The 121,896-nt window shown below is 38.1% G+C and overlaps 1 protein-coding gene across 1 annotated transcript; it reads left to right on the top strand.

Moving 5' to 3' along the window:
• Window positions 1-366: 366 nt before the first annotated feature.
• Window positions 367-109,226, top strand: LOC150091066 (glycoprotein-N-acetylgalactosamine 3-beta-galactosyltransferase 1-like). Its single transcript, XM_090374010.1, has 4 exons — window positions 367-614; window positions 44,328-44,654; window positions 101,566-102,239; window positions 108,458-109,226. The coding sequence occupies exons 1-4, from the start codon at window positions 605-607 to the stop codon at window positions 108,650-108,652; spliced, it is 1,206 nt and encodes a 401-aa protein (XP_090230136.1). The 5' UTR covers window positions 367-604; the 3' UTR covers window positions 108,653-109,226.
• The last annotated feature ends 12,670 nt before the right edge of the window (window positions 109,227-121,896 follow it).

The following is a 121,896-nucleotide window of genomic DNA, read 5'->3' as shown; positions in this document are numbered from 1 at the left end:
TGGTTGCAGGAGAGATGTGCTTAAATTTGCTGTCAGCCAGCGGGTAGTTGATTGTTGGAACAAATTTTCAACGGGTGCTGTGGAAGTAGAGTAGGTAATTTGAATAGAGAGAAAGTATTAGAAAAATTATTAAAGAGATTGGATATGTGATGGGCTTAGTTTTTTTTTTTTTTTTTTTTTAATTCTTTGGTTGATTCTGTATAAGCTTGCTTTTTTCCATCACTTACTGCTACTAATATCAATAATTTCCAATAAAATTTTGAAATTATGTTATTGCTAGACATACCAGAGGGCGCACCCATCGCTCTGCTAACAACTATATAAGAGCTTTTTATCAACGGCAATGAAGTTGTGGAGGTAATTGTGTTAGTCGTACTATGTTAGAGAGGAAGGTAGAAAATAAAGAGTAATTTATTTGCGGAATTTAAATTAGTTAAGTTGACAGTGTAATTACAAATGTCAGTATTGAGTTGCTGGTTTTAATGTTCATGAGTGTAATATTTTTGTGAATGCATTCACCCGCAAGCGATGCCAGATGTAATTGTTTCGTTGGGTTTGTGTCGTCTATCTGCTGTTAATTTTCAGCGTAGTCCGTTTATCTGTAATGAATCTCGGTAAGTAACACGACGTAACTTTTTTTTTTTTTATCTCACTCACTAGAATATTCCAGTAATTTAACAATAAACAGTTAAACGATCGTCAATCAGAATCAATGATAATAAGAATGCATAATGTAAAATGACAACAATAAAAAGATACACGTGTTGCAACGCACATTGTTGATTCTTGAATGAGTGTCAATTATATCTTTCTACGGCTTATTAACAAACATGATGAATATTTTGACAACAATTAACAGCGAACTGCCCCATTACACTGCCAAAATGTGATAGCATTTTGTTCTCTGTGCGAGTCGTCGAGATGGAAGAAAAAAGGGAGTGAAAAAAATTAGATATTAAATTTTAATAAGTGATTTCTAATGCCCCTCTATTTGTGATGCCTTCCAGAAGAATGATCTTAAAGGATGGTTCTTTTCATTCTGATGCCCTCTAAAAGAATCATCCTAAAGAATGATTCTTTTAGAGGGCATCAGAAATAAAATGGAATCCAATCCAACATGACAGCAATAATTGTACTTTGTTCATAAGTGTTAAGAACAGCAATTGAAGGATTTGGTTAGATCATCACTTTAGAACTTAAGTATGGGAAAATACATAATTCCTGCACTGGCTGAAGAAGGATCTTTCGCTGTTTCTACAACAAATAAGTTTGCCTATGCACATAGAAAAAAAAAGCCTTCAAGTGAATAATACTGTATATATATTCAAAATCTATGACCATTATAATTAGTGTTGCAGCTCTGCTATGCCCTGGAAGTTGTTATACGGAACACTGGCATTCAACAATTTTATTTCATAGTTTCCAAGGTGCTTAAATTATATTTGATAATATTTACTCAAGATGATCGAACTACTTCAAATTCAAAACATATACAAACTTTCATCACCATTTATCCTATTTATCTGCATTTAGTTCTTTCTCTTCTTGCCGTGAGAGTTGCCACGTGGAAACTCGTGCCAATCAAATATCACTTCATGTTCCTCCTTACCTCTTCCCCTTGTTCCCTGAATATAAAAATTCACCACACTTTGAAGTAATAACAAAATATACAAAAGGTATAACAATAAATAAAATCATAACAGTCATTAGTTATTTTTATCACATACAAAGATTTTTATGGTTTTCACTCTAGAACATCTTTTACTATTCTTTTAATATCCAGTGGATTAGTTAACATCAGATTCAATAGAAATCTGTGCTATAATATTTTGTTTTTTCTCTCTGTTCAATTTCCTCCTTTTTTTTTTTTTTCACTGCTTCCAACACCTGTGTAGTGGCTTCCCCCACACCCCATTTGGAAAATATGAAAAATTTCACTCTTGATGACGTTTCGTATTTGTCACTACACACATATTTCATATACCTGCAATGAGAGCCCTTTGAACTGGATCTGAGAAGCATCCCTCTCTTAGCTGTCTGCACCACATAAGCAGATAGGGTATACTCAGTCTTAAGTCAGAAACATGTTCAATTCTTTGAATGCAAAAAATATCCTTCAGAAATAAATGATTACTTTAAAACTTATTACTAATGAATCGTGTGACGAGCAGTAAATCTCATTACAATAAATAATACTTATCACAGATGGTGTAGTTTGTGCATATCAATAACAATGTGTGGAGTGTTAGAAGACTGGGGAAGTCAGCTGTCCCAGTATCCTGTAAGGAGTCAGTGTCACCCATATCTTAAAGAAAAGAGAATAAGATCAGGCACAGTGAGGCTGCTTGCCACAGTTCCCATGCTAGCTCTCGTCACCCTGATTTTAAGTATATGTGTATATAACATTTACAACGTACAGTACAAACAAAAATTCAGAATAATTTGTTGGTCCAGGTCATGTTATTTAATGGCTTCCAACCAATTTACATTTTATTCCTTAAATATGTCACACACTTAAATCATTTTATCTTTTTAAAATTTATATATGCACACATATACACAAAGGGATGTGCCTGCTTGTAGCTAATTTCCAAGTAATGTGTGGCTCCACTGGTAGTGAGGAGCTCTGTGCACACCATAAAAACACCCCACCCCCTTACCATTACACTACTACCAGCCTACATCGCTGACCTTACCAGACAGGAGCAATGGATTTGTTATTTTTTGCCATATTCTGGTCCTGCCATCAACATGAAACAGAAGGAATAACAATTTGTCAGACCAGTCAACGTTTCACCAATCATCTACCGTTCCGTCTTGCCATTCCTGAGCTGCATGCAATCGTATCTTGTTTTTCATCCTTCAAAGGAGCATCAGAAAGGCATACCCCTAGGGGTAGCTAAAGCTGTGCCAAGTACATTGTTTTATATTATATAATTGTACTAACATGCAGTGGCACTTGTTAAAGTTGCTCATGTGAAACAAAAAAGCATCTGCCCCTAAAAAAACAATTTTCTAGGTGCAGTACTGATTTAGAATTATACTGGTGTTACTCTTGAACAGAATATTTTGTTAGCACTGTTATATGCTGGGAAAAAAAAATGGGATATATGATACTATATATATATATATATATATATATATATGAGTTAAGTTAATAATGGTTAGAGTTTTTTTAAAAATAAAATATGATATACTAGCTTATCAGGTAAACCATAAACCATGGTGAGTACCCAACGTGACCTGGAAAAAATCAATCTATGCCATGACATAAGCAATAAAAATATATAAAAATACCATTAAAATGTTAGTTATGGCAATCAGATACATTGCAAGGGACTTTTTCGAGGGCTAACCCTTACAATGTATCAACCATAATTAACTATAATTAACCATAATTGACTACAGAAACGGATAGCTCGTTAATTATGGTTGATACATTGTAAGGGTTAGCCCTCGAAAAAGTCCCTTGCAATGTATCTGATTGCCATAACTAACATTTTAATGGTATTTTTATATATTTTTATTGCTTATGTCATGGCATAGATTGATTTTTTCCAGGTCACGTTGGGTACTCACCATGGTTTATGGTTTACCTGATAAGCTAGTATATCATATTTTATTTTTAAAAAAACTCTAACCATTATTAACTTAACTCATATTCATACAGACCGATGTAATGTTTAATCGTCCTAGATGGCATTAATTGGTTATGTTACTACTTAATATTTATTATAATACTTATATTTATTATAACATTTAATATTTGCTTTGTTATACTTGGATATATATATATATATATATAATATATATATATATATAGTATCATATATCTGGTACATGTTAAAATCTTCACAGGCATAAATAGAGAAATTCAATAAACGTAAATGACAATTCTTTTGAAAACGCTGCCTCTGAACATTGTATATGCACATGATCACTCTAGTTATGGTCATGTCTTAGCTTCTGTTTTAAATGTATCAATTGATTTATAATCTAAGTGCATTTCATTTGTTTGTTTATGCATTCAATGGCTAACTGCTGCCATGTAATGTTTACATATAGAATACTATATATAACCATTACTTACAGTGGCAGACAAAAAACTGCATCACTTGTGAATTTTGCAAATAATTTGTTTTTCACTGCATTGTGGGTTGCAGAACTGTTTGAAATGCATTTGTTAGAGGGGATATACACTGATGAACCAAAACATTATAACCACGAGTTATGCAAATCAAAGCAACTACAGGTGAACTATGGCACGTGCGCAGGTTGGGACACTATATAAAAAACACCTGATACTGAGCACCATTGATCAGTGTTACTCTTGTTTTTCAAATGGGAAAGGCAACAGACTTGAGCGAGCTTGACAAAGGCCAGATTATAAAGGCCAGACAACTCTGTCAGAACATATCCGAAAAATGGCACGGCTGGTGGGATGCACACAGTCAGCTGTAGTTAGTACCTACTGAAAGTGGTCCGAAGAGGGGGAACCCACGAACCACCGTGGATGGTACATGGCGACTGTGGTGCAACTCGCTGGTAATTGGAATGCTGATGACGGGAGTAATGTCACAACACACTGTACATCGAACCTTGCTGAAAATGGGGCTGCATAGTTGCAGGCCACTCAGAGTGCCTATGCTAACCACAGTTCACCGGTGACAGCGCCTACAACAGGCACACGAGCATCGAAACTGGACCGTGAGTGATTGGAAGAAGGTCATCTGGTCCAATGAATCATGTTTCCTGTTGCACCATGTGGACAGCTGAGTACATGTGCATCATTTACCTGGGAAAGTGATGGCACCTGGATGCACCATGGGATGAAAACAAGTTGATGGCGGTGGTATAATGCTGTGGGTGACGTTCTGCTGGGATACCCTGGGTCCAGTCATCCATGTGACAGGCACTCTGTCTGCCACCTACCCAAAGATCATTGCTGACCGGGTACATCCTTTCATGGCAACGGTCTTCTCCCCCTGGCTGTGCCGTGTTTCAGCAGGATAATGTACCATGTCACACCACCCAGATTGTTTGAGACTGGTTCGCAGAACATGAGGAAGACTTCCAGGTATTGCCCTGGCCTCCAAATTCCTCGGACATCAATCCCATTGAGCATCTGTGGTTTGCGTTGGAACAGCAACTCCGATCTGTGGTGTCTCAACCATGGGAGTGGTTGAGACACAAATAGTATCTTATACATTTCACTAAAAATGTTATTTTTTTTAAGGTGATGCAGTTTTTTTTTACACATAGACTACTACGTGTAAAATGTTACATGCCATACTTTTGACATAAATTACTTATAGAGTGTAGTGGAGCGCAATATTTTATTTTCTAAAAATATCAATATTTTTATTTTAAGCATGATTTTCAAAACAATGTTGGCAATTTTATACATGTACACTGGTGTTCAAAGAAAGTGCATGACCCCTTAAAATTGTAATTGCAGTCCAAATAACGTAAATATATGACAACATTTCTTACAGATTCCATCAAATAAGATTGACACGCGTAGGGGATGATGTAATATTGCATCAGCTTTGTAAGCACGCTCTGCAAGAGTTGTAGTCATTCCTTGCCTGTGTCAGGATGCCGAGTTACGTGCAGTTGGCACCACGAAGAAAGAGTGCTATTGTTGATTTACGTGAGGAAGGATGTTCTTCCCGTCATATTGCTTATAGAGTGTCTTGTAATCAGTCGACAGTGAGTAGATTTCTTACCAAACACAAGAATGCTGATAAGAAAAAAGGAACCGGACAAAAATGAGTTGCTACACCAAAACAGGACCGCGTTTTGAAGCATTTATACCTTAAAAACCATAAAGCTTCTTCATCTGAGCTGAAAAGAGAATGGGAAGAACATACAGGAGTGGTAGCAGTCAGAAGACGCCTCTTCAAAAATGGACTTTTTACCAGTCGTCCTAAGAAGAAGCTCCTCCTCACACAAAAAAATGAAAAAGGTCTGATTAATTTGGTGTAAGGAGCATGTTAAATGGACCCCGAACAGTGAAAGTCAGTTATTTTCTTGCATGAGAAGAAATTCAAACGCATGGCTCTAATGGGAGGCAAACGATTTGCGCAGACATGGTGAAGAATACCATCCAGACTATGGTGTCTAGTGAAATTCCCTACTAGCCAAATGATATGGGGGTGCATTTCGTATCACCTGCACTTTATAAAAGGTTCCGTAAATGCCAATGGGTACCTGGCTATATTGGAAGGCAAATTGCTGCCAACCATTAGAGATCATTTCAACCTGCCAAGTAACTGCATCTTTCAGGAAGACTCTGCTCCTTGTCATCGGGCAAAAAGTGTAGGTAAACACTTCTGTAGTTACTTTAGCTTCATTTCTGGATTAGAGGTTCGACAGTAATGTGTTTACATTTGTTACAGGTGAAAAAATGGTTGGAAGAACAATCCATTACAATTCTTAGCTGGCCAGGAAACAGCCCTGACCTGAATCCTCTAGAGAACTGTTGGCATTGTGTGGAATCTGCAGTTGCTAGAAAGAGGCCAAAGACCCTTTGTGAACTTCAGGAAGCCATAATTTGTGTTTGGGAACCACAAACTATCAGTTGATTATCTTCTGAAATTGATTGCGTCAATGCCTCAATGGTGTGCTGCTGTTCATCAGGGCCAGAGGTGGTTCAACTAAATATTAGTTTGCACCTAGTGAACTTTTCATTTTGTTTTCCAATTAAAATGATAAACTGAAGCAAACTGGGAGCTTCTGATAACATTTCAGCCATAATTGTCGTGTTTACCAAAACTGTTGTATAAAGGTTGCTTTCAAAATATTTTGGAATATTTTGAGAGCACCTGTCAAATATTACTTAACTTTGCCTTGACTATTAATAAATATCTTTCATTTATACAGGCATACCTCGAATAACGAATAGGATGCGTTCCACAAAATTACTTCGTTAAGCGAAACTTCGTTTTCAGAGGTAAAAATACTATGGCCAGAATAGGGATACGTTCCTACGTAAAGAAAATGAAAAGCTTTTTTTTTTCGAACAAAGAAAAGTTTTATTAAATAAACAGTCAACTTACATACAAAGTGAAATCACATTTTAAAATACGAGTCTAAAGTTGTTGTTTATGCTCTTTTTCTCTTTCATTTAACAATTGCCTATACGGAGTTATTGCATTTAACACTGATCGCTTAACAATAACACTTCTTCCTAAATCAGGATCATTTTCACTAAAAAAATTTAAAACGTTTTCAATGTCATTTAAGCACCTTTTTAAATCTTTGGTTGTTAACACTTTTTCGGCAGGAACTTCTTTAACCTCGTCTTCATTATCTTTGTCTTCGTTGCTAACAAGGTTTTCTAAATCTTCCACTGAAAAACCATCTTCTGCATTCAATAAATTTCTAACATCCTCTTCATCGACATTTTCGAAACCTATTGATTGAGCCATCTGGATAACTTCATTTCTAATTTCTTGGATGTTATTTTCTTCTTCTAGTACAACTTCTGGCCATATTTTGCGCCAAACTCCATTTAAGCATTTCTTAGTGATTTCTTTCCAAGAACTATCAATGTTTTCAATTGCGTTTTTAATGGTGTAGTTTTTCCAAAAAGTTTTAACTGTCATTTCCTCTTTATCCTCTAGTTCAGTTAAACTGCTTAATGTTCGACGCAGATAATAAGCTTTAAATGATGCTATTACTCCCTGATCCAATGGTTGAATCAGGGAAGTTGTGTTTGCTGGAAGAAACACAACTTTGACAGGAATGCATGTGTCTAACGTGTTAAGATCAGTAGGATGTCCCGGAGCATTGTCTAACAACAAAAGAGCTTTTACTTCAAAGTTGTTTTTTTTGACAATACCGTTTTACTTCAGGACAAAAGTGGTTAACAAACCAATCAGTAAATAACTCCTTGGTAACCCACGCTTTTCTATTTGCTTTCCATATTACAGGTAAATTCATTTTTATGTTACCTTTTAACGCCCTCGGATTTTCTGAATGGTAAACTAATAACAATTTTAATTTATAATCGCCAGAGGCATTTGATCCAAAGAGTAACGTTAAACGGTCTTTGGCTGCTTTGAACCCAGCAGTTGATTTTTCTTCAATAGAAATGAAGCTTTTTGTTGGTAGCCGTTTCCAGAACAAACCGCTTTCGTCAACATTGAACACCAAATTTGGAAAATTTTGACGTTCAATGATTTCCTTTAGTTTTTCTGGAAACTTATTTGCAGCTTCTCCTGTTAATTTTACACTATGAATCCTGGCCCGTTTTTTAAATTTCTCGAACCAACCACGAGAAGCCCCAAAGGTTTCCGTAATTTCTTCAGTTTGTTTAGATTTCAGGTGATTGAACTGGAATATATTTTTTTTTATGTTAAACGGGGCTTGAAATTGCCGACTTCGTTATATCGAAGCTTCGTTATCAGAGGTAACGTTAACCGAGGTATGCCTGTATTTCTATTTGTGATGCTTGTCGTTAATGTAACATACCATCATGAAAAAGGGTTAGAAATGTGAAATACTAGGTGATGCACTTTCTTTGAACACCAGTGTATTGTGTGTTTGTCTGTATACATATGAATTAGGAAACTATTCATCTAGAAAACACCAATAATGGAGATTTATGAATTTTGCCTCTTTTGAAATTTTAAGGAGAAACTCATTATGAGATGATATTTATTCCATAATTTATCAACTACATAATTCCAAAAAAATTTATTGACCCTCTTAAGGGAGCAGCTTGGGATAAAGTATATATACCAGAGCCTTTTTTTTCTAATTTAAACCAAATATGTATGAGTCAATGATATTAATGTCACTTTATGAATTCCTCAATTATTCTGTTTCTGATCTTTAATAACAAATCTGTGTTACTTTTTTGTTATTAAATCAGCTTCACCATAAAAACCTAGTATTTTCTTAAGCCTATTCATGCATAGTAATTATCTATTGTTGAAAAACAAGAATTGAAATTCAGTAGCATATTTCTCATCCAGTTCAAAGTGTGCTACCATTACATTTGATCCATGCATCTTCCCAATGGAAGCAGTTGCTTGTTTCAGATGTTTACATCTTTTGGTGGTGAACCATTTACTGTAGCACATGGTTTTATTCAATTTTAGTTTCTTTCAGGTTTCACTTGCTGACAAAAAATCATGTCTAATGCATGGCAGAGAGGGGTTTTATGTTAAAAATAATCAAATTATGCTTTTAATATAAAAATGGATTATTCACAATTTTTATCATAATAGATCGAAAAGCTATAGGGCATCAAAAAGCAAACAATTTATAAAAAAATTTTTATGCCAATTTTAAGGTTATAAAATGACTTACTTTACCCAAAATATATCTGTCAGAAGAAAATTGCATGTCTGTCAGATGATTAAGTGAACTCTGTTATTTATAATGGAAATAAAATATACATACAAGAAGTACAATATTTTTTTTTTTTTTTTTTCCTCTTTAGAATTACGAATTTTATTTTTGGGTTATAATATATTTGCAGCATGGATTCTGTGGCTTTTGGCAAGTAATATTAGTGACTCGCTAATAATTAAAAAGAATTTCCTTGGTTCTTACATGAAGCATTAAACTGACCTAATTGCATCTTTTAGATTGCTGTGTTTATAAACATCATTAATATGGATTTCATATTTTGTTTCAATCATAAATAATATCTTGTGTATCCTTATTTGTGTGTACCAATGTTTATAACTAGGGGAGCATCTATATTTTCATTATATAACAGATAATGCCCCATTTTGTAAGTCAGAGGGCCCATGAAAAAGAGAGGCCTGGTCCTGCTGAATCTGTAACTTGCTTAACTCCAAGCTTGGGATTAACTGCAGTTCTGATTATTTTCCAAATGCAATTTAAGAAATAGCCTTTAAGTTTGAAACACTCAGTCATGAAATATAAAGATATGTCTAATTTTGCAAGTAGTTCCACTATGTGTTTCAATATTTGAAAAGAATGTTCTTAGCAAAGAACATTCTTTTCAAATTTAAGTGAACTAAAAAAACTGTTGTAAACCAATGCTGATTTTAGGAAGCTACAAGGTGCAAACAACTGTTGAGTGCCAGCTGCACAAAATATGTTTGATGTGCAAGTCAAGGAATCATCTCATATCACATGGGCACTGTTGGAAGATGAGAGAGCCATATCTGGATGGCTGAGTAGTGTCCTGTTTGAAAATGGGAGTTGGAGTGTAGAAAGGCAGAAGCACTAGTCTCAGAATGACTCTTGTAGCTGACTGGTTCCCCACACCATGATTCTGGATATTGCCTTAGTATGCCACTTCTTGATGCAGGCTGGAGTACCTCTGTCCCTGGAGTCTACAGATATGCATATTACCGTCACTGAATCCAGGGCTTGATGGTAAATTTTATGGAAAAGTTATTATTTAGGTTAAATATTTATGCATAAGTGTCTATTGTCTTCACTGTGGTCTATCCATATGTATCAACTCTACTGCCAGTGGATGGATTTTCATGAAATTTTATATTATGTTCACATAAAAAGATTTATTGAACTATCCTAAATTTCATTAAAATTGGGCAGATAGAAATTTGGCAATTATTCTTTTTTCCATACAATTTGTATGGGAAAAAAGTAATTCATAGATTAAATGTAGGTTTTGTTGGCTTTAGACAGTCTGTTCACACTTTGCATGTACTGTTATGTAAGAAGACTCATGAACATGGTGTCACTTCTGAAGAGCTACATATATAGAGTGAAAAGAAACTTAAAAGTATATGGGAGAAGGGGCATGTTTCTTTGGTCCCTGGAAAGCTTTCAAAGTTCAATTATAGTCTCCCCCTCCCACACCAAAATCTATTCACATAAATGGAAATATATTTTGTGTAGTACTGCAGAACAAAAAGTACGAAGTACTGACAAATTTTCAACCTATGTTCTATATATCCTCAGGAAAATTTCAGGTCAGGTCCAGTTAACATTTCGAAGCCCTTATTCCCTCTCCCCATACAAAAAATTGGCATAAGCACTTGTTTTTCTCTTACTGAGGAAAACATTGATAGAATGCTAATCATAATCAGGCTTTTTATTTTTCCATAGAAAAGGGCATGTCACTACATAATATTTCAGTAGCATGGAAAGTTACCATTTCCTTCGAAGTAATATCCTTGGGCAGGAATATATTTTCACCATTTGGTGAAACTTTAGTGTCTGGTAACTGCGTATTGACAAACTTAAATAACTGATGTATGTGAAAGGTGACCTAAATTGATTTGGCAATATTTCTTATAATAGCCATCACCACTTTCCCAGATGATTAAGAATTAATGCACTGTTCAAGAGTGCCTCCATAGCCAAGTGGTCAGGGGCAGGAGTGCAGCAGCACACGCTCCTCGAGTAGACTGGGGTTCAAGCCCCTGATTGCTAAATACGGTCGATCTGCTGAGCTGCACTGGACCAGCATGGTAGATTATGGTCCATACCCTCATCCTGCAGTGGGTTGATAATGGCTGCAGTTTACCTTTATATATATATATATCTCGTGAATGTAGTTAAATTTGTTTTTGGCAATGGCAGTTAATAATAAAGATATATAAATAATGTGTTGCTGTCCTTTGGTATTGTTGGCACATGTACTACTCAGACAAATAGTACACCAGTTCTTGTACTACTTCCACCTATATTATTTTGTCACATACTGTATTTCATATGTACAAGTGTCCATTTGTTTGCAGCCACTATACATGTTGTGCAGAGTGAACTGGAATGAACCACTGGGGAAAATGCTATTATCCTACACCTGAGTTTAGTTAATAGCAGTCTCAATTGAAGAAGCCTTTAAAAATCCATTGTCTTCAGCAGGAATTGTAAACATGCCCATTCCAAATGAGTGATGAATGGCAAAATAATTATATCATCAGAAGGACAACATAAAAATGTAATCAGTTGAGAGATTCTTGTAGCACTAACCAAACATAGAAATAAGAATTTAAAAAGTAATCCAAGATGGAATATATCTGTTAGCCAGCTCAGAGTTTATCAACCACAGTGCTAAATTTGAGGAAATAAAAATTAAAATAAACTCCTATGTATCAAGTACAGAAGAAATTTCAAAAGTGAAAAATTTTGTGCCAGTTGAGACTGTATAATAAGGAATGCAGCACAATGTACTCATTTTAATCATTTGTATTCTTATGTATTGCAGTCATTTGGCAATTAAATTGTTAGCTCAGCCATTATTTGCAACTGCTAAGTAATTCTCATCATAAGTCATTACACTGTGTAACATGTTAACTGTTCCTTCATGTTGTTGTTTGTGAAACTCCTTTATGCACAGACTGCTTAGGTCATAATATGACAGTTCCTGTGGTGTGCTAGTTCAGACCCCATCAGAAGATGAATGATGTTGCTTTAATCAACTGGAATATTTATCCAATTTTGTATGAAGTTCTCTTTAAGAAAAATCTCCTTATTATAGTGTAACATAATTATGTATTTTATTACTGGATTTTTTTTTTTTTTTTTTTCCTAGATGGAACTGTAAAGCTCCTGGTTCTGATGCTAAAGTTTAAATATTTTATTTGATCCTATGGTACTTGAGTTAGAAGTAGGTAGAAGGCTGAGAAGACAGAAAATACTTTCTTAATCCTGTCTTTAAAAGAGAAATTTCCTTAAAACATTATTTCCATTAAGAACTGACTTCAAATTAAATAGAAATAATTCGAAAGAAAAGTTTCATCGTGGAGTACTTTCAGTTAATTTGAAGTCAATTCTTAATAGAAGATACATGTTTATACTGGACCTGAATTTCTGCAGATTGTAATTTTCAGGAAATATATGTGAAAGAAGGTTGTTCAAAAGAACACACTCAGAAAGGAAAGCAATATTTGATCCTTGCATTTAATCATTCTACAAGTTGCAGTTGCTCATGCTTCTGTTACACCAAACTGACTCAACATTGCACTAGCCACCCATGTCAACTGGATGCACTGCCTTAGATTTTATGTGCTTCTAATTAGGAGCATACCCCTCCCCCTGCCCATTCTATACATTGTACTTCCCATATTCAAATTCTGCATCCTGTATACAGTAAACTCCCGATTATTCAGGGACAGTTTAACGAGGGAACAAACTGGGGACAAAAAAAAATTTGATTTAAATGTCTGAAAAAATCAATTACAGTAACTTATTTTTAAATTTAAATATTTTAAAAAATAAATAAAAATACTGCTTAGGGCCCAAACATTATTGATGTGCCACTGGAAGCCTAGTGTGCAATCCTGTTCCTTAGGAATTCCTTCAGTCCTTAGGCACATGTGCATAGAAACAGGTACACATTCATTGTTTATTGGTTAGTTGCAGGCAGGCCAAGTGTGAATACAACAGATGGACAAAGGAGGCGATTCAAAATTTTCAAAGAAATTTATAAAAAAACTTGTTACTTAAATTAACTAAGGAAGGTAATTCATTGACATTTTGGAAAAATTTGACAGTATTGGATACAGTTTGCAAATTTTCAATATCGTGGACATCCATCATAAGCACAACATTACAAAAATCTTTTCAAAAAATATTACATGTACCTGCAAAAGAAGTTTTTGACAGACACTAATAATGATGTATTATATGATTTAAAATAGAATGAAGGTTTTTAAAAATTTAGATGAAGAAACAATTGTCGACTGATTTAAGTGCGATAAAAATTTTACTTGTCCTGATATGTTAGCATTAGTTGAGGCATTCAATGCAAGAAAGCAAGCTTATGCAGCATTAGCAAAAAAAAAAAAAAAAAAAAAAACCCTCCCATTTCACCCATCTATTCACTCCAAATACCTGTCTAGCTCAGCCTTAAATTTATTTAAGCTATCAACTTCCACAACAAGAGATGGAAGCCTTTTCCACCAATCAACTACCCGCTGGCTAAAGGCAAATTTCTGCACATCTATTCTACAACTGTCTTTCCTCAATTTGAATCTATGTCCCCTCAGGTTCGTAATCTGAGCAAGAGGAAGAATCCTATCAGCATTGAGCTTGCTCAACCCATTCAAGACCTTATATACCTCAATCAGATCAAATCACAGGTGCCTAGTATCCAGGCACTGCAATTTGCAGAACTTAAGCCTTTCTTCGTAAGAGCACCCCTTGTTCCCCTTACCAATCTTGTTGCCCTTCTCTGTACTCATTCTAGCAACTCTACATCTTCCCTAAAATAAAGCCTTCAGACCTGTACACAGTACTCAAGGTGTGGCCTGACCATTGCTTTGTAACAGGATAATCAATCTCCTTGTCCCTGCTAACAAATTTGTATATATCATTGACAAGACTCCATGATCTGCTCTGGCAGCCCTCACACACTGCTCAGTGAACTTCATATCTGACTGCACAATTACTCCTAGGTCTTTTTCATTCTCCACTTCCCTGAGTGTAATACCACATAGTTGGTATGTTTTTCTTGGGTTACTGCTACCCATATGCAGTACTTTGCATTTGTCAATGTTATATGACAATGAAGTTGTAAACAGGGGCATCAGCATAATAGTAGAGGCACATGATGCAAGAAAGCAAGCTTATACAGCATCATCCAAAAGAAAAAAAAAAACTTCCTATTTCACCCATTCATTTGCTCCAAAAGTTTTCCAGTTCTTCCTTGAATTTATTTAAGCTATCAACCTCCATAAAGACAGTCGGAAGTTGCTTCCCACAGTCAACCACCCACTGGCTAAAGGCAGATTTCTGCGCATCTATTCTACAACTGTCTTTGCTCAATTTGAATTTATGCCCACTTAAGTGCATAATCAGAGCAAGAGGAAGAATCATGAATGAAGAGGAGCCATACAGAGACGATGCACAAGAAAATATATTGACAACAAATAAAATCTTGCATAGTACTGCTTTTTCTCACGTGGGGGCTTTGTTTGATAATGCAGAACAAAAAGACTCTGTTCTTGCCGACAAGATGATGTTGCATAATTTACGTTCTGCCATTCTATGAATGGCAGAACAGTGAAACAAACTTCCTTCCTTCCCTTTATCAATAAATAACAGAACATGTGAATGTATGTATGTATATGATTTTTTTTTTTTTTTTTTTTCATATTAAATGCATATTGTTCCTAATCCAGATTTTATGCTTATTTTTCAGATTATCTGGGGAAATCGATTATCCAGGGAAATTAATTTCCCAACTTCCCCAGTTAATCGAGGGCCTGCTGTATCTGAGTGATACCATATCTCTGATATTCCTACAATGTCTGTATTTGATGGCCTGGCCAGCACTTCAAATTTATTTACCATGCCCCTAGCACACATACAACAGGTATACATGCACTTGTTCTTTTTCTTAGTTACCCTAACACAGCCATATATTTCCTTCTTCCATGAAAACCCACAACATGCCTTGAAATCCCAAGTACCTTGCTTTCCAGGCTACTGCTGCATGTTCCAATAGAACATGCAGCAGTGGCCTGGAAGCAGTGCAAGAATCACTGTCACTTCTGCCTGCGGCTATTGTTAATCTATTAGTCTCTGTATCCCTCAAATCTACACAGTATAATTCATGTATTTTGTCATCTTGGAGTCACATGAATTTGAACCATGGTCACCTCAAAGCACATTCACTTTTACATCCTTGTGCTTCACCACTCACCTACGGAGGCTTTGGGCAAATTGTATTGAATATAGTGGTGGTGGTTTGCCAAGACTGTTAATACAAGTGTTAGAAGAAAAATAGGATGCTAGTTAGTCAGCTTTATCATCAGTTGAGAAAGCAACAGAACCATAAGGTTGTAACAGAGGTGGGAATATAAATGAACAGAAGTTGCTGACAATAACTTTTCCATGTAACTGGAATGGTTGACTACCGTTTAGAAAAGAAAGTTTTTTACTCTTAGCCTGTTAAATTTTTGGATTAATAAATAAATGTTTCACAATAGTTGTGAACTCCATTTTTGATATTGATTGTTCTGAACCAACTAATTTGAAATTTGTATATGGTTAATTTAGGGGTAGAAATTCTCCCACACCACCAAAGTGGCGTAAAATTTCTTTTGGTATTTTCTAGTTCAGGCCTCAACAAATTATTCAAATTCTAGACACGGCCTAAAAAAGTTAGTCGTAGGTGGGAGGAATGGGATGGCATGCTAAAAAAAATAACAGCTGTGCAAAACTATCCCATGATTCATGAAATGAAGTGAAAATAACTATGTTAGCCCTGATATCATCCTTTTTGGAGAGTTAACTCTGTTTACTTTCTGAAAAAGCTGATATTGATATTAGACTGTCTACTTCAGGATTAAATTGAGAAAAAGTAAGCTTTATATGGAAGGCTTAGTGTCAGACAGCATTAACTACAAAATTGCATTTTTGTTTTGAGACAACTTTAGTTTAACTTTATACAAATAACAACACATATCATGTCATAGAAATGTATTTCTCTAGTAGTTTACAAGTTAATGAAAGAAAATGTCAACATTTTCTTGGTTAATTTCAAAAATGTTTACTACAAAATGATTTTTTAGTTAACATTGTCTGACACTAAACCCTCGATATTAAATTAACTATAGACATTCAGTTATTACTAGTTCATAAAGATCAAAAAGCACAAGAGATTATGAATTATTGAGTCACTTCTAGGGCTATGAACACCCAACTTATGACCATCATACATGGAACAAAACTCTGAGATAAAGAATATATTTTAATAAATGAATGTTTTGAATATTTTTCTTAATTTTTGCTTGGTCAAATACAAATGGATAAATACTGTTGATAGTTTAACATCTACACTGTACTTCAAAATTGTAGCGATATTTGAAAATGCTTTAAATGGTTTTTATCCTATCTCATGGAGTAAATTACTGAACATCAACTTGCAACATTTCCCTCAAATAAGTTCTATTCTATTCACTAAGCAAACACTGCTTTGTGAATAGAAAAAATTTGGTAATAAAAAAAAAAAAAATCTGCAAGCAACAAAACTGGAAAATAAAATGGAAATAGAAAATAACAAAAGCCACTATTGATAAGTTGTAACTAGAGAGGGATGTCTGTCTGTCTATTCATAAGGCCAAAGAATAAAATATTTAATCAAATAGGTGGCTTAATGTACTTGTTACACAGCTATACAAGTATAAATCATGCAGGTGCATTGCTCAGAAATGTTTCTCAACAGCAAAAAAAACATGGTTGTGGAAGAATAAATGGTTGGCATCATTATTAAAATTGCACATATTGGGAAAGAAGAGGAAGTGATGGCTCTGAAAAGGCCATTTTTGATTGCTACAGGTGATAATCAAATTGGTGTCAACTCTATCCCACTGTGGTGAACTTTCATAATAATAAAAACTGAAAATGAAAAGCAGCTTGCTCTTAGTGCCAAGGGTACAGCATTATCATCCTCTGAACAACCTGAAAGCACATGTGGAATTTCTTCAAACAAACTGACTGGCACGCACCTAGTGTTCATAATTTGCCAGTTATAATAAGCCTAAAAACTGGAGTAGCAAGGGTATTAAAACAGGAGATTGAGAACTTGGCAGTAACAGACTGTCCTTGTCATCTTATCAGTTTTTGTGCTGAAAACAGAACTACATGATTTCTGTGAAAATGAATGAACATTTTATGGAAATTTCTATCTAGAAAGAAGTGCTAAAAGGAAAGCTAGATTTAAACAATTTCAATTGATGCATGCCACCGAAGTAAAATTTTTAAGCATGCGTATAATTTACCTGCTGCTTTCAGTTAAATGTGTAAGCAGAGTAGCAGAGAACTTTTCAGAGTTACCAAATTGAAAACTACAAGCAACCAGTAGTGACTGGCACTGACTCATATCTTGGAGTTGATAGCACATAACCAGTAACTTGGAGGTAGACAGCAAGAATGCATTAAACCAAGCTGGGCACGTGGGTTTGATCAGACCCACTCCAGACAATATTTCAGAAATTTATGCACATCATCTACCCCATCCACACTGCTGAAACTTCTAATAGCTATTTTTGAATTATTTTCTTTGACTTCTCCACTGAAAATTCCAGAAATTTCTGTTATTTACTGTGCAAACAGAAAATATTCAGGAAGCAGGTTATGTCTAATTATATGCACATACTAATGGAATTTTTCACTTACAGTTATTAACAGTGAACTGGCTTCATGACATTGAAGCACTGTTTGGAATCAAACTATTATGATGAATGCCTTGTTTCGTGCAGCAGAACTCATTTTATTGACAGGCTGGCATCCAACCATATGTGTTTGTTGATAGGGCTATGCAAATGGGGGATACACTGCACCAGGGCCCCCAATCAAGGGGGATCCCAATTGGGATCAAAGTGTCAACCCAAATAAACAAAACCCCCTTAACCCAGTTTGCATCCAGGCCCCCCAGTACCTTTTGAACAGTTTTATTTGTTTACGTATGCAGATTTTCAATTTGCCTTTTGCTCACAGACAAGTGTAAAGTGAGTTTTATTTTCAAAATGTTATTAATGCAAAAAATGGATTTCTCACAGTTACAAAAAAATATCAAAAATAAAGTTTGAACTTTGAATTATTTCTTGCTGATTTTTAAAATTGCATGCACATTGGGTCACTTACACCTGGCATCCAGAGGAGTAACAGTTCTTTGAGTAGCTAATTAAGTGTTGAGATTAATTGAGAGTATCATTCAGGAGAGATTTCTTTGGACTGGGGAAATGCCAACATATTGCCAATACACAAAAGCAGTTTGAAGAGTCAAGTGGGTAAGTACTGACTAGTCAGTCCGATTTCCATGATAGGGAAAATCACTGAGACAAATAAGAGTGCCAATATAAAGTCATTTCAATAGAAATGGAATTCTGAAGAATACACAACTCCGTTTTGACAAGGAAAAATCCTGTTTAGCTAACCTGGGTTAGTCACATTTGACAGTGTGCCTCATGAGATGGATACAGGAAATAATTTCAACATTATGTGGATTTTAGCATGGCATCTCACTTGGTACACTAGAATTTACTGTATAAGCCACAATGTTTTGCGGTCACTGGAAAGTTCCTTAGATGGAGTGCAGGGTAAGGAGGAGACTTCCAATTAAGCATTACTCTTCAGATGTAAGAAGTGGGATTTCCCCCCCCCCCATGATTGGTACTACTGGGACCAGTGTTTCTGATTTTCTTAAATGAAACTGAAGTGATACAGGGCATGGCATCAAAATTTGCAGATTGCAGGATCTGCAAGCTGCACTTCTTTAGGAAGATGCATATAGGCTTCAGGAGAAGTGGTGGCACTGTTTTAATGCAAAACAATGCACGTTCTTGCAGATTGGGAATAGCAACCCCAAAATAACTTAATTTTTTTTAAACAAAAGTAGGTATTTGGAGATTAATATAGATGGAAACAAAGTTCTCTGTGCTGCACAGACAGGGCAACAAGGAGGGGACCATGGTGTCCCGATTATATTTAAAAACCTATGCATATACACTTAGTGGACAGAGATCATGGGATACCTACCTAGTAACTGGGAGGCCCACCTTTCACCCAGAAAAGGGCAATCATATGGCGAGGCATTGAGTTCATTAGTTCACAAAAGTGTTCCACAGGTATTTCCATCCATGCATGCTTGCTGCACTGCTGTCCATAATTCCGTTGCATTCCTGGGTGGAGGATCCAAAGCTCGAACGGACCTTTCCACAGCATCCCAAAAATGCTCCACAGGGTTTATGGGGAACTGGGAAGCCATTCCATGGTGGTAAAATCTGCGGAATCTTCTTTGAACCATGTTCTAGTCACAACGGCTCTGCTGGAAGAGTCCATTGCCCTGTGGGTGAACGATGACCATGCAGATGGTCTGCAAGGATGGGCACGTAACTTAACCGTTCAGAGATGCATCTAGACATACCAGAGGTCCCAATGTGTGCCAGTTGAACATGTCCCAGACCATTACAGACTGTCCACCTGCCTGTACAGTCCTTGTTGACATGATGGGTGTATAACTTCATTTGTTTTCTGCCGGATATGCCCCATCCATCCACTCAAAATAACTGGAAGCGAGACATCGGACTAGTAGACCATCTCCATTCATCCAAAGTCCAGTGCCAATGTTCTTTCGCCCAGTTGCGGTGTAGGGTCCTGTGTCATTGTGTTAACAGTGGGACTCTGGTGGGTTGCGGCTCCCATAACCTATTGCAGCTAATGATCACCTGATGGTCTTGGTGTAGATGTTTTGGGCACCTCCCTCATTGAAGTCAGCAGTGATTTGTGCCAGTTGCTCTCCAGCTGGCTGAAACAATGTGAAACAGATGTAGATGGCCCTGTTCATCCACCACCTTTCTCTGCCCACTATTACCAAGTTGTCATCTGAGAGGCCTAAAGAGGACCAATTACAGTGACTATGCACTCTGAGGAAGTGATTGACAGATGTGTAGTTAGGATTGTTTTGTATCATAGTAAGTAAATGTACACGCTCTCTAAAGTCACTGGTCTTGGCGCATTATAGCCTTAGTAGCTAATGCGCCAATAAAACCAAAACCAAAACCAAACCAAAACCAAATCTAAAGTCACTAATAATTGCAAAAGCCTCAGCATGTAAACCAATTGGAGTTTTGAACATTAAAACAAGCAAGGAAAATTAGCTCACTGTTAGGAAAGGTAGACTGGAGAAAGTGGAGTTTCAAAGAAAGGAAGTAAGACTGGTTAGCAGAAATGGCAGAACAATAGAGCTGACAGATGAATTTGAAAGAATGGGATACAGAGATTTTAAACAAGAGGAGACATGTGCAGGCCCTAAGCAAAAGTTTGTTTTTGGGGAGGGAGGCTGCAGGGCATATATTTGGAGTATTTGGTCCCCAGGCAAAATATTTTGCCCAGGGACCAAATAGAGCATAGGAGCCCTTAGAAAATTAGGATTACACAGTCAAAAATCAGTCCAAAATTTGTGTTATTGACAATATAAAATAGTCCAAAATTAGGATTACACAGTCAATATAAAAATGTAAAGCAAATAAATTTGCATATATTTCTAAGGAAATATATAAAAATCTGAACATATAGGCAGCACACCCATTTTGACTAGAAGTTATATTACAATTTAAGTATATTTTATTTGCAAATTTTATAAGGAACATGGGCACTCATGCATTTATGCCCCCCCCTCAAAGTACAGACCCTAAGCACATACCTAGTTTGCCTAGACCTAAGATAGGCCCTACATACGCATAAATATCACCCTTGAAGCAAAAGGAATTGTAGCACTAATAATTAGGACAACTAAGATGAGTAGTGGTTCAGGCAACTGATAATTAAGATTTTCAGAAAAGGTAAATGGAGCTTGGCAAATCGTCACTACAAATGGACATTGCTGAGTTTTAACTGAGATATGGTTGTAAAATGAGTAAGGTATAGATCTTTTTGCAGATAAGTTTCTTCTATTAGTTTGGATATTCATGATCCATTTAGTAGATTATATAAATAGACTGAAGTAACATGTAAGAATTAATGAAATTTTTAGATATGTGTACACACAGCAAGAATATATCCAATACCTTTACTTGATTTGGCCCCAACAATGTATTCAACATATGCTTGAACTTTCTCTATTCTGCTAAGAGACATCCAGATCGGAACCGATAGGTTTGGTCCAGTGGACTCTAGCAGCAAGCTGGCGGAAACTGCTGTAAGGAATACTGGATCTCATCACTATGTCCACCATAATCTAAAAAGACACCAGTCAATGCCTGATAGAAGAGGCATTGGGGTTGCCAGGGCTTAGCTCTGGAGAATAAACGTTGGTTTTGCCACTTCAAGCCTCCAATAAGCAAAGTAGTAGTATTTCACTGGATGACAAGTCATCTGCCACTTAGTATTGTCTGGTGACACAGAGGGGTAGTATTCCTTTGTGTGATGTTGATGCCACATCTTGCCTGCCAGCCATGATGGTTCACACTGAGTAGTCAGTTCCTAGATGCAGTGTTCCAGACTGCACATGGGAGATATATCCAGGGTTATTAACAGTCGCACCATCATGAGGGTGCGAGCAGAAGATACAGTTGGTCCAGAACTGGACTTCCCTGAAATTCAGCTGGTTTGACTCAGAACCAGAAGTTGAACCAGAATGCCAGTTTATCAACATTTTAGACTCCCAGGTTGTAAGCCCTACCTTTATATCTGAATTTCTATGACAAGCACCTCAGAAACCAAGGTATATCTGTATTATGCATTAAAAATAAAAAATTTGTTTCCACAAACAGTCCTGTTTTTTACTAATTTGAAATTTCTTCTAATTTGCAGCCAAAATACAGACTAAAATTTTTTTGATCAAAGAAGAAATTGTTTGTTTGTGCTATCCAATTACATATTTGCCACAAACATTACAGAAAATGTCAAGTTTCTTAACACTGACAGAACATTTCAGTTCTCGCAAATATTTTTGACACACACAAACAACATATTTCTTTTTGCATATTAACCTTGCAATTCAGTTCTGCAAATTGTAGCATCTGGAGACTTGGCACCTGCAAGGTGATCGGATTACGGTGCTTCGAATGGATTCCAAAAGCTCAATGCTGATGGCATTCTTCCTCTTGAACAAACTATACAAAAGAGGGAGGCATAAATTTGAACAGGTGAAGGTAGTTTCAGAGCAGATGTGCTGAAATTTACGTTCAGCCAGCAGGTAGTTGATTATTGAGACAAATTTCCATCTGGTGTAAAAGTGGGCGATTTGAATAAATTCAAGGAAAAACTAGACAAGCTATTAAAGGGATGGACAGGTGATATAGTTGTTTTTTTCTTTTTTTCTCCCTTAAAGACATAACAGAATAATCACCTCATTGTTTATACTAATAAAATTCCTTCACATTGTGGATAAAAGACCATGTGATGTCCTAGCAGCCCATCTACTTTGTTGATAGGGCTTAATGTCAGCTTGCAGTTACTCCCAAGTCTTTTTTGCTAGATCTTTTTCTTTGTCAACTGGTTTAAGTTTGTAACTGAAGTGATAAGATAAGATGATACAGACTTATTATTACTCAGGTATACCAAATCTCTTACCATTTCCAAATCTGTAATAATTTGAACAGTCATTTTTTCAGACCAGCTGTATAATCTGTTTAGATTTTGTTGAAGCAGCAGGTATTTACTTCGGTTATTGTCATTTACCACCCCCTCAACCTTTGTATCATCAACCAACTTTGATATCAAGTCTGTTATGCCTTCATCAGTATCACTAACAAATATCTGAAACAATATGAGCAATACTCTGTGTGTACTCTGTGGAACTCAGAGCAATAGTTATTTACTACTAAAATAAATTCTCTGTTTATATTCAGGGATGGTCAGAGGGGTTTACGAGATATACAGAATACAAGAACAGCACCACATTTAGCAGTCCCATGGTCTAGAACCATGGGTGCAGAATACTAAAAACTCAAATGCATATTGCTGTACACTTGCATTTGAAACCCAGCTATAGTGACTATTCTCTCCCACCAATGGTATATAACTCCATTTCATACAAAGGGTATTCATGTGGTGAAAACCCTACTGAAGTCTAAATATACTATATAAAAATTATTTCTTTCATCAAGTTCTTTCACAGTGGCCTCAAATTAATTAAAAATGACTTCCCTTCATTAACCCATGCTGTTTCGGCCGACCGGGCTAGCCGAGTGGGTAAAGTACCTGCCCGGCAACCCAAAGGTTGCGGGTTCGATTCCTGCCTCGGGCTTGGATCAAAGTACTGCAAAAACCTTGGGAGGTGCAATATGGCCACAGAAGCCGATGCACCAACAACTACCAAATCAAAAAAAAAAAAAAAAAAAAAAAAAACCATGCTGTTTCTCATATAATTCCATTCCTGTCTAGATATATCATGGATTCCATACCACAGCCATTAAATTTAGCCATTTTACTCCTGGAACCACCTTTTCAATCTGGAGGGACATTTGCACATCTCCAATGGGTTTAGATTTCACCTACATTTAGAGATTTCATAAATTTACAGTGCAATTGAAAATTGCATTGTAATGCAATTCCTGCTAGTACTTCCTTTAATATCTGACTGAACATAATACCCCCCCCCCCTTCATACATTCATGTTTAAAAAATTGCATAAGGCAACTCATTCTATTTTTTGGTTTTAAGCCAATTCTTTTTCAAATTAGTTTTGGAGAAATATATTTCGTTATGCTCTTCTGGAACCGTCTGGGTTAGTGAAAGGAAGTAATTTTTAATTAATCTGATGCTACTATGAAAAAACTGGATGCAAGGACAGTATACAATTGCCAATGATTGGAATAAAGAATAACAGTATAGGAACTTTGGTAAATTGTTTGCTTAGTCGCCCGAATAAAAACATTAAACCCCACAAAAATACGTATAAAATATTAATATTTAACATTTCATAATTAGGACGTCTACGTTCGTTGTGAAACGATGTTTAAAAGTGCTATAGACTGATCTTTACTCTAAAATCAGGTGCCAAGAGTTTTACAGATACTGAAAATTATCTTGGATAACTTGCTTTCGGATAAAATTATCTGACATACTTTGGTTTAGTACTTTGAACATTCCTTAGGATATTAATATGGGATATAGGCTCTGTTATTGGTAAACCCAGAAGTAAATAACAACCGTTTATTCAATTTCGTGTACAGTATATATTTATGCCGCAATTCCTAGTTTGTTTTAACTTTGGCAGTTATATTTCATACGTAAGTGGTTAAACTAAAGTTTACAAATACCAGTTATTTCTAACAAAGAAAGCATATTTTCCGCAAGAAAAATATTATTCCAAAACATTACTTGAAAATAAATCATACCTGGGTTGACACATCTACTTTCATTTACCATAAAGAATGCAGAAAAATACGCAACATGTGATACAAACAGCACAGCTGGGAAAGAAAACTTTTATCGGGAAATTTTTCTATTTTCTGAGATTTTAGCGATCCCCTATTGAAATCGCACTTACCCAACGAAACATTTATTGAAATTGAAAACTAAAAAGAAAACAAATATAAATAAATATTTAGGCACGAGTGTGTTAAATTTAAGGCGTGGCAACGGACGCTGTTTATTAATTTCAGTATGTTAATTGATATATTTGGTTTAAAAAAAACTATAACTAAGCATGAATATACTTGCGAAAAGTTATATGCACTTTATTTTAAAAAAAATCCAGAGAAATCAAATGTTAAGAGTTTTATCAGCTTGCTTTGTGTATGAATATCTGGGAATACAATACAACTATTTTAATTTCATGGCATTTTTTGTGAAAACCCTGTTTCAAAAAAAAAAAAAGCTCGATTTGCAGAAATCTGGTTGTAAAAAAAAAACCTAAGGATATACCAAATGTAACCACCCAGGATAACTGTAACTAATGAAAAAGCGAGGGCATACGCCTGGTGTTCGCAAACTGCGAAACAAACCCTTGGGGTGGGTGGAAGGTCGCATTTTTTATTTTGCATATCCCCAGGGGCTCACATCTGGTGAGCATGGGCTTGGCACACCCAGGGTCCTGAGCTGGATATCATCATTCTTCTCTTTCTTGGTGATTCCCTTCTACCTCTCTCTCTCTCTCTCTCTCTCTCTCTCTCTCTCTTTGGGTAATTCAGAAATTTTTTTTTTTTTTTTTGCCTGGTGCTGCATAAGCCTCAGGCTTCCTTGCACCATACGGCTAATAATAATAATAAGGCTGCTCGAAATTGTAGGTGTAATTTTTTTTTCTTCTTTCAAAAAAACAATTTAATTTTAAAAATGCGTAAAAGTTCTATCATTGTGCTATCATAACACTTAAATTAATACAACCTGAGTCACATCAACTCCCAAGAACTGAATCTTCCAGTGCAGAATTCTCTGTTCCACAAAATATGTTGTTGGGTTTTAGAAACATCAACTATGGCCATGTTGCTCCGTGTGTATTGTCTGTAAATTACGTGTGTTCCGAGGTCTGTTTGCTGGACGAAAATCCCGAGTTTCCTGGAGAAAAAACCATGCTGCCCTCACCTGAGACCGACTAACTCAGCCACAGGAGGTAGTCTGCCAGAGGGTTTCAATTCTAAGGGAAACCGGAACGGAATCAGAGTATGTCTTTCTGGGGCTAAAATTCATGGTGTACTAACTAGCTATCAGAAGGACTTTGAAGCGGTAATGAAGGAAGCTTTTCTGGGTTTGGCCTAACAGAGTAGAAGAACTTCGTTTTGTGACCGTCTCATTCATTTGAATAGAAGAGGGTCATGGATTTTCTGTTAATGCCATTGTGAACACCATAAGGGTTCAGAGCACTGATAAATCAGGGAGAACGGTGCAAAAATGACAATGACACATTGGTCACATGGACCAAAATTGCACTTGCATCCTCCCTGTGAGCATTTGTCCGACCTGTAATTACCTTATGCACAGGGCTGTAGCGTAGGGTATATACCGTATACTCTGGATTTTTTTTTTAGGTGAATAGCGTATACGTCTGGTGTTTGAAAGACTTGATAAAAAACAAATGTTATTAAAATATTTACTAAAAATTAACAAAATAAATTTATTATAATTTGATTCTTAAGCAATACTTATACAGTATATTAAAATAAAATAACTATATGCCTATATATTAAAAAAGTAAATAAACATGCCGTGTAATTATATATATACACCGAGTGATCACTGAATTATGACCACCCCTGTGAAAACTGAATGAGACCCGTTGACCACGAGAGAACGGAGTTAGTCGACCTATATAGCATACATAAGGCGCCAGTGGTTTAGTACGTAGAAAAATTGCGAGCGTGATGGGTAAAAGGAAGGATTTATCGGACTTTGATAAAGGACAGATTGTGGGTGTTCGACGAGCTGGTGCCTCGATTTCCCAAACGGCTGGCCTGGTGGGGGTGGGGGTGTTTGAGAGCCGCTGTAGTTAAAGTGTACCAGGAATGGCGTCAAAATGGTGAAACAATGACCCGACGGCAAAACTCCAAAAGTCAGCGAAAAGTTGATGTTAGAAGTGAGCGCCAGGTCCGAAGACTCGTACAGCCACAGCACTGTTGAAGAGTTGACTACCCAATAACAACATGAGCCAACCCGGAACAATATCTGGTATGGCCATGCGTCGCACGTATGGGCTATACCAGCAGACAACCCCTACAGCATCCTCTCCTAACCAAGGTTCATCGGCGTAAAAGACGCCTGGTACAAAGAGCATGCAAGTTGGACGTTAGAAGACAAAGAAGGTGTGCTGGTCGGATAAGTCGCGTTATTTAATCCACACCTTGTACGAATTTGGCGTCAACAACATGCTCTTGATGCATCATGCATGGTATGAAAAGTGCAGACCGGTGGAGGTGGTTGTATGGTGTGGGACATGTTTCACTGGCAGGAACTTGTACCCTGGTGCATGTGGAACAACGTATCAGTGGTCTCCGCTATCGCCAAGACACCATTGCCATTTGGGATAAAGTGTAACATAGCATGGTGGCAATGGTGTCTTCCAAGATGACAATGCATCAAGCCATTGGGCACTTGTTTTGCAGGAATGGTTGGGGGAACACAGTTCTGACTTCAAGCATATCGATTGGCCTCCAAACTCTTTCCGATATCAATCCCATACAGCACTTGTGGGACACTATGGAAAGGCATATTAGGCGTCTGGATACACCAATCACATCCATATCTGCATTGCTGACTGCATTACACATAGCTTGTTTGGCCATACCTCCCGAACGCTTCCGACATCTTGTTGAATCAATGCCATGTCTTATAGCTGCTGTACTGAGGGCAAAAGGAGGACCTACGAAGTATTAGGTAGGTGGTCATAATTCAGTGATCACTCAGTGTATGTATTAACATTTTATGCCGAAACCTTTTGCTTTTATGACGGCCTTCAATCTTCGCGGCATACTCTCAACCAGCATTTTTATAAATGTCAGGTGATATGTTCTTCCACTTGGCCTTTAATGCAGCCATCAGTTCGGACTTGCTTGGATCGTCGGGTACATGCAACTCAAAGTGCTGATCTGAAACCTCGATAGGGTTTAGATCAGCACTCTAGGTTGGCCAATCCAACTTTTCCACCCATGTCCTCAAACTACTCTGTTACGACCCGAGCAGTATGGTATGGTGCGTTGTCTTGCTGGTACAGGTATAGCCTTCCCCGAAGTATTGCCATAATGTTGGAAGTTCATAATTGTCCTGGTGTTGCACAGCATTCATGGTTTTGTCGATAACGACTAATGAGTCCAAGCCAAACTATGACACTGCCTCCACCAAACTTCGTTGTTGGGAGGATGCAATCAGGAAGGAACTGTTCCCTGGCGTTCACCACACCCAGGAATGGCCTTCAGACTGGTAGAGTGCGAACCTACACTCGTCTGTCCATAGGACTGTTTTCCACTGCTCAACAGTCCAGAATCCGCGTTCCTTACGCCATGTTAATCGTCGGTCTAGCATCTGTTGAGGTGATCAATTCTGTTGAACGTGTCATCTTGCATGCCCACTTTTGCAATTATCTGTTCGAAGCCCACTGTGCATATTTATAGCAGGTTGTGTGACGTGTTGTATGCATAGGACCTGTTTTCTCCATCCCTGGAAGGGTGTCGTGATATTAATGGTGTAGTGTATATGTGGGTATACACCGTATACCCTCTGCAATATTTACTTACCTTTTACGCCCTATTAATTCTATACCAAGAGATACGATTGGAGGTACCTCATTGGTTGCCTGCAGTCTACCCAATCCTTCATTAGGAAGACAGCAAATATATAGACTGCCTTTCCATTAATATCCGGACACCCTTCTATTGATAGTTGGTTGCATTAAATCTGAGCAACCGTGCAAGACATCTGTCCATCCCCTCCAGTAGTTTTAATTCTTCCAGGAATTTGTTCAAACTATTCACTTCCACAACAATAGATGGAAGTTTGTTCCAACAATCAACCACCTGTTAGCTGAAGACCAACAGGACATCTAACCTGCAACCATCCTTCCTCAGTTTGATGGCCTCTCGTGTGTGTAGTCTGAGGAAGAATGCTATCAATCCGTTCAAAGCCTCACCTCAATTGCATCACCTCACAGGTGCCTAGTCTCCAGGCTCTGCAATTTGCAGCACTGAAGCCTTTTTTGTTAAAACCAATTTTGTTTCCCTCGCCAATCTCGTTGCTCTACTCAGCATCTGTTCCAGCAGATCTGCATCTGTACTAAAATGAAGTCTCTAGACCTGTATGCAGTACTGAAGATGTGGCCTGACCATTGCCTAATATAATGGAATAATCCCCTGCTTATCCTTGCTAGCAAGGTTCCTGTGTATCATTGACAAAACCCCGTGAGCAGTCCTGGCAGCCTCTCTGCACTGCACGCACATTCACCTGATCTGAATTCTATTCAGAATATGCCAAAGAGCTATTCGGCAACAAAGTCCTCTTCCTTCAATTTTGTCACAGCTATTCGATATTTTGTATATTTTGTTGTAAGGATGATTACAATTAGACCAAAACGCACTAAAAAACACATTACAAAATCGCCGCATATTTGCTGTTATTCGAAACAAATGCGGCCCGATTCCATACTGAATAAAGGTTCATATTTTTTAGGTCAGCTTGTACACTCTACAATAACAAATCGTCGTCCTTTTACTGTATTTGATTTTAAGGAATAAGAAGTAATCCGGAGCAATAAAGTTGTGGTTATCTCTAAACTCTCCCACCTTGCCTAATACTCCTTGATAATCAGTACAGAATGGAGCCTAACGTTGTCCTGCAACAGGAACCAGCTACCTTTTATTCGAAACAGGCTTTGTTCGTTTTTTTTTTTTTTTTTTTTTTTTTTTATCAAACGAACCAAAGCTTGTGCAAGGAGGAATCATTACCAACAGTTGTAAAAAGCTCTTCGTGTGTTTTGAGTTTGGGCAGCTTTTGTTCAGTCAAAAGTACTGAACAAACCTAGTGTATGTCTTCCCATTGTCCAAAATTTCAGCCAGAATTGCATCAATGTGAAGTTGTTCTCCCATCATTTGAAGAGTCATTCAAGGATCAGGCGTAATCAGTATGTCGGCGCGCAGTTCTCTCCAGCTTGAAACAAAGTGCAATGATCGCTCTCTCTTTTTTTTTTTCTCTCTATCACTTAACAGAATGAATAATGAACACAATGAACCTTGAATAATACGACAGCGTGCGAACGACTTGTGATACTCATGACCTTGTAGAGGGTAGCAATCGGGCAGGTCAGCCGCCACGGCGCGTTATATCATGCAATGGACTGAGACCTGAACGTAATTGTCAAATATGCCGTATACATAAATGTACAGGGTTACCCATTTATCGCGCAACCCCATGGTTCAGCGGTGTATAGTGAGTCAACTAAGATGACAGGCACGTGTCATTTGATATATGGAACGAGTTAAATGTAGATGTTTGGCAGAAAGCAGTTTCATTGTGACAGCAGGAGTATTTGAGGAGCTGTAATCTCATTGCTTAATGGTGTAAGAGCAACGAAGTCTCTAGTGCACCATTTGAAATGCAGAACAGCATCTATTAGTGCAGTCTGTAACGAGTTTGTCCATAGAAAAACACGTATACAGTGTACTGTCTTTTTGGAGCACTTGCATATGTTTTTTGCACACCTAGAGGTTCAATAATAAACTTTCCAATTAGCGTATGTTCTACTACAGGATTGCGGGGGTATTTTAACGCAGTAGTTAATCTTGGAAAGACTTTCTGTTCTTACTGAGCACCAAGTCCATGCCTCTAAAACTTGTTCTCATGTTCAATTAGAGACACAAATACGGTTATCTATGGTTCTGCTGAATTGCTAATATCTCTGTAAATTGTATAACTTTAGCAGAATAGTGAATGCACTATACATTTGGACTCTGTGCTACGTCTTCAGTGAGAGCAGAAACTTTCTGCTCTTACTTTACTCGGGCAAAGCGGACGAGTTTTGATTTGATTTTAATTGCTGCATATTGCATATAAACCATTTCTAGGGATTATAGGTAAACAGCTTTTATGTTTTTAAATGGAAGTTTTACTTCCATACACCGCTTTGGCTGTTCCCATAGACAAATTACGTTATTCGGAGTTCGACATACGTTTGCTAATAGAGGCCACCCCTAGCTGGTAAGGACGGTGTGTATTTTTAAATGTACAGTAAATTCACCTGTTGTGGTGATTGCTATTAGGCAGAACCGTGGATAATGAGAGGTCTCGGCATGTGGTTCGTCCAGCAGTTAAACCTGGGTGAGATTCTCTGCTTAATCTAAGTTGAACATATGACCAAGCGTTAGCGCCAAGTACTCAGTGCTCTGTCTTCGGTGAAAGTAGAAACCTTCTCCATGTCTGAAATCGAACGCAGTGAAAGAGTAAGGATTTTGAGGCCAGTACGAAGAAGACAGTTATTCGTCGCAAATGCAGCATTAATGACATTCTCGTGGATTTGCATCAAATTCGTTAAAAGCCGTTAATTTTTTAAACAAACACGTTAAATACGTTTTAAACAAAGGTGGACTCTGTTAGCACATTCTGGAATAGTTTTAAATTCTACATACGGTTTTTTTTTTTTTTTTTAGTAAAAATGTGTTGATTTGTAAACTGGGTTTCATTTTAATTGTATAATCCTGTACAATACAATATCGTAGTTCTTTTTTGTTTTTTTTTTTTCTTTTCTTTTCTTTTTGTAAAATTAGTATTACTAACACATGGCAACTGAAGTTTAACCTTGACAAATACAAAGTACTGCATATGGGTAGAAGTAACCCCAGAGAAACGTACCAACTGTGTGGTACTACACTTAAGGTGGTAGAAAATGAAAAAGATCTGGGAGTAATTGTGCAGTCAGATATGAAGTTTTCTGAGCAATGCAGACAGGCTGCCAGGGCAGGTCATGGAGTTTTGTCAATGATATATAGGAAATTTGCTAGCAGGGAGAAGGAGGTGATTGTCCCTCTGTATAAGGCAATGGTCAGGCCACGCCTTGAGTACTGCGTACAGGTCTGGAGGCCTCATTTTAGGAAGGATGTAGATTTACTTGAGCGTGTGCAGAGAAGGGCAACAAGATTGGTGAGGGAAATGAAGGGATCCTCTTACCAAGAGAGGCTTAAGTTCTGCAAATTGCAGTGGCTGGAGACTAGGCACCTGCGCGGTGATCTGATTGAGGTGTATAAGGCCTTGAATGGGTTGAGCACGCTGAATTCTGATGGGATCCTTCCACGTGTTCTGATTACGAACCTAAGGGGGCATAAATTCAAATTAAGAAAAGACAGATGTAGAATAGATGTGCGGAAATATGCCTTTAGCCAGCGGGTGGTTAATTGCTGGAACAAACCTCCATCTGTCGTTGTGGAAGTTGATAGATTGAATAAATTTATCTAGGGAATGGTGTGTTTTTTTTTTTTGGCTGATGCTGCATAAGCTCATACACTTGCTTTCTTGCATCACATACTACTACATTAACGAGTACTGCAAAAACCTACTGCTGTGTACTTTATTTTAATTTAATTAATTAATTTATTTATTTATTATATATATATATATATATATATTTTTTTTTTTTTTTTTTTGTTATTCTGGTGTAGAAAATTCTTTTCCTGATATTTATCTTAAAAATACAGTACTTTATGACAAACACGAAATTTTCAGAAATTAAAAATTTTAAATAAACAATTACATGCTTGTATTAAAAAAAAAAAAAAATATATATATATATATATATATATATATACACGTTTATACTTGTTCGAACTTTTTTTGGTTTAGTTGTGGATTGTTACCTATAATTGGTGTTTTTCATATAAGTATTAGTGTTCATACAATTCTGGTAATCAAGCTAGCCCAATTTAGGTTACCTTGATTCCGCATGGCCTATACATTTTAAGTTAAGAAGTATATTGCTAAATGATAATGGATATTTTCATAACAATTTACTGATGAAATTTTTCTTTATCTGTAGCAAAAATAATTACCAATTCTTAATAACAGTACAATTTTATATAATAATACTATTTTAAATAATATAATTCATTGCATTCCATCACGTGGCCGTCAATTCCCTACTTCATCGGGGGCTTTGAGTGGATTGACAGCCCATTTGATGTAATGCCTCATACTTACTCGTTTCTGTTGTTATATAATAACCTAAATTGGGCTAGCTTGATTACCAGAACTGTATGAACACTAATGCTTATATGAAAAACACCAATTATAGGTAACAATCTACAACTAAACCAAAAAAAGTTCGAACAAGTAGAAACGAATATATACTGGCACGTATAATGTCTAATTGGCCTAATGACTTTAAATACAATGGCATTAACGCTGCACAAAAGAAAACGTACATCTAAACGGATTAATAAAATTAAATGCTAATAATTATATATATATATATATATATATATATTAGTATCAACTCCCAAATCCGGTAACTTTGGGCCGTATATTACCAGCTCATTTTGCAGCGAAAGTTCTGTGCATAATTTACATATAATGCATTAACGATATTTAAAAAAAGGAATAAGGTTTTTGCGGGGAAAGTCGCTCTCGATTTACGATCCACTTTTAAAGAACACTTGTTTGTACAGAGATTACTGTGCTCTTCAAAACGGGGCAGCGTGGCCTCTACACAGAGAACACTTGCTCTGAGGGCTCTGATTACACACTGCTGAGGCTATCGAATTGTGCAGCGCTTTTCGAACTTTTTCTTTTTTTGGCTTCGGGACCATTCGCAAACCTACATCTCCCACGGAACCCTAATTTCTTTAAAAATAATACTAATTAATAGTAAATTAAAAATAGTAGTACGCTTCAACAAATTAAAAGTCAATGATAAAGTATTCATAAAACATTTGCAGAACCCCAGGGTTTCGCGGAATACTCCTTGAAAATCACTGCTCTATACAAGTTCTGGAACTTGGAGGTTTTTTTAGTCGTATTAAAATATCGTTAATAATTATTATTATTCCTCTGATTGCTACATCCTCTTTCATTAAAAATAAATAAATTAACGTAACAAAGACTGTAAAATACCCCTCCCCCCGTTATAAATCTCACTGAACCCCCCAAGTTGAAAAACTTATGCAACAGAGTATACTCTAAGTTTCAGCTAATTAACTTCTTTCCCGAAATGAGCTTTCACTTTGTATGGATTGTCCCACCATTCACGAATCACACCAACTTGTGCAAAAAGATGTCAGGGTGATGGACAGAAGTACAGCTTTGAATTCTTCCTCTCCGCGAAAAACAAAAAGGAGAAAATGAAAAGCCGAAATGAAAAATTTTAATCTATATAAGCAATTTGCCTCTCTCTGTCTCTCTCGTTGGACAGCACCCTAAAATTAGAAACATGCCTGTTAGATTTCCACCTCTACCCCAATCAGATGGAAATTTTTCAATGAATTAGATTTACTGGATTCTTTTCTACGCATCTGGGGGTTTTTAACATAATGTGAATTAATTTAAGGACCCGGATCTCACATGGAGACAGTAATTCTACATTAAGCGGGTGGCACGTGGTGAAACAGGTGTGGTTAAGATCAGCTAAATGCGACATCAACGACTACATTATGGGATTACCACTGATTTTAAGAATTTATTCACTGTACTATACACAGGTTTATTCGTATCTGTTGTGTTGCCCATTGATTAACAGAATACATGTACCTTTGTCATCTACGCAGTTTGCTTAGCGCAGGTGAAGGATCATCCTACAAAAACTATTTTCCTCGTTTTTCTGTCAATCAGTTATATCAGCCAGACAGTTTGTGCACTTGTAGACGAGAATACAGTACTCGTGGCGAATATTTCGCCAAAACTGTTTTAGAGAATAAGTAAATGTTAATATCGAAGTAATTATCCCTCGGCTCCCTTCGCTGCTATCTAAGGTGTCAGTGGGAGGACTCGGGTAAAAATGCAATTTTACAATTTTTTACATCTATATTGTGCTTTAAAAAATTACAGTTATTGCGCAAAAATTATCTGGACCTGAAAACTGCTACGTAGCATTGTCTATGAGCAAAAATGCCAACAACTTTGTTAAAAGTCTGATCCTGAAATTTGTTGATTTGATGATAAAAGCTAAGAAATTGTCTTCTCTTCAAAGTAAACGGCAATTTACTTTCACTGGGAGCTATGTCAATTCTCGGAATTTGAAAACTGGTAGGAAAGTTTTTTTTTTTTTTTTTTGAATTTTTTCCCCTTCTCATTTTACTGCCAAATAAAACCTATTGCAAAAGGTCTCATCAAAAGCTTGTTTAGTCTTTGAGTTATTCAAGTTTCAAGAGTGTTCCGGATGGAGGGACTTAAGCAAATTATTATATAAGATTAGCTATAGCTAGTGAGGTGCCAATGGTGAGACAAGTATGGTAAGGTTTTACTGACCTCGATTCACTAGACTAGGGGGTGGCCAACGAGTCGATCGCGGATTTAATTTCGGTCGATCACGACGAATTTTAAATATACAGTCATCCCTCGATTTGTGCACCTTGTGCAATGAAATTTTTGAGATGGTAGATCAAATTAAGTTGTCCACTCCTGCACTGGACCATTTATTTCTTCCGCCTTTAACTCTAACCCAAAAGTGTTTATTGTGGTGTTCAACCAAATTCTGTTCTTTAAATAAAAGTTTACTTAGATTGTATAAATATTTTCATTCCTATCTCCTGGTAAACCTCGAAAAATTTGAAGATTCATTTATAGGCCTTGAGATTTTTATATGCTTATATTTTATTTTTATTTCTTAAAATCCAAGACAAAAATAAATCTCTGTAACCGACAGTATTATCAGTAATGTGGAACATAAGTTTGTCAACATTTTTAATTAATTAATTATAACCCTTCTTAGTTTATCTGAGTTACTTGAACAGTGTGGTATACGAGGTGTGGCAATAAAGTTTCCGGACTGGTGCTTTAAAAAGAATACAGTGATGGAGCTAAAAAATGGTTTTATATTTATTTTATTTTTATTAATAACAAGATACACAACAGGTAACCATTGACAGTGTAACTGTGTATCTATTCAAAGAGTAATCACCTCCTGATTGAATGCACTTATTATACTGTTCTAAAAGTTTCTGAAAGGAGTCAGCGAAGGCGTTCAAAGAGATGATATTAAGTTTGGCGATTATTTTTCTTTGTGCTCAACATCTTAATCTCTTTCCTTTGAGGGCAGTTTTTACCTTCGGAAAGAGGAAGAAGTCTGCTGTTGTGCAGGATCGGGAGAGTATTGTGGATTTATACAATGCCATATTTTGTCAGAAATGTCTTCACAACAACTGCGGAATTGATGGGAGCAGTGTTGTGCAATAAGAACCAGCTGCCTTTTTCGAAATTGCGGCCTCGCCCAGGAAATGCAATTCAATAGTCTTTGAAGCTCCCGTATGTAGAACGCAGCATTGACTCTCCCCATCAGGTACAAATTCCTTGTGAATCGCACCTTGTTTGTTGAAAAACATGATCAGCATTATCTGGATCTTGAATTTCTGTAAACGAAAATTTTTGAGCTTTGTTGATGATTTTGAAGCCCACTGCATGCTCTGACGCTTCATGTCTGCGTTGCACTGAAACACCCAACGTCATCTCCATTGACAATATGGTCGAGGAAATGAGGCCTGTCTCGACGAGTGTGGATTGTCTTCGCAGGATGATACCTTCGTTGCTTCTGTTCAGCTGTCCGACACAAATTTTGCAGACCTTCCTTTTCCCTAAATCTTCATGCAGAATTTGACGAGTTGTGTCCTTATTCATATCCAACTCGACAGCCATCATTCTTAGGGTCAGACGACGATCTCTGTCCTCGTTTTGAGAGGTTGACAGACGCCCATTTCTTGGGTCATTGCAAACATCCTCACGTCCCGTCTTTGTACCTCTTATACCATTCAAACACACTGGTACGACTTAATGTTTCAGCACCATAGAATTTTTAACATCTCTTACGTTTCTGTTGCAGATTTTCCGTATAATTAAAATCTGATATTTGTTCGTTGCCCCACTGCAAAATTGTGACACGGAACGATCACGCTACTAACGAAACTGGTTGTTACTTGCAGCCTGTCAACATACTGGAGAATCTCTCTGCCACAGTGTGTTAGAGGAAATTTGAACTACAACATGCCACTTCCGTTTATTTTCAAACTCATCGATCATGACCGCAAAAGTACCAGTCTGGTAATTTTATTGCCACACCTCATAGTTTTAGAGATCACATTGCAAACATATCAAGATTCCCAGTTCTCAAATTGAAAGGCGAACACACGACCGACCGATTGTTGGGGGGAAAGCAAAGCAAAATTGGTTTATTAAACCACACCTCAACGGTTAACATCTGAAAAGCATAACTTTGATATGCGGTTAATATCGCTCAGAATGCTCTCTAGTGTAATTTATCCGAGTTGTCAAAGATCTAGTGCAATAGTACACGCGTTTGAGTGACCGGATTTGAAGCCACGCCAGTGATAAATACGATTAATAGTAATATTTTTGATAAAATGACTAGTTGTAAACCCTTGTAAACTATAGAGTTGTGGTTATAAACGGAACATTTCTTACAGTACAATAATGCCCTTGGAATAGTTTTAGAGATTACTGAGAATGTGCTACATTCCGATATTCAAGAAAGAAACTTTATATCAAATCTTCTTCTTCATACTTCTTTTTAATTGCACGTGGCTCGTCGCCCTTTCTATGTATATTATTTCACTGTTTGCTAGACTAACATTCACAAGTGGTTAGGTCATTGACATGTGCCTTTTCTGATACTGATTTATTGTAGTGGTTCATGGAATTTATATCCAAGCCGTGCATGTAGGCGACCGGAAAGCGGCAAACTACAGCATCCTAATTGTATGCAACCGTAAAACGAAACTAGTCTATCAAAAGAATGAGTGAATGAATAAGTACGAAGAGCTTTTATTCAAGGAAAGTATAGAGCTGAATATACAAATAAAGAAGTCCAAAAGAAAAGAATTGCACAAGTAAACTCTGGTACTTACCATGAATTTTGCAATGTTGTGAAACACTCCAGCTTCATCATAACAGTACTGTATATTATTTGTCCTTTCGTAACCGGCATGATTTAGAAAAAGCATGACAATTGTAATAATGTTATTGTTGTTCTGGATCTCAATCGTTGTGCCAAAACATCCCAAAGATATTCAATTAGATTCATATCTGGACTGAAAAAGGAGGTTTCACTACATTCTGTTCCATTTTACATTAATTTCCATACAGCTCTGCTCAAAGAATTATCACAATGCGCAGAAGTCTCAATTGTCCAGAATGCCACAATAAACAGCTGCATTTGTGGTTTCATCGATGACAACCTGTGGACCAAGTCCAAACCACACAAAACACTTATATCGTCTCACTATCGCCAATAGACTATATTGTGGGTGCAATACAATCTGGGTAAAACCATTCTTTATGGGTACGCTACATCCATTCTGACGCCTGGACTACGTAGCGTGATCATTAATCCAAATAATGTTCTACCATTGACGTTAATATCCAATGCTTCCATTCTCTGCAACAGTGCGATGGCATGCTTACTAGGAGACAACTTCGTATCCAATAGCTGAGCGAAGATGGAAACCCATCCTTCAAAACGTTTTTCTAATGACTGTTGATCCTTTACTTATCCACTTCTGTCAACTGTCTCTCGAGTAAGCTATTAGAGATGCCTCTGCGATTTCCTCTTATCCGTTTTAACTGTCGACATGCTCTGAGTATCCATTAATTATGGTCCATCTGACTTGAGATGAATGATTGCACTCCCTTCCTAATATATATATATTTTTTCTCTCATTGGTCCAGCCATGGAAAGCTCAGTCGACTCTGTGGCTGGGCTAGCCAGAATTTTCTTCCTGACTAATGCCTGACCTACCTCCACCAGATGGTGACGTTGCTCGTCCCCACCTGGTGGAGGTAGGTCAGGTAGGTAGTTTCAGAAAGCAAAATATAGTAATTAAAATAAAGAAAATAACGATATATATGTGTGGATACATCATAATTCTAATATATATATTCTACGCTACCAAATATATTGCGCTTGAATGTGTGGGGGGGGGGGAAACGCGGTTTTAATTATATCTTAAACAACAGGGCATATACTGTATATACACGCTCATATAGAACAATGAAGGGAAATGATGTACTACAATTCAAAATGGGTTCAGAAATTAAAAATGACAACACTGACACAAAACATATCCACATCCTCTCCATTACAGATTTCTGTACGCTCCACAGAGGCGCCTCCGTAGCCAGGTGGGAAGGAGCAGCAGTGCGTAGCACACGCTTCTTGATTAGACAGGGGTTCAAGCCCGTCACCACCAAATACGGAAGATGCGGAAAGGTTAGGGAATGACCACCGCATATCCCGGAGCAATATGGCCTTAGTTGCTAATGCTCCTAAAAACCAAATAACAAACGCTCCACAGTGGACAAAAAAACGGATTTTGGGTAACCACCGGTGCCGCTTGGCACAACACTATGCTTTCTTTCTTCCATTAGTTTTATAATGTTTCCAACAGTTGATTTTGGGGTTCCACACTTCTTGTGAAGGGATCTGGGTTCTCTTCTCAGTCTGTCACTGAGTGTGCAGGCTTTTTACTACCACTGTTAATTAGTACTTCCATCCGCCTGTCAAGTGGCCTCTGGAATTAATCATTCCCTTCTTAGAAGATGTGTGCCAATTCACGCAGAATGGGTTCAGAAATTAAAAATGACAACACTGTACTACACTGACACAAACCACACCCACATTCTGTCCTTTACAGAGATTCTATCCAGTGCGTATAAGCACACTCACTGGACAGAATCTTTCCAAAGAAAACCACTTACTAGCTGTGTTTGTCAACCAGTTCGAGAGAGTAATAATTACTAATATTCGAAACATAAGATGCCCTTGTTCAGAATAGAACTAAGTACACTATTACTGAGTTCGAACTCAATACCCGTGTATTCATGACAAACCTTGCTTGCTAATTTTTGTTTCACTGTCAATTACTTAGTCGGAATTAATATGGGGAATGAATTTAGAATAAATTTAAACTTTAATCTGCTCCCTAGAATGATAATGTAGATGAAAGATAGTTGCGTTATCTAATTTTATCTAGCGCACATTTATGACTTTTTAAGGAAAATATTTAACTTTTGCCAGTGCAATTGTTGCTATGAATTTGGTTGAATTCATATGTAGTGAAATGCTTGCTTTATCATGAATGAATTTCGTCTTAGAAGCGAGATTTTGTAGTCAGGCGTGACTGGGTTCATCCCTTTATTACTATTAATAAGCATTACATTACAAGATATTAATTAAACCATTCATTAATTATAATAAGAGGGTTTTTGAACTACGCGTATTCATTTGCCAGGATAAAGTAAAAGTAAACAGACTGGGGGGTGATTCCTTGTTTCGGTAGGAGACCATGCTTCCCTGGGCAAGTGTAGGCTGCTGTTTATCTATTCTGCATTAATTTATTTGATAGAATTTTTTTTTTCGCTTATATCACGTTATAATTAACTTAAATGTGATATAATATTGTTTAATTTTGTGAATTACTTGACTACACCACATTTAATTTACATTTTAGTAAATTTCGTGTTTTAAAACTGGTTTTAATAGGGTTAATATTAAACCCTATTAGAACTGAAAGTGCTGAAATCAATTTGCGTGTGTTGGAGAACTATTAGTTTACACAAGACAGTCAGAAAGTGAAATTATACATTAAATTGCGCAATTTTCTTTTACTGTTCATGATAATTCATTGCGCTCGAAGTGTGCATAATAATAAAAAGTAAAAAAAATCTGTTCTTAGTATTTAGAATATCAGGAATATTGTATTCAAGTCCAGTGACCGCTTTTCGCCCTCCTGGATAACACAGGGCATATAAACATCGTCCTCTTCACACCGTTGACTTGGCTCATCATAACTTTATTTGCTCATGAGCCATAAAAACAAAAATCACTCACTCGTGGAATCCCGGCACTGACGCGAGAATTTTTATGGGTTATTTTCGCAACGTGGCTAAGGTCTTAGGAGTTGCATGGTTTTCTGTCCAGCAATTTACACATGGTATATACGACGCTATGTGGTGTAAGTCGCTGATGCCACTAAAATCCTCCAACAAAAAACAACAGTCCACACCTAAAATCGATGAACGTCAAGAAGAACTGTTTTAGAAAGTGTGGGCTGAAAAGTTTGACACAAATAGACAGCTAAGGGAAGATCTGATTTGAGGAGTTTAAAGCGCTGAAGGGGATGATGAGTAAGGTCTGTTTCCCCTCGTAGATGAAACAAGAACTGGGGACACAAATATAAAGTCAATGGGAATAACAAAAGACTGGATCTCACGAAGTTCATTTATGGGCAGCCAGTTATCAACCATGAATATGTTTGCTTCCCAAAATGGAGGAAGCAGTGAGTATGTCTAAATTTAAAGGGAATTGGTTTACCTTATGCAACTTGGAATAGCATGAATATTTTGTTTTATTTATTTTTTGGCTGATGCAGAAAATGTCCGCTTTCTTGCATCATTAGGCCTTGCTAATAGGTCTCCGTAGCTGAGTGGTCAGGAGCGGGAGTGCAGCAGTAGACGCTCCTTGAGTAGACCGGGGTTCAAGCCCCTGATTGCTAAATACGATCGATCTGGCAACCCGCACTGGACCAGCGTGGCAGATTATGGTCCATTTCCCTCAACATGAATTGTTGAGGAGGCTTCCATCCTGCAGTGGGTTGATAATGGCTGCAATTTACCTTTTTAATGTGGATTGAAAACCGCTATACGTCGCTGCGGACACTTTGGACATGTTTTTTCTTAATGGGGAAAGCGGTGCAATGCTTACTTTTATCATAGTGTAACGTTCCACACGATATGTGGCGTGCATTATTTGAGATTTGTTTAAAAATGTATGCAGACTGTTATGATATAGAAGGAATTGAACAACTTAGAAAGCATCACTAAGCCAACTTCTTGAAGCGAATTTCACTAGGAAAGACGTTCTCTACAAGCGAGAAATATTTTTTATACTAAGATATTGACTAACCGCTAGTTGGAAACAACTATAAACAAAAGCAGTGTTGCTTATAATAGTTTGTTTATTCCGAGCACGTTATGACGATGCATAATAAATAACTGTAGTGTTTTTCATGCGCACTATATAGGGTACATTCGTACAGAATAGATCTGCTGAAGCGCTTCTCTTTCTGACGGTAAGTCGCAGTTTTTAAATTAGCGTCATGGAACTCGTTAGGGGTATGTGTATGTGTCGGGGGGTTCTAATATTGGCAGGATAAAAAATTGATCAAACACCTATCTCATGTTATTCCCTTTCGACGGGGAAAGGGAAAGAATGTTGCCCGATGTAGCCGAGTGGTCAGGAGCGAGAGTACAGTTGCACACACTTTCTTTGAGCAGACCGTGGTTCAAACTCGCGTAACTGCTAAATAATATTGATGATTGTATTCATGATTTATTGCAAACTCCTCCAACATGGTGGTCGTGCTGGAGTATAAACAAGAACTTTTACTAGCGTCTTCTTAGAGAATAGTCTCAGGAGTTTCATTGTCGATAACCAGCCTGAATAGTTAGCGTTAGTAGGTGGAGTTTGTATTTTAATATCACCGCTCTCAAAAGTGATTGATAGATGTTTTAGTATTTCTTCAATGCTTGTAATGTTAAAATGGCTGCGAGTGATAAATGCACTTATCCACAGAAGCTGAATGTAGGCACAGTTATTCCAAATACCAATCTTGGACGTGTTAACTTTTAGGCGCATCAGCAACTTAGGCGACATTGTGTCTCCTCAGAAGTGTTTGATTTGAGGACTGAATAACCACTGGGAGACACATAGTCCCTCCATCGGCACTCTACAACAACAAACTGAAAATGCCTTTAGCAATTCCTCCAGCCTGACAAGACCGGAAACCAGTCCTCCCCAGTCGAGTGACAGTTGGCAAAACATTTTGGACGTGGTTGTGCCGCTCTTTTTTTTTTAAATTTCATTTTATTTTTAAGAGGGTAGGTGGCACCATAATTACTTTGTTTATAGTGCGCCTATTCATATGGTCTTGTGCTGTATATTATACTAGATCTTTCAAGAAGAAGATCTTTCAAGAAGTATCCAGACCGCTAGGTCTGGATACTTGAAAGATCTAGTGACAGTAAGCATACTTATGGGGTGGACGACTCAGTCCCTTTGGAAAGTGTCCTGAGTTGACGCATTTAACCCACTGATTTTCCCACTCTTGGAAGCACTTCTGGAAATCGCCGAATGGTGAACCTTCCTATTACTCTTCATTGCTTACACATCATCAAATCGACTTCCTTTCAAGGTTGATCGATTCCATGTTTGGCCGAAGAACTGTACAGTTAGCAACGAACGGGACGGGCATTATCGTGGTAAAGCAATCAGTCTTTGGAATTACACTTTTCCGGTCTTCTTCGAACCGCATCATGAAAGTGTGTCACGACTTTAACGAAGAACTCTTTTTAATAATTGTTTGTCCTGGAGAGTATTCGTATGCAGGACAAACAATTTTATTTTTCTCCTGGTAAATAGAAAAATAGAAAATATAATAAATAGAAAACGACCAGGAATACACTTTTATAATTCCAGTAGACAAAAAATATATTAATTTAATGAATTAAAAAGACACGAAGAGTGATGTATTTTTTAAAAAAAATACATTAGAATGAATCGAGAAAGTTTTAATTAACTTAAAAAAAAAAAAAAAAACTGAACAAAAACACTGAATTGATATAAAGAGCAAAAACTACCGGATAAAAGACTTGCTCGAATGGAGAACATTTTGTGTCTGCGCATCTGCTATATTGCCCATTCATTCCTCCATCCAATCATATTATTATTATGGTGCAAAGAAGCCTGAGGCTTATGCTGCACCAGCCAAAAAAAAAATTTCTGAATTACCGAGAGAGAGAGAGAGAAAGAGAGAAAAGATCACCAAGAAAAAGAAGAATGATGATATCCAGCTCAGGACCCTGGGTATGCTAACTCGCCTAAAATTAGCGAGTCAGAAGGTGATCATCTGCTGAATGAAGATTGTACAAATATATTGTATAATATTTTGTACAAATTGAGTTTATTAGTTTAATAGATATTATATAAAATTCATAATATACGACAGCTCGCTTCTTCGTATAAAGCAGGAGTGGCCAACTTAATTTGTGCCGCGATCTACCATCTCAAAAATTTCATTTCACAAGTGCACAAATCGAGGGATGACTGTATATTTAAAATCCGTCGTGATCGACCGAAATTAAATTCGCGATCGACTCGTTACTCTATTCCACCCCTGGTATAGAGTAACGAGATGCATATCTGTCTTAGAATTCTTTAACAACGTGTCTCTTTTACTAGCCATAATGAACTCTTATCTATCGTCTCTCTTTATTCCTTTTAGTGCACCCGGGAGATCGCAAAACATCCCCTGTCTTCTGGAACATGTCTCCTAACCATGTGCAAGGCTCCACACTGCAGCAGTCCAGCCTGTCCCGCAAATTTATCCTCACGCTGGCGGTGGGGATTACTTTCGGTTTCAGCTTCGCCTACATGCTTCTCAGTGTGGTGACGTGGGAGAAGGGAGACTTACTTAGCATCTCCTTCCGACGGTTGCTTCCTCAGGTTCCCAGTACTTATCACGATCCTCATTCTCACGAAGAACTAGAAGGTGTTTCCGGACCGGATCAGCCCTTAACTTTTCACCGTTCAGACGAGGACTTTCATAAAGGTAAGTCTCATCTGCTGATTTTTATTCACCTATATCAACGAGTCTTAAAGATTTAATTTTTAACCTGCGGGGGATTATTGCCAATTTAAAAGAAGAGAGATTAAAGCAGAGCAAAGAGAGACCACTAGAAAAAACGCAGTTAACAGACATGAAACAGTGAGCCGTCTCGTGGCCTAAGTTTCCTTAATGATTGAATCAGTCATCCGAATTTAGAGATGATAGTGATATCAACCGCCGTTGTTATTGTTTGGAAGGGCATTCGTTTGTGACAAGCTTTTTTTTGGCGGTGGGGCTCTTTCTTTATTGATAACTGCTATCTCTAATAAGCACGCATGCCGTTAGATGTTTAAAAACTAACATCTTTCGTATCAATTTTTTACAATTAAGTATACAAGGACACCTCTCCCTACTGTCTCGTGGTAATTGCTTAAAACTAGAATTAAGGCTTTCTTTCTTTCTGCCCCTCCACGCGCGGAATTTCAAAACAGCCTTGAGAGAGCAGGGACTTTGTTTAGTCTTTTATAAACTTCCTCCACATGCTGATTAGGCTACTACACAGAGAAAACAGTTTCGTCATCTCTTTAATGGTATGCCTCTTATTTCCAGTCCAAGATCTTGCAAACCTTTCTGTTAGAACACCGCCATACTGTTATTTTTATAGTTGCAAAGTATTCCGCTCTCCATTCCCTTTGATTACCGAGCTCTTTGTTGCTATAACAACTGCCAGGAACTACTCTGGGATACATAAATGTTTCTACTGTGTACAGAAGTCATCCGGGCACATGCTGTATAAATAAGCCAGTGGCATCGTTGTCAGAAATGCAACCACCCAGAACGACTCCAAGTTAGTGGAACAGTTATGTTTTCCAGACATTCTGAATATATAAAAAAATATATTACATTGTACATCGATTACCCGTTTATCCTGATTCATATGCTGTAAGATCCAAGATATCTCGGTTCTTTGGGCAGCCCATTAAGGGTGGACAAATTCTAAAATTTACAACCACGAGGGACTCTGGGTGACGATAAGAAAGACTCTTCTTCAATTGGCTTTAATCCCCCGGCATTTCTCCAAATTACCTTATTTTGCGGATTAATTAATAATCGTATACATGATTATCATACGTGCAGTGCACATATATCATTCTGTGCGTAGCTATAAAGGCAAATTGAAGTCTGCGCATACCGTAATTTGAAGATTTACAGCTCTTGATATATTCGGATTTAAACCACACATGATTTAGTAATATAATAACGTACTTCATAAGCTTTTAATTATTGTCACTAATGACAGATGTAAAGGCACTGGGGGAAGGGGAGACAAACTGGAGGACAGTCCTTACACCAGTTCTACAGAAAGTTTTGTTATTGGGAAATTTGGATAAGCAAATCTAACAGTGATTGTTATTTGTGGTTTTGAATTCCATGTCGTCACAGCTGTAACCTACGTTCAATTAATAACAGGACACGTGCTACCACAGGGGGCACTGATTGCAAATTGGCGATTTTTAAACTGTTTTTCGTGGACATTCCTTTATTTCATAACTAAAGCCTAAAATTGTTTTGTTAATAAATAGAAATGCGTGTTCCAAACGTGTCAGAGAAGAGATTTTATCAATTTGACAGTTGAATATTGCGGTATTCGCCATTTCAATAGCGCAGCGTAGGGCACGCGTGATCTACCAATTTCCACAGAATAATCTGTCATTTATGGTGTGTCTCGAAAGAACCTTCGATAACTTTAACCAAAAAGAAATCCTGCTGAATAACTGTACTTTGGAAAATAGCTAAGAAAAATATTTCTTTTTACTCTTTCCTTTATTTAAGAGCATGACCGTAGACGTTTCCAAAGATAGCTATAGATACCTTAGCTAAGAGGTCTCATCCAACAGGGGTACTTTCTTTTGGCGAAGTGCCAACTGTGACGGCGAGAACGCAGGTAAACTTAGGATTCATGTTAGGTGCGGTACTTATCCTGTTTTCTTAAATACGACAATTAACATAAGAGACATCCACTACACAGCCTATTGCATATTGCCAACTACGAAACGAGTGCAAACAAGATTTTTCAGCAATCTCGTAACCAGATGACATTTATGATGTGAACAAAATGTCGTTGAAACTATGTCAGGCATACACCAGAAATGAAATCAGACGCGAATTGTCCTTGAACCATTTTTATTTATTTAGTAATGTAGGTCGTGTCGGTGTACAGTACGCGTAAAACTGTCTTTTCATATTTACATATGTTGGGGGGGTCTGTTGCCACGATTTCCGTTAGGCTCGTGCGAACCTCTTGTTTGGGTTTGGATGGTTTGCTTAGCTCAGTTACTTGGCAAGTCTATTTTAATTGCTTGTTCGTCCCAGTTAAACGAATCTTAAATAAAGTAAAAGTTCGCAATCAACTGTCCACTAATTGACAGGACACGTGCTATTTCTTAAAAAAAAAATGATGAACACTTAATTATGTATTGTCTTCTACATTTAAGTAAAAAGATGTGATTTTGGACCTTTATTACACCTCTCTCAGTACACCTTTTGCTTTGGAAACGCTATAAAATTTAAACTTCCATAAATCAGATAACCTGATTCTTATTGCTAATGACGTAATTTTTTTTTACATTTAAATTTACTATAAACAATTTAAACACAGGGTGAGGCAGTGAAACAGGCGGTTTTAAAAATCTCGATAATTAAATAAAGAATTTGTATTTGCCAAATTGTAAATCTGCCACCTTAAAGTACACAGCATGTTTATCTTTTTGGTGATATCTTTGAGGCGACCTCTGTCTCTGCGCAGCCATTCTGCTAATCTTCCACGCGTTTCCCATGACGCTGCGTAGCGTCTTCAAAGGAATTCCTGCAATTTCTTCATAAATTGTTTCTTTCTTTCAGCTCTTCAATATTGTGTAGGCGATGAGAGTACACCTTGTTTTTTAAGTGCCCCCCATAAAAAAAGTCACATGCTGACTGGTCTTGGAGACCTTGTATGTCACGAAATGTCACCATTCCTTGAGATGATGTGGTTATGAAAAAGTAGTCGTGCAGCGTCAATTGACACCCTGACCAGTGTGGGACGTCGCGCCATCTTGTTGAAATCAACTGGCCTCATTAACTTAAAGAAACTTAGTAGCTTGTTCAGCAGTCAAAAAAGTTGTGATAATGTTAGCATAGTGGGCTGACATGGCATCACATCACATCACAGCTGTCACCCTTCCATAATCATCTTCAAAAAATATGAGCCAATAATGCAGTGAGAAGAAATTGCACACTACGCTGTTGTTCAGTCATTGCAATGGTTGCATGTGGAATTTCACCTTTAGATGAAAGTGAGCTTCATCAGATATTCGTATATATGAATCAAGTCTTCATCACCATCCTTTTGACTTAGTATTTCTTGACAGAAATTTTTACGGGTAAGAAGATCGCGAGGTTCTGATTTATACAGCTTGTAAGGATGGAAATTTAAGTCCTGGCGCAATATTCATCGTGCACTCCTATTGGATAAATTCAATGACAATGCATGCTGACAGCTGGATGTTTTGTGATGTACGGGCGCTTCTTATTCTAACCGGAAGCATCTTTTTTTACAGCAGAACCAGTTTCTTCAGAGTTATTTACCCATTTTTTTAAATGGCATGAGCAGATGATACAGGATCTTGGCGCTTAAGGTGAACACGAAAAAACGTCGATTGGCCTCGTAACTGTCGTTGTTTTTGTGAAATGCCTTGACGGTGAAACCACGTTGGGCTTCACTCCACTGTACCATGTTTACTAAATAGCGTGATGTGGACAACAGTACGTCAGATGATGCAATCCTCCCCACTACACGGGTACACAGAAAACGGGTTTTTAAAGTTGCCCGTTTTCCTACCCCCTCCCCACCCTGTATAAACAAGACTGCATATCTGGTGTCGTTGGGTCATATTTGACCGCATAACTGGTTATCATCAGATTATTTTTAATCCGAAAAATGAAAGATTAATTTTTTGTACTATTCAGTGGGAAATATTGAAATAATTGACATATTTATGTATTTCGGAATATAAATCTTTATTTTGATTTATTATTTTATTTTAAAAATAAGGCTTTAAAACAAAAAATACTTTTTTTTTTTTTCTGGAGTAGTCGTGCACAGAAGAGCAAAAGTGAATAGCCTCACTTATTAATCAGGAACACGGCTTGATTATTATATTATTTTATATTTACAAAGGTGGAGGTTTAAATAAAAAGAAAAAAATCTTTGGAATATTTTTAAAAAGTTAGCAAACGTGTTTGGTGGTGCTCATTGTGAAGAATCGAAATTCACTAACACATACTGCAAAGAATTAACTGTGCTATGATCTTTGGAAACAGTTTTATGGCAGTTTCCATTTCTATATGAACATAAATGGTGATGGCTGCTAAATTTGTATTCTTGAAGGTCCTCTAATTGCAGTGTCACTTTGAAGATTCTACGAGAGACCGAAGATGGTGCTGTTGCTAATTCCGCAGGCTCATTCAAAGGAGAGGGATGGTGTTCTGTAATCTTTAGAACATGGCATGTGATAGTGAACGCTTCTATTAGTAGTTTTGGTCTTGCAAGACAGTGCAGCTGGCGGCATGACTCTGATTTGTTCTAAGTTCCCTAATAACTTTTTACAACCTTGTCTTTCCAGTTTTTGGAGGCTGACTGCATTATTTAAATTTAATATTCCTCCACAGACAAATTTGGGAGCTCTAGCTAGACTTGCTTGTTCAGACTCATCTCCTGATTCATGGTAACACTGCTATGCTTCGGCATCATTTAAATGTCTGTCTTTGTTTAGACAAATCATAGTTTGAACGTCGGGTGAACCCTCATTCGTTGCAAAAAACACAATTGGTATCTTAGGGTCAAAATTGGTTCAATAATGCAATGACAGCCGAGTCATTCAGCTTGGATAACAAAACTAGCACGTGCTACATTACTTTATGACCTTCAATGAGAATTACAGCTCAACATTCGGTCTTCATTATTTGTGCACCTCACACAATAACAAAGATTTTATTATTGTGTGACCCACAAAACAAGCATGTTAATGTAATAGTTAAAAGGTTAATGCACTAAACGAGATATCTCGATCCTTTTATTGATTTAAACAAGTTTTATATATATATATATATATATATATATATATATATATATATATATTTTTTTTTTTTTTTTTTTTAAGGAGTCTTTTTTATTTAATTTTATTTTTTCAGGTTCTTTGGATTTTCAATTCAATTATTCGTTTTTGCTTATACCGCATATTAAAATAATTACTTTAATATTGTTCTGTGTTGAAATTTTATGTTTTTAGAATGTTTATTATTACTTTTTTTTTTTTCCTTAATTTTACGCGACTCTTGGGAATTTGTGTGGTTGGAATCTTCCCATCCTGTTTAATATTATTATTATTAATAGTTTAGACAACGTGCAAGTTAGTGCAAAAGCATAATATTAGTACGCAGCTGTACTCTGAATTAGCACAAATATGCAAAGGCGGCATCGTTTAAGTTATATCTCATATTGTGAATACCTTCACAACGAGTTGCCATGATATTGCACTACTTCGAATGAGTAACGCTTCACCAAAGAAACTGTTGTTACTTATTCTCAGCGGAATTCTCAGCGAGTTGCTCATACATACATACATCGAACATAACTTATTAGATAGGAACACAGTTTCAGAAAATACATAAATAAATTAATAAATAAATAAGAATTGAAGACACTATAAAGCGTTCATTACAGTTTTTATGAGTTCATGGGCTTCTGAAGTCTTTCGCTATGAACAAAACTCATCTTTCTCGAAATGCCTTCTTCATTATAAATGTAGTTTAGTGAACAGATCTGCTGCAATGAGCTTTCTGTAGGTTCTGTCATGGCAGTACCTGTCCGGTTCTATTTTGAAAACTAAAGAGCTCCAGAATATTGGCAGGAAACACCCGCCTTAATCTGTCCGAGTGATGGAGAGTGCTACAGAGATTATGAGGGTAGTGAAGCCGGGCGGGGACTGACCACAAAATCACTTAAACACGAAATGAATTCAGAAACTGACCACTTAAACCGTGAACCCGGTCGAGGCCTGACCACAAAATTGAAAATTTTGTGGTCAGGTCCCGCCCGGGAACCCGGCTCCACTACACTCATAATCTGTGTAGCGCTCTCCATCACTCGGACGGATTAAGGCGACTGTTTCCTGTCAATACTCTGGAGCTCTTTAGTCTTCAAAATAGACCTGGACAGGTACTGCCATGACAGAACCTACAGGAAGCTCATTACAGCGGATCTGTACACTGAACTACATATATAATGAACAGTGCATTTATTTACCTTTTTAAGCAATTTTTCAAACGGAACTGAATACTCCAAGAACTTTCCTCTGTTTGTGTTTCTTTCATTTCGTTTACAACTGGCAAGATGATTTGACTTCCATTAGCTCAAATCCAAACAATTCAAGATCGCCAAGTACGTTCTAAATCAGTAAACGATGTAATCTTGGCTGCACTTATCAACTACATTACTTATAATTTGTCAGCCAACCTGAAACCAGGCAAGCTGAGAAATTACACGTGATGCAGTTGATAAGGACACGGGGGGGGGGGGGTCATAATCATCTTGTGTCGCATGAATACGATACTCCGCCCAGTTTGGGAAAGGTTTCTGTTGTATACCTCAGGATTTTTCTATAAAGACTTCTTTCATTTGGGTGGGCGGGGGAAGCTGTAATTGGCTATCTTAAACCGAAACTATTTCTGAAAACTTCGGCTTTTCCTACTCCATATACTCAGCATGTCAGTATTGACGCCTCGTGGTCTTAACTGCCTCGGACAGTTGACTAAATAATTGACCCTAAATAATTATCAATACAATATAAACAAAAAACATTGACGCTTGCCTACAGTAAACAAGAGAAGACCAGGTTTTGAATGAACTCTTTATATGGTAATTATCCCTTTGTAAAATTGCTCACCGTAATTCTTTACGTGCGTGTCAATTCACTCTCTGCACTGCAGAACCTGTTCAGATGCTTCGTACTATTTTTAGTTTATTTAGATCCCCATATCAAAAGAAAAATTCTAGTTATGTGCAAAGGAAGAATGTGTGCGAAACTGCTCATTATTCCCATACAGTATTCTAAGACCTTGAATGACACGGCATTCAGAATAACCTTCACGATGTTCGCTGGCTTTATATCAAATAAAAAGATTAACTCCTTTGAGAAAATCCCTGTTAACATTCCACATTCCTTCACAAAAGGTGACCTCAGCACCAATGAGAATTCGCCTTCTGCTTGAAGATGAAATTACCACTTACGGCAAAATAGACTGAGAACGTCTTTAAAGTTCCGATCCAAGGAACCTTCACGGCGATTTTGTGGCCTACTTCAGCCTCGCTAAATGAAAAAATATATAAATAAAATGAAAGGTTCACTTCTCAAGCGCATCAAATGGCAACATTTTCATGTTTAGTTTACTGCACATGCTTTATAGGTTTTTTTTTTTTTTCTTTTTCCCTCTTTCCTTCGGAGATGTTTCGCTTTCTTCTTTCAATTGTTGATGAGGGGTGGCTAAGAGCGTGAAGATTGTATCGCGACGTTACCTCCCCACCCCATCCCTCTCCATTAAATTACATCTGAGAAAATGAATTCCTAAGCGAACTGGTAGTTCATTGGTCTCACTTGGTGCCATTAGAAAACCTTCTGACGTCATGTCGAAAGCCAGAAAATGCTGAAATAAATAACCTTGCGTTGGCATGGAAACAATATATATATATATATATATATATATACACACACTGTATATTGTTTATTTTTACACACACACAGTGATCACTGAATTATGTCCTCACCATCCTAATGGACTATGCCGTATAGCTCGCACTATAAAAAGCCGAACAGCTTCCTACGATAGAGCAATGGTAATTCGCATCTGGTCGTGCAAGTCAAACTGATAAAGAAGCTGTTATGGGAGATAATAAAGAGATCACGGATTTCAAAAGGACATGATTGTGGGGGTTCTTGCGCCGGATGCTTCCGTATCGGAAACAGCACGTCTTGTCGGTTGCTCACGGCCCACTTTGATTAAGGTGTACAAAGAATGGTGTTGAGCAGGAAAAACTACCTCCCGCCGACAGAGCTTAAAGGATTACGCAAGATGGATGTTCATGGTGAGCGAAGAGCGCAGCGCGTTGTATGGGCTCAACGGCACGTCACTGTACGACAGTTGAAATCACAATACAATGTGGAATGCAAGAACAATATCCGAAATCACGATGCGCAGCATAATCAGACGTATGCGGTTCCACAGCAGATGACCCTAACTGATCATCGTCGACGGCGAATGCTGTGGTGTCAGCAACACTCTGGTTAGACACAGGAGGACTGGGAACGAGTGTGCTGGTCGGATGAGTCTTCGTGTGTGGCGCAAGCAAAACTAGTCCATGGATCCATCGTGATAGTGCCCACTATCCAGGCGGTGGATGCTTAATATGAAGCTTGTTTTTCTGGCGAGAATTAGATTAGAACCCTTAGTGCGTAGACGAACGTTTCACAGGTGAAGTCCACCTGCACTAAAGAAACCATATTCATCGTACCATATTGCATTTTTTTCCTGAACAGAAACGGGACCTTCCAAGATAACAAAGCTTCATATCATCTGGCCCGCACTGTAAACGAGTGATTTGAGGAACACAGTAAATATATCGCCATCTTGATTGGCCTCCAAATTCTCCTGGCCTCAATCCAATTGAACCTGTGGGATGTTTTAGAACGGAAAGCCACGCATATGGAGCTAATGTTATTAGTGGAGTCCCCCCCCAAGGGTTCAGTGTTGGGACCATTGTTGTTTTCCATATTTATCAATAATATTGATGAAGATATATCAGGCTTAGTGCCCAAGTTAGCAGATTATACAAAGGTTGGCAGGGTTGTTAATGACAATATGCTACTGTAACATGATCTAGAAAAGTTGGTAGATGGGCTGAGAAGTGGCAACTGAAGTTTAACATTGACAAATGCAAAGTACTGCGTATGGGTCGCAGTAACCCTAAAATAACGTACCAACTGTGCGATACTACACTCAGGCTAGTGGAGAACGAAAAAGACGTGGGGGTAATTGTGCAGTCAGATCTGAAGTTTTCAGAGCAGTGCAAACAGGCTGCCAGAGCAGGTTATGGGGTCTTGTCAATGATATACAGGCACTTTGATAGCAGGCATAAGGTAATTATCCCTCCGTATAAGACAATGGTCAGGCCACACCTTGAGTACTGCATACAGGTCTGGAGGCCTCATTTCAAGGAGGATGTAGAGCTGCTGGAAAGAGCACAGAGAAAGACAACAAGATTTGTGAGGGAAACATAGGGTTGCTTTTACCAAGAGAGGCTTAAGTTCTGCAGATTGCAGCGTCTGGAGACTAAATCTGCGAGTAGCCAATTTATAGACGAACGGATTTTGTTATCCGTGCGAACGGTGGCGCAACACGATTTTAGGTAGGTGCTCATAATTCAGTGATCACTGAGTATATGCAAAAACACCGAACAAAAATTAGCCACTTGTGTAGTTTTCAATTAATAATGTGTAATTCCCTCGTTTATCACGAATCACTTTATTAATTCTCGTTGGTAGGGATTCAATTAGATCCCCTTAAAATAGTTAATATCAATATTAGGGCATTCTGAAAACAGTTGAACTCTTTGGATGTGGTTGCTGTGTTTTCACTTTCCCTTGAAGACAGTCCCACACACGTTCCTTATACGAGTTACACAGTAACTCCTGTAAGGAACGTGGAGTTATTTAAATTTAAATGTCCTACCCTTCCCTCGTACCAGTCTAAAACAGTAGAGACCTTGTGAACTGGATAGTGTCATCCTGGAATATAAGAGCATCCCTCAAATATTCAGCAAAAGACAAAACTTGATCATCCAGAATATTTTTGTAGCCAGCCTAATTTATCGTGGTTGGTATTTCAAATACTGGACTCACTTCGTAAAACTATCCCCAATGCATCACTAGCTTACTTGCTTACATCTTTTACGATATCGTGCACACAGCCTGAAAGAAATTCCTCACTGCTTCTCATGTGAACTCGGTTCCTGGCTCAATTAGAGTAGAGTATAAGCAAAATTTAAGGATTTGTCAGACCACATCACAGCTTTCCAAGCATCAATAATTTTGATTCCTTTCGCCCCTTATTAGCCACACTTTTTTATTCTCAGCTGTTAGCAATGGTGTTCTTCGGGGATTCTACTCCAGATAAACATGTTATGAAACTCTGTTCTTTCAGAAATTGGTTGTTTTAGCCCTTGGTTAATTGTCAGTTCCTGTCTTGTTTTAAATCGTTTTTTGTTAAGTCAACGCTATATTCGTGGATGATCACCATCACTTAGTACAGACTTTCGCCAACAATCCTGCTGATGGTTTTGGCTTGCACAATTCCTTAAAAACTCTTATTACTGTTCTTTTCTGAAACACAAAAACAAATTCAGTTGCTTCTTTAAAAATGTCCTTTAGATCTATCTATCAAAATGCTATCACTCCTTTCTAACACTCACTGAAGTTATTTTCTGCGCCCTATCTTTTATGGTAAAAATCCTTGCTTCTCCGGTCATTGCTGGTATACCTGTAAATAGATATAATGATGAATTTATTGTAGCTTAAACACAGAGCGTACAGATAAAGCAGAAATATATGAGCTTTCGGCTATATGGTAGCCTTCATCAGATATAATGATTTACACATGTTCGATTTGTTACGTGCCCTAAATCCCACAAGTGACTAATTTTTTGTCCAGTGTCTGTGTGTGATTATTTTAAACTTTTAGCATGCTTATTGGAGTCAATTTTTTTTCTGTTCTCTATACAACTTGAATTGAATAGGTGTTATAATAGTAATAAATTTTATTTGGCAATAAAAATGAATTCAGAAGTAAGCGATTCTACAATTAAATACACAAATTGCATGATTGACCTAATAATCAGAAGGCTTCCTCTTCGTATTTTGACCACTGACCTTATGAGGGATTAACCATTTTGCCAAGCTGATCTTCTGTTTGTGAAACTGGTTGAGATTAAAATTATAAATATTCATGATTTTCAGACAGTATCGGTTTTTCCCTACTAAAAATCAAAAGTTGATACTTCTGTCGAGCACGTGCCTTACTAGACCACTGGTGAAAAGAGAAGTAATAAGTTGGAACGTGCATGTAGTGTTCTCTGCTGCCTAAAAGTGCCTTCTAATTCTTCTCCGAATCATCCTCATACTCCTATACAACAAACACCAAACAAACTGAAAATGGCGTGTACTGCTACAGTTAGTGATGGCCGATATTGACTATTGCTGCAAAAATCGAAACAAAGCAAGCCAAGTTTCAAATTGGCTTGCTCAAACCCGAGTTTCAAATATTCTCAAACCTTATTCTTCTAAAGAGATTGCATGCATTTCTGCTATCGAAACCAGATCTTTTGGAGGCTACTCGGAGAAAGTCAAAATATAAATTCAAATTGGGCAAATTAAATGCGATTTTTTTTCCCCAAGACTTGCTGTTAATCTATTAAGTTATCAGTAAAAAAAGTACTTATTTTTTCGTCATTACCTGTACAATATTGTATCGATAAAAAATAAGCTTCAGAATTTACATTGTTTCCTAATTATTAAAAAAAACAGTTGCATTAATGAGGTGAAAACCCTTTTGGCGATTGTACCCATGCACTGTGGTCTTCAGTAATCTCGTTTACACCCATAATTACAAAAGATAATCTAATTAATACAACAGAAGCATGATCCGGAAGTAAATGGCACTGCCAAATTACTTACTCTAGACTTAAAATGTAAAGTTGACCCGGCTGGCTCGGTGGCTTGTAAAATCATTCACCTTCGAAAAGTCTACTGGATTTCAAAAACTAAGGTGTAAAATGGTAGACATCAGTTGATATTTTCAAGGATATTTTAGAATTCTTAGTGCAATGTATTCTTCGTTAGTTCTACCTCCCCTCTATTACTAAGTTCAGTCAACAAAATCGGCGCCATTTTCTTTCATGTCACGTTTATATACGCACATCTTGCAAACCGTTCAACTGTGACTCGTCTGCTGAAAAGAACTGCTTCATGGTGACTTGCCATTCCACAAGTATTTATGGATAACAATAGAGTTATCCATAAATACCTCTACTGCAAAGAGTAAGCTTTAAAAATAATTATTTTACTCCACTCTACTCTACGTGAGAGCTTGACAGAAGTCGAAATTACAAGATTTTCGAGCTGCCCTCCTCGTGCTCTTTAAACGGCCATACCATATCGGCCATTGGGCTCTCTGACTGTTCGGGCCAGAAGGGCCGATGGTTGGTATGTCATTCCAGAAGTGCAGCACTTATCCCCACTGAAAGAAAATAATTAAAACTTTATACACGAGGTGTGGCAGTTAAATTTGCAAGAACAATTGTAATTTAAAAAAGAAAAGTTTTATTTAACTGCCAACTTCAAAAGCTGCTTCTAATGATACGTTCTGTTCCCATATTACCAATAGCGGTTCTTGCTTTGCACGTTTATCTGCATCTTTATAAACTTGATAATGCGAGTGCGTATATTGTGCTAAGAGTTGTTTAACTGTTGATAATGTATTAGCTTATAATCGCGTCATTTTTCCCGATAACTGGAACGGCACACACGTATTTGAGTACAGCTTAGGTGAGTGATAAACGTTTATCGCTTGTTTCATATGAAGAGCCCCATTCAGAAGTTCGTACAAGCCATGTAATGAAATATGAACCAATTCCGATATAAAACGAGGTTTTTGCAGCGCGAACTTGATGCCGATAACCTGTGAACATCACGAATAAGCTAAAGTCTTATTAAAAGCAGAAGTTTATGACCACCCCTATACTGCATTACAATTCCAGTGCATCTAAAATCTAAAAATATGCTTCCAGTTACAACCATTTCCTCAATAACTGCAAATATACAAACTGGAAGCGAAGCCTTCAAACACCTCAGTTAGAATGGCCACAAATCGTTATTCTGGCTAAGTTCATATTGAATTCCAATTAACAGCAGCAAAACCAAGCAAAGAAATAAAATCAAAGTACACAATAGATTACAATTTAGCAACCAAAAGTATATAAAATGGTATAAATATTTTATTTTATTTATTTTAAAGCAGAAAAGCGAGTTATATAAGTAAAATACTTTAATAAAAAAAAAATACGCCTTTGGAGTTGTACGCCCATTGTGTGTTTTATCCAACTGGTATACAGAGTGATTATAAAATATCGTGTAGGTTTTGACGCCCTAAATCTCTTTTAAGTACTTGGCAAGAGTCGAAATTTTGGAACGTTCTTCTACTACGCCGTGTGAAAAGGGCTGAGTTCGAATTCCGCCAAGATGGAAGAATATCTGTAGGCTTATTTCACACCCCGGCCGAGTTAGTCGTCTCCAGTGAGGGTCACACAGATTTTTCCCGTTGAAATTCAGTTTTTCATCCACCAGAAGATTCGTTGTGATGCATTACTGAATTCAGTAATGTAGTCGCTGACGTTGCTGTGCCCTGGGCGTAGCCTAGTGATGACGTCCAAGTAAGGTGTTCTGAACGTCCCCTATTATATGAACGTGCATGTAGTGCCTTCTGGTCAGTAATTCCGAATTAAGGACGAGGAAATCTGGTTCTCCCTTCACTTTCTAAGAAACCCTCCCTGGGATTGCAACCACAGAATGAAATCTCTCAGATTTCTCAACCAAGGTTTCAACAAAGTCGAGTGTGCTTTAGCATACAACGTAAATGGCTTGTTATGACGTGTGCAGTGTTCAGAGTAAACAGAGGATTACCAACAACCTTAATAAATTCTATCACTCAGTCAGTGCCTAGTTATGGCATCATCCCAGCTGCGTAGAACAAACTTACAAAAACAGAACGCCACGTGTTGAGCACCTTTCGGTTTGCATTCAGATCGTTTCACCATTGGTTATCGAGGTCGCGTGTTCTTCTGTTTGTGCATACTTTGGGGGGGGGGGTCGCTTCGAGGTGGGCACCTTCCTGTGTGACATCACTCATATATGGTGTCAGTAGTAGTAGCAGTAGAAGTTTATTATATATATATATATATATATATATATATATATATATATATATATATTGCGTTATATACAGTATATAACGCAATTCCGTTTATACTCTGCTATGATCCCAAAGAACCAGAGGAGCTCCTAACTTCATAACTACTGTACTTTATTTCTGCTGAAAAACTAGCGCAGCAGTTAACGAAGGGGCAGTGTACTTTTTTGAAGCAGTAGGAGCTCTGTCTCGTAATGTACATAACTGTCTACCTACTTTATTCCAGAACCAAAGCCAGCCACACTGTGTGCACTTGTCTTCGTTGCATCTGGACTACACCTATTCGTTTTGCCTAGCTAGTAAATTAGTCTCTCGGTCCTCTAGGTTTTTCCACTAGAATTATGTCACTGTAATGGAAAAAAATTACAACTACATAAAAGCATCAATTAATTAAAATCTCCTACTGTTGAACACGGACAATGACAATATTCTGCACAACTGAATAAATATTATCAGTAACGAATTAAAAATCAAAGTTCAGCTGTTTTAGAGATAGACTCCATGATGCAAAACGAATTTGTCATCCAGATTCAAAACGCAAACCATCCTCACCTTTTACCTCTATGCGATGTTTACTTAAGAAAAGTAAAGTGGGTTTGACCATTAGGCGTTAGAAATTTATAGAGGGTCTACAGTACTCGGGCCCACAATTCTTCAGAGAGACCAACCGAGACCTTAATATTTTTTTTATAATTAAATTCATTTTTATAATCGAAATATTTCGGTAAAAAAAAAAAGTCTACAAACTTAAAATAATAAAAATCTTATTTTATTCATTTATCTTATTTGATGTGTTGCTTTTAAACCTTCACATCTACACATGGGCACTCACAAACACATATACAAACACAAGGGGAGCCCATCATGGACTTTGCACCGATGGCGCGTTGGCTGTAATCTTCCTGCTCGCATCTGATCATATAGTAAAAATCCTGCAACCAAAACGATTCTTATACCCGATTCTTTACGTTTCATCTAAATGAAATGCATGGTCTTTTCCAAACACGCCAACCTTCAGCAAAAACTGATGGCTGTCTCCATTATTTAAAGAAACAGGTCAGATGATATTCCCATAAGCTTTTTTAGAAAGTATGTTATTGATTACAATGTTTAGAAACAGAAATTTCAGTGTCCTAATATCATTCCAAATCCTTGTACATGTATCTCTCCAACTTCTGTTTTTTAACTCGATCTGACGCATGTTTGCTTTAGCATTTACAGTAATCCTTGCTTACTGTGTGTGTGTTTTTATCGTTTGTTTACCAAAGGTAGAGGCGACTGGCTGTGTCCACGGATGATCTTTTAAAATGCATTCAGTATAATTTCGTTATTGTGGATTGGTGTATCGCTGCTGATGTACTATAATTAAGAGTTTGATATTTTTACAAACTCTAAATTAAAACACTATTAACGAAATAATCGAAAACGACTCCTCATTTTCGGTTATTTCATTTCACTTTAAATGTTTATTTCGAATGTTTTGCACATTTGTATCTATGTAAACACCAGTGTTTGCTTGGTACTGAAAACATGAAATAAATATTTATTGAATACGCATTAAGATCGCGATATCTGTGGTATTTGGAGACTGCCATTATTAGATTTGTTTCAAAAACAATATTATATTTTGCGACGCTATCTAGTGTTTGAATTCGCAAGATGTCTTTGCAACTTTTTTTTATTAGTAAGATATTAAAGAGCGATGTTAATCCCTAGGAAAGCACCTTTTATGGTCTCCCTGTTATTTTTAGATTCTCTGTTCCGTTCGTGGTACTACGCATGCGAACTAAACTTGCTAGTGTCGATATTTTAAATCGACCGCGGTGTTGGCCAACCTTTTCAACCTTTGAATGCTTCAATCGTATATTCGTCGCTTTATAGAAGAATCGGGTGGTTTTTGGATACTTTAGATTTTCAAATAGTGTATGCTTAAATTTTCACGGATTTTTATTTTGTACTTTTGCCAAATTTTATTTTCATTCTGTGAATGCTGTGTCAATAATTGCGAGGTCATCTCTGTCCAGGTGCACGTTGGGCACTTAACGGGGCCCCAGATAGTTGGCCCTAAAAAGTAGACAAAGTTTTTTGATCTGAGGCAGCATTATTAAAGGTTCCAAGTGCTGAAGATCCACTGCTATTTAAAAACGATCTGGCTATTGTACCATTTTTGTACCGAAATATTTAAAATTGGGATTTATACTTCATAAAGCCTAAAATTAAAAAAAATTCGCAATAAAATATTTCCACATATTGTACTTTTAACAGCTCGTTCAGCTTTAATGTGCCAAGTATAGTCTACTTTATCCCTGGATATCTTGCACACAAAAATCGAACATTGTACCTGTAGTTAGCGACAAAATATTGATTGATTGATTAATTAATTAAACACTACTAAAGCCACACGGAATAAATATTAGAAATACATAATGGAAGGAGGAGAGGAGCTGAAAGTGGTTCACGACGAAAAAGATTGAGTTACGATTCAGTCAGACATATTTTCATTCAGTGTTAACAGGTGGTTATGAAAGCACATGGTGGATTGCTCATGCTTTACACGACCTTTGCTAGTACGGAGAAGAACGTCATTATTCCTCTATACAAGATAATGGTCAGACCGCAATTGGAATATTGTATTCAGCTCTGCAGACCGCGCTTGAAAAAAGTCATGGGACTTCTGGAGAGGAGAGATTTGCCCACATTACCAATCTGGTGATGAGTGCAAATCTATGTGCGTATAAAGAACGGAAGCTGTGTACCAAAGTTTGGCAACTAGACATGCAACGGGAGATCTGATTGAAATTTTCAAGGCGCTGAAGGGGTTGAGTAAAATGAATGAAGAAGGCCTCTTCTCCCTCGTAAGTTCCTCATAATAACTGAATTATAAAAGGTTGCAGTGTCAATTCTGCCACTAAAACGTCCGAAAAAGACTATAAAAATTATAATTTTCATGTTCTTTTCAGTTGATTTTGTTGTGCCTTGTGTCTGCACTTAGAGGTTAATTTTAATGTTGTGAGGGCTTTTCTGAAAAACCCTGGATAACTCACGCGAAGGGGACCCTACACTTCTCTCCACAGATGAGAGAAAAGACAAGAACGGGAGGGGGAGCACGGCACAGATAGAAAATCTTTAGGGAATAACAGAAGTTTGGAACTCATGAAGGTCACCTGTGCGCAGCAGGTTGTCGAACACTGGAATAAGTTGCTTCAGAGTGGCAGAGGCAGTGAGGCATTCGAGAATTGTATTCAGGTGTTCTCTGGCATTGTGTTGTTCTGGAGGTTTCTTGGACCGACAAGCTTTAAAAGCCTGTTGGAAGAGTACGGTTAGGTTCCCACTTGCAAGATATTCTCGTGAAACATACCATACTTTATACACACTTACGTCAATTTTAATCGATGTTATTTGGTATATATTGTCTAATGTTCACTCTTATCGCATGCGCAACAATTGTTGAAAACATCGAAATATGGAGGTCGCACTTTCCAAAGAAAAGCTTAGACTCTCACGGTGTTCCCTTTATATTTTTGATTGATGAGTAAAACTTCGATGAGTTGTTCTTCGGATGCTTAACACACACATCTGATTATAAATATGAAATGTTATTTAGACCTAAGTAACTCAACTGTAGGTTTTGACAGGTCCGTAAAGCGTATGAAGCCTGTGAACTTTTGGCGTCGTGCAATCGGTGGAAAGTTTTTCAGGTGTATGCTGTTAGATAATAAATACCTTTTAAGTAATATAGGTGAGGGCTCACCTTCGTATTCCACTAAAACCTATGAGTAATGTCTTACCGTGAACGGACTAAGATTTCAGAGGTTGTAATGTTGGACTTAAATTTCGATATATTGTAATTTGGAACTGTGACTGGATATCCGCTAGTCGATGCACTTGTTTGGGCTTATTCAAAAGAGATGGAATTACAGATTCCAACGGTGCCCATGGAAATACTGTATCTGCAGGAAGGAAATAAGGAAGAAACTGAACGTCTAATAGGCAGTGGTGAGAGATGGGAGAAAGGGATCTAATAATCATGACTGCTGTCTTTTGGATAGAATCAAGTAGTTCGATTGGTTTGGAGAGGGGAGAACCTCTCTCCAAACCAATCGAAAAAACGCAACAAAAATCGCACGGTCAGAAAAATATTATAAATGTAAATTGAAATTAAATATGGTTAAGGGTGAAACTAACATATAGGTTCCTCGTCGTTTCTTCATCCGACAATCCAGATGTGCAAATGATATTTAATGGTAAGGTAGATTTGTCATGTTTACAGAGTTAGCAACTGCTTAGAAGAAAAATAACGCCGAGAGAGAGATACATAGTCTGTTTTCCAATTCAGAAAAAGCAATATTTATGATGTACTTATTTTTGAGGGTTAATCTCCCAATATGGAGATATTCTCTTGTCTGAAAAGCTGTGTTGTTAAAATTGAGTAAAATTGAGTAATGGAGAAATAGACTTGTTTTGCCGTAAACGAGACGGATTGAATTTCTGAAAGATTGAAATAAACTTATCTGTCTATTGACAGATGATTCATCTATCATTAACCAACTAGTGGTAGTGCATGCTATGCTAGAAATTACCTGTACAGTATTTCAATACATGGAGGGGTTGCCAGGAAAACTGTCTGGGACCGCCTTCTTTAATAAATATATCGTTAGCTGATCTTAAATGCTGACTTGCAGATCAGCATTTAAGGAACTGGTGGTGGATATTTGAGAAGTTGTTTGTGCAAAGCGGGGTTCGTCGAACTGGAAAGTGATGTCATCAGCAAAACTGTGAAGATCCTTAATATAGAGGAGGGAAATGTTGTTATTTGGTTTTAAGGAGCATTAGCAACTAAGGCCATATTGCTCCGGGATATGCGGTGGTCATTCCCTGACCTTTCCGTATTTGGTGGTGACGGGCTCGAACCCCGGTCTAATCAAGAAGCGTGCGCTACGCACTACTCTCCTTCCCACCTGGCTACGGAGGCGCCTAAGAGGAGGGAGGGAGAGAGCGAGTGAAGGAATTAAAACACAGAGAGCCATCTACCATCACCAGCAAGCAGTGAGTGTTAAGAGAGGAAGATGGCTATACCCAATTATAAAAAAACATAAGGCAAACCACTGGGTGCAAGCTTGCTATGCCAATCTTTATAAGTAATCTTTATTGAAGTACCAGATTGCCAACAGATGCGATTACAGTCTCGTCGCGGCCATTGTCTGAGGGTTCAGGGTCAAACTCGACCAAAATTCGTACACGAATCAAGAACAGCAGTTCCCAAAACCTCAATTCATTTTCCCTTTTAATATAATCCCCCCCGTAAGTCGAAAGTTGAACGGCAGACAGCAAGGGGAAAGGGTAATTCTTCTTCTGATAAAGAAGGAAGAACACAAAAGAAATTTCTATTATGTGAGTGGCATGATCCAAGATACGGACAATGACGGTTTTATCGCCATTGTCGGTACATATTTATATATGGAAATTTGCGGCAGTGTACAAGTTTGTTATTAATGGATTTCTCCGTTTCTTTAGATCTAAAAAGTTTACAGAAGCAATCAGAACGATAACCGTATGGCATCGTCTTCGGAATTGGCCCTGGATGTCGAAGAACTTTCTCGAAGATAACTAGTGGAATAAGAGAAAGCAAAAAGGCAACACAGAACAGGAATTTATTCCGAAACGGATTTTTAAACGTGCATAAATGCAATCAGTAGGTGGAAACTTACCGGCATCAAAATTATACCAATCTTTTTGTTGGAAAATTCAAGCGAGTATTGAGTGGAGTATGTTTTCGTTATAAGAGGAATGATAGAAACTAGAAACGAATGGTAATTATATGAAATAACTAACGCCCGATGTGGTTCTACAAACCATATTTCATACAGTACCCTTGTGAAATTTAATGGCAGCTCCGGATATTCTCCAATATTACAGCCTGTAATTTTTGTGCACCACACTTGCAGAGCTGAAGCTTGGGTAGGATGAGAGGCTCCTACACTTCCGGAGGTTTACTATCGGAGAGGAAGCTATGGTTTCAACATTGATTTGTATTTGTAGATAAAAATACATACTTGGCAAGCTGCCATTTATTCCAACGTTCGATTCAGTGTTTGGCGTGAGGTGTCTTTATCCCTTTGATTGAGAAATCATGGTTTGTATTCCTGGAATTTTTCAGATTGGAGCGTGTTATCAGTCTCACGACCTTTGTACTGGGAAGATGAGGAGAAAGGGCATTTTGATGTAATATATCACAGATGGAGAAAAAAATGAGATCTAAAGCCAAACTATCAGATAGAACGATTTAGGAACAGAATGGAAAAAAATGGGTTTTAAAATGGCAGATGCATAATTTGGTTTTAAAACCTACTTAACGAATCTGTGCATCCCATGTTTACTGTTTGTTTCGGCGGAAATCACTTCTGAAACAGCACCTCGGTTGGTGTCTTGCCAATATAGAAACAAACACGGTAAAAGTTGAGAGTTAATGGATCGGCAATCTTTAAACGTACTGCGAAAGTGCGTATCCAAATGAGAAATCTCGATGCTTGTGGTGGTTTGTTTTAGCTCCACAGCGGTGGGGAATTATCAAGATTAATGGGGCGAATATTCTACGGGCTCAGCGTTGTTAGTTACTCCAGTGAGGCATTCTCTAATGATGGTCGTCATTTACCGGAAAGGCGATCAGAATCACGGAATATATATTAAAAAAAAGGGGGAGGGGTGAGATCGATTATTGTAGAGTTTTATTCAAGCTGAAAGTTCACTTGCTTCGTCAGCGAATGCTTACTGTTGAAGAAATCGCTGAAGGGAAGGGTCCTTAAGGAAGTCGATCGAATTAAGCCAGCTTTTTTTCTTTTTGTTTTGTTTGCTATTTCGTCTCGCTCTTTGTCCCTTGCTAATACATTCTTGCGTCCTGCCCCATTAACGACCAAACTGATTTCCGTTCGTTCGCTTGTGTGTGAGACCATTTCCGCATTTTCCATTAAGCGATGGATGTGCCTGCGCTCTTTTTATTTCCCTTGGAATACAGTTACTGCCTCGATGATTGAATTTCGTCTTTATTATTATTTTCTACTGTGATTTTTTTTTTTTATCTTTATCATCATGTTTTCTTCTTTGCACCCTGGAGTGTAATCTCAAAGAAGATTGAAAGAGCTCAACATTTAAAGTAGTCCTGGTGGAACAACATAGCTAAAAAATAAAACGAACTACGCAAAAAAACGCTCAGTTTATTTAATTGGAAAATGTAGCCAAACATGATGTCGTTACTATGACTACTACTCAGTTTACTAGATACTTTTCATAATCTTAAGATCGAATTGAATTCCACGGTTATATTGAAAGTATTTTGTAAGTCGAATCAGGACTTTGCAGTCAAGACTTGTACATCTCCAAGGGTTCAATGGCCTTTTCTTGTAAAATAAATAAATAAAAAATAACTCCCCGATATCCCCGAGCCTTAAGACAAAAGTCATAGAACTTATAATGCTCTGATTTTCACCAAATGAAAGTTCAATTACTGTTTAATGAAGAGAGCTCTATAAATCCCTCCAATCGTCGAGGAGATTCGAATCCAGACCTCTCCCAACTAGCAGTATACGGCGATGTAATCGTGTTGACTATAAGCTGCTACACAGGAAGTTTCAAGTTCCAGTTCCGTTAAATAATAATTTTATTTTATTTATTTATGTATTTTTAAACTAACCTAAATATTGTTACCATCTCTCTTTTATATTTTATAAAATGGCCGCTACGTACCTTTTTTAGTGTTGTGCTATTGCCTGACACACTTGGAAACATGTTCAAACTGATAAAGGCTCAGTGCAGTGACGTTCACTTGGTTTTTGAACTGCAGTCTCAGTGATCGGTTTTGAGAAATCGATACATACAACAGTTAAAAAAATACTTGGTCTGAAATCGAAAGAATGTTTCGGGGTGAACCTAGGCTATAAAGATCATGACAGTGAAATTGGTAAGTACAGTAGCGTCCATTTTTGGCTGCGCTTTTAATCTTTTTGGCCAAAAAGATGAAATTCTGAACATCGCAGACTCCTGGAAGGCCGCAAGATCAGTCCCCTATCACCACGTACTAGATAATGTCGATATTCAGCTCGTAAATGATGTATCAATTAAAACCTTTTTTTTTTTCTCCCCGCTTTACGTTGTATAAAAGTCTTTTTCTCTTTTTTTCCCACTTTATTGGATATTCTCCATGTATTGTCATTTCCTAACCGTATTAAAGCTTAGGATTCCTCTTATGTACTATCTCCTTGATCAAACTTCGATTATAATAATCGAATAACTTCCTGAAACTTAGTGGTTCAGCGTAAAACGTAAGCATTTCTGGGAGATCAGATCACCGAATGCCAATTGGAAATTAGACCCTTAAAATTAAAGCTTCAAGAACAGTAATATGATGCAAACCAAGGAAATACGTGTTGTTATTTCCATTCCTTCGTGGGCTGGACTTTGTTCCTAAACTTAATTCTTGTCTTCTCCAATTGACAAATCTTTGATCTCTGACAAAGTCACCAGAACGTCTATAATTGTCGCGAAGCCTGATATTTCGCCCACGTTTCAAGTAATCAAATAAAATCGGCAAGTTTGGATGATGCAGGTAGCTACCGGGTAATCTACAGATACCATTCTCCCTCTGTTGCAAAACCCACGACGTCTTTCTCCTCATTCTATCATGGATATGGAAAATGGAAAACTTGGAATGTTTTTTGGGTAAATAGAATCTATCTTCTATGAACTTAGGGATTTTTTGTTCGTTTAATTTAATTGCATCACTTAATATAAAATAACTGGAGTTCTAATTATTCGTTTGTATATTTATATGATCTTAAAATGAGGACGAAAGAAAAAACCTGGATATTCCTTTATTACGAAACCTTTAAGATGAACTAACCGAATTTTAATCAAAATGGGACAAACCGGCAATAACACAGCACCATAAATACAGTACATTCGATGGTGGCAACTCGTAGTATATGTAAGGATTTAACTGCTGTTGGGAGTTTTATAGCTGATTCAACATACTTTATGCCTTATTTGAGATTGGCTAATTCCTAATATTTATGACCGAATTTATTCCAGAAGGCTATTCCTCTCTTTCGTAATACTTGGAGGTGGCGAGGTCATTACACTATACATTAACACACGCAGATTTTATCTTTTGCTGCATCAAAATGTTTAGATCAGGAGTGAGCAACCTTTGTTCCTGGATGAAAATTTAAAAAGTTATCGCAGGCAGGCCGGTTATTTATGTCTTCTTTATTGTATTTTAATTTATATATTCTTTTTTTACAAGTTGTAGATAACAAATGCAAAAAAAAATTACAAAGATAATTACAAAAACTGTTTGTTACAAAATTATAACAGAAACACAGTTAACGCAAATCGAAAACAAATATGCAACCCATGTCATACGAAACTATCAGATAACAGTACTGTACATGGAACGAAGTATCGTATTGGTGTGATTTTTTGGAGTTGGAAAATTTTCACAACAGTGTTGACGTTTGTGAAATGTATGTGTTGGTTATTTTAGTAGTTATGATCCGGCCCACGATTTTCTTTTTAATTTCACCGGTTTCGTGTTGGAAAACAGCTACCTACTCCCGATTAGGAACATTTAGGGGTTGTTGAAGGGAAGATTACATGGCATTTAGATAGGGCTTTAGTTCTTATTTATATCACCTCCCCTCTAACTGATTCACCAGTTATATAACTATTTTAATATATTATCAATCAACCACACGAATCCGAAAGGATTTTGAAGTACTGTTCTCTATTGGCTAACGTCCTATACTGGAACCATCAGTTAGGTGGTCCCATGGTCTTACTCAACAAGTTGCATTCATAGTAAGCTTATTGCATTTTTGAACTTTAACTGCCCTTGATAGATTTTTTAACTAAACCAACCTAACTTAAAACTTATTAATGATCTTTTCAGACCATATTCCTTCAGATTTTCAATTATAGGAACTTCAACCGCACTTATTTATTTCTACTTTATAAATTAAGGGGAAATAAATTTCCATTTATACTCAGGGACAGACACACTGTGTTAAACGAGTTCACAAGATAGAGAATACAAGAAGAGTATTTTGTGGTCATGTGGATTAGAACCACAGTTAAACTGATTTTTGCATGATTATTTCAGATATTATTATTATTATATACTGTATTTTACTATTGTGACATATCAGCCTATTGTAAATGGGTAGCACGTGTTATTTTCTGTAATAACTAATAAAAATATAAAGTAAGCGACAACCCCCCCCCCAACTTCCAAAAAATAGTATTTTGCTATTTATTAAAGGCGTTATACCCTGTGCTTTTAACAGCACTGTGGGATCCCCTCTGTCAGTTATTTGTAGAGGTCTGGATTCCTATTCTGTGATTGACTGCAGAAATTTCTAATCTTTTTATTCGGGATGACCTAGCCGATCTTAGGCGGAGGAACATAAGGCATTCCAGATTTTTTTTTTTTTTTTTTTTTTTTTCAGCCTTCGCAGCATGCAAATCAGCCCGCGAACACACGTGTACTGATATAACACCCAACCATCTGTCCAGCGTGGGGCCTTCTGAACAATGTTCCACCCTTTCCATACAGGAAGAGAACAAAATAGTTACTGCCCTGAGAGCTATTTCGAAATGAAGTTGGCACCGTGTGCGAAAATTAAGATAATGTCACGTATAAATAAGCCTTTTTCGGAGGCTAGAGAGGGGGAATGTTCCTACTATTCTACACATTTCCATAGATCACTAGCCAGTTTCAATATGCAGAAATAGGCAAAGTACCATCTTGCAATAATATTCATTCACATTGAGATACTTTTGACTGCCAAGTCAAGGTCCTGCTTTTCTTTATGAATCTGACTTGCTTTAGTGTTATTGTATTTCTTCCGTCAGCAAATAGTCGATGCATTTAACAAATCATAAAGCCTCGGATCACTCTCATCCCTTGAACTTCTTGCCTCATTGTTCGCTGACCTTTCTGATTGGAAATGCAGTGACGTTGCTTTGTCGTTTTTGCTCGGTTCATTTCCCATGACTGTAGCATCTGATCCTTACGAAACCCGGTCGGAGACCTTTCTCGTTTAATTCATTCAGTGATTTTCATCCGAATACTGGCTGAGAACCGGGATAATGGACTAGTATTTGAAATACCAGTCAGCAGTGGGACCGATTGTAATTGCATGTTTTTTTTTTTTTTTTTTTTTTTGTTTTAAATAAAAGTCATTTCTAATGTACATATACTGAGTGGCAGCTTTATTAGATAGATCTACCTAATAGGGAGCAGACTCCCCTACCCTCCTTCAGAACAGTCTGGATTTGTGGCATGGATGCAGGGAATTTGCGTGATCGCGCAAGCCTCTTATTAAATTTTGGGATTATCCTAGTTCCTTTTTAAAAAATTAGTTTGATGAAATTTAATGGACTATTTTAATTCTGGATCACTCAGCCGAAAATTTCGAGTGAGTCCCTTGTTAACAATTTAGCTGCACACCTTCTGCTTGGGGGTGTGGAAAGCATCCGTAGGGATGCTGGCCCATGTTGATTCAACAGCTTCCCATAGTCCTTGTAAATTAGAAGGCAGCGGATTTCTACTTCGAAGAGCTCATTCCACCTCGTCCCACAGGTACTCGACTGGATTGAAATTTAATGACTAAGGACGCTACCACAGTAATCCCAACTCACTCTCAAGTTCCAGAACCAGATCTATACAATTCTAGCCTTGTGATATGGCGCGTTATCCTGTTGGAAAAACCCATTCTCAGATGGATATACTGCAACCATGAAAAGATGAACCTGGTTGGAAACAATTTTCAGATAACCCGTGGCATCTAGATGTTGATCCATTAGTATGATGGGGGTAAACACTTCCCACATCATTACACTGCCACCACCAGCCTATAAAAAACAGCATGGGTCAATAGACCTATGCTGTTTTCCAATATTTCGATTTCTCTCGTCATCATGAAACACCAGGAAGCACGATTCGTCTAATCAGACAAGATTACCCGATCCTGGTTTTTCTGATCCCCTTTTTTTTTTTTTCTTCACCTGAGAGGGGTGGAAATGGGTTCGATTACTAGCCGTTATTCGCAATCCATTACAAGGTAAGAAGAATTATGCATTCTTAAATGCCTCTTTGGTTGGTTATCACTGTTGTACTCGGTTGTTATTTGACCACCCGTTTCCTTTCTGTCAGCTTCCATTGGCCTCTTGCATCAACAAGCATTTTCCAACCGCAGGATAGCCTTTACCTAGATGTGATTTGGTTATTGGGACCATGATCACGATAACACCCGAGACACAGTCGTACGTGAAAACGCCAACTTGGTTGCAATTTGAAACAGTCATACCGGCACGCCATGCCATGTTGGAAGTCACTTAAATTATTCGTGTTGTCTTAATTCTCACACTGATAACACTTACAGTATCATCCTAATCATACAGCCAACACGCTTGATCTTTTTCTCACAAACCACCCGTCTAAGTACACGGTCGAAGTGAGAGGTCCTTTAGGCACTTCAGATCACAACTTGGTGATTGTCTCTTCTCCAATGGAGCCTTTATCTCATGACTATTCCCAACCTCGTGTTGTTTGGCATTATAAGAATGCAAAATGGGATGACCTGCGAGATTTCTATTCCTTGGTCGGATTACTGTTTCAAAACTTCTGATGTTAACGTTTGCTCAGATCGTGTCAATTAAATTATTCTTGCAAGAATGGAATCCTTTATCCCACACTCCACTTTAAAATCATGTCCTTTATCTAAACCTTGGTTTTCCAATAAATGTGCTAAGGCTGTTCAAGAGAAGAATGTTGCATATCGTAATAGGCTTGTTTCTAATTCTTCAGTTTCATTTTCTGCCTACATCAAAGCTCGGAACAATTGTAAAGCAGTTATTAATCAGTCCAAACTAGAGTTTGAGCAGGCTAAGAGTAGAAAACTTGCTTCTTGCCCTAATGGTAGCCGAGCATTCTGGTCTCTTGCCAAAGCTATTGGCTGCAACTTTTGCCCATCTCTGTCCAAACCAGATGGTTCTGTTGTCACTTCAGCCAAGGATAAAGCTGACCTGCTAGCATCCCATTTTTTTTCCAACTCATGTATTAATGATCTTGGTAAAACACCTCCCACCATTCCCAACACGCTCCATTCAATGCCTCCCGTCAAAAGGACTTTGATGAATCTTGCTGCTAAGAAAGCGCCAGGTCCCGATGGTATTTCTCCACTTGTTCTCAAAACATGTGCTCCTGAACTTACTGCTATTCTTTGCCGCCTTTTTTTTTTACTTTCTTATTCCAAAGGTGTTTTTCCTTCTACTTGGAAATTTGCTCATATCCAGCCAGTTCCTAAAAAGGGTGACAAATCCTTCCCATCCAATTATCGTCCCATTGCAATTACTTCTACTCTTTCTAAAGTAATGGAGAAATCAATTAACCGCCAACTCTTAAACTACCTAGAAACCTTCCGTCTGATCAACGATTGGCAGTATGGATTCCGTCAGTGTTGATCCACTGGTGATATTCTGGCTTATGTTACCCATTTCTGGACTAATTCAATGGAAAGGTTTGGTGAAACACAAGTAGTTGCTCTTGACATCTCAAAGGCTTTCGATCGTGTTTGGCATAAAGGTCTTCTAAACAAGCTTCCATCTTATGGTTTGCCAACTGTTTTTAGTAATTGGTTATCCAGTTTTCTCTCTGATCGCTCACTGAGGGCGATGCTAGATGGCTCTCTGTCTTCTAACTTCTCCACTAATGCTGGTGTCCCCCAAGGTTCAGTTCTTTTCCTCTTGTATATTAATGACCTTCTTCTATTGACTGGAAATCCTATCCATAGTTTTACCGATATAGCACATTGCAATTCCACTTTCCATTTTGAGAAACCTTGTCCTGCTCAATCAGCTTCAACTTCTCGGAAATCTGCTACCAGTTCCTTAAATGCCGATCTCCAGGTAATTCTCCAGTGGAGCAAAGACAACTTAGTTGATTTCAACCCTTCTAAAACTCAGTCTTGTCTTATATCTCGCAAAAAGGATTCTTCTGCTCCTTTGCTTATCTTTAGTGACACTCCGATTTCTAGACAAGATGGTATATCTCTTTTGGGGATTATCCTGACTTCTAATTTCTCTTGGCACAAGCACATTACAAATATTGGTTCCTCTGCATCTAAAAAACTTGGTTTTCTCTTTCGCTCTCGGCGTTACTTTTCTTCCAGACTGCTGCTCACTCTGTATAAATCGCAAATCCGCCCTGCCATGAAATATTGTTCCCACATCTGGGGCGGTGCCCCCAAAACCTATCTCAGGCTTCTTGATTCCATTCAGAAGAGGGCAGTAAGGTTAATTAATGATTCATCTCTAACAGAGTCTCTGCACTCGCTGTCTCATAACGTACTGTTTCTGCTGCATGCCTCTTCTACAGATACTTCCATGGGCACTGTTCTTCTGAATTGGCTTCTATAATTCCCGCTCTCTCTTTCAAAACAGTCCGAACACGTGCCGCCACCAGCCAACATCCATTTACTGTCCAACTTCAAACCCACAGAACCAACTTTTCATCTTCCTCGTTTATTCATTCAACTGCCGTTTTCGGGAACAACCTTCCTTCATACCTATTTCCTGAAAATTACAGTCTACAGAAGTTAAGTCCAATATCAACAAATATCTTCTTTTGTCTTCTCACGGTACTAAGTACTATAGGTTCTAATACCTCTCGTGTTTGGGGTTTACATAAAAAAAAAAACAAAAAAAACTACGTATCTGCCCACCTGCTTCATTTCATATGGTACGAAAACCTGATGCTGTTAATGGAACGGCCGTTTGATTATAAGGGTAAGTGCATCTAATAAAGTGGCCATTCGGTGTATATCGTATAGAAGCAACTTGTAGTTATGTCGTACACAAGTAAAACATGATCTTTCTAAGACATTCCAAGAGTAAAAATTTAAGCTGATTTTATCGAAAAGCTGTAGCTGTTGATTCATTTCGAGATTTTCTAATACAGTACGCAATAAAGTTCTCTTTCAACATGAAAATAAACCCATAAGCAGTTCTGATTCTTTTCTTTGTACTATTATTGTCAAAAGATATGCGATTTTATTTTGGAAGATTTTGCAACCTCAAAGCGAACCTTCTATCATATCTCTCAGGTAGCAATTGAACTTCGCGAAGCTCTCTGCACAACGGAAAATTATGTTGGAAATATGTAAAACATGTGGGATCTGGGCTTTACTTCAGGGTGAATTTTTATGCTTGGTCATTATTAGCTGTCGCATTAATAGTGGAGTTCATCTGTTTATAGGGATTTTGTAAACAGCCGTCTATTACGTGTTTCTATATCTTCCGCTAGACTGAAACTTAAAACTCCAAATCAGTTTGTTGCACTGGTCAGAGATCGTGTCTAACCTACTCCCAAATACCCTTACATACATAAGGACGTGAGTAGACGTCATGTCTGGTATCTTAAGAGCTTCGTAATCTTGGTGTGTGAGCCAAGCTTCGTGTGGCGTATTAAGAGGCAAATCGTATTAAGTAGTTTTGCCCAGCGTTAGACCTCCCACTTAAATATGAATGGTGTTGACAAGTTAAAAGTTGAGTATTAAGCCCAAATTGGACGTGCCAGAGAATAAATTTCGAGGTTCATTTCTAATTGGTCATGTGGCAGTTTCCCTGTTGAATATAAGAGTCTCGCAAGAATACAAATTCATAATTAGAGGTCGTAACCGAATCTGATTAGTTTTAAAGACTTGAATGACAAGATTGTAATTCGGGGGCAGCCGCGTGACCCATGGCGAGGTAGGGTGGCCAGTTTCCTGCTCTCTGTATACCGCTTGCTGAAGGCCATACAGATACTTCTGTTTCCTTTGGCCAGACAGCGGAAACAGCACTTGTGACGAGGCTATTTTTAGAAGGGCTTGCGTTGATCACACAAAGGAATTACCCTTTGTATCCAGCAAGTGGGATTTATTCTTCGTAAAAGGGCACTTTCGTTAACTGCAGACCTCGATAACGGGTAGAATTTGAAAACAAGTTGTCGGAAACTGAAATCCATAGAGATTATTAGTGTTTACTGGGACGGAAGAACGACAAAAGGATAAACCTCTGTTTACAATACAAAGGTCAACAATGATAAGATGCCTCGCCGATTTGTGTGAATAGCGAAGGTGTGATGAGATAACGCGCGACTGTATTCGGATTACTTATGGCAGTTGTTAAACCCTTTTTATAGGATTTTGTCCGCACTGGTGATGACAAATGGACACTGCTTAATCTTTGAATATGTGTGTGTGCGCAATGGCAGAAAGTACGAGGATATCAGTGCCCCTTCCTATAACACAATTCTCTTTCGTTTCCTTGGTATCTTCAAGATTCTTTTTGCCATTAAGGTCTTTTATTCTTTCCTTATGCGAAACGAAGTATACAGCGTGAACTAAATAAAAGCCCATAAAACACAGTTACGTTTTTCATGTTTGGAAAGGAGCTTACAAAAATACTACAAGGAATACAAAGCAAATTGATCGTCCATGGCTTTGGATGCACCATCAGAAATATTAACAGCAGATCTGAATTGAAAACAATTCAGCATAACTGACCAGCGTTCTTGACTTCTATATCTTCCTCGAGTTTATTTTTCTGAATATGGGCGAAAGACTCTTTTTCAATAAATATAAAAGTTTTTAGTATTTTTTCATGATATACCTTCTGACATTGTCTCCGTGCCCAGCCTGTTTCGTTATGTACCGGAGCAATTTTCAGAGTTAATGTTTCATCTTTTAAATTCATTCGTATATATTGGTAGAGGACCATATTTTTCTTTCAATTCTCATTTTTATACTTGTCCATATTTATGGACAAGTATAGAAACGCAGTCCTTGATGCTTGATCAGGTGTAGTCCCCTGATGAAATACCTGATCATGTATTAATATTACTTTTACTGACATCAGACTATTGCATATTTGCTCTACTCCCCCCCCCCTTTTGAATATAGGCAAACCTATCCATCCTTATCTGATGCTTGCTACCATTACTTTTATTTATTTGTCACTTTAAATTTAATTTATTTACTTTACAGGTACTCCTCTCTAATTGGCCTTGTTTTTGGCATCTTGTGCAACTTTCACTCACATCTTCGCTCAACTTTCATATTTGTATATATGAATATATATATAAATTTTTAATTCAGTATTGGAATGTCAGGACGCCCCTCCCCGTGCCACGGAGATTCATTTGAACTCTGAATTTTATGGTTTCCACTAATTAGAAACTGTAGTCTAATATATTTTGTAATCCTTGAAGTGGAAATCATCTTTCCATGGGCTTCAACTCTAATAATTCAATTACTCCTAAGTTTCATAAGCAATTTGCAGTAGTTTGATTATCCGAACTAATCAAGAAACAGCTGGTACAGCATCCTACATACGCTGTGCTTATATCGGTTTCATTTACATCGATCAAAATACTGAATAAACAAGGTTCAACTTAGAGAAAATGAAATGAAAGGGCTGGACTTTATTTTATTTAGCAATATCGAGTTGCCAAACTGAAATGTGAAGCGTTTTTGCTTTCTTTTAAGACCAGGAACAAAACCCGTAGTACACCCAATCGTGTTTGTAAATCTGCTTTTTTGCCATGTGGTTTGTTTGTTTATGTACCATAAGCCAGAGAGTTCGACGGAATTTTATTCTTGTAAAAGGTAATAATGCATTAGCATTGTGAACAAGAATTTGTACGTTCTTATTGTCACTCCCCCCTCCATTTTTTTAAGCTTTAAAATTTTATTTTAAGTGAAACATTTAAATAAGACCTCCATGCATTGTAATCTGCTATTTATACTGTATGCTATAATAAGTGTTGTGTTTAAACTTTATGGAGCTCACCTCCCCGAAAGAGCATTGCTGGTGACCCTGCTATTCACGAGCTACGATCACTGTACAGGCCTTTCTCTCAGGAGGTGTTTCCGTCTCTTCAGGTGTTACGCTGAATTATTATTATGCCACGTGGTAATATAATATTATTGGGGGGGAAGACAGGGAGTTGATGCACTTCACGTCAGAGACGTGGTTTGATTTTTAGTTAAATTAGAACAACTCGTAGAGACTGCTTGGTATCGGAGATTAATTCCTTTCCTAAAAATCCATATGTTGTATTCCCCCCTCCGTTTTTATTATTACAACTGTCTTCTGATAATCCGATAACAAGCTCTAAGGAAAACTAATGGGAATCCCCCCCCCCATTTCAGAATGGTGAATAATGGAACCTATTTCAATCTTGTTTCAAAACGAAAAATCAAAAAAAAAAAAAAAAAAAAAATCCCCGTTAAGATACCCTAGAGACACCTTTTCCCCTCAAATGTAATCGATTTGCTGTGGATCGATTACGTCGTCGTCGTCTGTAGACGATGCTTACTAGAGCAAAGATCATATCCAGCCAGTTGCTGAAAAGGGTGACAAATCCCTGCCATCCAGTTATCGTCCCAATGCACTTCTACTCCTCTCAAAGTAATGGAGAAATTCATTAACCGCCAACTCCTAAACTATCTCGAATACTTCCATCTGATCAGTAATCACCAATATGGATTCCGTTGGTTTCAATCCACTGTTACATACTGGCTTAATATTAACCATCTATGGACAAATTCAGTGGAAAAGTTTAGTGAATCTCATACAGTTGCTCTTGGCATTTCTAAAGTTTTTGATCGTGCTTAGCATAGATGAGTTCTAAACACGCTTCCATCTCCTCCATCTCTAACTTCTTCACTAAACTGGTGCTCCCTGCTCCCCAAGGTTCAGATCTTTTCCTCTTGTATACTAATTGACCTTCTTCCACTCACTGGAAATCCTATCCAGAGTTTCGCAGATAACAGCACGTTACATTCTACTTTACAGTTTGAGAAACCTTGTCCTGCTCAAGGAGCTTCAACTTCTCGAATATTCACTGCAAATTCTTAATTGCCAGTCTACAGGTAATTCTCCAAGGAGACAATGATAACATAGTTAATTTCAATCGTTCTAAAACTCAATCCTATCTTATATCTCGCAGAAGGAGTCTTGTGCTCCTACGCTTATCTTCAGTGACATTCAGATTTGTAGATAAGATCACATATCTGTATTAGGGATTACCCTGACTTCTAATCTCTCTTGGCATAAGAACATCACAAATTTTTGCTTCCTCTGCATCTGAAAAATTGGATTTTCTCTTTCGCTCTTGGCTTTGCCTTTCTTCTGAACAACTTCTCATTCTGTACAAACCTCAAATCCGCCCTACCATGGAATACTGTGCCTATATCAGAGGTAGTGCACCCAAAGCCTCTCTCAGGCTTCTAGATTACTTTAAAAAGAAGACAGCCGGTTGGAGGTGGTAGATGACTTTCATCAACAGGTGAAATACCGCCACTTTGCTTATTGGAGGCTTGAAGTGGTGAAACCCATGTTTAGTCTCTAGAGCAAAGTTTCCGGCATCCCCCCCTCCCCCCATACTTCTCCTTCAACCCATGCACGGTACTTAGTACTATAGGTTTTGATACCTTTCGTGTTTGGGATTTTCATAAAAAAAAAAAATAAAAAAAAAATTAATAAAGTCTCTTACAAAGTTTCTCCACTCCGTCTCATAGGCGTACTGTTTCTACTGCATGCGTTTTCTACAGATACTTCCATGGGCACTGTTCTCCTGAACGTGAGTCTCTCTCTCTCTGTCAAACCAGTCTAAACACGTGTCACAACCAAGATCATCCGTTTATTGTCCAGCTTACAATCTACAGAAATTCAAGTCTAATGTCAACAAGTATCTTCTGTCTTCTTAACCTTCAACCCGTGCGCGGTACTGAAGTCCCTTATTTAAAATGCATAAATACGAACTCATAAATTGTTTTTGCCCAATTGCCATGTTAATTGATTTCCAAGTGGAACTGTACAAATAAAAGCAAACTACTACCTGGTTGGTTGATGGTAACACCACGTTACAAATAAGTTTTCCCGTTAGGGAAGTGCTATTTATTTGTACAGCAACACAGAGGCAACTCATACCGATGAGATAGGAACATCAGAGGTCAAATGCTATTAAAAGGGTTTCTTCGATTTATTTATTTTCTTTAATCCACTTTTCAAATCTCAGTAATATTACAAATGGACAAAATCTCTACCCGGTTTAGTTTAATTTTTTCTTCTGTAGAATGTTCGAGCTTATTTGATATGACCAGCAACAAAGACATTAAACTCCTGCGGAATGTACTTCTTTAGATCTAAATGCTATTTTTAACTTAACCGCTGTTTATGCGAACAAAAGACGAAAATAAATAACTCCGACGACATTGAACTGTGACCAGTTAATGAGACTCCCAAAACTCAAACTCAGTAACATATTTCGTGTCATCGACGACTCAATTGTTTCTCAGGGCCTATCGAGGAAGGATGGATTCCTGCTCTAGATTATGACACGCTGACGGAATGCTTGAACAAAGTTGTGGTTACGGGATGGTTGCGTTCCCGAAGGTTAAATTACGTCTTACTCCCCCCCCCCTTCCCAAAACACCATGTCCTCCCAGTAATCATTTCTCACATGAAAGCGCGTATATGCCGATGTTGCTAAAAATGGCCACCAGAAATAACAGAAGCAAAGGTGAAACGGTCCCCACTCTGTTTAATTTTTATTTCATAACAAGAAACAATCCTTGTGTGAAAATGCGACACATGAAAACTAAACAGGGTGAATGGAATGGATGACGAACAACGAAAGGTTAATTGCCAAAATTTAAGGTCAAGTTGAGCCATCTCTTGTTGTTAATTGGAATTACAATATCCGGATCTGGAATTAAACTCATTAAGGAGTTTTAATAAGCTGTAAATAGGGCTATGTAGGCCATTGCCCATTCTGAAGTTAGGGTTAAACGCGTAAGACCTTGTTTGCTTTTGAGGCGAGTGTAGATTTTGAATTAAATACGTGTTATGGCTGGCTTTAAACTTCATTTCAGTTATTACCCTCCTTTTGGAAAGAGTTAATTCTGTACTATTCTGACTGTCATAATAAGAGCGAATGAGACCTCGATTCTATAAACACAATTGCATTTTATTTTCAATCTCGTTGTTTCTACTGGTCGCTAGGTGTTATTTATTTATTAAGTACGATTTTATAACTGGTGGGACACTTCTTGTGCCTTAGACAGAGAACAAGTAATCAGACAGTCTGAAATTTCAAATGTATGGCATGCAGAGTATAAGAACTAAAACAGCTCGAAAGAAAAAGCTGAAATACTTTTCAATAGTGCTTTTCAATTCAGCCAGAATGCAAATCAAATACACCTGGACAAAGGGTAGCCATAAAGCGGATACGAGAATAGCAGCCAGCTAAAGTCAACACGGTTTCAGTTTTCAACGTCATTCATTGTTAGTACAGCTGTTGTCAGCCATAGTTGCATTTCGTGATCATCGCCTCCTGAAAGAAATGGAAGAGGGACCTTTTCGCGCACGCTGACAAATGAGGTCTGAGAGAACAGGTTTGATCTTTAACAGATGGGCATCTATTGTTGAGGCTGTTGTTTGTGCGATCGTTTTCTTTCTGTGACCTTGGTTTCAGAACGAAATCGATTTTTTGTCCGTCGTTGCCAGAGAACTTTCGCGGTAACTGTGTTTCATGGTCAACTGTCCACGAGGTGTTGTGATCCACAGATCAATACCGTTTCACTTTCACAGTTGCGTGAGAGGAAATGACCTTGAACATTGTTTGGCAGGGCAAAGTACATTTCCAGTGATGCAACAAAGTCCCGTAACTTTCGAAAAGTCAGCCAATGACCATGAAATACCATTTCAAACCAAATTTTACTGAATGCCGCTGGTTCGCTGCTAATTTGAAGGATAATATTGTTCACCAGTCATAACCTCTTCGCAACTTGTTCGCTTTTGAATCCAATTTCCCAGATCCTTGGCCGTTTCTCTCGCATAACAATAGCTTGCACTTTAAGGTCAAAGAATAGCAAGAGAACATTCAAACCGTGTGACTTGAAAGCTGGTATTAAAGCGTGTAGATATCGTTCTACTGGTTGTGCTACAAGTAAACATCGACCAGGAATCATCGGTAATTGCGGAGAAAGCGTTTCTGAAACTACCACGGTTGGCAAGACTAAGGTTCCATAGAAAACAGGGAATTATGGGGAAATATGAATATGAAATATGCAAAAAACTAGTAAACTTCGGTTTCCATTTATGCAACACAAAAGTGAAGTTTATCAAGCACTTTTATGTTTTGTTTCAGTGTCATAACTTTCGTGGGCTCTTTTCACACATTCATTTTCAGCACTAATTCAATGTTTAGAGACCACAATAGAGATAGTGTGTCAGTTTATAACAAACGTGATAATCTTCAAAGCGTTTTTTTTTTATATATATATATATATATATATATTATACTAGGTGTTCCCTGCCAAAAACTGACATCCCCGAAATACATATTTAAAACAGAGATCCAGTTAGTCCAATCCAGTAAAAAGACGCTCAGGAATTATAACCCCATTAGATAGGAAGTTCACCAAAACGCCATCAGTCCATCAATTATAAAAAGTCATATGGATGAAGTTCAGTCACGTTTAGCGATGGGTTCACTAAAGGTGTGCTCTCCACGTGAAGTACATCTTGACAGACTGTAAATAGCAACTCCTGACTAGGCAGACTGTTAGCAGCAAGTCCAGATAAACCAAATTTAGTCCACCTATCATCAGCAGTCCATCAAGTGTATATGATTACCAAATCAAATTATAGCCCACGCTTGGCAGCTCACATCTCAACAGACAAAATGCAACCAGATGAATAGCAGACATTGGGGATTGAGGATACTAGAGCAGAGTAGACCTCCACCAGTCAGAACAGTACCCACATCCTACGTCTGTTCTGCTAATAAATATTAATCTAATGTGATCTGTTGTGATGCTCAGCCTGCGAGACCTATGCCTCCATTCCCATAATAATTGTGTTCTTTTGTTTAAAGAGACTGGATACTGAAAGCGTTGTACCTTAAAACAAAATGCGGATTCTAAAATTTTGGTATGCAAATACAAAACCGCTTTATCTCAAATCCGCGGTTGGCGAAGGATCCCCGTGTTGTATTATCCGTTAGTGAACAGTTTGATCGATTTGATACATTTTGTATATGGAATAAACATGATTTATCTCATATATTAATGGAAGCCATTACAATGCAGAACTTGAATTGAAAACTAGATGTTGCCGACCACAGGATCGTCGTTGGCTGGGTGTTGGCTAGGTTATTAGACCAATTTCGATACACCCGAGACACTGTCTCGCCATGTATAAAACTATGTGAGACCGGTGCGTCTCGCACAGTATGGAAAAGGGCTGGGTCCGATTCGCGTCACGGTATGAAGAAATTTCATGCTCTCTCTTTCAAGCGAATTTTAAGATTTTATCCTTGATCATCGGTTTTTCCAAATAGGATACGAGACCTCGGCATATATGCATTTAAAGACAATAAATTACTACTTCATAGCCTTTGTTACCTGTGCAGAAATTAGAGATAACCCAAGCATCCTGCTGACCAACATTTTCACGCCACAGTCAGACAGTCTGTTAGCGGTGTGCATTGTTTACTGTATGTGCTGTTTCTTTAACATGTACCTCCCTCACCCGCCCCCCCTTCATTTCTCTCCCCCAACTAGGACAGTTTCGCAGATAAAGACACGCCCGCTAAACTAGTTTCAATGAAATATGATGATTTTGAAACACCTTAAAGCTTTCCAAATACAGTGGGTAGCGCGCGAGAAGGCTTTGCGACAGTTCAGCTCTTCCGGTTTGGCAAGTAATGAGGAGGAAATGCGTGATGTAAGCACCGATTGTGCGTAACAAAATCCAACCCAACAAATACCAGAATTTCACTCGGTGCTACAGGTACTCTTCAGCGAGAAGTGTTTGCGAAGGCAAATTGGGAAATGAGTTCTCTGGGAGTTTTTTTTTTTCTTTTTTTTTATAGCGTTCCAGATCCCCTCAATAAATCAACATCGTTTAGCAAACAGAACTAATAAAAATCGAAAATATCGTGTATGGTATTTCAGGTTCGAAAATAAGCAATGATTAATACCGGAACATGTATATACAATGAAACTAAGAGAACAAAAAAAATGGTATTTAGTACTTAGAGCAATATATGTATTATTATATATAAGATGGTTATTAAGTCTTCAGCTTATTTTTTCAAAAAAAAAAAAGATGACTATAGGAAGTAGCCTTGTAAGGGGAAAATTTACAGTCAAGCATCAAATTTAATGGAATTTTTTATTTGAGAAACAAAAATTAGTTAGTTTTCACCATGGTGAGGATAAATATGCTGCCACAGGACCCTTAATAGTTAGGGCTTTTTATGAAGCTTTCAAATACGTAACCCGACCTCCATGTTTATGAAACCCCTAACTCACGTTGTTGATGGCAGATTTATTAATTTAGAACAAACGATTATCAGTTTTGTCGCAGCTGTGTCTTTTTAATGTCTATTAAACCACCCTGCTGTACTTGTACAGTGACAGTCGAATACAGTACTGTACAGTACAAGCAATTCAACACATTGTCTCGTGTCCTTGGCGCAAAATAGTCGACGTACGAGTATAATTTTATTGTCAGATAATTCCTTGGTGAACAAAATGTAAATTGTTAATGTGTGATGGTGTTTCCCGGTTACATTGCGGAGATGGAGGGGAACCCCTGGTGCCGTTTGACACTAAACACACTCTACTGCTGCCCGGTTACATTTATTTTGTAACCTATGCGAATTAATATAAGTATACTGATGCTGTTATAATGGCTTTCCAATAGAGCACTTTTGGAACCTAACAGCTCATTCTTTAAGGTAATTCATCTTTATCCGTACTTGTTTATTTATTTTTATTTATTTATTTTTTGTTCGCATTTGAGTTAATTAAAGAATCTCATTGTTTTCAAAGTGTTTCTTTGGGCATAAAGCCTGGAGATGCCAAATGAAAGAAATGCGTGCTGATTTTAAAAATAGGAGGAAAAAAATGGTAAGGGGACATTTATGTTCCAGTGAATGCTTTGCATGGCACAGTCGTTATTTATTACCGGTGACATATACGGCGTGGTAGTGACGGAGGGGTAGTATACCCTAGAACCCGCACTTAGGACGTCTGGCACGAGCGATTTGTAACGAACTCTGCAGCCCCGTTTCTCTCCCCCGTTCTTTTTTTTTTTTAAAGGACAGTTTTCAAAACATTATGTGGAAGTCGGGAATTTCATGGAAACGGTGCCTTCTTACAGAAACCGTTGGGGGGGGGGTTACATATGGACATGTGTATATGCAAAGGGTGGCACCTGGAACGTCTGCCGAACACCGCCTCGTGTGAAGAACGGAATCATCATAGAAGGGCCACAAACGTGATTGGTGTGGGGAGTGTGCATGTTCTGTTGTATCCTGGGTACTCGTTCACACCACGGGAAGGTGGGCCTGACTCAATAAAGCACGACCCATCTCAAAAGAGGCTCTGACTCACTTGGTGTTGCCTGAAGGCGGGCCAAAAATAATAATAATTAATAAAAACAGAAAATTAAATTAAAATAATAAAATGGCAGATGTTGCTCGAACCTATTGTCAAGTCCCCAAAGGTGTTAGTTGTGTTACAACCATATTCGTTTAAATTTTGGAGAGTCTTGCAGAAGTGTTCTACGCATCATATTGAGGTAAATTTCTCTTATTTTTATAAATTCGATATTGCATCCATGTGAAAAAGAGAACAGTAGTGCTTTGTAGTTTATGAAACAAGTTGAAAGTGAATCCAAAATGCAGTCAGTTCAGGATAATTTCCAAAAGCCACCCGGAGAAGAGATCTTTTATGGAAATGACTTTAATTTTCTTAAGCTCCTTAATTTATATATCGAGGTGGTCATTTTGACAGATGTCACGCAAACAAGAAATTCAGTCTGTCCTAATGTAACGACCTCATTCACCTGCAGTGCGATGCGTGTTGAGGTATGTTCTGTTTTGGTTCCTGCTGTAGAAGAAGTTTTGCGCTTTATTGTCCCTGCCAGCTGGGATTCACGCCTCTGGCAGGACACGCCTAGGAGGCGTCTTGAACTTCACCTTAAAGCGTGAATCCATTTCGGAGGAAAGGGTGGTTCTCGTCGAGAGGACAAGTTATTTCTTCATCTCTTCCCTCACTGATCTTCGGGGAAATGAGTCCTTACCCCGGGTTATCTCTTGCTGGAGGGTGGGGGGAGGAGGAAAACTTGAAGGTCGCAAACAGCGCGCTTGTGGCTTCCGAAAGTCGTCAGACAGGTTTCCATCGCCGACACGTAACCCTTCCTTTTCCTTCAGCCGAAGCGCTTGACTTCATGCGTTCCCATGTCACGGTCTAATTACCCATCTGAGGCGTTGCAGCCTTTACTTTCTCCTCCTGCGACCTCAGCGGAGTGTCCTCGCAATACTGATGAGCCTCCCGTAATTAGAAAGCCTTGTCCAGGTCGTTGCCTTCGATGGCGATCGAGTCTTCCTGAGGATGGAGGGGAGGGGGTACGTTGCAATCCCTTCCTTCACTACAAACGCAGCACTGTGCAGATGTCGGAACGACATCCGCCTGAGGACCCACGTGCGACCAGCTGTTCGTCGGCAGTGTCCCTAACCGAGCCGCTGCTGGATCTCGCCGCAATGCGCTGCAAACGACATCCCTGCTAAACATTTGCACGTCACCATGGCAACGGCTCATTCGGTTTCTATTCCTGTAGCTCCTGCGGAACGCTCGCGGCCGTGTTACCAGCGTATCCATTGCGTCGCTTCGACAATTGTTGTGCACAACGCGTTGTCGTATTCTGTCGTTACAGCTGATACGACTGCGTCAAAGCAAAATGTCATCACTGCGGCAACGGCGTTTCTGACGTTGTCCACGAAGGCAACGACCAAAGCGGTGTTCACAGCGCATGTCTCATTGCAGGCGCTTCTTTCTTTTTTTTTTTCTTTTAACTCTTGGTTTTGCAATAACAGCTGTAACCAGCCGGGCCCTTCCAATCAATCAACAGTGGGGTCGCTAACAGAGACCAACTGTTCGTTACTCGTTATCCTAGAAATGTGCTCTGAAAACCGTCCAAAATCTAATAGGCTCGCGCTTGTCCAACTGACCGCGATGTTCCTGGAAGAGATATTCAACGAGAGAAACTCTGCCGGGTTCTCCTTGCTACCAACCGCCTAATTATGTCATCGCAGATGTCGCTCTGACGTCACTTGATCGAAATACTTGGTTTAATCGCCCGGCCCTCGTTTCTCGGTGGGAACAGTTAGAAACGCACTATTAAAATGCAACGATCGTAGTGAAGATTTTTAACCGAGCCATTGTTACGTGTTCCAGTTACTCCACGGATAAATGCTCTTTGGGGAATGCAGAGGTCGTTAAGGCCTAGGTCGTGACATCTCTGATAATTGGGTTGCTGTAAATAGCGAGCGAGGACACGTTTGTGTTTCACCTTGTAAACACCACGAATTACTAGAACAGAGTAATCGCTTAGGGAAAAATCCCTTCCATCGTAATAAAGCGGTATCATTATGACGATGACTTTAATGTTTCCCCCCCCCCCCATTATTTAGTATTAGCATGGCCAGCTGTGTCCTTATTACGTTTCCCTGTCAATGCTATCTCTGCATGCGCAATATTGTCCATTATGGCCAATGGCTGTTCCAGTTCCTTCCACGTAAACCCATCCCATTCATTTTGCTTTCTTTACGTAATTGGGGTACACAGTTCCCTTGTTGCTCCCCCCCCCACAAATATTTCTGTAACGTGAGCATTCAGACTCGGCTGCCCGCATCCTTTCCTCTTTCTTATCAACCCCTTTCTGTCCCGCGCACATTTCGGATTTCGAGGGCTGTTGCGAATCGTAAGCTTGATAAGCCATCGAGGATAAACCCAGCTGAGAGCAGTAATTTTTCATGTTGGCCTAATTACGGTGTGTGGGGGACCGGAACTAATCAAACCAACGGAACAAATTACTCCCCCACTACTGCTTATCTCCTCAGTGTGAAATTGCCATTAAATTAATGTTACGTTACACTGTAATACATGAATTCACCTTCCGTAATTCGGTCTCACGCGGAGGGAGTATGTCCCCCCACTAGTCATTCCAGCCCCCACAAAGTACAAATCGGCCTGTGGCAAAATGGTCGCAATCCCATACACGTGGACAGTTAATAATGAAAGGAACAGTGATGAACACCATCGACTAATCAGTCGATCGATATACTGAATAATCGATTAATAATTCGAGTTTTCAGTTAGTTAGGGGCCCAAAACGTTGCCAACTTAGCAGAGCAGCTGATAAAAATAAATTTTCTATTTATACTCCGGGACGACCAAACGGTCAGGAGTTCACAAGATAGACAGGATACAAGAAACAGCACCGTATTTAGCAGCCACGGGTTTGAACCCGGGTCTCTCAAGGCACGTGTACTTATGCACCCGCGCGCTTGACCACTCGGCTACGGCGGCCGCAAAGGTGCTGAGTCACTTATTATTTATTTGATCGGTTGTCTTTGAATGAAAACCTACCGCATCATTCGACTGTTTTAAAAAACAGTCGAATGATAATGAATTGACCATTTGATGGCATTTCAGATGACAACACTCCCTTCCATCGCATATTTTCATCTAATTAATGATACGGATGCGAAGAAAAGTTGGAAAAATTACAATTGAGATGTTGAGCACAGGGATAGGGGGATTTATCCCCCACGTTCTTGTTTAAAAATCGGGAAAGTGACTGAATCATAAATATGGACCATTTTTGATATTATCAGCGATTCTGCGCAGTCATTTAAGCTAACGAAGCGTCCCGGCTCAAGTTTCGCGGAGCAATGACCTCTTGCTTTCCTTTCTTTAAAGAGTTATTACGAGCTTAAAGCCGCGTGCCTTCTGTCCTAAGTACTTGTTCTATATCGGGTTTCTTTTGTTTCTGCCAGTGTTGTTCGAAAGTTATCAGCTTGCACGTGTAATTGTATATCATCCGTGGACACGTCGCTGTTAACTAGTTCCGGCCTAATCTCGCCCTTTCACCGCCATCTAACACGTAGGGCGCGACCTGACACGGATTTTTTTAATTTTTTTTTTTATTATTGAAGCTGCTGCTCACTCGGTCATTGCAGTCACTGATGATTAGAACTGCATGATCGCGTGCAGCAATTTAGTTTAGTGCAGCTGGGCGTGAATTAACCTTTTGTTTAGATTTGTCTTATCAAAACATTGGCATATTTCACATTCAAACATTAATTGTTTGTAAAACGAATGATTTACTCCCATTTGCTGAATAAATTTAAGCTTAAGTTGAATGATGGACGCTTTCTTCCCTCCAGGTGTATTGATTCGAATATTATTAGGTCTTTTCCCCTTCTGCTTCCTTAAACAAAAGTTATGCTTTAAACACTCGTTTCCAAGGGAACAATCAGGTTTGATATTCGGTCAGTAAAATAGAGTGGAACTCGTTTATAACGATCGAAGCTTAAGCTATGGCAGGAAGGGGACTCGTTTGGGCCGCTGAGTGTAATGCGATCAACTTGACCAAACTTAATTGAAAAGTAGCACTTTGTGGCCTTTGCTTATAATTTAGAAGATGGAGAAACGTCTTAAAATATTAATTCCAAAAAAAATAAATAAAATAAAAATCCGGACGGCAACAATTCTTGCTAAAACCCGCCCTTTGATGCGCTCTGATAACAACTTTGATTTATTGTTCTCAGAACGTCTTAAACATATCGAAATGGCTGCGAAGTATGTCGTAATCCCAGCTGATTCGGTGCACGATTGCGTAATAAATAACCTGTTCAAGGTCGCTGAACTTCACTTTCCTCATTATAATTAATGGTGTTTTGAAAGTGGATTGCCTGCTTGAGATTAACTGGCGAACCGCAGTCGATGGTACTAATACGAATGGGTCGTACAGCGTTTGTGTGCGTGTTTTTTTTTTTTTTTTCCTCTCATCGCACAAAGAAAGCACGTGCGTGCGGAATGCTGCGTCTGCTTCTGTGTAGATCCTGTTATTTCGTCTAACTGTTTGACACGCGAAACAAATTTGGGGGATGGAATCACGTGGTTAACCTCATAAGGATGAATTGCATAGGACAGGTGGAACTCCCCCCCCCGCTGTTCAACCCAGTCCGCTCCCACACATTGTTCGTTGTGGACGTCATAGAAATAAACAACGAAGGTTACTTCTACCCTAAAGCCACTTCCTTGTTTTTAATATTACCTGCGAAACACAGTACGGGGTCGACTGTGGAATGCGCCTGCACATCGAACGGAAGAACCGGAGTTCCTGTGGGACAAAAATCTTAACTTTTCCTAAACCATCCCTCCCTTACTGAAGCACCTTATACCGATTAAAAGTATATGCAGTTTTTTTTCTGGGTACGCCAGTTTATTCTCTCGAGAATGAACACGCTGGCTGAACAGAAATCCTCCCTCCAGTCACTTTTAATTAATAAAAGATCTTTATTGTAAGGTACATGCAAGTACCATGACTTCACTAAACCCTTCACAGAGCCGAGTACATTTAAGTTGTTGTAGCTGGCTCTTTCAGTTTGCTGGAATGACTGGAACCACTCTGACGCAGCTGGTTGTTTTCGATCACATACGCAGCTATGCACGCGGCCACATTGTCTGAAACCACATGCACTGTCCTTGCGGTGACCTTCTTAACTAACATTCACAACTAGTTTTCAATAAGACAGTAGGGAAGACTTACTTATTAGCGACTATTGAAGTTTGACCCTGAGTGGAATGTGTGGTTGGTCTCTGCATTCAGTAGCAGTAAACGAAGGTGTAAGCTTTGTTATGAGCAGGTGTGTGGTAGAAATACAGCTGTACCCCGATCTCTGGTGGAACAGTGATTAAACTGGGGTTAGATTTATATACGATTTAAAGGTTAGATCTTTTTTTACCTTCTGGAGTGCGAAGTCGCCAGAATAACTTCCTCTATCAGTGATTATTTTGATTAACATTTCCGTATTTTGCAGTTTTAAACTATGAAAAATTCAGAGACCTGTTAGAGTAATCTTTATGCCTATGATTGTCTTAACTGTAAACCTTTTACTTGCACAACTTTCCTTTCCATTTCTGCATTACACATACATCCTCCTATTATATTGAGTAAATGACATTACGCCCTCGTTGGTTGCACAGTTGGTATAGTTACCGTCATCCCTGTGGGGATGACGGGTGAAAAGACTTGTATTCGAGTCCCATCAATGACGGAAGAATTAAGGACCTTTTTCACAACGTGGCCGAGTTAATCGGTCTCAGACGAGGGTAGCATGGTTTCACTTCCTGAAAAGTCGTCCTTATTCCATTCTTAACGAGTGCGAATCTAGGTGCTTTGCATATGGTCCACAAAGAGATGTAGCATAGAAATGCGATGAACATGCTTTCTGAGACAAAACGTTTCAGAAAAGAATTCCTCTATGACTGGAGAAATTCTTTAGAATTCCTCCTGTCCTCTTCAATCGAGAGCGTAGTATCTCAGGCGGAAAGAGTAGGAGTTCCACTTGAGTTTTCCTGTTTTTCATCCCGCACAACATTCAAATCTGTATATGAACACACACTTCTACAGACACAATACGAAATTGCACAGTTTGGTCTAAGTCGTTGATGCGCCTAAAACCCAACATCACTAAACATTTCGTGCCCAAAAATAAATAATTAAAGTTTGACCAGGTAAGATAGTGAATAAGGAGTGCTATGAACACGTTTCGGGTTGTTTGATTAATTAAAAGATCTTGGTTTTGAGAAAAAAAGGAGCTAGTTCCTGTTTCACGAGAACACTGGGGCCTAGGATGCGCTGATTATAATCAAAGATTTTTGGAAAAGCCTGGAATTGTAGAGCTAAGCAGTCTCCCAATTACTTTGGTGATTTATCTCCCCAGACTGCTCCTTGTTCCCTAGAATCATGAGTGTAGAAGACATAAATGTGACGAAGAAAGTTGGTAGCGGTCAGTTAAAGTGCTGTTATAAAATGTTTTACAACAGCTGAAGGCTTTTTTTCATTCAAATATATAGTTTTCTCTAAACTGACTAAACCTAAACGTTTGTCATAAAGAAAATTATTTTTAGTGAGAAACAGAGGCAACTCATGGTGGTATCGCTGTACTTAGACATCAATACCACAGCGTTAGGACTGTTTTGTCTGTAAGAAATAAACACTCTCATTTGCGATGTTCTGTATGTTAGCTTAAGCAATGAGATTTCCCAGCCTGAAGGATACATGTGGGACTTCAGTAATAGCTGCTTCCAAGTCTGCTTGGGAAATATTTTACTTCCGTACTTCAGAGAGGTAATCCTGTGGCAACGAACCGTTGATAATCTCACAGTGGAGCTTCCCAATTACATGGTTCAGTCAAAACATCGCCCGAAGTCTTTGAAGTTGCTGAACTATGTCACGAGGAATTACGATAATGGAAGTTTGCAGTAATGAGTCAATGAGCAAGCTCATTACTGAGAACAGCATCTGCTGCGTTACATTTTGTCAACTTTCCATTATGAGATCCACCGTGAACCCACGGCTGGCAAAAGTGATGTTGGGCGAATGCTACGGGAGATGCTAGCTATCTTATGGGCGGACGCTAGTCAAGTATATACTGTGTTCTTTAAACTGCGTCTGCTTGTTTGTGAGGCAAAAATACCTTGGGTATTAACCGTGTATTACCATTCAAAGTATATGGTTGGGACCGCAAGGACTTTACGAAGCACGTATTGCCACACTTCGCGCAGTGGCATTTGGTGTTGAAACGGTTATACGAGTATTACAAATGATGTACATTGTAATTATTAACTAAGTGGCGCTGTAATGATAACTCTTCCAACAGCGGAAAGGCAGCTGTGAAGTTAGTACAGGTTTAGAATTTAAATAACGAGTTGGGAAAGAGATAATGTTTGGGTGGGAGCATCCCATCCAAACATAATGCCACTATCTCTTTCCCAACGTTTACTCTGTGTGGTAATACGGTACTCTGGCTTTTCGCCGCTAGGCCCCTGTTGGTTGCCCGCCACTAACCTCTAGGAGGTAGCCAGGCAGTCCCAAAATCTCTGGCACGTCCTGCTGCCTAATTGCCTGGGCTTTCAGCGGCAAGGACCTGGGGGAAAGAAAAAAAAAAGGTAAAGTTGGGAATAAGTAGAAGAGAGGGAAGAACAGATAGAAGAAGTGGGGGGGGGGGTAGAGGGAAGGCATCCATCAGGCGAAAAGAGGGCTGGGGTAAGGGGGAATGAAAGTAGCTGTGTTAGGGTGCGCAGCATCGATTGCCTTAAGCACTGTTTTGTCATGCTCTTAGCGGACCCTTATTGTTGTTTGTGCACTTGTGTGAAGTTGTCTAATCCGGATGGCTATCAATTCTGTGATATTCGGGGATGTTGGTCAGTTCAGTTTTTTCGATGTGGGTTGTCCTGTTGGTTTGCTTCCTTAGTTTGGGCTTCTGTGGTCGGTCATGGCTGGGGTTCACGTTTCATTTTCTTGGTTATCTAATCTGATCAGAGATTGTCTTCTAGTGAAGAGCTCTCGTGCAAATCTTGTCAGTGCTTCATACTCCTGGGAAAGAGATGTGAACGGCTGGAACATCCTAATTGTTTAAGCTGATGCTGAAAGAATTTCTCTCCCACCGCAAAGTTTATTTTGACCCCCCCCCCTTCTTTTACTTGCATAACATCCTTTGAGAGTCTACCAAATGCTGTTTTGAAAAATACCCATTTAGAAACGATTGAAATACCCGTAAACGAATATGATGATGTCTTCAATAGTCAAGTTTCTGGCATAACACTATGAAGGTTTAATACGATCTGTAAGTGACAATATACTCGCATTAGTTTCATATTACAGATGTACTCTGAATTCTCGCAAAATAGTTGATTATAGGTTAAACTATGAACTAACGCTATTTTGGTCGTTTCAAAGAGATGAAATGTAAGACTTACTCGTCCTCTTGTGTTTTTGTGGCCAGCACGATTTAAATTGCCTACAATTGCCTTAATGCTTGCAGAACAAACTTTGATTTAACCACGAGTTTCCTTGGCATTCCGCTGCTTTCAAACAAATATCGAAAATGTTCATCCATTTATGATTCACTCACCGGTGTTGTGACTCGAGTGTTGCGAATGTGATCCGAACCGTGTGCACCGAATGAAGTTAAAGAAATTACTCAAATTAACTGAATTTAAATTCATTTTAAAAATTACTTAGTTCTAATGCAATTATTATAAAATTAATTATTATCTAAATCAATTGACAGCCTGTAGCTTTAATGTGAAAGCTGCAGTGTTTTAATAATAATCATATTTTATTTAATATTTATTAAACTGTTTAATAATTAAGCGAATTTTAATTTGTTTGGTTTAATATTAAATAATTAATGAAAAAGCAAAGGCACGTCTGTTATTTAGCTATAGGGACGAGATTTTACAATATAGAAAGAGGAACAGGCAATGAGGTACGTGAAATCGCTTTATGCGCATGCGATAGCAAACACGTGACCTTTGCGTAAGCTGTTTTAGCTTGTGCGTTACGTACTCATTTATTGGGAACAGACGATGAATCACAAATCATTTTATAATGATGTGTTTCCTTTAATTACTTTTAACATGAAACTTTATTAATATCGAATAAAACCGAATGTTGGACATGAGAATTGTTTCATCCCGACAGTGTTAACGATTTTCTTGCTGCGCAGTCAACTTCACCAACATTTAATAAAACTAAAAAGAAAAAAAAAAAAAAAAAAACTTAAATGTGCATGTAACATTAAATTTTCGTCAAAACTTCTAAATGAAAAATTGGAACTGGAAAAACTGAGACTGGCATCCCGTTTCATCTTTGTCGGGACACTTCAGTTGCAGGACGTCTGATCATCACCCCATAGGCCCCAACAGTTAGTATAACATCCTGTTTCGGGACTTATTGGTCTCTCATCTAGTAAAGTTCGATTTAGAAGCAAAAGACTAGTTAGATCTGCGATACAAAATTTCCGTGTTGCTGTTTTCTTATGCATTTCACCGAGTTGACGCACCTCATTTAAAGGGGAATTTAATGTATAACTTTTTATGACATACTTTTAATACATTTTAAGACAGTACTGGTCTTTATAATTGTGAGGACGAGTGTTTTACCATTCGATATATTTTCACTGGTGTTAGACAGTGGCGCCATCTTATGTGAAAGTTGGCTAACTAATATATTAAACAATTTTTTGTATGTGCGGTATCTCACAGGGATTACATGGAAATTGTAAATTTTAAAGGTTAACTCTATTTACTGAATTATGATTTTACTTATTTTCTATGCTAATCAAATGATACAATAGTGAGAACATTTCTAGATATTATGCCTCTGTTTGCATCTCAAGTGCTGGTCATATTGCTGTGCATAAAAATGCATTGGACAATTTTGTCGAAATGAAAACACAAAAAAAAAAAAGCACAATGAATACAAGCTGATTGGTTGGTTTGGATTTTATTGGCACATTAGCAACTAAGGCCATAATGCGCCATGAATACAAGCACAATGAATATTATGATACGATATTTTGGCAAAGACCAAGAACAGGAAAAAGTCATCGGAAGTGGGCGTGCTCATTGCAAATTATTTACATAACCATTTCGTTGTATCCAACTCTCGTGATACACCTGGATGAGCGAGTGGCCAATTTCTTCATAAGTGGAGTACGCTTGGACTCAGGGAATCAGAATTTAAAGGCTCCCCCCCCCCCCCGAAATTACTATATTTAAGGCATTGATGTCAAGAGTAACATTGAGTTCATTCGTTTGTAATGCTTTTCTAAGTTAATTAACCGTCACATAAGTTAGTGCATTAGCATAATTTATGCACACAGTGAACCAACAGAAGTTGTGTACAGAAATTATGCTGCATAGATCTCAACAGTACTAAATCTTTACTGTGCGTGGTCAGCCATCTTTTTACTGGCGGGCCACAAACGCAAAAGATTTGAATTTTTTTTTTTTTAAATTGTACTCCAGTTTAGCATCATGTACTCTGAGAATTTAAAACTTAGCATAAATAGGCCACACAACGCAAGCAAAAGAACTTTTATCAGCCGAAAAATATGTATAATAACAAAAAAAATCTTCAATCGATCATGAATTGTTCATCGCTGAGAAATAATTATCCAGTAACTTTCTCCTAATTAATTAACTTTAATTATAACGTTAATTAACTTTAATTTTTCTTCAATTTAATAAGCCCTAATATGTGCGATAAATATTTCTTTATAAAACTGAAACTGTTTTCAAAGGTGCCCGAAGGCAAAACTGGGCCCAGGTGGGTAGTCAGTTTTCTCTATTTTTGATCGTTTCAGTACATATGTTTTAAAACTGCAGTAAGTTGGTTCTATAAGAAATGAAAACAATCTGTAAGATGCAGTGGTAATTCATTATAATTTTTATACACATAAATAATTACTTAATTTACTCTAATTTTTATTTATTTATTTTTTCCAGATAATCTATCCTATAGAAATTGCATCCTTTCCTCTGGCTAGCCTCAAATCCGTATCAGCGGTTATAAAAAAAATACGACACATTTAAGCAAAGAAAGCACCGCAGTGAAATTAAATTTTAAACTAAATGAAGAAGTTTAAAGAGGCTGGTGTCGTTAAATAATAAACCGCGAACTGGAAGGCCGGGATTAAACGAGGAGACGGGTATCTGTCGAGGAAGCTTTTCAGCAAAGCCCAAGAAAATGACTAAGACTGTCATCTCTGGAACTCGGTGTTCCTAAAGCAACAGTGCACAAAATTCTTAAAGTGAAATTGCACAAGCGACCTTACACGATTCAAGTGCATCAAATGGTTGCTGGAGGAGTACCACCATGCGAGATTAGCTTTCTGTAAAGAGTTTGGTGAAAATGTTGAAAACATTTTATTCCTTGACAATTTAAAGTTTTGAGGCAAGGTTTCCCCTAAAGTCAATGTCTGGTATGCCCTCGGAAGAGCGCGCATTATTAGTCCTTTCTTTAAGAAAGTGTGGTTAATGGTGATAGTTGTCATCATGCTACCAGATATTTTTATATTCCTGAACTAAGACGAAAACTGACGCCAATACGGTATTTGAGAAAGATGGTGCACCTTGCCACTTCGCTCGGAATGTTCGCCAATTTCTAGACGAAGTCTTCATAAACAGATGGGTCGGCAAAGGTAGCCCAGTTTTTTTGGTCAGCTGGCTCACCCAATTTATCACCATTGGACTTTTTTCTATGGGGATCGCAAATGCAAATTAATGCCACAACTGGAGAACGTGTTTCTTGAATTGCAAAAAACTCATATCAGTAATGATGGAGGTGAATCTTAATCTTATAATTTCATACCTTAAAAACTAGAATAAATTTCCTCTCTAATGCATTTTACAGATTCTTTTTAGCTTATAGAAAGTTATCGCAGTTTTTTTTTTAAATGCACAAGGACTTTATGGACCACCTGTGTATATAAAAATAATAATACTTTTAGGAGGTTTAGTATTTTTTTAAATTTTTACTTATTGGATTGTCTGGTAGACAGCTAAGGGTTGTTCATCAAAACGTTAGATCAGCGCGTTTCGCTATACCGTCAAAAGTAATTACATACTCCACCCTCAGATGTGTTCAGGAAAAAAATAAATTTAAAAAAAGTTTTTTCCTTCTAAGCGAAGTGTGAACTCTGTCTCGTGACTTGTTATTCATCACTGGCTTCACATTGAGATAAAAATCAAGCTTTCACACGTGGTTGCAACTTTTTTTTTGATTCGTGACTAATTAGTTCGGTGAATTTCTGTTCAGATTTTCACGCTACAAGATTCTCGATATTTTTCTTTACTTCGAAGAACAGCACTTCTCGAAGTAATGCGTGCAAGGATGGGATAATTATGGCAGCCAAAGAGACGATCGTGGTTTTGTTGCTTCATTATGGGATTCTCTCTCGCTGCTCAGTACTGAGTTAAGTGGTCTCTCACCCCAGTTAATTTTCTTCTGAGTATTCTAGTTTTGAGCAGATAGTCTTCCTGAAATACGTGCATTGCTCTGTGCCTGGAGTCAAAAAAAAAAAAAAAAAGAAAAGGTCTACCAGAGCAAGCATGCCTAGTTTAATGCCGTTGCGTTGCCTGTTTTATTCTTAATTATGGTTTAGTGTGGGAATAAACTGTAATTGAGAGAAATCCAACCAGGTAGCACCAGCATACTCTCCAAATTACTCCACTTCATTCAATAAAGATGTAGATACTCGTGCTAACATTTATTTGGTATATTTATGGACGTTCTGCGCATTTAAGAAACTAGTGTTGTCTTGCTCATTTATAATGTGAAGCAAGTCGGATATCAACAGCAGGTTGTGGTAGTAGGAGGTCATTGGGAGCTACTTTTCTGCTTTGAAGAAAGCTCTTAATTAGTCTCAGCTGAGAAAAGGAAGTCCCTAAAAAAAATAACCCCACAGCGACATGAAATCCCTCTTATTAACTGTCGAATTCGACCCCTTTTCCCTTGGCTTTATCAGCGGGTGGTGACAGGTGTTCCCAGGTGACCGGATATCGCTGACGGCGACTTAATGTTATTTTCAGTGACACGCTACATCCGTAAAACAACTAACAGACATGTAGCGGAAGAGACAATGCACAAAAGCAGGTGGTAACTTGAAGAAAATAGACCAGGTCTGTCAGTTTAAGGTGAATCAGAACGTCAGGGTTGTTCATCACAACAAAAGTGCCGTCGGATTACAGGGTAGATCGAGTTACAGGAATGCACTGTACGTATTAATCTACAGAAGTAGGGGTATACCTCCATGGACCCCTACTGAAAATTCTTCAGTGGAAACGTAAAACGAAAGAACAAAACAAAACAAAAAAAAAAAAAAAAAAAAACATGAGTGATGTTATTCTAAACATATTTAAGCATCTCTCAAAATTAATTAAGCAGCTTATAGTTGTGTTAGTTTTTCAGATGCCTTACTAAACATACCTTCGCAGTCAGCACAATACTGTAGTTAGGATTGCTGTCGACCCCCACACCCAAAGGAAAATGAATCCCGTCAAGGCGGGAAGATTTTTCTTTTTAACACTGTAGCCGAGTATATGGCACCATCCCCCCCCCCCCCCGCCCAGGCCCTTTCCTGGATGAGGATGAAAAACTCCTTACTGGGATTTTCCATCCAGGAAAACTGACCACATTATACACGCAATTTACAGACAAAATTCACTGCCCTACCATTAATATCCGGACACCTGCCTTTAGACAAAAAAAAAAAAAAAAAAAAGTTTTTATTGTGTCATTTAATATTTTGTGCTGAAACTTGTTTTTACAACGACCTTCAATCTTTGCGGCATACTCTCAACCAGCTTTTTATAAATGTCAGGTGATATGTTCCTCCACTCGGCCTTTAACGCACCCACCAGTTCGGCCTTGTTCTTTGGGTGATCTTGACGTGCACGTACCATGATCCAGTACATACCAAAGATGCTCGATAGGGTTCAGATCAGTACCCTGGTCCAGCCAATCCAACTTTTCCACACCCATGTCCTCAAACCACTCTTACGACCCGAGCAATATAGCATGGCACGTTGTCTTGCTGATACAGGTATATGCCTTCCCCGAAGTATTGCCATAATGTTGGAAGTGCATAATTGTCCAGGATGTTCTGATATTGTACAGCATTCATGGTTTTGTTCATAACGACCAATGGGCCCAAGTCGAATCTCGACTCGTCTGTCAAGATTCGACTTGGACTGTTTTCCACTGCTCTACAGCCAGGATTCGCGCTCCTTACATCATGTTAATCAGCGTCTAGCATTTGTTGTGATTAATTCTGTTGAACATGTTGTCTTGCACGCCCACTTCTGCAGTTGTCTGTTCGAAGCCCAATGTACATACAGTGAAACTTCTAACGGACACCTCTCGTTAACGGACATCTCTCTACAACGGACATTTTTCAAATTCCCCAACTCACCTCCATTGGTTTTAACGTGTTTGCAGCTTCTGTCTAGCGGACATTCTCTGTAACGGACGCGGACAGGCAATCTGCACTGTTTCGTTTAGATTAGCACTTAATTTGATCTCCCCATAACGGACAGCGGGCGAGCTCACGGCTCTTTTTCTATGAACTTTTCTTCCACGTATCCTTCCTCCACTTTTCTTCCTCAATCGTGTGTTTATTTTCTATTTCCAATTCTCTGAATTTTATCAAGGTTTACGTCGCGGTTCTAAACAATTTTTTAAGAACTTTAAGGCACGTGTAAAACTTTTGATGAATTCGGTGTGTGCAGGAGGGGGGGGGATTTGGTCGGCCTTTCGTCTTTTCAGTTTCAGTTTTGTTCAGTGTCGTGTGAAGTGCACAATGTCTTCTTGTAAGCATTTAACTTTAAAAGATAAAGTCGAACTCATTAATGCGTATGATCGGCAAAAAAACAGTGTTCGCAATCTCGCTGCAAAATTCAAAATTCAAAATCAAGACGCAGGTAAGCGACATCCTAAAGAAAAAAATGAACTGCTCAAACATTTTTGGCAACACGGAAATGATCAGGTTCAAAAATCATTCCCGAAAAACTGTTGGACTTCAAATTGACAATGTTACGTATGAGTGGTTTTGTCGCGAACGTGTTAAAAAAATTCTCATTAATGGGCCTATTATTAGGGAAAAGGCTTTGGAGGTTGCGAAATCTATGGGGGTAAATGAGTTCAAAGCTTCTGTAGGATGGCTAGACAAGTTCAAAACTCGGCATAAAATTTCTTGGAAAACTGTAAGTGGTGAAGGTGGATCTGTTGGTACTGGGGTTGTAGCAGAGTGGACCGTTAAATTGTAAGATTTATGTCGTGAAAAACGAAACAGGGTTGTTTTTTAAAGCTCTTCCTGAAAAAACAATGAGTCTAAAAAACGAAAGGTGTCAGGGCGGAAAAATTTCTAAGGAACGCTTGGCTGTACTATTGTGTACAAATATGCTGGGAGACTTTGAACAACCTCTTGTTATAGGAAAACCACAAAATCCTCGTTGTTTCAAGGGCATAAAGTTGAATCTTTTGAATGTTGACTGGAAGTCTAATAAAAAAGCGTGGATGACACGAGATATCATGAGCGAATGGATAAGTCACTTTAACCAAAACATGATTCGTCAAAACAGAAAAATTATTCTTTTCATGGATTTCACCCGCACATTGAATTGTCCAACATTCAAATCGTTTTTCTGCCACCAAACACATCTGCAGAGTGTCAGCCCTTGGATCAAGGGATAATAAAAAAATTTAAACTTCACTACAGAAAACGTGTTTTAAGACATCTCACTGCAAACATGAACGATGTAACATGTGCGAGTGACCTTGCAAAGAAAATCAGCATCCTAGATGCGATTCAATGGATTTCCTCTTCAGTAAACGCAATTAGAAAACAAACTGTCGTGAACTGTTTTGTAAAGTCTGGCTTCTCAAACGCAAAAATCGAAGTTGTGAACAGCAATGTGGAGCACCAAGAAGAACAAGAACTTCAACATCTATTGATAATGTACGATACTTCGTGACCCTGGCTACAAAGATATAGACTCGAACCTCACTACAGAAGATGGTGCTCTAGATATCAACGACATTATCATCGATATTTTTCAAGAAGTTCCTCATGAGGATGAAGAAATGGAAGGAGGTCATTCTGTCGAAGAACATATTAACGACGAACCACCGATCAGCCGGAAGAAGTTGCAGAAGAAAATAAGTGATTACTGTATGTATTTTTCTTAAGATAAAGTCATAATATGCATAGCACAATTGTATGTATATTATTTACAAAAATATTGTGCAAAATCTGTATATAATTTAATTTAATTTTACATTAAACGTTTAACGATTTTTCTTTATCTCTTGTGTATGTAATTGTATATTATTTACAAAAATATTGTTCAAAATCTGTATATATTTTAATTTAATTTTACATTAAACGTTTAACGATTTTTCTTTCTTTATTTTATTTTTTTTTTTTACCTCAGACTTCTTGTTAGCGGACACTTCTCTCTAACGGACTCATTTTCATTCCCCATGGCTGTCCGTTAAAGGGAAGTTTCACTGTATATATAGCAGATTCTGTGACGTACTGCATGCCTAGGACCTATTTCCCATCCATGGAATCCATATCGTCCGGATATTAATGGTAGGCAATGTACATTCAACCCTATACACTGATACCAGGGATTCATGCATTGTTTTGTTTTATCAATAATTACTCATATCCTTAGTAATAATTTAGTAATACAGTATTTTTGAAAACTTGACTTCATTGCAAGATATTTGAGAATGTGGGGTGGTAAATGTTAGGAGTTAGTACTAAGTTATAAGTTTGATATTCTTTTTAAAGAATATCTATATGCAATGTAGTGCTTTAAATTTTACCCCGCGGTACGCCGAGTTGGGGCAACTTGTTTGCGATTTTAAAATAGTAAACATCAATACCCGTATTACAATTTCATGAAATGAGAGAAACAAATGTATATCTCAAGACGGAATAATCACAGCAAACTCAAGGTTCCAAATAGAAGTGCCCTTTAACGAACTTATTACACCGATGAGCTACATTACTTTCAGAATGTTTGTCACTGCTTACTGTAGTTTCAATTTCAAATAACACAAAATCTACATTTGTAAATATTGAATTGTAAATAAAAAATAATGACTGTGAATTTTAGCGGAAATACTGTACCGAATTATACAGTATTGCCAGAATACTGTATAATAGGTAAGACTCCATCTACGAGATAATATTATTTTATAGAAAGATTTACCTGTTTTTCGAAGTTTTCTCATTCCTTTTTCTCGTGTGCAGGAGAGGATACCATTGCCAAAGAAATAGCCAAGAGAGTTCCTGTCCTATGTTGGGTAATGACAAGTCCGCTCAACCACCAGCGAAAAGCCAAGCACGTGAAAGCCACCTGGGGTCGCCGCTGTAATACACTTCTCTTCATGAGCTCTTCGTCGGACACTTCGCTACCCGCCATCGCCCTGAACGTCTCAGAAGGCAGGAACCACCTATGGGCCAAGACTAAGAAGGCGTTCCAGTACATCTACCAACACCATCTTCAAGACGCAGACTGGTTCATGAAAGCCGACGACGATACGTTCGTTGTGGTGGAGAACCTCCGCTACTTGCTGATGTCTCACAATGCCTCTGAACCCTTGTACTTCGGCTGCAGGTTCAAGCCATATGTCAAGCAGGGGTACATGAGTGGAGGTGCCGGTTATGTGCTCAGTCGGGAGGCAGTTCGCAGATTCGTCGAAAGAGCCGTGGTGCAGAAGGACCAGTGCCGTTCAGATGACGGAGGGGCCGAGGATGTAGAAATGGGACGATGCCTCGAGAGTGTCGGAGTGGTCGCTGGCGATTCCAGAGATAGTCTAGGCAGGGGAAGGTTTTTCCCGTTTGTGCCCGAACATCACCTCATACCAGGCCACGTACCGAACAGTTCCTGGTATTGGCAATATGTGTACTACCCGACAGAAGAGGTAAGTAACGAGTATCACTTTCAGGAACTTACAACTTTCTTCTTCAATGCGGCAAGCTCGATTTCCCTTGGAATAAATTTAACCAGATTTGGATACGTTTATGATTGATTGATTGATTTAAATCAGAACTTAACAGTTTTGCATTCTAATCGTCGGGCATATCTCTCAGTGGCATAAATTTGTATTAGTTGCTTAATTCGCAAATTACTACCACCGACCCTTTGCATGTATTGTTATAAATCTCCTCTCCCTTCATCCCTCTCTTCGGAGATTTCTAGATACACCACTAATGGAACACGACAACTGGTATAGGATTAGAATAAAATAATGTCCATTTCAAGGATTATTCATGTGTTTGCTTTATTAATAAATTAATCCTGACTATTATTTGTACAAATAATAGTACTTGCGTACGCTTTTATAATGGATAGACCATAGCAAACTGAAATTTGGTGTCCAAAAGATGTCTTATGCACGGAACTTGTCTCTGGTGCTTTTATTGAAGTACCGTTTAGTTGTAGTGCACCATGACAATCTGCACAAGTTGCTTTGGTGTTGCGCAACAAAAAATAACACTTCCAGTGTTAAGTATAATGCAGCCCTTCTCCCAAATAACCATTCTGTTACTTTTTTCCAGGTCCTTTTATGTTGTCATAGAATGCACCAACTGACAATCCATTGACGGTTTAACATCTCAAGATGTTAAATCGTCAATGGATGCTAATTGAGTAGTGCAAAATTTTAAAGACGACATATGTCAGACATTTGTAATTCTGACTATGAGAAGTGGTTTATTTGCAGTGCAACAACGGAGGCAATTCATCTCGATGGCCTTTGCAACGTGGAACATAATAATGAGTTCGTCTTGCCTGCCTATTGAAAATAGGCAGGCAACTAATACAAATTCATAAGGCCATCACAGGAAATGTGTCCTCCCTGACCGTATAGTAGTTTCTTCACTTATCATCCGTTTGGAGTAGTCTGGATTCGCATTCCCTCGCAGACTGGAGGAATTTCTAAAGGCATGTTGAATCGGTGCTGTAGTTAGCTATTTTCAGGCGGAGAAAGTAGGGTTACCCTGTGAATCATTCCGGGTTTTTCAGCCCGCACAACGTGCTTTTTCTAGTATATCATACAGTACATCGTTATTAGATCGACATTTCATAAAATAAATACAGTACGAACTTTTAAATCCGAAGGACCTTGGGAAGAACCGCTGCCGAATTTCGAAAATTACCGAGAGTTATATTATATACTAGTACAATATATTCCTGTACATATAAAAGAAAACAGAGTGCATTAGATAAATAATGTATCAACGACCCTATAAGAAACACTGGAAAATTTGTTCTTGGCGCGTATCCCCCTGTTATATCATTGCGTGTATGGGAATATAGGTCTCGATTTACGGACTATTTCTCAGTAATGCATGATGTTCTCTATTCTGGAGATTACTGTACCGTTCATTCTTTTTAAAACAGATTGGAATAATCCTTCTCCAATAACTTTCGATGTTATTATTATTGGCTCCGGTGACTGAGGGCTTAAAATGGAAACTGTGATTCAGTCTTGTGTACATATTATGTATTAATAATAGGCTTCGTTTGGAATACTGGTAACGTTATAAGTTGCTCATTGATCCGATATCATTATGGAGCCATCAGCTTTCACATCAGAGATCTAATAGCTGATGGTTCTATCATAATGGCGGTGGGAGCGTGACAATATCTCGTTTATCTATGAATAGTAACATAACCCACTTTTATTTGTATGCGTATATCTAAGGCTGCGAAAACAGAGGATTTACTAAAATTTCGTCCTCTGTAGTGGTGCCCCTGTAATAAGGTGGAATTTGTATAGTTCATGCTTCCTATAGACGCGCTAGTTCTTGGAGCTGCGAAGATCGTTTATATCGCACCAGGACTCGAATTGCCCACTAACAGGATAAATAAAGAATTGTTAAGGGACGGAGGAATGTTGGTTGTTTAAAAAAACAAAACTGCTTTTCATGGTCCATATCTTCTATCTGATTCTGTGGACAACGCCAAACATACCTTGAATCGCAAGGTATGCGGCCGGTAGTCAATCATTCCACTGGTTTATGAATAATTTTTGATTCCTGAAAAAAACTCAGCACGCTTATTTTATTCTAGCAAATTTCAAGTTAAGAGGGAGGAAAATCCATATCGAATTCTAATATGAATTTAAGACCAAGAAAATGTGAACGCAGATGAGAAGATAAAGATATTTATAGTATGAGAAAGAATACATGGGAGTACAAAAGAAAACGTTTTAAAACACATTCTTTACCCTACACCGCTATTGACTTGTGTATGAACGTATCAAGCAACAATAAACATAGTTTCGCAAGTTGTTCAACGATGCTTGGCTTTGTCTTTCCACCATCCTGACAATCAAGACCGGATTACCGATTCGATTTCCGAAAACAGAGTTGAACCAACACGCTTTCAGCCCTTTTTCAAATGCAATCTATACGCTGGTAAAACACGTTGGCTTTCTCTCACACAAAACAGGTGAAGTCCAGAAATTTCTCATCGTAATGAAACTCTTGCTCTGATAATACTTTCTGCATATTGGGGCTCCACCTTTATGGAGCCTTAGTATGTAGAAAGTAATATCACACATTTACAAATCTTGTTTACAAGAGCATCGTATTGCCATTACCGAGGAAATCATTGGCGAAGAAATACTTTTGATTAAAATTGGTGATGTGCAGAATCCAATGATCAATAATCGAAATAAAATCGATTATGTGCGAATTAGTCTAGCTGAAGGGAAGAACAGTAAATTATATTATTTTGGTTTAAAGTCAAACCCTTTCTGTGTGTGTGGTGTTGAAGAAACTTGGTGCCATGTATTATATGATTGTTTGTTGTATGAGAACTACAGAGCTGAATTAAAGAAGGTAATTAGTGATTTGAGGTATGGAAATGAAAATAACTACTTGTTTATAACTACTTGAAAAGCAACAAAATAAGTTTGTTGCTTTTCAAAGGTTTGCTATTTCTGTATTTCTAAAAAGAAGACAGTTATCAGTCTGGATATTTGTAAACTAAACTGTTCACTGTATAGATTTTTTTCTCTCCCCCCCTCATATTCTTGTCCTGTTTCTTTTTGGTTTTTTTTTTTTTTTTTTTTTTTTCTGTCTGCTGGCATTATGGAAATTAAACTAGTACAGGATAAATTGCCAGGGTTTTTTTTTTTTTTTTCTCTTTACTAACCACCCTGGTCTTTTTTTTTTTTTAGTATTTATTTATTATTATTTTATTATTATTATTTTTTTCTTTTTGTTGTGTTTTCTTTCACTACGTAAGTAACTAAGTGCGGGATTGTAGACCAGGATGGCGTCTTTTTTTTTTTTTTTTTTTTTTTTCCCTCTGCCCACAGCAGTAGGAGGCTTTGATTCCTAAATACCTGTGCTGGGAGGAGAGATTTATTATTTTATTTTATTATTAAAATAATTATTAATATATTTAAAATTAATATATTTAAAATTATTAATATATTTTCTATTATTAGTTCTTTATTTTTCTCTTAATTTTTTTTATTTTTATTATTTTTTTTTTTATGCTGGCTCCCAGGCCTGGGCAACTTGGGGGCGGGATTGCTGGCACCCTCTGGTCTAGCACTTCTACCAGAGGATGCGGGGATTTTGTGCAGTGAGCACAGACAGTCTAGTAGACCTAGGCCCAGCTCCACGTTCATAAGGACGGGCATCAGATAGCAGTTGTCCTAGGTGATGACTGCTCTCTGGTGGCTGGGTGTCCTGTATATAACAAACTCACACAAACCTAACACTTTTTTTTTTTTTTTTCTTTTACAGGATTGTTTAAGTATAATAAAGTCAGTGATATTAGGTGGATTTGGATTTTTTCTTGTTTCTTCACCCGTTACTGGAGAATTCTTTTCCTCGCGACGTATGTCGTGGTTTAATAAATCTTAAGTGGGAATAAAATCACCATCTACAAACAGGAATAATTTTAAATTTGCGAAAATGATGTGGCGATATTAGAAAGTTGGTAACAGTGTTGTTCGGAATAAATTTGAATTGTTGGGTCATTTATTTACGTGTAAACTGCGTATTCCAGCGGGCCAACTCTGTAACTGGGATGACACAAAACTGACAAGAATGAAATACGAGGGCAAAGATCATATTTCGACACACGAGGGCGTGTAGGCCTAATGGTCCGCATCAGTAAACAGTATGGAAACGGAAGGATCGGGTCAGCATTCTTCCTGACCGGCACGTAGGTGTGCATTCAAATGGAAATGATGGGCACAGATCTGCTCTTGTAAACTGATCATTTTAGCACACGTCTGTACAGGGAAAAACATCAACTTTGTGTCCGCCAAGAAGAAAACTTAACTTGGACAGTGTGGCTGGCTTTATTTTACTGTTTAGGAAGAGTTCGGCCGGCGTGGTTAGGTGATGGGGGAAGCTGTTTAACTTCCCCTTGGGCATGCCAGTGATATAATATGGCGTGTACATTTATATAACTTCATTTTAATTCCCCTGCCCGTTAAATCTTTCTGGACACGCCACTGTGAAATCCAAAACATATTTAAAACTGAATGAACAGACTGGCGTCACGGTTATAGAATTGTGTTCTTCAGTTGCAGTGCGTGGAACCTTTATCGTAATGTTTTGTTTTTGTCCAATCGTAAACGTTTAGCGGGAAAGGCGACATGCACACAACGGACGTTTAATTGCCATCATTGGCCGCGTTAAATGGAAAGTTTAGAGTTCAGGAAGTGTATTTGCCATGCACGAAGGCCTTTCCGCTTCAATAAATGCTGCCTGTGGTACTTCAGCCCGTCGAAAGCCGTTCCACATCCTCTGAAGCCGGAAGTAAAGGTGTCGTGTGTCCCTTTAGTGATTAATAATTTGCCAATGACAATGTGGCGTGCGTGAGGAAAGGATGCAATGGAGAATACTTGCGAAAAGGGATGAGCAAAGAAAATCTTCCGGGACCCGCCTCTCTGGGTCCATTAGGCGTTTTATAAGTTGTTAAAGTGACGCGCCAATAATTTTTACCTCGCGGGACTTCCTCTCGCTTTTAGAACAGAAATAAAATGGCCACTTCTCTCGTTATAAAGGCAGTAAATTCGCATTATGGGAATCCATTAGGAAATATTTATGGATATTCACAAATGTTACTAGTATTGGTTGAGACTAATGATAATAATATAAACAGGCTCAGTGTCCTATTTATTATTATTTCAATGTAAAAATACAGAGGAGTTAAGGATACACCCAATTCGTTTTGGTGTAATCTGTTTTCTATCATAAAAAAATAAAATAAAATAACAAAAAAACTTCATTTTAGTTGCTTTCATATACGAGTTGTCCATTGGATTCTTGCAGACAGAAAATTATGCTGTTAGTTTTTAATAAGAGCTGTTACTACTACTCTATCTTTATGATTTTTACATAAACTATATTTATTAAGTAAATTGTGAATAATGAAGTGCAAGTTTACTTTTAAATTGCAATATGCAAATCACATGCAAATTAATTCACACGCCTTTTCTGTATTGTAAGGAGGCTTTTATTAAGTCAGAATTAACATACTTTAGCTGGATTTAAATGACATGTTTTTAAAATAATAAAAATTGCTATCAACTAACAACTGCCTTTAATTTATAGTTTCTTTGTAATTAATATTTTGTTTACAGGTTTATTTATAATGCTGGCAGTTGTCTACACTGTAATCTTTCTTCTATTCCTGCTATATATAAAATAAAACAAGAGTACAGAGGTGGGGGTGGCCTGTTCCTAACGAACTACGCGGCTGTCTTGGGGGTGCCCAATTCGAGAAAAACGATCAAGTTAAAATTAAAATGAGAAATATCAAAATATGCAAATAAATTAATCAAAATGTCATTGTTTCAATTCTCGTGGGCGCACGGAGGTAATATGAATTACAAATAAGAATTTCTAGAGGAAGAAGAAGAGACACCGATTACGTAGTTCGTCTGTGCAAAAATCTCTAAAAATGAATTAATGGAAACAAGTGTGGCTCACCATACCTGTTTTCATTAATTTATTTAAATGCCACCTCTAACACCTCTAGTCAAAGGCATTTGTACTTTCTAACTAGAGGCAGTAATTCAGTTTATTTTTGCTCAATTAGTAAACTTAAGGGTTAAACAAGTTGGCTTACGTTCATACAACCATTTTCTGTTCTTTTTTTCAGGGAATGAACTGCTGCAGCGACACGGCCATTTCGTTCCATTACGTCAATCCTAACATGATGTACGTTCTGGAGTACCTCATCTATCATCTACGGCCGTATGGCATCAACACACAAATGATACCTCGACTGTCCAATGACACGACAGCTGAAAACAGTGTGGTCCACCCCAGTAATGCTGTTGTTGGGGTAGAATGACCGCGTGAAATGGATGCAGAACTCTCGGGTGCCATTATAGTGGATCCATTTTGACATTGTTTTTCTCGAATGACTGCTGGACACGAACATCAACGATCAATGCAATTCTTGTGATGGCCAAGTAATCCAAAGTCATACTGTAGCCGGAAAGTATTTTTTACCTCGATTAATTGGTGGTCATCTCTGAAGACCGATTCCATAAAGATGAACTGCCTGTTGCAATTTAAATGTGGTTATAACAGCGTATTCCATTGGTTTTCCGAGGATAGGGGCGTTGATTTAAGCGGTTTTCATTTATCCTGAAAATACGAAAAGAAAAATCTGATTCGAGGCTGCTGCTCGTGAATGCTATTTTAAATTCTTGAACGCTAAATTTACAATAGGTGTGTTTGAAAGAGGGGCTTGATTCCTGTTTTGCTACTGGTGTTTCATCTGAATAATTATAATTGATGGTTAATATTTTCAAAAAATAAATTAATGAGCATCGAAAGGGGGAGCGGTATGATGCTGGAGAAAATTCAGAGTACAGCGCCAATATTAGATATAACTATTGGAAAAGAAATGCGTTCAGAATTATTATATATATATATATATATTTTTTTTTTTTTCCAGTGAAAAAAGGGGGGGGGGCAATACGAAAGTCATCTTAATAAGCTTGAAGCTTCTTAATTGACTAATTTCAGCACCCTCTGGAATGGTAGTAGCAAAACGGTATTCTGCCCTACCTAAATCATTGGGAGCCACCGCAAAAGTCATATGTACACTTTAAAGAGTAGGGATTGCCCTTGATGATATTTATATCCTTCATCTGTATGTGACAGTATTTTTTAGTAATGCCTGCACACAGTTGATCGCTGCCCGCAAATTGCCATCTAATTTGACATTTGACCTTGTTCTGAAAGTGCTCTGTTGGGAAGTCATGCCAGCCCTAAAGTTGCGCAAAAATCATTTATTTTTGCCTATTGGAACGTATTTATTGCTGGGGTAAATGTAAAGTGTGTTAGTTGTCTGACGGCACCAGGGTTTTCCCTATCTCCACCTTGTATAATTTGTTTTTGTGACACAGAACTACGTGGAGACCAGAGATTTAAAAGTGTACGGGGAGTGGAATGTCGTGTAGTGTTTTGTACCGTTGTATCTCTGACATTTTAGCCGTTGGGCACCTAGTGGGACCCACCACCCACACTTTGCCGCTGCGGTGTACAATAATTTTCGTTGGTTAGCATATTTCCCTATTTAGCTGGATTAATTTCCAGTTGTCTTATCTTATCATTGATTTCTCCATCGCTAAACATTTTTTGAAGGAAATGTACTCAACAGTGAATGCATTTGACTAATTTGTTAAGATAAATGTTGAAACGGCCGCCTGGGGACGAACCTGGATCAACATTAATTGCGTTCTTTGTCCTTGGATCCCTGGAATCACGGCAAATCCACTTTGCACACGATCCTCTGTGGACGACAGGAACGATTTTCACTCTCAGGGCACGATGTGATTCTGAATAATCACTTTGGATACTGCTGTTATGGATAATCTCTATGGAGAAGAACGATATGGTATTGTACGATCCATGGGAGTTCTACTGAAAGGAAACTACTTGAAAGCGACTGACAACTTGATGTTTCCAATTTGCGCTTTTTCCCAGGCTGCGTATGTACATAACGTATTGCTTAGATAAAACATTTTGCAATACCCGTTGAACTGTAATGAAATAATTTCCACATTTAGGTGTAAATTTACTACATCTTTGCAGAAATGGCCATAATCATTAGCCCTCCATAACTGCGATTCTCACAGCGGTTATTTAAAAGGTGGAAAACTCTTTTTTTTTTTTTAGCTGAGATTGCTTCTAGCGCTTATCACGTGTAATTAAAGTCTTCCACAATCCCGTATATTAACATTCACGTGATCGTACGCTAGATGACACCCACCTCAACCTAAAAGCGTATTCCATCAGTGTCAACTGATTGCTGCACGAGACTCTGGTGATATGGCATGTATCACTCCAATTTATTACAGGCGCAGATGGAAATAAAATTATAAAAAGTTAACCACAGCCGATCCATCGAGTTTAGTGTAAATACTAGTTTAAATTTTAAAAACTTGGGATCTTGCTAAGCGCGTTCTTTAAATTGCATTTTTTTTTAATGTGAATTCGGTTTTTAACCAATCAGCATTTTTTAATAGGGAAGGAGGGATTTATTTTCCTTTTCTCTTGGAACATACTTAGCATTTATGTCCATATTTTTCCAGTAACAGGGTCGAGAAGTTTCTTCTACAAAGCAGGTGAAGCTTACAATTACTTCTTCCAAATTACTTCAAAAAAAGTTATCAGCCGTTCTCATTTTTCACCCAACTCTACCTGATGACGAAATGTTAAGTTGGGTGAACAAATAAACATTCACAGGTTATAAAGGCTGTTAAGAGGTTAATTACTGGGATTACGTTGAAATTTTGGTTAAAAGTATGTTCTCTACCACAGCAAAAAAGAAAATAAATAAATACCGCTGATAATAATCGCATTTAGTGTTCGTAAAATATTCGCTCTTTCGAAGTTGTTATTATTAATAGCGGGTGGCTTCCTTCAGCAATTCAAACATCCCCAAGTGAGTTTTGGCTTAATTATTCAGCTGTATTGTACGAGGTTTATTTGAACAAAAAACTCTTCACATAATTAATATTCTTGCAACTCTCAATTAAAGTGAAAACCATATACTTGAACTAGTGCTAAGCTAGATGAAACAAAGTGATTGAAATTTTCGGCATAAGAAAACAATTGATAATTTGATAAGCATAATAAACGCTTGCTGTTCCGACCTGGATAATTGAACACTGAAACGTGCCTCGTTTTAGTAATATCACACCAATGATTTTTTTTTTAGAGGAACTTCTCTAGCCCGTTACTTTAATTATGCTTAATTTTGATACTTTTTTTTAACAAACAAAAGATGTCAGACTTTTTCCAACTAGAATTTTTTTTTTTTTTTTTTTGAGATTACAGAAAAAAGTCAAGAACAGCCTAGACATTTCGAAGAGAAGTAGGAAGGTAATTGTAAAAAATATGGGAGTAATTCATAAGAATCAGATCAGAAAGTGAGGAAAACTGCGCGTTATCCTTTTTGTTGGGTAAGCTTTCATAATGGTATCAGCTGGATACAGAAATGAGCCAGTCTTTCAGTTGGCAAGAAACCTCTGCTCAATAAACAAGCACACGCTATACTGTGTGCGTTCACCAAAAATAATACGAACCTCCCAAAATAAGGACAGAATCTCTGATATTTTAGTTACTGCAAGATTATTGAAGAGAGGGTAATTATAATATGCCTAGTCTTCTCTCTCTCTCCTTTTTCCTTCCGCTTTCGATTTTCAAAACTTGATCTTGCTCCAGCGCGTTCTTCGCTGGAGCAAGATCCCAAGTGTGGTTTTTTTTTCCCCCCTCCGGTAGTCCGACTGAAACAAGAAATTCACTTCTTGGTTGACTTTCTCACGCTGATTTACTATTTTTTTTATTTAACTTAAATCATGGTTTAAATTTTCTGTTTTTAGACATTTATCTGACCTGGTTGGCATCATGTTAGATTTGGGCTACACAACTTTCATTCGCCACGGACTTCACCGCCCCTTTACAAAGTGCTCCTTCTTGGCCGACTGAATACCTAACTTATTTGCAAATGGGAAAGGGCAATCATTCAGTTATGTTCGAAGTCTAACATTTGGTAGAAAGAACGAATCCAACTGCCAAAATTGGAGTAGTGGGTCTGCATAGTGCAATTACCAAGGCAACTCATAAAAATGCAGCCCAACTAGTGTCAGAAAGTCGCCCGAGAAGTGAAACGCTTGTTCCACCAGTGCAAATTTGTCTTTATATTCTTCTTCGTACAGACTATGAGGAATTTTATTTTAGTTAACTTTTACACTGGAAAAAACCCATGTACAAAAAAGATTTGGTGTGAGAGGGAAGAAGAAGAGAAACCTCTTTGTCCCTACTGAAAAATTAGAATACTGTCAGGTCTTTGCCCACTTGTCAATAGAGAGTATCCTGCTATGAGCATATCAGCGCAGTGTTCTTGTGCCTGTAGCCGTAGAAGAATACTGCAGCTCTCTAAATTGTTAAATTATACTGCAGGGAAAGCCCTGCACTATTCTAACCATTCATGAATACTAATTTATTTTTTTTTTCACCTTCCTTTTCCCTACAGATGTTGAGATTAATAAATAAGAATCCAAACACATCGTTCGCTCATAATGCCTCATTACATTGACGAGCTTTGCTATACAGTGCAAGCGAAGTAGTGAATCTCGTGTTAGTCTCATAATGCGACTTGTAGTTAGTCTAATCTCAAAATATGCTAATTTATATGGGAGAATTTTCCAGACTTAAATCATGCTTTTAAATTTTTTGCTTGATTTCAAAAGAATTGTTCGGCACATGGTTTCTTTGTTTTTAGACATTTATGTAGCCTAGTTGGCATCATGTTAGACTTGATTGTGTTTTTTGTTTGTTTATTACGAAAGAAAATGACAGTGAACGCTATTATTGCCAATATAAAATCACGTGGGTGACGAATCTAGTCATTTCGAAAGTGTTTATGTCCTTATTGACACGCATTGGTCTAACTCTATTATGTGGACGATTATGTTTTTGTCATTCACCCACGTGGACATGACTAGCCCATGTAATTGTTAAATAAATGTCTTTCTCTCCTGTTGTCAAATGCTTTCTCTTTGTCATCAACACCTGCACATAATAGTGGCTTTCTTAATAACTTGGGCTACACAAAGTATACAAACTGAATGTTTTTGAAACCACTGTTAAGGAATAACACTTAAATTTCACTTGATGTAGTTCTCATGTCAGGCAGATGATATTGATTGCAGCTTAAGGCATCCTAGTTAATATTCTTCACTGCTGAGAATGAAAGACACCACAAACTAGATATACAGTACGTTGGCTGATTGTAGATCACGGAACTTGAAGGTGGTATTACATTTCATATTGCAGTGACATCATCGCATAACATCTCATATCTCGAATAAGTAACGCATACCAGGTAGAGGCTACTATTGTTACTTATGCTCAATGAGGGTACTACTGCCCAGAGGGCTGTTTCAGGACGATGTGGCCACTCATCGGGCCAGATGGTACTCACTGAGAATAAGTAACAATAGTCTTCTCTACCGCGAAAGCGGTACTTATTCGAGATATGAGATAGGCATCTCGTTGTGAAGAAACTCACAATATGAGATGTTATGCAATGATGCCACTGCATAACTGTGGTTGGCTTGCTGTGTACAGAAATTGCACAGCAAGCCAATACTGTCATATTATTGCACTAACTTATGACAGTAAAAACTCTTCTCGCCGTCTGAGGTTTTTAGCTCTAAATCTTGTGTGTTATAAGTGTGCTTAGTTTGACCATCGTTGATTGCAATACAGTCAACGATGGTCAAACTAAGTGTCATCTCCCCACTGTCATTTTAAATCCCCCCCCCCCCAAATTCTAGCTAATCATCTGGTAACGCCCATTTACTCATGTTGCCATGAAATTGATACTGTATACCACAGTTTATTAATTGCTATTGACGTTGCGTAGACATTTGCAAAAAAATAAATAATAATAAACCCTCAGCTAATTACTGGACATGACAATCAAGAGTAGTTCAGTACTAATCATTATTCAATTCTTTAATACAGTCATCGGCATTTGCCATTTGATCGATTCTGGTACGATTTCACCCCAAGCACAGAGTAAATGCACCTGTTGTGAACTTTTAGCATAAGAGAGGATAGACAGAAAAATCAAATGCGACAGCTGCGCATAATACGGAAGATATTCTAGAGATTCATCAACACACAAACACCCTTCGAAGTATACTGACTGTACATGTTAATGTCCTATTTTATTGTCGAGTGGTTTTACGGTCAAAGGGTCATATGCTGATCGGAATAGGTGATGTATGCATGCGGAAACTGATTTATGACAACCTTCAGCTACGACATATGTCACAACGACAACGGTGAGACGTCTGTGCTGGAAATAATGGAAAATTAAAAGATCTGGTTCTCTCAATGAAAACAACCGAGGCTGGTTAATTAGGTATCCCACAATTCCCCTACTCAATCGCGGAGTTGGGGGAGAACCCCGGAGCCACATTACAATCAACACTCAGAATACAAGGAAAACACTCACTATAAAATGCCAACATACTATTCACAAAGGCAGAATTACAGGTAGCCTTGTCAAAAAACAAATGCCCGGGATTTGACCTAGAAGCTGAAATTATTAAAAACTTGGCTGTACAATCGCTGTCTGACAGAGGGAAAATTTCCCAAAATTTGGAAAATGGCTATGCTCAGGCTCATATTAAAGAGAACTGAGAAACCTCCCCCACAGACCCATAGCTCTATCCCAGTAATGCGGAAAATATATGAAAGATTAATCTACAATAGCATAACAGTACACAAGGTGTTTTTGTTTGTTTTAATTTCTGTCTCCAGGGTTTCTCCTATATATATATATATGCTGAGTAAAGAAGACGTGTTGTCTTATGTACGGTGGCACCTAAACGTTAGTTCAACTCCGCCATGGTACACTGTGATGAATACACAACTGTAAAATGGCCAGATATTAGTATGGTACTATGTCTGCGAAGTGTGTGTCTTGTTCTGTTATATCTGGCCAATTAACTACTAGAGAGCAGCGATCACCAGGATAGCTGGTGCCCGTCCACGCCACAAAGAGGTGGGCCACACCAATACACATACTGTCAAACGAAAGTGAATCTCGTACCACTGGGAGCCCAAGGCGGTGGTATCAGCAAAAAAAAAAAAAAAAAAAAACCCAAACAAAAATAAATAAAAAATAATATATAAAATTAAAAAAACGGAAAAAATATAATAATAAAAGTAAAAAAAAAAAATAAAGTAATGAATACAAACAAATAAAACACAAAAAATAAATAAAAGTAAATACCACCAAATAAAAACCAAGCATAATGAATTCAGCACTTGTCATGTAGCTTAGTCAGTGGTTTGCAAACAGCAATAGTCTAGTCGTTGGAGAAATCAGAAGGTAAAGCCTGGGAGCCATTGTTCTGAAATAAAATTTCATGCAGACTAGGCAAGGGAAAAACAAGAGACTCGGCCGGATTGATGCCAGAATCACATGAATATGTGTTGCCAGTCCTCGCTATTAGCACATAAGCAAGAATCTGTAGAGGTGAGATTTAACTGTAGGAGCTTCGCATTCAGTGATCCGTGACCTGTTAATAAGTATGATGTGCAGAGACTGGGGAAGAATCATTTCTGTACAATGTTGGAACAGGTAAATGAAATGTCATCAGGTATAAATGACTTAGTAACTGCCTTTAGTAGACAAAGCACAACCTGGATTGCCAACAATTGGTGAGAAGATTCCAGCATTTCTGTTTTTCTTTCTTTGGGTTAGCAGTTGAATCGACAGTCATATTTAGGAAGGTAATAGGTATCCCTTTCCTAATATAATAGCAGATAAATAACACGAAGGTCAGTAGGTAAAGTGCCTGTGATAGCTTGTAACGCCAGTGTAGAGACTGAACGGCATGCTCGCAGCAATGCCAAGAGAAAAGACCCTTGTGTAGTTTCCAGTTGAGATTTTACAGTAAGAAGACTGGCCTTTTGAAACCAAATAGAGGAACCATATCAGAGAATTGGGATAAAGATAGTATGTACGGACAGTATTGGTTTTTAGTGTCCATTCTTTCCTAGAAATTCTGAAGAGCATTTAAGTAAAGTTCTTAATCTTTTTAGAGAGATTGCTGTAAGCATGAAGAGAAGGATCAGACGGTCATCAAGGTGTTTGTGTGTGGGCACTAGTGGAAGCGAATTTCCTTGATATTTTATTACTGGAGGACTAGCATAATTTAGTCTTCCAAGAAAATGGCCAGAAAAACAAAAATTAAAGATAATTTTTGTTTTTATCACTGAAACTGTGAGCTTGTGTGGCCCAGTCAGGTAGTCTGGAGAGAATATTATTTGCAGAAGTTTTTAAGTCCCTTCTGAAAATTCCGTAGACAAGAATGGATAAGTCATTGGCATAAGCTATTGTATTTATATTTGTCAAATATCATTGAGGAGAAGCTAATCATTCAGGACTAAGTTCCACACTAGGGGTACAAGAATAGACACTTGGGGGCAGCCTCGAGTAATATGTCTGGATATAGACTGGTGTTTAGTTTGATCAAGACAGCGCGATAACTAAAATAGTCCTTTATGAGAAGGTATAATAACTGAGTTCAATATGCAACTCTAAGACAACGGACACTTTCCCACCATAGTGTATCAAAAGCACCTTCGAAGTCTAAATAAAATTAGAATATATTTAAATGTAGAGTAATCTATGAGCTTTTTCATCTGAAACAGTGCATCTTCACAGCCCCAACCTGGTGTAAAGCTATATTGAAAGGATGAGTTTAAAGTGAATTTATTCTGAGACTGATTAAACGGTCGAGTAGTTTTCCAAAGTGGGAAAGCAAGGCAATTGCCCTGTAAGGTTTTGGGTCATGCTGAGGTTTCCTGGTAAAATTTTCAGTAAAGTTGACTTCCAGATAACAGGAACGGTACTAAATTCTAAACATTTGTTAAAGAGGAAAGGCATGTGATTTGGTCGTAGCTCATAGAAACGTTTAAGAAAAATACATTCTAACAGATCTATTCACCAGGGCATGTGTCCGTTTATATTGAATTAACTGAAGATTTTAATTCTTTCAATGAGAACGGAAAAGATGAAATGTGAGCGGGGAATACGATTCATTTAAATTTCTGATTTCAGCCTGCATAGGGGAGTCAAGAGTTAGATCGTCCTGTAGGAAGAGTTCGACTAGTATTTTATTGACTACTGTTCCAATTTAAGGAGTCGTCAGTATAACTGTATTAAGGATATCTCCTGGATTTATTTTGTTTCTGCAGATTTTATAATTCAAACCCATGATCCTCCTTACCAGCACTTTTTACGAAATTTTGCCAAGATTCCAAACACACACACACACACACAACAAAAATAATTATATTTTAGGATCACCCAGAATTTCTCCCATATATGTATTGTGCCTGTAAGTTGCGTGTGTTCTCTGACGATTTGTCTGTTTTGCTGGACAAAAACCTCCAGTTTCTGGGGGAAATTCCCTGCTGTCTACGTGTGAGACCAACTAACTCAACCACGGAATGAAGAAAAGCCCATTAAAGTTCCTCGCATCATTGACGGGATTCGAACCCGGGCCTTTTCCATCCTGTGTGGGGAGGGCGGTGACGATACCACTATGCTACCCGTATAGACGGATTCCAAATACAGAGGAAAAATATATGTTAACAGTTTCAATAGACTTTACTGGGACATTTGACTCACTCTGGTGGCATAGTGTCCTTAGGAACAGGAGGCTAGACAAGACAAATGTCCCACAAAACCTCTATCAGGTAATAAACAGCTACCTTAAAGACAGAAGTGTCTCGGTTCGCACAATGTTCCAGGAATTGACACGCCCTGTGAACAAATGTTATAGCAGGACTAAATCCTTGCCCCTTCTTACTTTAAAACTTTTTCAAGGAAAACCCGAGTAAGGTATCCTCTGGCCTCAGGACCCAAATAGTCACCATCTTCCACAAAATGGAAACAATACTAGTGGATATGCATCTTGTTCTTGTTGTTATTTGGTGTTGACGGGCTCGAACCCCGGTCTAATCAAGAAGCGTGTGCTACACACTGCTGCTGCTCCTACCCACGTAGCTACGGAGGCGCTGATATGCATCTTGAATGTGAAAGAGCTTACAAGCATACATGGAATGTGGAGCAAAGCAAATGCCACAGTGTGCCCCCCACATATGCCCAAGCGCTGAGGACTAAAACACTATTGCCAACTTCATCCTCTGACCAACCTCCACGGAAGAGCACGCCACAAGCAAAGCAGTGAAAAGCACTGTAATAACAAAACGTAGAAGATCTCAAAACAACAAGAATTAAATCTCTCTGCAAAACAAGAAACACTGGCGTTATAATAGAAACCCTAACTAAAGAAGAAGCCCAGAAGATAATAAAACCCGAAAATACAGACCCTTGGCCTGGAAGCCGCGTTCCCCAGAAAGAGAGGACCCAGTATAATTGTATATGATATAGACAAAGAACTATAACACCACCAACTTTTTGGGCTGAACTCTACTTAAGAAACCTTCAACAAGATCACTCGGAAGCTGACCCAACAACACTAATAACACCTAGGTACCAGACGAAACCCAGATCAGGCACTGTCACAAACTGGGTGGTGAAGCTCTTGCAGGCAAAATGGAGGACCATAAACCAACACAACTGGGTATTTATAAATTAGGGTAGTCATCGATACAATGAGCATGTGACCGTCCCCAAGTGCAAAATGCCCTGTGTATACCAAAGCAAAGAGAATGTACCAACTAAGACTGGATTACGGCAGCATGCCATAAACAATACAACAACCGAGTACAATTCGTGCAGCTAAATGCCCAAAGATCCAAGGCAGTTGCTGCACAGCTAACCAAAAAAGCTGATGATGAAAACGTAGAAATCCTGTTCATACAGGAGTCCTACAACCACAATAAGGAGGTCAGGGGATATCCCCTGAACTACAAAATCGTTCAAACAGATGGTGAAACCTCTTGGGCAGCGGTTCTAATAAGAAACTAACTACACGGTAACCAAGCTATCAAATTACTGTCTGCCCTAGGCGGCGTGTGCCCACATAGTCACAGCACTTGGGGAATTTTACGCAGTTTCACTCTACTGCAGGCCGGGCAGGACATCCTACCAACCATAAGTATCACTAATATCAACCTCGATTTATTTATTTATTATAATTATTAATTAATTTTTTTTTTTTTTTGGTCCTAGCCACTGAAATCCCAGGAAAGTAAGTGGCAAGACCAGCCAGAGTACAAATATTGGTAACACCCGGCCGGCCTCCCTGTGGCGGGTATTGGTAACGTCGGGTCTCACTAGGGGCCCGGCGGCTAACAGGCCGGATGAACAATGGGCACAACAAACTACACAGTACATATCCCACACACTTTTAAATCTCTGGCTTGTCCGATACAGAGAATATACGCGGAGATGGGAGAAATCCCAGGTGCCGTCAGATCCCGAACATACCTAATACCTAAAAACCTACCTACAGAACTTCTACAGTACAGACTACCTACAGTACAGACTTCCTAAACGCAAAAATAATCATAGGCACAGATGCAAACTGCCGCTCACCAGCCTGGCATAGTGAAACGCTGGCGCGACGTGGTGCAACAAATGGACAGAGTCTCGAGGAATTCCTTGCAAGCAGCTACTTCACCATCCTAAACCTACCTAATAATCTACCGACATTTTCCAGCATGATGTGGGAGGCCACAACAGCTATTACACTGGCCACCAGATCTACGCCGTAGCCTAGTGGTTAGGCGCGCGGGTGCATAAGTACACGTGCCTTGAGTGACCGGGGTTCAAGCCCGTGACCACTGAATACGGTGCTGTTTCTTGTATTCTGTCTATCTTGTGAACTCCTCTGACCGTTTGGTCGTCCCGGAGTATAAACAGAAAATTTATTTATTTATTACTGCAGACTACATTACCACTTGGACCGTTACTGAAGATTGGACAACTTCCGATCATAGAGCAATCACCTTTTACCTAAACCGATCCATAACCAGGACAATAATACCCAGGCAAAAATAAGTTCAGATACGCCATCGAAAAGGCTGACTGGCCTTTATTCCAGGAAACGCTACGGCCATCTGCCCATGAACTTGAAACAGAAAGTTCAAATCCGGACTAACGCCAAACTGCAATTACAGAAGAGACTGACAGAGCAAGCTCCAACAACTCAGACAGGAGATGAACACGTCTAGGAAAAGCTTCCAGCGCACCAGGCTTAGCTCAACTGCTTAGCTTAACTGCGGCTGAATTCAAGGCCCTGCGGGAACATCGCACAAACACAAACCGATACACAGCTAAGATCCGGGGGTCAGTCTTTTTCATTTCATGGATGAAATGATGATCCATGGGGAGTGGTTTTTCCACAAACCATGAACAAGCTCCTAAGAGGTGAAGTCATCCCAGCAACCAGGAAGTCACAATTTTAACTTCCCAGATATTGATTGGAACTTGTGGGTTGGTCACCGACACACTAGTCAGACTTTTGTGGATTTATTAGATGATTGTTTTCTGCAGCAGCATGTTCGAGAGGCAACCAGAGAGAGTAATACTCTTGTTCTGGTTATCAGTAGTGATCATTCGTGTATTAAAAATTTGCAGATAAAGGAACCACTAGGTGGCAGTGATCACTGTGTACTGATGTGGGATTTACTTAAAGATATAATTACCATCAGGGGTAAAGGAAAGGGTTTTTGCTTCCGTAAAGGTGAATACAGTGGTCTCAAAGTTTTTAAATTCTGTACAGTGGGATCAACTGACGATGTTACCAACAGTAAATTCTAAGTGGGAAGCATTCAAGGAATTAATCGTGGATGCCACTAAAAGTTACATACATATTAAGAAATATTGTTCAAAGTTTAGGCCTAAATAGTTATAAAATGAACTAATGAGACTCATACCAGAAAGGAAAAATGCATGGGATGCATATAAATTATCAAGCGACTCAGAAGCCTATGCCAGATATAAGCTAGTCTGTAATCAGGCACAAAGGAGGTTAGGCAGATTACGAGAAATCCTTGGCAAAAGATGCTAAGAAAAACAGCAAGAATTTCTTTACTTATATAAACTCTAAAAGGAAGGAGATGAATCTAATTGGTACACTTGACATCGATGGTTCGACTGTTGATAATCCTGCTCAGATAGCAAACAAACTGAATGAGTATTTTGCATCTACATTCACACATGAGGAATTATTAAGGTTTGAAAATGGCAGAAGGTTATCAAATTGTAGCAGGATACTTAATGATTTTGTAATAACTGAGAGCAAAGTGGAGGAGAAATTGCTGAAGTTAAACATAAGAAAAGCACCTGAGGTGGATGGGATCTATCCAGTTATATTAAAGGAGGCGGCAAAGCAACTACGCAAACCCTTAGCCATAATTATGAGAGCATCCTTGGACTCAGGGGAGGTTCCCACGGACTGGAGATGTGCAAATGAATCCCCAATTCACAAAGGGGATCGAAGGGTGACACGAGTAATTACAGACCAGTTAGTTTAACTTCTGTTCCGGCAAAATAATGGAGTCACTGGTTAAAGATGC

Source organism: Mastigoproctus giganteus, chromosome 1, assembly GCF_048544385.1.
Source record: "Mastigoproctus giganteus isolate SK-2022 chromosome 1, ASM4854438v1, whole genome shotgun sequence".
In the NCBI taxonomy this organism is placed as follows: domain Eukaryota; kingdom Metazoa; phylum Arthropoda; class Arachnida; order Uropygi; family Thelyphonidae; genus Mastigoproctus; species Mastigoproctus giganteus.
The sequence above is the reverse complement of the archived record's forward strand: the minus strand, read 5'-3'. Positions and strand labels throughout refer to the sequence as shown.

What these genes read in the sequence shown, in the direction of transcription:
- LOC150091066 (XM_090374010.1), top strand. An exon ending in AGACGAGGACTTTCATAAAG is followed by an intron (nt 44,655 to 101,565) that starts GTAAGTCTCATC and finishes TCTCGTGTGCAG; the next exon opens with GAGAGGATACCATTGCCAAA. An exon ending in TGTACTACCCGACAGAAGAG is followed by an intron (nt 102,240 to 108,457) that starts GTAAGTAACGAG and finishes TCTTTTTTTCAG; the next exon opens with GGAATGAACTGCTGCAGCGA.